General features: G+C 49.4%; 2 long non-coding RNA genes across 2 annotated transcripts; one reads left to right on the top strand and one right to left on the bottom strand.

Moving 5' to 3' along the window:
• Window positions 1–47,392: 47,392 nt before the first annotated feature.
• On the bottom strand, window positions 47,393–52,105 carry LOC140430362 (uncharacterized). Its single transcript, XR_011949390.1, has 2 exons — window positions 51,732–52,105; window positions 47,393–49,541 (listed from the first exon to the last, which is right to left on the bottom strand). It is a non-coding gene; the product is annotated as an uncharacterized lncRNA (long non-coding RNA).
• Window positions 52,106–52,279: 174 nt separating this feature from the next.
• LOC140384802 (uncharacterized) lies at window positions 52,280–134,103 on the top strand. The gene is made up of 2 exons (XR_011933139.1): window positions 52,280–52,573; window positions 133,336–134,103. It is a non-coding gene; the product is annotated as an uncharacterized lncRNA (long non-coding RNA).
• The last annotated feature ends 10,076 nt before the right edge of the window (window positions 134,104–144,179 follow it).

Below are 144,179 nucleotides of genomic sequence, written 5' to 3'. Positions count from 1 at the left end.
GACCTCATGTGGAAGAGGGTTTAAACTGCTAGACAGGTGGCAGGGAAGGCAGATGAGTTTGAATTAGTTCGTAAGTCAAGGCTTGATTTTTGACATCATTTTCATTCCATGAAGCATAGAAACAGGGAAACGGGAAATCACCATGTGCAACAGGTGGTATAGTTGGAGATATTAAAGTGAATTTGTTTCAGGTCAAAAAGGAAACTTATGAAAGTGGAAGGGAGATACTAAAACTTAAATGTTTTCATTGTAATAAATTTGGACACACAAAATCACAGTGTTGGTGCCTTAAGAAAAAGACTGGGAGAAAAGGATGTCACCATCTTAAGGGATACAGGAGCAAATCATTCTTTAATAGTAAGAGATAAGGAGATATGCAGTTTGGAAGGAGTATTGCCAGAAAAGGTGATAATATGTGGCATTAATGGCAAGGTGAGTGTATTCTATTATGTAAGGTAAGGTTAGGGTGCAGTGGTGGTTGGAGTAGGAGAGAAATGATAATTTTCTCTGTACAGTTTATCCTGGGTCGTGATATAGCTGAATCACCAGTGGGAGGGATGCCTACAGTGGTTGAAAAGCCAATGGAAAGTCAAACAAATGAGTTATTCCACAAAGTATTGCCCTGGGGTGTTTCCAGATTGTGTGGTAACCAGGTCACAAAGCCACAGGTTGAGACAGGCGGTGGAGAAATCAAGGGGTAAAGATAGAGAGGCTGAGGTTCAGTCCTCAGAAACAATCTTTGCCCAGATTGGTGATAAAAAAAGAACGGGTGGAGGACGAAGTGGATAACATTAGTGCGGGAAGGTTGGTGGGATTACAATAGATTGATTCAGAGATAAAGCATCAGAATTCAGGGCGGCATGGTGGCACAGTTGTTAGCATTGCTACCTCACAGCAACAGCGATCCGAGTTCAATTGCAACCTTGGATCACTGACTGTGTGGAGTTTGCACGTTCTCCTCGTGTCTGCGTGGGTTTCCTCCCGGTACTGTGGTTTCCTCCTACAGACCAAAGACGTACAGGTTAGATGAATTGACCAAGATAAATTGCCCATTAGTATCCAGGGATCTGAAGGTTAGATCATGGGGATAGGGCGGGGGGGTTGGTCATGGGTAAGGTGCTCTTTTGAAGGGTCAGTGCAGACTCAATGGGCCGAATGGCCTGCTTCTGCGCTATAGGGATTCTATAAAGTAGCAGAATGCATACACAGAAATAGAACCCGAGTGTAAACCAGTGTTATTACATTATAAATAACGTGTTAATGAGAAAATGGAGACCTTTATGTCTCCAGGCAGATGAGAATTGGGCAGAAGTTCATCAAGTTGTCTTAGCGATGAGTTATGGAAAGGAGATTTTGTGGGTAACCCATGAGATTCCAGTCGGGGGGGGGGGGGGGGGGGAATTTAGGAATATGGAAAACTCAAGCAAAAATACAGAAACATTTTTACTGGCCTGGGCTGCATAAGGATGTTGTTAAATTTTGCCATACATGTCACACATGTCAGATGATAGGAAAACCTCAAGCGGTCATCAAACCAGCACGCTTAGTACCCATTCCGGCATTTGAGAACCTTTTACGAGGGTCTTCATTGATTGCGTGGGACCCCTTCCTCAGAAAACAAGTGGGAATAAGTATTTGTTGACCATTAAAAGCAAGATTTAGTCGGTCTTTTCAAACTGAAAGGTAATTCAGTGAGGTGATTATACGATAAGAACGCCAAATAGAGGGAAAGCTCACCAAGTGTGGCATCACAATATGCTTAACAGGTATTTTGATAAAGGAAAGCGGGAAGATGTTTGAGTACTTATAACTCAGGGAGAAGAGATAAATCCAGATGATTCTGAATTCGACATTCCTCCAATTAGATTGGGCCCTGAGAAGGTAATAAAAAATTTGGATAAATTACTGAGTTACCTTCTGGGGGGAAATCAGAGTGATCTGAAAGACGTATCACAGTCATATATTTGTGGGGACAAACTGGGAATTATAAAGGTGATTATACATGCTGTCGATTCCAGTTAAGCAACATCCAATCCGACTGGAGTGTAGATAACTTATGAGCGACGATGCTTATTCCTGGATAAACAGGGCATGAGATATCTTAGTGTGAGGAGACTGAAGAATGCCTTATGATGTAAGCCAGGTCTGTCTGCAGTTTGCTGTTTTGCTACAGGATTTTAGTCTGACAAAAGAGGTCTTCACGTGATTCCTGAAATGTTCTCTCCAATGTCTTTGCACAAACAAAAGCAAATTAAACCTGATTTGTAACTTTATTTATAAGTGGGCTTTGAACTATATTGGTTTGCTTACAGAAGTTTCATAGAACATACAGCGCAGAAGGGGGCCATTCGGCCCATCGAGTCTGCACCGACCCACCCAAGCCCTCACTTCCACACTGTCCCCGTAACCCAATAAACCCTCCCAACCTTTTTGGACACTGAGGTCAATTTAGCATGGCCAATCCACCTAACCTGCACATCTTTGGACTGTAGGAGGAAACCGGAGCACCTGGAGGAAACCCACGTAGACACAGGGAGAATGTGCAGACTCCGTACAGACAGTGACCCAAGCCGGGAATCAAACCTGGGACCCTGGCGCTGTGAAGCCATAGTGCTAACCACCATGCTACCGTGCTGCCCGGAAGATACACAAGTGTAGGGAAAGAGTTAAAGTTTTTCCTTTTATTTGAGTACTGTTTTGACTGTTAACTATAAAGCTGTTATTGGTAATGTGATTGTGTCTGTGTTTAAATTGAAGTGTGTTTTAACATAAAAGATACCCAATGGTCAGTGTTATCACTCCTGTGGTGAAGTATCCCTTCCCCACAGTTTTACAAATTGCAAATTAATGGGTTCTCATTCGGGATCCTAACAACATACTGTACATATTCCAACGAGTGGACTGGAAGTACATCAGAGCTGGGATACTTACATGTACTTCTGCATGTCATGATCAAACCTGGGCAACCTGGTTCGGGCAGTATAATCAAAGATCCCTCCCACCCGGCTTACACACTCTTCCAACTTCTTCCATCGGGCAGGAGATACAGAAGTCTGAGAACACGCACGAACAGACTCAAAAACAGCTTCTTCCCCGCTGTCACCAGACTCCTAAATGACCCTCTTATGGACTGACCTCATTAACACTACACCCTGTATGCTTCATCCGATGCCAGTGCTTATGTAGTTGCATTGTATATGTTGTGTTGCCCTATTATGTATTTTCTTTTCTTCCCTTTTCTTCCCATGTATTTAATGATCTGTTGAGCTGCTCGCAGAAAAATACTTTTCACTGTATCTCGGTACACGTGACAATAAACAAATCCAATCCAATCCAACCCAATCATGAAGTCGCTCACTGAAACTGAGCTTCATTATTGCTGAACATAGTGACATGCTGTGAAAGCTTTTTGCCTTGAACTCATCAGGACAGATACAAGAATGCAAAATTTCAAAGGGAACAATAATTTATACTGCATGAGAAAACTCTAATTGGTCGCAGCGTTACCATGGAGAATGCATAAGAGAACATTTGTCCCCCATGCTCATGTTTAATTTCAAAAATGGTGTCGCAAATCTGATTGGTTGAGGGATTGACAGGGAGAATGCACCACGGAACCGTTGCTATCCGTGCTTCGATTGAACTGAAAATGGCGGGATGCCTGGAAATATTCTTTCTGTTTGCAGAGGATAAGGCGCTGAATATGAATATATGTAGCTTCTAGCAAGCATAAATGAGGCACATTGCAAGCCTGACTGATAATCTTAAATTGGCTGTGTGTGTAACTCTTAGTACATGCAGGAGTCCAATCATGGAATCATATCTAATGTTGGACAATGGATGGAATTTTCCATTTTCTTTTCGCAAAGTGCTATCTCAGGCAGCAAAAGTCATGCGTAGCTTGCCAGTTGTGTGCCGGCCTTTCCTGTCAAATTTTTAAACACTTGGGAGAAGATGCTGGAAGCGAGTCCCATGAAATCAAGGTGGCGGAATCTGCCCAGCCAGCAACATTGACCTTCCAGAGATGTGGCTCCCCGATCTAACAGAACTAAAAGCTGAATCAAAGATCCCCCCCCACCATGGACTCCGAGGTCTCCTCGCCACTCACATGGGGACCTCTCCTGATGGACACAGGGACCTCCCCCTGTGGACACAGGGAACCTCGCAATGGGAACAGGGAACCTCCTCTCCACGTACACAGCAACCTCTCCCCCACAGACACAGGTCACCCCCATATATATATACCCACTTCCCCACCATCAACATCTCCAGAGGAAGGCCACCTTGCCACTGAACCTGGCAGCACCCAGGCACTATCCCTTTCACTGCCCCCCCCCCAAGAATTGCCCCGAGCATTGCCGCCCCCCCCCCACCCCCGTAGATTGCAGCCCGAGGGAAAGATGAGTGTTGACCCAAAGTCTGCCAATAATTACAGGAAATGCTCAAATGGATTCCCATGTTGTAGTATGAATGGGAGTAAAATAGACAGTTCCCAAAGCAATTTCCATCGGTAGGTCGATTATGCCTAGAGTTTAGAAGGATGAGAGGAGATGGGATTAAAATGTACAAAATTCTAGCAGGGCTGGAATGACTAGATGCAGGGAGGATGTTTTCCCTGGTTGGGAAATTTAGAACCCAGTCTCAGGATACGGGGTGATCCATTTAGGACTGAGATGAGGGACAATTTCTTCACTCAAAGGGCAGTGAACCTGTGGAATTTTCTCCCACAAAAGGCTGTGGAGGCCATGTCACTGAATGTATTCAAGAAAGAGATAGATAATGTTTTAGATTTTAATGGCAGCAAGGGGTGTGGGGCAGAAAGTGGGAATATGGCATTGAGATCATGGTCACATTGAATGGTGGAGCAAGCTCGAAGGGCCGAATGGCCTGCTCCTGGTTTCTACATTTGTAACCGAAGAATGATTTAACCAACTGACGGAAGGAAAATATTCAGCTCACAAGTGCAATGTGGAAATCTGATACCCTGGCTGAGGAAGTGATGAGGATGGTCCCCCTTCACTTCAGAGGCCTTCTTCAGGACTTTTGTCCCTGAAACCATCCCAATCTGCATGGGACCACACATCCTGCATCAGGGTCACTAGTCACTGCCCAACCACACATACCCATGATAGAAACTGATTGGAGAGGTGGAGGTGGGGGGGGGGGGGGGGGGCGGGTGCAAAGGGAGAAAATACTTATAGGCTACTTTTCTCAGCAAGGTGGTATCTGTCACCCATCAATGGGATGGATTTGAACTGATATGGCTGACTTTATTGTTGGATATTGCATTTTAAAAATATGCTCTTTCATGGATTGTGGGTGTCGCTGACAAGGCCAGCATTTGTTTCCCCATCCCTAATTGCTCTTGAACTGAGTGCCTCGTTCAGCCATTTATTTCAGAGGGCAGTTAAGACTCAGCCACTTTGCTGTGAGGTCTGGAGTCACGTGTCGACCAGACCAGGTAAGGATGGCAGATTTCCTTCCCTAAAGTGGCATTAGTGAACCAAATGGGTTTTTATGACAATAGACAAAAGTTTCATTTCTTTAAAATAAATTTAGAGTACCCAATTTTTGTTTTTTTTCCAATTAAGGGGCAATTTAGCGTGGCCAATCCACCTACCCTGCACAGCTTTGGGTTGTGGGGGTACACGGGGAGAATGTGCAAACTCCACACGGACAGTGACCCAGGGATTTAAAAACGGATCCTCAGCGCCGTAGTCCCAGTGCTAACCGCTGCGCCACTGCAAACACAAAATGTCATGATCCCCCTCACTCAAATTAGCTTTCAAGCCCTGATTTTACCATTTGAATTTAAATTCCACCATCTGTGTTGGTGGATTTGAACACATGACTCCAGCCCATGTGGATTCACTAGTCCACTGACATTCCCACTGCGTCACATCTCCTTATTCAATTCTCTTCCATTGAAAGATAATACAGTTGGAAAACCATGGGATCATCTTTTTCCATTCTGAGGATATGGGTGTTGGCAACCATGCTGGTACTCATTATCTACCCATGGTTGCCTCATGAGAAGGTGATGGCGGGTTTCCGTCTTGAACCTTGCCGGTTGCCTGCCCCACCGTTAGAGAATGACAGCCAATGGATGGCGACATAGTTCCAAGTCAGTCGGGTGTGTGCCTTGGAGGGGGAACTTGCACGTGTTGACGTTCTTACACATCTGCTTCCCCATGTCCATCCATAGAATTCATAGAATTTACAGTGCAGAAGGAGGCCATTCAGCCCATCGAGTCTGCACCGGCTCTTGGAAAGAGCACCCTACCCAAGGACAACACTTACACCCTATCCCCATAACCCAGTAACCCCACCCAACACTAAGGGCAATTTTGGACACTAAGGGCAATTTATCATGGCCAATCCACCTAACCTGCACATCTTTGGATGGCAGAGATCATGGGTATGGAAGGTGGTGTTGAAACAACCTTGGGGAGGTACTGCAGTCCATCTTGTTGTTGATGCACGCCACACTGGTGTACAGGAAGTTAATGCTTATTTATCCGAGATTCTCCAGTCTGCATCCCCAGTGGGCAACATCCCATATTGGGAATGTGGTAGTACCAGGTATTGCGGTACCGAAGAGGTGGATGACCATTGGTTAGACCCAGGAGTCTACCATTGGCTGTTGTACATATACTCCGCCTCTCAGGGCGGAGCTAAGAACCAGTGCCGTCCCAGCAGCCTTCACTCTCTGTATCGAAGCTGCTGGGGAAGAGTTCTAGCAGATTAAAGCCTTCAGTTATGAATCATTTCGTCTTGAGAGTAATTGATTGCGCATCAGGGAACAACGATTCTTAAAACCACATGCACATCTCTCAGTGACCAAGGAGGGGGACATAGTTCCGCCCAATTACGTGTCAGACCTGTGAGCCCATGTCCCACTCTGCCAAAAACTGCAGCAGCAAACTCGCTAATGCACATTTTCGATGGGAAGTACGTTGGTACAAGTAAAACAAGAGAAGCTCTTTGTCCAGTTTCTTGGCCAAAAAAATGAATAAGTCTTGCTGGAGAAATATTGGGCAAGGCTCTGAAGGAAACACCAGCTCTCGTGCAACTAAAACCTGCTCCGTTTTTCTGCATGCTGGAACTGAAACCGTTTATATCAAAGTCTGCTTTAACAAGCTGTCATTTTCCCCAAGTTGTTGAATCACATCAATGGAAATGATTCTGTAACTGCCCTGTCAGCCTTTCAGTTAGATGTCATCTGTCGCTGCAGGAACTCATTCTGTCACAGCAGCTCCTGCATGCACCATGTTCATTGTGTGAACTTTAACCTTTGGTTCGATGTGCAGCGGCTCATTGGAGAATCGCGGGTGCTCTGCTGTGCACTGGTTGAGCCTGGTATCACTCCAACATTGACACTGTTGCTCTCAGCCAGAATAGGTGCCAGCCAGCGGTGAGGTACACGCAACATAATAATAGTAATAATCTTTTTTAGTGTCACAAATAGGCTTACATTAGCACCGCAATGATGTTACTCTGAAAAGCCCCTAGTCACCACACTCAGGCGCCTGCTCGGGTACACGGAGGGAGAATTCAGAATGTCCAATTCACCGAACAAGCACCTCTTTCGGGACTTGTGGGAGGAAACCGGAGCCCCCGGAGGAAACCCACGCAGACACGGGGAGAACGTGCAGACTCCGCACAGACAGTGAAGACAGTGCGGAGGAGGAACGGAGTGGGTGTGGAGGAAGCAGAGGCAAGTGGGGGAAGCCGATATATCCTGTGTTCCGACTCACATTTTCAAGTCCCATATCCATAGGGAACTGTTTTGATGGAGTAGGCACAGAGAGACTGGTTCCTGTAGTGGGCAGGAACAATCCCAGAAGCCAGTCATGTATGATACTCATCAAAATAAGGAGCAAGAGGAAGGAGCAGTGCTCCGAAAGCTAGTGATTTGAAATAAACCTGATGGGCTTTAACCTGGTGTTGTAAGACTTCTTACTGTGCTCACCCCAGTCCAACGCCGGCATCTCCACATCATCAAGATAAGAAGCATGGAATTCAAAAGCAACGTCTTTGCCAGAGAGTGATGAGAAAGCAAAAGTTATTACCACAGGGGGAGGTGAATAACATACCGCCAGGGTAAGTCTGTGTCACACCTGTGCCCAATAATGCTAGAGCACAAATTAATTATTTCTGTCACCTAGCCCTCATTATAATGTTTAGTCAGGTATGTAACATGTGATGTCTGGCAGAAAAAAAATCAGAAATGATATATTTGATTTGATTTGATTTATTATTGTCACATGTATTAGTAAACAGTGAAAAGTATTGGGCTGGGTACTCTGCAGCCCCGCGCTGTAATCGCGGCCGACGCGGGGGCGGAGAATCCACTTTCACGCCGTAATCGGGCCTGGCGCTGGTTCGCCGATTCTCCAGGCCCCGAAAATCGGCATGACCGCGGAGTACGCCGCACCGCCGGGGGGGGCTATTGCCAGAGGCCCGTCCAGCAATCGGCCGCTCCCGCCCAGCCAAGTTCCAGACGGTGCGGAACTAACCACCAATTGCCGGTCGGGATGCTGGCGTGGTGGGTGCGGACTCAGTCCGCGGCGCCCTGGTCGGGGGCAGGCGACCGGGGATTAACTGTGCGGGGGTTGAGTTTCGGGCGCGCGGCCGATCGGGGGGGGGGGGGGGGGGTCTCTTTTTTCGGTGTGGCTCCGCGGTCGGAGTCCACCATGGAGCACGGCGTGGCCGCTGAAGGCCGACACCGTGTGCATGGAGGGGGGGTGGGGAGAGAGTCAGGGGGTTGCTGTTAGAGTGTGAAAAATCTGTTTCTAAATGTACCTAAATGCGCGTAGTATACGGAACAAGGTAAATGAGCTTGTTGCGCACATCGAAATTGGCCAGTACAATGTTGTGGGCATCACAGAGACGTGGCTGCAAGGGCATCAGGGCTGGGTTCTAAATATACAAGGAGATGTGTCCTATCGAAAGGACAGGCAGATGGGCAAAGGGGGCAGGGTTGCATTGTTAGTAAGGAATGAAGTTAAATCGATAGCAAGGAGCGATGTAAGATCAGAAGGCATAGAATCTCTGTAGGAAGAGTTGAGGAATCGCAAAGGTAAAAAGACCCCTGATAGCCCCTGAGCAGTAGTCTGGATGTGGGGCAGAACATAAATCAGGAGATAGAAAAGACATGTAAAAAAGGCAATATTACAATAATCATGGGGGACTTCAATATGCAGGTGGACTGGGAAAATCAGATTGGTAGTGGATCCCAAGAAATGGAATTTGTGGAATGTCTGAGAGAAGTTTTTTGGAGCAGCTTGTGACAGAGCCTACTAGGGAACATGCAATTCTAGATTTGGTGATGTGTAGTGAGGCAGACTTGATTAGGGAACTTAAGGTGAAGGAACCCTTAGGGAGCAGTGACCACAATACGATAGAATTTACCCAGCAGTTTGAGAGGGAGAAGCTGGGGTCAGATGTAACAGTAAATAAGGGTAACTACAAAGACATGAGGGAGTAGCTGGCCAGAGTTGATTCACCGCCGAAGCTCTGACGATCGCAGAGGACGACCAGGGCCCCCGATCGACTAATTGCTTCATTCTGACTGTAAATAATTACTGTAAATAGTTGTGACGTGTAACAAGGCAAAACACTGTGCTTATGTATACCGGGTACCACCATAACCTACACTTCTACCACTGTATAGAACGAGGCCACCACCCCCGCCGGACTCTTTTTTTAACCAGGGGGTGAATGTGGTAGTCGGTATTACGGTACCCTGAATAATGCTGTAAGACCATTGGTGTGGGAGGTACCTGAGACTGCTATTTCATTGGTGAAGCCTGCCTGCTGGTTCCGCCCAGTAAGGCAGAGTATAAGAGCCTGTGTCTCCCCAGCAGCTGCATTCTGTACCTGCGCTGCTGGGGGAAACATCTAGTACAAGAAAGCCTTCAATTGTCATCCAATCTCGCTTCTGGAGTCATTGATCGAGCATCAATTTATTGTACTAGATTTTAAAGAATGGAGCTCCGAATCAAGCCGGAGTGTCTGCAATTGTCTCCAATCTCGTCTCAGGAGTTACTGATCGAGCATCAGGTTATTGTGGCAGGATGTCAGTTAGCTCCTTCAATTCCTGTTGAAAGTTCCAGGGCAGGATTCTCCGTTCCTGCGGCTAAGTGCCGGTTTGAACGGGGAATCCGCGGGAGGTCTTTGCGTTAGAAATCGGAGAGAACCCCAAACCGATTCCTGGTACCAGTGAGGGGCTAGCAGCAGCGCCGACCATAATTCCCACCACCCGCGCCGAACATGGCCAGAGAATGGCCGTGTCCAGGGCTGCGTTTGCGCACGGCTGACAACCTGCAGCGGTCGTGCATGCAACATGGTGCCGGCCGTGCACGAACCTGACCCACAAACTGCAAACCCCACAGTCCACCCCGTGGCCATCCCCCATCAGTCCACCCAGCCCTTGCTGAAGCCCCCCCCCCCCCCCCCCGGCCAGCGGCATGAATCTCAGCCGGGTGTGGCAACGCTGGACACAGTCCGCAGCCGCCACGCGGCGTTCATGATTTCTGTGAGGACCTGCGTCCAGCGCCTTCAGGAACTTGGCCCATTGGGCGCGGAGCACCACGAGTGGGCTGGCCGATGAGGCGCCAGCGGCATTGCGACGGCGCGCGGCGGGTGTAACGATGACGCAGGTTTGGAGGGGCCTTAGACTCGCAAACCAGCGCCAGCCCCGATTTCGCCGTCGGAATCGATTCTCTGCCCTCTCGTCGATGACATCAGTGTCAGGCAACGGAGAATCCCGCCCGTTTTCTTCACAAACAGTCGCTTGTGATTACATTTTGAATGTGTCTCAACTTAGGTGAGCCTTTTTAAAATGTGCTTCATGTACACAGATTAGATCCCTGCTTACTTTGCAAAACCTAAACTGTGCTCCGGTTTCCTCCCACAGTCCAAAGATGTGCGGGTTAGGTGAATTGGCCCATGATAAATTGCCCTTAATGTCCAAATTGCCCTTGGTGTTGGGTGGAGGTGTTGAGTTTGGGTAGGGTGCTCTTTCCAAGAGCTGGTGCAGACTCAAAGGGCCGAATGGCCTCCTTCTGCACTGTAAATTCAATGATAATCTATGATTAATCTAGGACAAAGGTTCGGCACAACATCGTGGGCCGAAGGGCCTGTTCTGTGCTGTATTTTCTATGTTCTATGTTCTAAAACCTGTTTAACATGATGCTGCCGCGTAACTTCCCAAAACGAGAAATAAAGGAGACAACGCTCTGAAGTGAAAACCTCAACTGTAAGCACTGGTCCAGTTGGAATAAAAACGGAAACGCACTCAGCACCTCAGACAACATCTATTGAGAGATAGAGAGAGAATGAGATAGAGAGTGAGATAGAGAGAATGAGATAGAGAGTGAGATAGAGAGAGAGAGATAGAAACACAGTTCATGTTTCAAGTTGAAGACCTTTCATCAGAACACTGATCAAATTAACATGCTTAATAGTGAACAATGTGCTTCAGGCAATATCGAGATCAACTAATAGCTTTGATTGAGTTTAAAAGCCCATCACGTATCGCTGAAGTAGATCCTATTACCTGAAATGGTGAGGAAATGTGTGAGGTGATAAAGAAATCCTACAGGTCCCATGATTCTCCTCGGTTAGGTGTCATCAAGTTTGTCAACCAGACAGTGAGCCATATTTATTCTGTTCCCTTTCATAATGTTCCTATTCTAAGGAGCTTCCTCAATACCTTATATAACTTTAGAGGTTTCAACATGTTTCACGGCTAATTAAGCATATCTGATGTACAGTAATTTCCCAGATCTTGGGAGCCTCCCCTTGATGAAAGAAGACATCGTCGATGAATCTCATCATCAGCTCCAATGTGGCGGCTCAGCTTTCGCTCAACTGGGGAGAAGAGTATCGGAGGACCAGAATCTCAAAACCCGCGACGAAGGCCATACTTTACTGGGCAGCGGTGATCCCTGTGCTATGAATGATCTCGACAACCGACAGCACCTCAACGCACTGGGGAAGAATCACCAGTGTGGCCCTCCCGAGGTCCTCTCAATCGGCTGGCAAGAGAGGAACTCCGCCATTCAATTAGATCTTGGTTGAACTTTGTGGACTCAGCCCCACTTTCCCGCCCGAACACCATAACTCTTTATTCTTCAAAAAACTATCTATCTTTATCTTGAAAACATTTAATGAAGGAGCCTCAACTGCTTCACTGGGCAGAGAATTCCATAGATTCACAACCCTTTGGGTGAAGAAGTTCCTCCTAAACTCAGTCCTAAATCTACTTCCCCTTATTTTGAGGCTATGGAGTTACTGTGAAAATCCCCTCGTCGCCACATTTCGGCACCTATTCGGCTACACTGAGGGAGAATTCAGAATGTCCAATTCACTAGTTAGGCCTCAACTGGAAAACTGCATGCAATTCTGGGTGCCAGACTTGAGGAAGGATGTGAAGGCAGTGGAGAGAATACAGAGGAGAGTCACAAGAATGATTCCAGGGATAAAGAATTGTAGCTATGAAGAAAGATTGGAGAGGTTGGGTCTGTGTTCCTTGGGGAAAAGAAGATCGAGAAGAGACTTGAGAGAGGTATTCAAGATCCTGAGGGGTATGGACAGGATGAATAATGAGAAACTGTCCCCACTCAAGAATACATCAAGATCTAGAGGACACAGGTTCAACATAATGGGCAAAAAGAATAGAAGTGATGTGAAGAATAATTCTTTCACCCAGAGGGCAGTTGGAGTCTGGAATGAACTGCCTGACAGGGTGGTGGAGGTAGGGTAGACTGGGGTATTCAAAAGGGAATTGAATTGTTACCTGAAAGAATGTGCAAGGTTACGAGGAGAAGGCAGGAGAGTGGGACTCGGCGGGGTTCTCCTTCAGACAGCCAGTGCAGACGTAATGGGCCGAATGCCCTCCATCTGCACTGCAAAGGTTCTGTGACCCTGAGGGGCTGCCTCAGAAGAAGACTTCATCAAGATCGACGCACTCCAGCATTCAGCATACAAGTCAAGCTGACACCCCGGAGCAATATTGAGTGAGTGCGGCTACCTGAGGCACCATCTTCCATTTGAAATGTGAACTCAAAAGCCCATCTGCTCCCTCTGCTAGATGTCAAATGTTCCATGGCAATTTGAACAAGAATAAGGGGTCCTTCTCGGTAAGAGGTAACCAATGTCCAACATCACCAGAATAGGCTGTCTGGTTTTGCTGTGTGTGGGAGCTTGCAGTTTTCTGCCGTAACAACGCGGAAACATATCAAGAAGACGTGATTGGCTGAAAAGTGTTTTGGGATATCCCGAGGTCATAAAAGGTACAATATAGATCCAAGAGCAAATTACTACAAACGGTGTAAATCTGAACTAAAAAGAGAAAATACTGGAAATACTCCGCAGATTGTCTCGCATTTAGGGGGAGAGAAACGTTTCAGGTCAATGACCTGTCACCAGAATATTCAATGTCAGTCTTTCATTCCTTTCTGTCAGATAGGACTGTCGTTAATTGTTTGCTGAGTGAGAGCGGGATGAGACGTCTTGATGGGGTGAAATGTCTTATTATTGCATCGTTTATTTTATTCTGGAACCAACTTAAATCGGGAAGAAATAAATATCCTCTTCAGAATGTTTTGTGTACCTGTAATTTCCAGAACCTTCTTTTGTCAAACACGTCCAGCAGCGATCAGTCATATCAGGTGGAAAATTAATTCTGAAATCTGTTACGTAACAATCAATGCCTCTTTGAGGAGAAAATCTCTGATGCTGACATGGATCTAAGCAGTCCACACGTGAGAAACACAAATTGTACGCGATTGTGAAATTAGATTATGGGAATGACAATGAACGCTGTCACAAAGCAGAGGAATGCATTGGGATCTTTGCAAGTTTCTGAGCCTCAGGCAAGGATCGAGATAGAAATGTGAAAAAGAAAGCTACAGAATGGAGAACATGTGCTCTGCACTCCCTGAGAAGTGTGTTGATTTTGATCTTCAGAAGGGCTGGATCAATATGTGCTCAGAAGGAGGACTGCGGGTCATGAAGATATCAACAAAACAGATTCATTCTTTTTCAGAGGTTGGTTCTGAGTGTTCCGTAATGTAGGGAATAAACAGGTGGTGCAAGTGAGAGTTATTTAAAGTACATTCCCAGGATATGTGTGCCACTGGTAATGCTGCCAGTTTATTGCCCATCGTTAGTCACCCATGAGAATTTGGTGGTGAGCCTTGATCTTCTGCAGCAATCCATGCGGTGCTGATACTCCAACACTGTTGCAGGAAGGTACCAAGAGTTTGACACAATGAAACTGATGAAATTAGAACAGTTGTCCGAGCCACAGCAATGCGTGATTTGGAGCGGAGCTTGAAGGTGCTGGTGTTTCGATGCACTGTGCTCCTGTCCTCCTTGGCAGTGGGGGTCTGGGCTGGGATTCTCCAATCGCGGCCAAGTTGTGACGTCGCCGTGAAAAGCGGCGTGAACCATTCCGGCGTCACCAGTACTTAATTGTCCGGTATGCTCCACTTCATAGGGGGCGAGGTCGGCACCGGAGTGGTCCCCGCAGCTCCAGCCGGCGTGGCACGGCCGGCCCGAGTTCACACATGCGCGTCACGGCCGGCGTGATTCCGCGCATGCGCGTGTGTTCCTGTCTCCACGCTGGCCCCCGGACAATATGGCGGAGCCCTACAGGGTCCCGGCGCGGAGGAACATAGGCCCCCACGGAACCAGCCCGCCCGCTGATCTGTCGGCCCCGATCACGGGCCAGGCCATGTTTGAGGCCCCCCCGAGGTCGGTTCTCCTCGCCCCCCCCACCCACCCACCAGGACGGCCCCCTACACACGGAACCTCCAGGTCCCGCCGTGTGGGACCATACGTGACGCACGCCGGTGGGAGTCGGCCGAACCCAGCGGCCACTCGGCCCGTCGGGGCACGGGGGGGGGGGCTGCCTTCAACGGCCCCCGACCGGCGCGGCAGCGATCCCGCGGGCACCCGTGGCCCGGTGTGGAGCCGGAGAATCCCGGCCCTTGAATTTGGCATTTTGTGACTGAGCATACGTACTGAGATTTCTGCATATTCACAACTTCTTCTCATCCCTCAGTCCTCAATGGCTGACCCCTTTGTCTGAAACGGGGATGTCTATTTTTAAACATTCCAGCCAGGAGAAAGATCCTCCCAGGATCTATCCTGTTACGCCCCCTTAGGAATTTTATATGTTTCAATTGGAGTAGCTCTCCTCATTCCAAATAATGGGTAACATTGGCCCAGTGGACCATGAAAGGTGTGGGGTTTCCTTTCCAGTCTACAACTCATATGTATGGTCAGTAAAAACACACACCAGGGGCGGGTTTCTCCCCTACCCGGCGGGGCGGGGGGTTCCGGCATAATGGAGTGGCGGGAACCACTCCGGCTTCGGGCCACCTCAAAGGTGCGGAAATCTCCGCATCTTTAGAGGCCATGCCCTCACCTTGAGGGGCTAGGTCCGCGCTAGAGTGGTTTCCGCTCCGCCGGCTGGCGGGAAAGACCTTTGGCGCCACGCCAGCAGGCGCCGAAAGGTCTTCGCCGGGCGACGCATGCGCGGGAGGGTGACGTCATCCCCACGCGTGCGCAGGGGAGGGGGTCTCTTCCGCCTCCGCCTCCCCCAGGGCCAGATCGTCCCGCATCCCTCCCCCCCCAGGACTCTGGAGCCCGCCCGCGCCGCCTTGTCCCGCCGTTCAAAAGGTGGTTTAATCCACGCCGGCGGGAGAAGGTTGACAGCGGCGGGACTTCGGCCCATCACGGGCCGGAGAATCGCCGGGGGTGGGCCCGCCGACCGGCGCAATTCCCGCCCCCGCCGACCGGCGCGGCGCGACTCCCACCCCCGCCGAATCTCTGGTGGCGGAGAATTCGGGACACGGCGGGGGCGCGATTCACGTCAGCCCCCGGCGATTCGTCGGCCTGGTGGGGGGGTCGGAGAATCGCCCACCTTATACATGAGAGACTTCACTTCAGTGCTATTCAGTAGAATCATATAATCCATACGGCCCATCAAGTCTGCACCAACCCTCTGAAAGAGCATGCTACCGGGACTCAATCCCCCACCCTATCCCTGTAAGCACCAAGGGTGAATTCGGCATAACCAATCCCCCTAACCTGCACATTTTTTCAGACGCACCATAGAAAGCATCCTATCTGGCTGCATCACAGCCTGGTATGGAAACTGCTCGGCCCAGGGCCGCAAGAAACTTCAGAGAGTCATGAACACAGCCCGGTCCATCCCACAAACCTGCCTCCCATCCATTGACTCCATCTACAGCTCCCACTGCCTGGGGAAAGCGGGCAGCATAATCAAAGACCCCTCCACCCAGCTTACTCACTCTTCCAACTTCTTCCATCGGGCAGGAGATACAAAAGTCTGAGAACACGCACGAACATGTCATAATATACACCAGTATATTATGTTGCAGACACACACACACACATTGATGGACATGCAGTGGGACCAATCAGCATACACAACACCACAGCCAATCACCAGTGAGAGCACACGCACTACAAAGACAGGGGACAGGAGAGTTGCCGCTCATTCTAGTAGCAGCCAGCTCGGAGCACAGAGCTCACAGCCTGCAACACAGACATTCACCATGTGCTGAGTGCATCACCTGATTAGGACTAGGGTCAACAGTTAAAGCTGGTATTGTACTGACCCACAGTTCAAGTATGTTAATATAGTTAACCTTATAATAAAATAGAGTTGCACCACTTTCAGTGTTGGTGACCTGTTTGTGATCCAGAACACCCAACACATCATGGTACAAGAAGTGGTTGCATACTAGCACTTGAGACCCACCTGCAACTAATCAGCATTCCGGCATCCTGAAGTATGGAGAACATCAACCCGCCGCCGCCGCTCCGCATCGCCGGCAATCCCGGGGTCAATTGGAAGATTTTTAAACAGCGCTTCCAGCTCTTCCTCAATGCCACGGACAGGGAGAAGGCCTCGGACACCAGGAAGATTGCTCTGCTCCTCTCCACGGCCGGGCAACACGCCATCCACATCTTCAACTCCCTCACATTCGCAGACGGCGAGGACAAGACAAAGTACAAGACGGTTCTCCTCAAATTCAATACCCACTTCAGCATAGAGGTCAATCAAAGCTTCGAAAGATACCTGTTCCCGCAGCGCTTGCAGGGTAAGGACGAGCCTTTCCAACCCTTTTTAACACACCTCCGCATCCTTGTGCAGTCCTGCGGCTACGGGCCCACCTCCGACTCCATGATACACGACCAGATCGTATTTGGTGTTCTGTCGGACCCCCTGCGTCAGCAGCTCCTCAAAGTTAAGCAACTCACCCTAGCGACTGCCATCGAGACCTGTGTCCTGCATGAAAATGCCACCAGCCGGTACTCCCACATACAGGCGGCTGAAACAGCCCGGCAAGGTCCACACGAGGCGGAAACGGTCCAAACAATTGAACACCTCCAAGGCTGCAGCCTGGATGAGGGCGGCCATTTTGCGCGCTTTTCGCGGCCTCCCGCGCTTGTATGCGCCAAACGAGGGGACGGTGACGTGGAGGAACGTGATGCGCAGGCGTACACCACGCAGGACTGCACTGCGCATGCGCGGTGGCGCAACGAGCGTACTGACGTCATGGCGTGTGGCAACTGTGGCTCCGCCCATTTAAAGCGGAAATGTCCTGCAAAATCGCGACAATGCCGACGATGTGGCAGACGTGGCCACTAGGCTGCCTGCTGTCGAGCAGCTCAGCCTGCCAATTCGCATCGCTTCAGCCAGCCTCTCAGGAACGTTCGGGCAATTCAACCCACGTTCACGGAGTCCGAATTCGACTTCCCGCAGACCAGTGACACCGAGGACCCGAGGGAGCCTTTTCGAGTTGCTGAACAGGCTGTCCCCAAATCAAAACCACCAGCCGCTGTCGGTGCACGGCATTGATCCAGACGACGAGTGGTGTGCACCCTGATGGTCAACCAGAATTCGTCGCCCACCTCAGAGACTTGACTTATGAGTTTTACAATGTTGGACTCTTTGATCTGTTCTGTTATCCTGTTTCATCGTTCCAGTAGTTTGTATATAATGTTCATTTCGTTGTTGGTGTGACACCCTAATTCTCTGCACCAGGCACCTTCCCGTGTAAATAGATTAGCGTCATGTAAATAACACGCACACACATAATCAGGTACATTCACTACACAATATTTATTGTCACGCAGGCACATGTTCTTTATATAAAAGGGGGGGATGTCATAATATACACCAGTATATCATGGTGCAGACACACACACACACACACACACACACACACTGATGGACATGCAGTGGGACCAATCAGCATACACAACACCACAGCCAATCACCAGTGAGAGCACACGCACTATAAAGACAGGGGACAGGAGAGTTCCCGCTCATTCTAGTAGCAGCCAGCTCGGAGCACAGAGCTCACAGCCTGCAACACAGACATTCACCATGTGCTGAGTGCATCACCTGGTTAGGACTAGGCAAGGGTCAACAGTTAAAGCTAGTATCGTATTTACCCACAGTTCAAGTATGTTAATATAGTTAAACTTACAATAAAATAGAGTTGCACCACTTCCAGTGTTGGTGACCTGTTTGTGATCCAGAACACCCAACACACCAGAACAGACTCAAAAACAGCTTCTTCCTCGCTGTTACCAGACTCCTAAATGACCCTTTTATGGACCAACCTCATTAATACTACACTCCTGTATGGTTCACCTGATGCCGGTGTCTAGGTATTTACATTGTGTACCTTGCGTTGCCCTGTTATGTATTTTCTTTTATTTTCCTGTACTAAATGAGCTGTTTGAGCTGCTCGCAGAAAAATGCCGTACCTCGGTACGCGTGACAAGAAACAAATCCAAACATCATGGGCGGGATTTTCCCCTACCCGGCGGGGCAGGCCGTACCGGCACCGAGGAGTGGTGTGAGCCACTCCTCATCCGGCCGCCCGGATGGTGCGGAATCCTCCGCACCTTCAGGGGCTAGGCCAGCGTCGGTGGGGTTGGCGCATGCGCGGGGGCGCCAGCATGTGCTGCCGTCATCCCAGCGCATGCGCAGGGGGGTTCTTCTCCGCGCCAGCCATGGCGGAGGTTGACAGCAGCCGGCACGTAGGGAAAGAGTGCCCCCATAGCACAGGCCCGCCCGCGGATCGGTGGGCCCCGATCGCAGCCCAGGCCACCGTGGGGGGCCCCCCCCGGGACCAGATCCCCCCGCCCCCACCGCCGAGGACTCTGCAGGCCGCCTGTAGAGCCAGGTCCCGCCGGTAAGGACCTGGTTTGATTTACGCCGGCGGGACCGGCCGAAAACGGGCGGCCACTCGGCCCATCGCGGGGTGGAGAATCGGTGGGGGGGACCACCGACCAGCGTGGTGCGATTCCTGCCCCCGCCAAAACACCGACGCCGGAAATTTCGGCAGCCGGCATCGGGGCGAGATTCACGCCGCCCCCCGCCCCCCGGCTCGACCCGGCGGGGGTCGGAGAATCCCGCCCCATAAGTCTGTGGGAGGAAACAGGAGAACCCGGAGAAACACATACAGACAGGGAGAGACTGTGCAAACTCCACACAGACAGACACCCAGGTCGGAAACGAACCCGGGTCTCTGGAGCTGTGAGGCAGCAGTGCTAACCACTGTGCCACTGTGCCGTCCCACTGCGAAAACTCTGAACTGTTGGAGGTACGGTCTTCCAAATGCGATGTTCAAGTGACTCTTCATCTGCTCTCTGTGTGAATGTGGACGATCCAACAGACCTATCCTGAGGGAGAGCAAGGAAGGTCTCCTTGGGGTCCTGGGCATTGTCCCTGAATCAACATCGCTATCTGGTCAATTATCTTACTGCTGTGTGCAAATTCACTGAAGAAAAAACTAAAAGCAAGTCTTTCTCTTGGAAGTTAGTGAAGGTTGCCACTGCCGCTGACTAACAAACAGTAGCTTCTGCTGGAAGGTCCACGAGTACAGATACCCAAGTCAGGATTGATGCTTCCAACATCTGACACCTTGTTAACAAATATGCAGGATCGAACATTGTGTGCAATAGTGTGAAGGCAGCCAATCCCCTGCAGAATAGTGAACCTGCATCCGAATTTGACTCGAAACCTTCAGGGGAAAGGGGAGAGAAAATAACTAAACTGAGAGGAAGAAAAAAAGACGTCACAATGAACAACAACAACAGACGACTCTTGTGACAAATCAGAGTGCGAGAATCTTAGCCGAGACAGCTGGCATAATGCTTTGAGCACACAGCAGCTATTTGTATAAAAAGAAACGTTGATCCCAGAATGGTTGCCAGATGATTATCATTTTAACAACTATTAGACAGAGCGGCTTCTTGTCTCAGGCCCATATGGTCTTCCTGAAGAGGAGCCAACCATCTCTGTGCTCTTGCATGAATAGAAACGGTGGGGGGTGAAATTACTGATGTATATTTGATATGGAAGTGACACAAAAAAATGATCTTTCTCTTCCTATTGCAATGATAGACCTTGACATTTCCACCGTCATTTTGGCCGAGAGGTACATAATTGCAAGCCCAAACCCAGGCAACAGTGCAAGAAAGACAGCAAGGTCCACAAACCTAACCTTGCACCCCCTGTGCATGATATCGAGTGATTGCGGGATTCTCCCCTACCCGGCGGGGTGGGAGGTGTCGGCGTGATGGAGTGGCGGGAACCACTCCGGCGTCGGGCCGCACCAAAGGTGCGGAAGTCTCTGCATCTTTAGGGGCCAAGCCCTCACCTTCAGGGTCTAGGCCCGCGCCGGAGCTGTTTCCGCTCCACTGGCTGGCGGGAAAGGCCTTTGGCACCATGCCAGCCGGGGCCGAAAGGTCTTAGCCGGGCGACGCGGGTCCGCGCATGCGCGGGAGCGTCAGCGGCTGCTGAGGTCATCCCCGTGTATGCGCAGGGGTGTGTGTCTCTTACGCGTCGGCCATGGTGAAGGTTGTGGCCGAGGCGGAGGAAAACCAGATCGCCTCGCGCCCCCCCCCCCCCAGGACCCCGGAGCCCGCCCGCGCCGCTAGGTCCCGCCGGTAAGAGAAGTGCTTTCATCCACACTGGCGGGACAGGCATTCCAGCAGCGGGACTTCGGTCCATCGTGGGCCGGAGAATCGGTGGGGGGAGGGGCCTGCCAACAGGCACGGCGCGATTCCCGCATCCGCCGAATATCTGGTGGCGGAGACTTCGGGACACGGCGGGGGCGGGATTCACGCCAGCCCCCAGCGATTCTCCGACCCGGCGGGGGGTCGGAGAATCCCACCCATTTTGTGTCTACAGCACAGAAACAGGGGGGAAATTCTCCGGTATCGGCGCGATGTCCGCCGACCGGCGCCAGAAACGGCGCAAATCAGTCGGGCATCGCACCGCCCCAAAGGTGCGGAATCCTCCGCATCTTGGGGGGCCGAGCCCCAACCTTGAGGGGCTAGGCCAGCGCTGGACTAATTTCCGCCCCGTCAGATGGCGGAAAAGGCCTTTGGTGCCCCGCCAGCTGGCGGGGTGGAAATTACATCTCCGGGCGGCGCATGCGCGGGAGCGTTAGCGGCCGCTCACGGCATCCCGCGCTTGCGCTGTGGAGGGAGTCTCTTCCGCCTCTGCCATGGTGGAGACCGTGGCGAAGGCGGAAGGAAAAGAGTGCCCCCACGGCACAGGCCCGCCAGTGGATCGGTGGGCCCCGATCGCGGGCCAGGCCACCGTGGGGGCACCCCCCCGGGGCCAGATCGCCCCGCGCCCCCCCCAGGACCCCAGAGCCCGCCCGCGCCGCCTTGTCCCGCCGGTAAGGTAGGTGGTTCAATCCACGCCGGCGGCACAGGCATCCTAGCAGCGGGACTTCGCCCCATTCAGGCCGGAGAATCCCAGGGGGGGGCCGCCAACCGGCGGGGGGTCGGAGAATCTCACCCCATGTCTTTAGGTTCATTTGGTCTATTCTGATGATTATCCCCCATATAAGCGGCATAGTGATACAATAGTTAGCACTGCTGCTTCACAGCGCCAAAGACTTGGGTTCGATTCCTTGGGTGACAGTCTGTGCGGAGTTTGCACTTTCTCCCCGTGTGTGCGTGAGTTTCCTCTGGGTGCTCCGGTTTCCTCCCACGGTCCAAAGATGTGCAGGTTAAGTTGATTAGCCATGTCAAATGGGGAATGCTAGTCTGACATCATAATAAAAGTAATAATAATAAGCTTTATTAGTGTCACAAGTAGGCTTACATTAACACTAGAACAAAGAACAAAGAACAAAGAAATGTACAGCACAGGAACAGGCCCTTCGGCCCTCCAAGCCCGTGCCGACCATACTGCCCGACTAAACTACAATCTTCTACACTTCCTGGGTCCGTATCCTTCTATTCCCATCCTATTCATATATTTGTCAAGATGCCCCTTAAATGTCCCTATCGTCCCTGCCTCCACTACCTCCTCCGGTAGTGAGTTCCAGGCACCCACTACCCTCTGCGTAAAAAACTTGCCTCGTACATCTACTCTAAACTTTGCCCCTCTCACCTTAAACCTATGCCCCCTAGTAATTGACCCCTCTACCCTGGGGAAAAGCCTCTGACTATCCACTCTGTCTATGCCCCTCATAATTTTGTATACCTCTATCAGGTCGCCCCTCAACCTCCTTCGTTCCAGTGAGAACAAACCGAGTTTATTCAATCGCTCCTCATAGCTTATGCCCTCCATACCAGGCAACATTCTGGTAAATCTCTTCTGCACCCTCTCTAAAGCCTCCACATCCTTCTGGTAGTGTGGCGACCAGAATTGAACACTATACTCCAAGTGTGGCCTAACTAAGGTTCTATACAGCTGCAACATGACTTGCCAATTCTTATACTCAATGCCCCGGCCAATGAAGGCAAGCAAGCCGTATGCCTTCTTGACTACCTTCTCCACCTGTGTAGCCCCTTTCAGTGATCTGTGGACCTGTACTCCTAGATCTCTTTGACACTGAAGTTACTGTGAAAAGTCCCCAGTCGCCACATTCCGGCGCCTGTTCGGCTACACTGAGGGAGAATTCGGAATGTCCAAATTACCTAACAGCACATCTTTCGGGACTTGTGGGAGGAAACCGGAGCACCCGGAGGAAACCCACGCAGACACGGAAAGAATGTGCAGAATCCGCACAGACAGTGAGCCAAGCCGGGGAATCGAACCCAAGTCTTTGGCGCTGTGAAGCAGCAGTGCTAATCACCGTACCACTGTGCCGCTTCTATGGATTCAATGGCCTTGTCGTTTCTGGAGGAATGAGGCCATTAAATTGCACCCATCACTTCTATCATGGGGCAGAACATAGAGGCAGGGCAGGGCAGAACTGCTTTGGAATTGTCCAGAGCGGAGGTAACAGAAGCACGAATGATGGTTTCAGCCGCTAATGAGCTGAAACAAAGTTGGAGTCAAAAAAAGAAAGAAAGAATGTTGGATCATGGAGGTGGAAATAGGCAGTCTCAGTGACAATGTTGATACGTGGCCGTTGCTTGCCTCAGGGTCAAATATGACGCCAAGTTGCAAACAATCTGATTTAACCTCAGGCGTTTGCTGGGCGATGATGGAATTGATGGTTAGGGAGTGGAATGGTCACAGTATTGCATACTGACCCATGGCTGACAGCATGAGAACAATATAAACTGGAAAAGGCATTGAATGCTGGCCCAGAGAGGTTGGAAACGATCAGGCGGCAAGCTTATTTTTGTAATCTGTCCAAGAGTGTGCGGGTAAGATGCTGGAAGGGCCTCCCCAGACACGCAAGCAACACACAAAATCCGCCTTTAATGTTGAGGAAAGAAAGTTTTGTGTTCCACGAGGAATCGCTTTTCAAAATCTGCTAGAACTCAAAGATTCGATTGAAGGTTGAAAGAGTAAAAAGAGGCATTCTTTTTGAGTGTTAGGAAAGTGGGTGATTAATATTCATTGTTCTGTTCAATCAAGTTATACAGCAGACCTCACGTTTCTGACAACCCCATAGGAGTTGTGATGATGCCTTTTGTTGGTCGATTTCATTTTATTATGAAACAAATGGATGTTTCTTTGTGTTTTGTGCCAGCTCAAGTTCTCTCACTTGACCTTGCTCACGACTTGCCCATTCGAGGTGAATCATGCGGTTTTACGTTTACATCAGCTGCTGGCATTAAAACATTTTATATCAGCCGAGCATTTTAACAAGCTCCCCCTGTTGGTGTGGTCAGTTGGTTGTTTGATGACTGGACTGGCCAATAGAAATGATCTCTGAGGGATAGAAAGACTCCTTGATAGAAAGACCGGAGAATCGGCACCAGCCGCAAGCCTGCGGTCGACGCGGCGCCTGCCGGGAGCCGATGAAAGAGGCCCCCGCGGCGATTCTCCGCGGTCGACCGGCCAAGTTCCCGCCGGCGTGGATCTTACATGGTTCCACCCAGCTGGAGCTCGGACCTGCGGCCGCGGTGGCCGTCCTGGTGGGGGGGGGGCGAGGGGATCAGGTTCCAGGGGTGGCCTCCACGATCGCCAGGCCCACGATGGGGGCCCACCGATCGGCGCGCGCGGGCGATCCGGGAGGGGCCTTCCTCTTTTCGCGCCGGCCCGCTGTGTGGGTCTGCCATGTTGCGCGGTGCCGCCGCGCAAGCGCGGACCCGTGTCGAGCAGTGCAGGGCCGCATGCGGCAGCTGGAGTAGCGCAGAGCACTCCAGCGCAGTGCTGGCCCTTGTGGGCAACAGAATCGCTGGGTCAAGAGGCTCGTTGACGCCGGCATGAGACACTCCGGTGTTTATGCCGGCCTTTTCAGAGAATCCCGGCCAGAACGTGAACGGAACATATCCTGGGATGGTTCTTTAATGGAATCCCAATGTCCTTCTCCTCATGAACACCTAATTTATGATGGACAACCCCCATCACCCCGACATACCATTTTCTATCAACATTAGGCGTCAGATGTTTTTGGTCCACAAAACACTACAGCATTATTGTCGCAATGATATTGGTTGCAGAATGGTTTGTTGAAAAAGTCTTTGTAATATTCTGTATGTGAACAGCAAATCTACGTACAACTAGATACAAATATACTGGGTGGGATTCTACATTGGCTAACGCAGAATCTGGAAACGGTATTGGGTGGTGAACCGGTTCCGATGCCAAATTCGTGGCAGACGCTGATTTTACGCCAAATCACAATTCTCCGGTGCCTCGACAGCGGCGTCAATGTGTTCCAGAACGCCCGTATAGTAAACACCCTTGGCGTGTCATTCGTGGGCCTGACCCGGTATTCTCCAGGGGCTCCGCGATTCTCCGCCTCCACTGGCGAATTCCCGATGGCATGCTTCACTTGTGCATCGCTGCTGAGGGAGAGAGAGTTGGTACGGAAAGTGGCCAACATCTCCATAGTTTGCTGACAGACGTGTCGCTGGCCGGGGGCACCTGCCAGGGCCAGGGGGTGTAGCGGGTGGTGGCCAGGACGCAGGTTGTGGGGTCGGGGTGGACGGGCATGGAACACCATTGCCGCAGCCGGCAAGGCAGCCTTGCAGCTGCACACGCCGCTGACTGCCCGCTGTGAACTTAGGGTCACAGGTCGTATGGGCCCCCCCCCCCCCGTCACAGGTCGTATGGGTCCCCCCCCCCCCCGTCACAGGTCGTATGGGCCCCCCCCCCCCGTCACAGGTCGTATGGGGCCCCCCCACACCCCCCCACCCCCCCCCCCACCCCACACCCCCCCCCCCACTACCACCCCCCCACCCCCCCCACCACCCACCCCCCCCCACCCCCCCCCCCTGTAATGGAAGTCCATGAATCCTGCCCAGCGTCTACACTCAGTCTCAGGAAAGGAGAGTCCAGCCAATAGTAAATGGCAAGGAGCTATTGCCATCCGAGTCTTAGCATGATCCTGGCCAACGCCACTGGCCGTAACTCTAGGACATGTGCCTTCTTACATCAGTGCGTGGGCAGTACTGCAGTGAGATCCACATGAAATTGTATGTAACCCTTCCACTGCAGTAAAGGGCTGGAACAATCACAATGGGTCCATGAACCACATGGGAAATCGGAACAGGAGTAAAGAGTCCATTTGAGCCCTCGAGCCTGCTTCACAATTCAACTCCATCGTGGTTGACCCTCGACTATCTTTCAGCACCGTCCACATATCTCTTGCTATCTACAAATCTATCAAGCTCTGCTATGAACATACTCAATGACTGAGCGTCCAATACTCTCTGGTGTAGTGAATTTTAAAGATTCACCACCCTCTGACTGAAGAAATTCCTCTTCAGCTTGGCCCTAAAGGGCCCTTATTCTGAGTCTATGTCCCTTTGTTCTAGACACTTGGGGGTCTACCATCTACACTGTTCATAGAATCACTACAGTGCAGAAGGAAGCCATAGAACCCATCGGGTCTGCACCGACCCTCTGAAAGAGTACCCTACCTAGGCCAACGCCCTATCCCCGTAGTGCCATAACCCCACCTAACCTTTTGGACACGAAGGGCAATTGGCCAATCCACCTAACCTGCACACCTTTGGACTTGTGGGAGGAAACCGGAGCACCCGGAGGAAACCCACACGACTCGGGAAGAAGGTGCAGACTCCGCACCGACAGTCACCCGAGGCCGGAATTTAACCCGGGTCCCTGGAGCTGTGAGGCAGCAGTGCCAGTCATAATGCCCCTGTACCGCCCTGCTGAGCCACATGAGAAATAAAGACACTTCAACAAGGTCTCCTTTCATTCTTTCGAACTCCATAGATACAGGCTCAGCCTCCTCAATCGATCTTCATAGGACAAACCCATAATCCCAAGTATTAGTCTTGTGAACATTTGATGCACTCCCTCCCTCCAGGACATCCTACCTTCCCTTCAGTCAGGAGAGCAGAACTACACACAGTACACACAGTACTCCAGGTACCCAGGCTCTATACAACAGCAACCTGTTCTCAGATTTCCTTGCAGTACAAGTGCACAGACTACTTCCCATCCTAATTGTTTGCTATATGTTAGCTTTCAGTAACTTACCAACAGCAGTGTCTCTATCCCTGAATCAGAAGCTCCGGGTTCGAGTGTCACCCCAGGACCTGATGGCTCAGGGACGGTGCGATCGTAACACGTCCAAACAGGTTGAGTGTGTCAACCTGCAAATCCTTACAGACCCGCCAATGGCTGGCGGTAAGAGCAGGAGAGATTCCTGATCACGCTTGTTGGGGTGTGACACCCCTCAAGCTATAAGTCCCTGGCGACAGACTAGCGACCCGTACCGGGAATTACTAAAGATGGAAAGAAGCAAAAGTCTGCTTTCGTGCACTATTAGGTGTGGGAAAAAATTTGAAATGGAACGGAACTTCCAAACAAGAACAGCCAGGTCCCTTTGGACATCAACACTTCCCAATCTCTCTCCATTAAAGAATAACTCCGCACTTCTGTTTTTCCTGTCAGAGAATTGATATCTTGACACATTATATTCCACCTAGCCGGTGACTGCCCAATTGTCTCGTCTGTCTAAATCCATGGCGCCAACGTGCCGCCCTTGTTCATTTGGAGAGCGGACGATATTCTGGCATTGACGGAGCAAGAGCGGGAGGCGTATAATACACTGGTGACTGCATGTGGACTGGCATGTCCGGCATGGGTGCCGGCACGAGGGGCGGCTGTACAGCGGCATCAGAGGGGCAAATGTCCATTTTGGAGTCTGTCCCTAAATCCCCCAAGTTGGCGTCGGGCATCTGCGTCTGCTGGACCTCGACGGGCAGAAGTAGCAGCGATCTAGGCGGGGACCAAGGGCACGGTGGAGACCGTGGGAGATCCAGAACCGGCGGGTCCTGAGCAGGCTCTGGTGGGTCCGGAGTGTAGCTGCGGATGTGGCCCAAGTGGCAACTGGCTTCCTTCGCCTGTACCCGGACTGAATAAGAGACATGACCAGTTGGCCTAAGCACCACGCCCGGGATCCAAATGGCCCCAGTGGTGAAATTCCAGAGATAGACGGCGTCTCTGGACTTGAACCTGCGCAGTGGCTTGCGTCGTCCAGCATCCGTCTCTGAATGGGCCTGTCCGCGGCAGATCCGCGCACCGATGACGGGGATGACCAGGCTGAGGTATGTCCCGAGGCAACATCCCATCTGCAGCTCCACCGGCGCCACTCCCATGAGGAGTCGTCCTGTAACTGAACAGGAACCGGGCCATACGTGTCTCCCAGGATCTGGCGGTCAACTTGGTCATGGCACGTTTAAATGTCTGGACCACCCACTCCATCAACTCATTCGAGGCCAGGTGATACGGGACGGTCCGCACGTGGTGGATGCTATTCGAGGCCATGAATGTCTCAGACTTTCCACTGGTGAAAGAGCATTGTTGTCTGACACCAACACCCGGCGATGTCATGCATGCTCAAAATGTGCCGCAACCACGGTCACCATTGTGGTTAACACCAGCATCTTGTGGGCCTCAAACCACTTTGAGTGGGCACCTTTGAATGGCCTGGCATAGTCGATATGGACACGGAACCACGACTTCCCTGGCCACTCCGGTTCAGTTGGTGAGCCTCCTGGTTCTCCTGGCACGCTGGGGCACCTTCTCGATGCTGGAATCAATCCCTAAACGTAACTGCGGGTGAGCATGTTCATTTTTGACACTCAAGGATGTCCACTGTGGAGGTCCTGCCGTAGCGGTGCATGGCTGCATTGCGGGTCCCCCATAATAACATCTTCCACGTTAAGTTCTGGGAGCTTCGTCAGGTAGGCCCTCAAATCGTTGGGCAAGGCCCTGTGTTGGGCTCCGTATTGAACCATGTGTCAGACCCCGGATAACCGAGGGTCTGCCTGGGTCCATTCTCTTATGTGAACCGCCATGATCAGCAGTGAGTCCATGAAAGGACGATCTCAATGAGTTCCGCAGCCGAGGCAGGTGCTGGCGGTCTCGTAGAGAGGGGCAGGGGGCTCAATGTGTCAGCATGCGGAATCCGCGTGTCCAGGCGGAGTTTCAACGTGTGCTCGTAAGTGGTCAAGAGAAAGGCCCACCGTTGGACACTGGCGGATGCGATCGGGGGAAATCGCTCAATCTTCCTTGAACAGCCCGAGCAAGCGTTTGTGGTCAGTGTAAACCATGAATGCGTGGCCATAGAGATACCGGTGGGACGTTCGCAGCCCGGAAATGATGGCCCGGTCCTCCATCTCGATCTGAGCACAGTTACGCTCGGCTTTGGCGAGTGTACAGCACATAAAGGTGAACGGCCACTCAAACCCGTCGGGCATTTGGTGTGCGAGAACGGCCCCTATGCCGTAAGGGGAAGAGTCGCATGTGAGGACAACTAGTTCAGCAGGGTCGAAGTGCGTGAGTAGCTTCCCGGAGGTCAACTGTCCCTTAACCTCCTAGAACGTCTTCTGGTGCGGGGGCCCCCACTCTCACTGGTGACCCTTTCTCAGCAGTTGGTGGAACGGGCTGAGCAGTCGGGTCAAGTTGGGGATGAACTTCCCATAATAATTGACGCGCCCTCAGCAGGATTGTAGTTTGGTCTGACCTTGTGGGATGGGTGCCTCAGACAGCCTGCACCTTGTCTTCCACTGGATGTCGGACGCACCGGCCCACCTGATACCCTAAATAGGTGACCTTGGGGATATTGAAAATGCCTTCCAGAGACAGACACCGGCCTGTTGTCCAGGACTTCAGCTGGTTGTCCAAGTGTCCACTTGTCCGAGACCCCAGTGATAAGGACATTATCTTGTACGGCCACCCTGGGCAGACCCCGCAGGATGTTAATTGATGAGGGAGGGCTGTAGATGTCATATACATGGACTTCAGTAAGGCGTTTGATAAAGTTTCCCATGGCAGGTTGATGGAAAAAGTGAAGGGGTTCAGGGTGTACTAGCTAGATGGATAAAGAACTGGCTGGGCAACAGGAGACAGAGAGTAGTGGTGCAAAGGAGTGTCTCAAAATGGAGAAAGGTGACTAGTGGTGTTCCACAGGGATCCGTGCTCGGATCACTGTTGTTTGTGATATACATAAATGATCTGGACGAAGGTATAGGTGGTCTGATTAGCAAGTTTACAGATGATACTAAGACTGGTGGAGTTGCAGATAGCGAGGAGGACTGTCACAGAATACAGCAAAATATAGATAGATTGGAGAGTTAGGCAGAGAAATGGCAGATGGAGTTCAATCCAGGCAAATGCGAGGTGATGCATTTTGGAAGATCCAATTCTAGAGCGGACTATACGGTCAATGGAAGAATCCTGGGGAAAATTGATATACAGAGAGATCTGGGAGTTCAGGTCCATTGCACCCTGAAGGTGGCAACGCAGGTCGATAGAGTGGTCAAGAAGGCATACGGCATGCTTGCCTTCATCGGACGGGGTATTGAGCACAAGAGACGGCAGGTCATGTTACAGTTGTATAGGATTTGGGTTAGGCCAAATTTGGAATACTGCGTGCAGTTCTGGTCGCCACATTACCAGAAGGATGTGGATGCTTTAGAGAGGGTGCAGAGGAGGTTCACCAGGATGTTGCCTGGTATGGAGGGTGCTAGCTATGAAGAAAGGTTGAGTAGATTAGGATTGTTTTCGTTGGAAAGACGGAGGTTGAGGGGGGGACCTGATTGGGGTCTACAAAATTATGAGAGGTATGGACAGGGTGGATAGCAACAAGCTTTTTCCAAGAGTGGGGGTGTCAATTACAAGGGGTCACGATTTCAAGGTGAGAGGGGCAAAGTTTAAGGGAGATGTGCGTGGAAAGCTTTTTACGCAGAGGGTGGTGGGTGCCTGGAAGGCTTTGCCAGCGGAGGTGGTAGAGGCGGGCACGATAGCATCATTTAAGATGCATCTGGACAGATGTATGAACGGGCGGGGAACAGAGGGAAGTAGATCCTTGGAAACTAGAAGACAGGTTTAGATAAAGGATCTGGATCGGTGCAGGCTGGGAGGGCCGAAGTTCATGTGCTGTAATTTTCTTTATTCTTTGTTCTATAATCCGCTGGAGGATTGCACAGGCCGAAGAAACTCCGAACTGTAAATAGGTGTATTTGTTCAGCCCTCTGTGGGTATTGATGGTGACGAACCTCTGGGAGCTCGGATCCAGAACCAGTTGCAGGTACGAGTGGTTCATGTACAGTTTAATGAAAGCTTTGCCTCCACTGAGCTTGGCGTGCAGGTCCTCAATGATGGGACAATGGAACAGCCAAGACAGGAAAACAGTTCTCCGTCGTTTCATAAACTCCACACAGATGCATGGACCCGTCAGGTTTCAGAACCGGGACCACCTGCGCAGCCCAGTCAGCGAAGTGGACAGGGCAGATGGTGCCCAGGAGCTCCAGGCGATGCAAGTCTGCATTGACCTTGGGTCGTAGTGCGTATGGTACCAGCCGAGTGCGAAAGTAGCAGCGTTGCGAGGGTGCGCCCGCACTGATTTTAGCCACTGCTCCTTTGATGGTGCCGAGACCGTTGGTGGAAACCCCTGGAGCTTCACCAGCACTACCTCCGGCCCCTGGGTTATATTCAGAAGACTCGTTGCCAGTCCAAAGTGGCGCAACCAGACATGACCCAACAAGCTGGGGACCCCACCACGGACATCCACCTAGGGCAAGCATGCAGATTGGTCCCAATATGTTACTGGCATTTGGGTGGTGTCTCCAATGGCCTTAGGTTCCCCCGTAAATGCACCCAACCTGGAGACTGGGCTGGATCATAGCAAACTTCCGACGGCTGATCACGGAGACCGCTTCTCCGGTGTCGAGCTCCATTTCAATGGGGTATCCAGGGAGCCGTCACGCAATGGAATTGTTGGTAGGTATCCTCCTGGTCCTCAATGTGATATGCCAGGCCTCTAGGGGGGGGCGGTAACACCTTAGAGGATGGCGGGGATTGGCTTCTTCACGGGCTCATCTGGGATTCCGGTCCTGGTCATGGCACCTGGACAGATGCCTGTGACCGAGATCTCGGTGTTCCGGCTCGGGGGAGTTGTGGCAGTCGATCCCGGGTGGGCGATGGCGATGCCTCTGTTCCTGCAGCAGGCTCTGCCTTGCGGAGTCCTGCATCCTTCGAATCCGGCCACGGTCGGTGGGCGGTCGCTCCGACGGACGAGGTTCAGGACTGCCTTATACCCTGCGCTCTCCCCGGAAATGCTAATGTCTGTCGCTCAGCAGTGGGTCAAGTTAGTCTCCATCAGTAATTTTCTTTGGGTGTCGGCGTCGCGGAGCCCACAAATGAAACGGTCCCGCAGGGATTCGGACAACGCGGGACCAAACTCGCAAGTGACGGCGAGTGTTCTCAGACGCGCCATAAAGACTCCGTAGGACTCTCCCTGGGCCTGTGAGGCCATGTGGAAACAAAACCTTTGGACCATAATCGAGGCTTTCGAGTTCAGATGCCTCGACCAAAGCCACCAATACAGTAAAAGCCACGCAGTCTGGCCTGTCTGGGTGGGTGAGGCTCTTTATTAGCACATCGGCCGGCCCCAAGACTGCGGTTAGTAATATGATGGTTTGTCACTCATCCCCAACTATGGAATTGGAGCAAAGGATATATTGTACCCCCTCAACACACAGGTTCCAGTCATCGCTACTCGCATTGTATTTTTCAAGTTTCCCGATGTGTGGCATCTCTATAGCTGGAGTAGAGGCCTCCCTGGACCCGTACAAAGTGGCTCACTGGTATAGTATCCGATTCCTGTGGCAGCTCCATTCCATCCTTATACCAATGTAGAATCCAATGAAAGAGAGGCAGGATTGCACGGTAGAATGAAATTAACTCTGGTTCATTTAAGTTGGCACAGTAATCATAACTAACAAACTCCTCTCCTCAAAGGGCCGCCCTCCCGGACTTGCACCCAGGTCGGGTTTTTTACGATGTGGAGATGCCGGCGTTGGACTGGAGTGAGCACGGTAACAAGTCTTGCAACACCAGGTTAAAGTCCAACAGGTTTGTTTCAAATCACCTGAGGAAGGAGCTGTGCTCTGAAAGCTAGTGATTCAAAACAAATCTGTTGGACTTTAACCTGGTGCTGCAAGACGTCTGTGGTGGAATGTATTAGGGGTAATGTGGTACCTGTGAAGCAGAGAGGCTATTGGTTGACAGGTCCCGGGTCCTGGTTGGATCTGCCGACTTCTGGCTCCGCCCTGAAGGCGGAGTATAAGAGCTCGAGCTTCTCCCCGCAGCCTCATTCTGTTGCTGAGCTGCTGGGGACAAGTCTCGCTTAATAAAGTCTAGATCGACTTCATCGCTTCTCATCTCACATAAGTCATTGTGCGCTACAACGTCTTACTGATTTTTTAATACTGAGAGGTTCCCCTTTGTTAAGGGGAAACCCGACCCGTTTTTACCGGGGTAGTTCATACTTAGAGGTCATTGCAGGGAACTGGATGGAACAGTCTGTGGCCCCCCCGAGCAGGTTGTAACTCAAACAATAGCAAATCCTGTTACAATATGTGTTGAATTTCTTTCTCTTGGTCATGGCTGATCTCATCGTGGGCTTAATGCCACTATCCTGCCTACCACAGATAACCTTTCAATCTTGTTCGTCACAAATTTATTTGCCTCTGCCTTTAAAACATTCAATGAGTCAAATAAGATGAAAGAAACCAGGGCACTATTTTGAAGAACAGCAGGGCAGTTATGCTTGGTGCCCTGACCAATATTTATCCGTCACTCAACACATCAACTGGTCATTATCAACGTGCTATGTGAGCTTGCTGTGTAATTTGGTCAGCGCATTTCCTGCATTACAATTATGATTAAACTTCATTGGTTGTCAAATGTTTTGTGATAGTTCATGGTCTCAAAAAGAGCTCTATAATTGCAAGTGTACCTATAAATCATTTCTGCACCTTCTTCGAAGATTTGACTCCGATCTGAAGTGGCAAGAATTAAATACAATCTCCCAGCTGAGGGCAAACCGGTGATTTATGATTTGTTGCTTTTGAATTCCATTTCCTCTATCCCTAAAGGATGTGTCATAAACCCCCATGAGGACCACTGTGGAACCATCATTGATCTCACCTTGGGTATATTTTACTTTATTGACAGTTCCTTTGTACAAAAAAGACAAAGAAAATACAGAACGGCAACATGAAACAGTAAACAGGTAAAAACACAATGAAGTGATCAAGATGTTGCCTTTACAAAAAGACAAATCAAACTGCAGTGTAGCAATTTAAACCAGTGAACAGACAACAGCATAATGAAGGTACCAGCATCCAAAGCAACCTGCCGTTCCCACCACCCCCCACCCCCCCGCCAGAATACTTGTAGAAGCGGAAATCCACTTGGGGGTGACACGGCAACACCCTGGAAAGTTAGACTGGCGAAGAACATAGAACATAGAACATGGAACATAGAACATTACAGCGCAGTACAGGCCCTTCGGCCCTCGATGTTGCGCCGACCTGTGAAACCACTCTAAAGCCCACCTACACTATTCCCTTATCGTCCATATGTCTATCCAATGACCATTTGAATGCCCTTAGTGTTGGCGAGTCCACTACTGTTGCAGGCAGGGCATTCCACGCCCTTACTACTCTCTTAGTAAAGGACCTACCTCTGACATCTGTCTTATATATATCTCCCCTCAATTTAAAGGTATGTCCCCTCGTGCGAGACATCACCATCCGAGGAAAAAGGCTCTCACTGTCCACCCTATCCAATCCTCTGATCATCTTGTATGCCTCAATTAAGTCACCTCTTAACCTTCTTCTCCCTAACGAAAACAGCCTCAAGTCCCTCAGCCTTTTCTCATAAGATCTTCCCTCCATACCAGGCAACATTCTGGTAAATCTCCTCTGCACCCTTTCCAATGCTTCCACATCCTTCCGATAATGCGGCGACCAGAATTGCACGCAATACTCCAAATGCGGCCGCACCAGAGTGTTGTATAGCTGCAACATAACCTCATGGCTCCTAAACTCAATCCCTCTACCAATAAAAGCTAACACACCGTACGCCTTCTTAACAACCCTCTCAACCTGGGTGGCAACTTTCAGGGATCTATGTACATGGACACCGAGATCTCTCTGCTCATCCACACCGCCAAGAATCTTACCATTAGCCCAGTACTCAGTCTTACTGTTATTCCTTCCAAAATGAATCAACTCACACTTTTCTGCATTAAACTCCATTTGCCACCTCTCAGCCCAGCGCTGCAGCTTATCTATGTCCCTCTGTAATTTGTAACATCCTTCCGCACTGTCCACAACTCCACCGACTTTAGTGTCATCTGCAAATTTACTCACCCATCCTTCTACGCCCTCCTCCAGGTCATTTATAAAAATGACAAACAGCAGTGGCCCCAAAACAGATCCTTGTGGTACACCACTTGTAACTGGACTCCAGTCTGAACATTTCCCATCAACCACCACCCTGTGTCTTCTTCCAGCTCGCCAATTTCTGATCCAAACTGCTAAATCACCCTGAATCCCATGCCTCTGTATTTTCTGCAGTAGCCTACCATGGGGAACCTTATCAAACGCTTTACTGAAATCCAAATACACCACATCAACTGCTTTACCCTCATCCACCTGTTTGGTCACCTTCTCAAAGAACTCAATAAGGTTTGTGAGGCACGACCTATCCTTCACAAAACCGTGTTGACTATCTCTAATCAAATTATTCCTTTCCAGATGATTATACATCCTATCTCTTATTAAAATTCCCAAAATTTTTCCCACAACAGAAGTAAGGCACACTGGTCTATAGTTACCGGGGTTATCTCTACTCCCCTTCTTGAACAAGGGGACAACATTTGCTATACTACAGTCTTCTGGCACTATTCCTGTAGACAAAGATGACTTAAAGTTCAAAGCCAAAGGCTCAGCAATCTCCTCCCTAGCTTCCCAGAGAATCCTAGGATAAATCTCATCCGGCCCAGGTGACTTATCTATTTTCACACTTTCCAGAATTGCTAACACCTCCTCCTTATGAACCTCAAGCACTTCTAGTCTAGTAGCCTGAATCTCAGTACTGTCCTCGACAAAATTGTCTTTTTCCTGTGTGAATACTGATGAAAAATATTCATTTAGCACCTCTCCTATCTCCTCAGACTCCAAGCTCAACTTCACACCACTGTCCTTGACTGGCCCTACTCTTACCCGAGTCATTCTTTTGTTCCTGACATATCTATAGAAAGCTTTAGGGTTATCCTTGATCCTATCTGCCAAAGACTTCTCATGTCCCCTCCTGGCTCTTCTTAGCTCTCTCTTTAGGTCCTTCCTAGCTAACTTGTAACTCTCGAGCGCCCTAACTGAACCTTCATGTCTCATCTTTACACAAGTCTCCTTCTTCCTCTTGACAAGTGTTTCGACTGTTTTAGTAGACCACGGTAACCTCACTCGACCACTTCCTCCCTGCCTGACAGGAACATACTTATCAAGGACACGCAGTAGCTGTTCCTTGCACAAGCTCCACATTTCCATTGTGCCCATACCCTGCAGGTTTCCTCTCCATCCGATGTATCCTAAGTTTTGCCTCATCACATCATAATTGGCTTTCTCCCAGATATAACTCTTGCCCTGCGGTATATACCTATCCCTTTCCATCACTAAAGTAAACGTAATCGAATTGTGGTCACTATCACCAAAGTGCTCACCTACCTCCAAATCTAACACCTGTCCTGGTTCATTACCCAGTACCAAATCCAATATGGCCTCGCCTCTCGTTGGCCTATCTACATACTGTGTCAGGAAACCCTCCTGCACACATTGGACAAAAACGGACCCATCTAATGTACTCGAACTTTAGCGTTTCCAGTCAATATTTGGAAAGTTAAAGTCCCCCATAACAACTACCCTGTTGCTTTCGCTCCTATCCAGAATCATCTTTGCAATCCTCTCCTCTACATCTCTGGAACTTTTCGGAGGCCTGTAGAAAACCCCTAACAGGGTGACCTCTCCTTTCCTGTTTCTAACCTCAGCCCATACTACCTCAGTAGACGGGTCCTCATCAAACTTCCTTTCTGCCACCGGAATACTGTCCTTGACTAACAATGCCACCCCTCCCCCTCTTTTACCACCTTCCCTGAGCTTACTGAAATATCTAAATCCCGGCACCTGCAACAACCATTCCTGTCCCTGCTCTATCCATGTCTCCGAAATGCCCACAACATCGAAGTTCCAGGTACCAACCCATGCCGCAAGTTCACCCACCTTATTCCGGATGTTCCTGGCATTGAAGAAGATACACTTTAAACCACCTTCCTGCCTGTCGGTACACTCCTGCAACTTTGAAACCCTACTCATGACCTCACTACTCTCAACCTCCTGTATACTGGAGCTACAATTCAGGTTCCCAAGCCCCTGCTGAACTAGTTTAAACCCTCCCGAAGAGCATTAGCAAATTTCCCCCCCAGAATATTGGTACCCCTCTGGTCCAGGTGCAGACCATCCCGTTTGTAGAGGTCCCACCGACCCCAGAATGAGCCCCAATTATCCAGAAATCTTAAACCCTCCCTCCTGCACCATCCCTGTAGCTTGGAGGAAGAGTGAGGGAGCTCCCCCTACTCCAGGAACCAGGCCACAGAGCAAAGGGACTGTAGCTGACAAGCACACAGCCTCAAACAGCAACAGTAGACAGTGAACAATACAATATAGATTACCAGCACCCAAATCAACCCGCCGCTCTCTCCAGCCCCCCACAGCGCCTGCCAGCAGACTGGCAGCAGTAGAAAGCCGCTTGGGGGAGACACGACGACACCCCGGAAAGTTACACTGCCAAACAGCGTGGCGGAAGAGCGAGGGAGCACTCAGTTTTGGGAGCCAGGCCTCAGGCAAAAGGAGCTGCAGCTGACAAACACACAGCCTCCAGACATCAAACAGGAAACAACCAACATTACAAAGACTCTTCCCCCCCACCCCCTGCCCACCCCAGCTCCAGCAGTAGACCCGCATCAGCGTAAAGTCACCCAGGACCGGCATCTGAGCACCTGATTCCACCCAGTCCTTGGTGCAGGCCACAGAAGGAAGGGAGGCAGTAGCAAGCAACCTCAGGGCTTCCAGACAGTGAACTTTAAACGTGCAGCATTACAACCAAAATGCCAGCAAGCTGCGAAGCAGATCTTCATACCTCCAGCAAGTTGCATAGTTAAATCGGGCAATCATCCTTCTCCTTTCATCAGCACTGGCAGTGGTTGTATCTCACTCTCTCCCATTCCTTACTCCAGGCAATAGAAGGAAAGAGATGGCAGTCAAGCAGACACACTGAACCAGGTAGTTGCAGTGGCACACGAGTCACTTCTCCTCGCTTTCTCCCTCCGGCAGCCCCAGCAGCAGCCGCTCAAGGCATGATAAATCATTACCTGAAGCCACACAAATACAGAGCATAGCAGAGGTGGTGAAGAAAGCATCCCTCCCCCGCCTAGTAGGCCAGCCAAATATTCCCGTGGCCTCACTCCAGGTCAAAGAAGCAGAGGGGACAGCCAAAGCAAACAGAAACTAGACCCTCAGGCAGTTTTGCAGTCAAAAGCAGGAGCACAGAGGAAACACCACCTCCTGGTGGAATATGAGCTCCCGAGGTTGGGGGCGGAGGCCACCATCCTGGGGCTCGTTAGGTACTGATGTAAAAGCTGGACCAAACCTGGGCCTGGACAGATTAGTCCCCCCAGCTAGGATTGTATTGGGAGAGAGATGTTGCTTGAGCAGAACTTTGTACATTGTCCAAGTAAATTAATGCTCGATTTCCGCCTGCATCCTCAAGTTACCAAAGCATGGGATTGAATTTTTTTCGAAAATAACCTTCTTGGCTTTTCCTGCCTTCATCAAAGATTTGTGTATGTGATCTCCCAGGTCGCTCTACACCAGTTAAACTGCACCATTTTGTTCATATTGCCTCGCCTCATTCAATCTTCCAAAATGTATCAACTTTGGCGCTTACCCTCCCACATAACTCGGTATTATTTCCACATTTAACCATTCAACTTTGAATGCCACTGTGAAGATTGTAGGGTAGATGTTATGAATTGCAGCTCCTGCCCCCAGGTCCTCGGTGCATTGGGCGCATGTACTGATGGAATAATTGGTACCTCTATGTTTTTACCGGTTTATGTAACCTGTATGTATGCCAAGCTTTGTGACAAGAGTGAGAGTTTAGGAAAGTTCGTTCTCCTACATAAACACTATCAACAGCAAAGATACAGAGCTGAGACACAGCAACAAATCACATTCCTCCAACTAGACTCACTGCCATTCATCAATATCCTGTATTTCCTATTATTTTTCCAATTTCCTACTATATCATTTGCTCCACTTTGACCAAGGGTCTCTTATGAGTATTTTTCAATGAAGTGTCTTTGGAAAGTCGAGATATATAACACGAGCCACAATACCATCATCTGCCAGTTCCCACACATCTCCACGGAGAATTCCTATAAGTCTATTAGGTGAGATCTCCCTGTCAGAAACTCAGGTTGTCTTAGAATTACTGCTGTGATTCTTGTTAAAACCCCTGAATGACTGTTTATAATAGACGATAGTATTTTTCCAGCCATTGTTGTCAAATAAACAGGCTCAGAATTCCTAGGATTATATTTCTGACCTTTACACAAAACAAAATTGGAACAGTATTAGCTCTTTTCCCAACCTCTGATGTTTATTCAGCCACAAAATTCCTGCATCTTCTACTTCCATTTTCTTAAGTGAAGTAGTATTTGACGGACTCCATTTTATTCTGCCCCTCCATGAAGATTCAATCACTCCACTCCAAGTAAAAATTGTTTCATTCTCAGTTCCTCTTTTGCCTATCAGCTCTGCTGAAGTGCAACAAAGAAAGCTTTCCTGAGAACAGAGAGGTTTAGTTGTGGGAAGTGCTGAATTATGAAAGGCTTCCTGCTTTCTACTTTGTACAGGAAGACGTCTTACAACACTAGGTTAAAGTCCAACAGGTTTTTTTGGAATCACTAGCTTTCGGAGCGCAGCTCCTTCATAGAACATGGAACTTAGAACTGTACAGCACAGTACAGGCTCTTCGGCCCACGGCGTTGTGCCAAACTAGTCTGAAACTAAGATCAAATCAACCTACTCCCAATCATTCTAGTGCACTCCATATGCCTATCCAATAACCGCTTGAAAGTTCCGAAAGTGTCTGACTCCACTACCATAGCTGGGAGTGCACTCCACGCCCCAACCACTCTCTGAGTAAAGAACCTACCTCTGACATCCCTCCAAAATCTTCCACCATGAACCTTCTAGTTATGCCCCCTTGTAATAGCAACATCCACCCGAGGAAAAAGTCACTGAACGTCCACTCTATATATCCCTCTTATCATCTTATACACCTCAATTAAGTTACTGCTCATCCTCCTTCGCTCCAATGAGAAAAGCCCTAGCTCCCTCAACCTTTCCTCATAAGACCTACCCTCCAATCCAGGCAGCATCCTGGTAAATCCCCTTTGCACGCTTTCCAATGCTTCCACATCCTTCCTAAAATGAGGTAACCAGAACTGCACACAATACTCCAAATGTGGTCTAACCAAGGTCTTGTACAGTTGCAGCATAACCTCACGGCTCTTAAACTCAATCCCCCTGTTAATAAATGCAAACACACTATAGGCTTTCTTCACGGCTCTTGGGTGGCAACTTTCAGAGATCTATGGACATGAACTCCGAGATCTCTCTGCTCCTTCAACCCAACCTTCAACTCCATCATCCAAGTCATTGATAAAAATCACAAATAGCAGAGGACCCAGCACTGATCCCTGTGGTACACCTCTGGTGACTGGGCTCCAGGATAAAAATTTACCATCTACCACCACCCTCTGTCTTCTATGTGATAGCCAGTTACTGATCCAATCGGCCAAATTTCCCTTTATGCATGCCTCCTTACTTTCTGCATGAGCCGACCATGGGGCACCTTATCAAACGCCTTACTAAAATCCATGTATATGACATCAACTGCTCTACCTTCATCTATGTACTTCATTACCTCCTCAAAGAATACAATCAAACTTGTGAGGCAAGACTTACCCCTCACAAATCCGCGCTGACTATCCTGAATTAAGCTGTCTCTTTCCAAATGATCATAAATCCTATCCCTCAGGAGCCTTTCCTATAATTTACCTATGACCGAAGTGAGACTAACCGGCCTATAATTCCCAGGGTTATACCTATTCCCTTTCTTGAACAAGGGGACAACATTCGCCTCTCTCCAGGCTTCTGGCACTATTCCTGTAGACAGTTAGGACATAAAGATCAAAGCCAAAGGGTCTGCAATCTCATCCCTCGTCTCCCAAAGAATCCTAGGATATATACCATCAGGCCCAGGGGAATTATCTGTCCTCAGGCTTCTCAAAATTTTTAACACATCTTCCTTCCGAATATCTACCTCCTCCAGCCTACCAGCCTGTATTGCACTATCCTCCTCCACAACATGGCACTTCCTTTGTGAACACTGAAGGAAAGTATTCATTTAGGGCCTCAACTATATCTTCATACTCCATGCACACGTTCCCACTATTGTCCTTGACCGGCCCTAACTTCACCGTGGTCATTCTTTTATTCCTCACATATGTGTAAAAAGCCTTGGGGATTTCCTTGATCCTACCCGCCAATGACTTCTCATGCCCCCTCCTAGCTCTCCCAAGTCCTTTCTTGAGCTCCTTTCTAGCTATCTTGTATCCCTCAAGTGCCCTAACTGAACCTTGTTTTCTCATCCTTACTAAGCCCCCTTCTTCGTCTTGACAAGACATTCAACCACTTTTGTAAACAATGGTTCCCTCACTCGGCCATTTCCTCCCTGCCTTACAGGGACATACATATCAATGACACGCAGTATTTGCTCCTTGAACAAGCTCCACATCTCAATTGTGCCTATCCCTGACAGTTCCTGTTTCCATCTTATGCTCCCCAATTCTTGCCTAATCGCATCGTAATTACGCTTCCCCCAGTTATAAACCTTGCCCTGCCGTATGTTCCATTCCCTCTCCATTGTTAGTGGAAGTCACCGAATTGTGGTCACTACCTCCAAAGTGCTCTCCCACAACCAAATCTAACACTTGGCCCGGTTCATTACCCAGTACCAAATCCAATGTGTCCCCGCCTCTTGTCGGTCTATCCACATATTGTGCGAGGACACACTGGATAAAAACTGCCCCATCCAAACTATTTGAATTATAGTGGTTCCAATTAATATTTGGAAAGTTAAAGTCACCCATGACAACTACTCTATGACTACTGCACCTATCCAAAATCTGCATTGCAATCTTTTCCTCCACATCTCTGTTACTGTTTGGGGCCTATAGAAAACTCCTAACAAAGTGACCGCTCCTTTCCTATTTCTAACTTCAGCCCATATTACCTCAGTAGACAGATCCTCCTCAAACTGCCTTTCTGCAGCCATTATACTATCCTTGATTAACAATGCTTCTCCTCCACCTCTTTTACCACCTTCCCTAATCTTACTGAAACATCTAAACCCCGGAACCTCCAACAACCATTCCTGCCCCTGTTCAATCCACGTCTCCGTAATGGCCACAACATCGTAGTCCCAGGTACCAATCCATGCATCAAGCTCACCTACCTTATTCCGGATGCTCCTTGCATTGAAGTAGACAGACTTCAAACTACCTTCATGCCTGCAGGTCCACTCTTGTGACCTTGGTACCTTCCTCAGTACTGCACTACCCTCAACTTCCTGACCTCCAGCAACACTATCTCCTGGACTACAAATCAGTTTCCCATTCCCCTGCCAAATTAGTTTAAACCCCCCCCCCCCCCCCGAAGAGCTGTAGCAAATTTCGCTCCCAGGATATTGGTGCCCCTCTGGTTCAGGTGTAACCTGTCCTGTTTGTACAGGTCCCACCTTCCCCAGAAGGTGCTCCAATTATCTGAATGTGCTCCAAGTAACTGAAACCCTCCCTCCTACACCATCCCTGTAGCCATGTGTTTAACTGCACTCTCTCCCTGTTCCTCACCTCGCTAGCACGTGGCACTGGCAGCAAACCAGACATGACAACACGGTCTGTCCAGGCTCTCAGCTGCCACCCTAGCTCCCTGAATTCCTGTTTTAAATCCCCGTCCCTTTTCCTACCTATGTCATTGGTACTGATGTGTACCACAACTTGTGGCTGCTCTCCTTCCCCCTTAAGGATCCTGAAAACACGATCAGAGACGTCACGGACCTTGGCACCCGGGAGGCAACCGTGAGCCTCTATTGTTACCACAGAACTGCCTATCTGTACCTCTAACTATAGAGTCTCCAATAACTAATGCTCTCCTGCTCTCCCCCCTTTCCTTCTGAGCCACAGGGACAGACTCAGTGCCAGAGACCTGGTCACCGTGGCTTACTTCTGGTTGGTCCCCCCACCCCGAACACTATCCAAAACGATATGCCTGTTATTGAGGGGAACAACCACTGAGGATCCCTACACTGACTGCTTCTTCCCCCTCCTTTTAGACGTCACCCAGCTACCTTCATTCTTAGGAGTAACTACATCCCTGTAGCTGCTATCTATAACCGACTCTGCCTCCCGAATGATCCTCAGTTCATCCAGCTCCAGCTCTAGTTCCCTAACATGGGGCGCGATTCTCCACTCCCGCGCCGAAATGGCCGCGCCGTCGTGAACGCCGTAGAGGTTCACGACGGCACGAAATGGCCCCGGTCCCGACCGAGTCAGGCCCTGACAATGGGCTAGGATCGGGGCCGCGTCATTCACACGCGCCAGGCCTTGTCGCCCACGTAAAAGCGACGCCGCATAGATGACGCGGCCGGCGGCACATAACGGGCGGCACATAACCGGCGCATGCGTGGTTGCCGTCCTCTCTAAGTCCGCCCCGCAAGATGTCTGATGGATCTTGCGGGGCCGCGGAAGGAAGGAGGTCCTCCTTCAGAGAGGACGGCCCGACGATCGGTAGGCACCGATCGCGGGCCACCCCACATCTGAGGTAACTCCCGGTGCAGGATCCCCCCTCGCCCCCCCCGCAGGCCGCCCCCCCCCAGCATTCACGCACCGCTCACGACTGCAGTGACCAGGTGTGGTCGGCGCCGGGGGGAACCCGCCGTTTTGGCCTGGCCGCTCGGCCCATCCGGGCCTCAGAATAGCGGGGGTGCCGGAGAATCGCCATTTTCGGTGTCTCCGGCGATTCTCCGGCCTGCGAAACTCGACCAGGCCGTTCCCGCCGCTTGGGAGAATCGCGGGAGGGCGTCGGACCGGCGTCCCGGGAAATTTTGGTGGCCCAGGCGATTCTCCCAACCGGCGTGGGAGTGGAGAATCACGCCCATTGTCTTTCAGGAGCTGGAGATGGGTGCACTTCCCTCAGGTGAACCCAGCAGGGCCACTGACGATGTCCCTCACCTCGAACATCCTGCAGGAGGAACATTGCACTGCCCTCTCTGCCATCCCTTCCATTTATCCACTTGACAATTACAGAGAGAAAAAAAAACTTGGTGAGCTCATCAGGTGATTGAAGAAGTGGGTTCCAGAAACACATATGTAGACAAAGTCAATGATGCAAGATGATACTTTGAATGTGAGTCTTTGCAGGTAATTCAGTCTTTACAGGTCCAGGCAGTACGACTGGAGTGAGGGATAATCACAGGTTAAAGAGGTGTGAATTGTCTCCAACCAGGACAGTTGGTAGAATTTTGTTGTCTACCTCATAAGCTGCAGGAAAGGATATCCCAAGGCGTGGTACATTGGCGAGACTATGTAGACGCTGCAACAACAGATGAACCAACATCGCGCAACAATCACCAGGCAGGAATGTTCCATTTCAGTCGGGTGGGAACACTTCAGCAGTCAAGGGCATTCAGCCTCTGATCTTCGGGCAAGCGTTCTCCAAGGCGCCCTTCAGGACGCACGACAACGCAGAATCACCGAACAGAAACTTATCGCCAAGTTCTGCACACGAGTGCGGCCTCAACCAGGACGTCCGATTCATGCCTGACTAAATTCAGCCCCCACCATCTGGCCTGTTCTTGCGAAATCCTACTAACTGTCCTGGCTTGAGACAATTCACACCTCTTTAACCTGTGTTTATCCCTCTCTCCAGTCACACCGTCTGGACCTGTAAAGACTTAATTACCTGCAAAGACTCACATTCAAAGTATCATCGTGCATAGAATCATAGAATTTACAGTGCAGAAGGAGGCCATTCAGCCAATCGAGTCTGCACCGTCTATTGGAAAGAACACCCTACCTAACCCCACACCTGTACTCTATTGCCGTATCCCAGTAACCCCACCCAACCTTTTTGGACACTGAGGGCAATTTATCATGGCCAATCCACCTAACCTGCACATCTTTGGACTGTGGGAGTAAACCGGAGCACCCAGAGGAAACCCACGCCGACAAGAGGAGAACGTGCAGACTCCGCACAGACAGTGACCCAAGCCGGGAATCAAACCTGGGACTCATGAGTGTGAAGCAATTGTGCTAACCACTGTGCATCATTGACTTTCTTTATATATGTGTTTGTGGAACTCACCTCTTCAATCACCTACTGAAGGAGCAGCGCTCCGAAAGCTAGCGATCCCAAAAAATCCTGTTGGACTTTAACCTGGTGTTGTAAGACTTCTGACTGTGCCCACCCCAGTCCAACTCTGGCATCTCCACATCAAATCTATGTTACAGAAACTGGTCACTCCAGCCCAAAAGGTCAAAACTTCACGTCTACTTCATCTAACCCTATCAACATATCCTTCCATTCCTTTGTGCGTGACATAGTTGTCTAGCTTCCTCTTAACTGCACCTATGCTTTTCATCTGAAGCTATGGTACCATGTTCCAGTTTCTCTCTGGGAATTTGTCCTGAATTCTCTATTGGATTTATTAGCGATCATCTTATGACTGTTCACTTTGGACTTTTGCGTATGGACAATAAATGAATATGGCCTCAGGATTATCAGTGTGAATTAAGGAAGTTAGAAGAACTTTATTTCCACGCAAGAGTGTAATTCACCAAAAACGTCCAGCCAGAAAGAAGATACTGCGGAGCAACTTGCTAATCAGGTACTTTGTATAATGGGCACGCAATCTGCACTGTCAGTGGCGTGCCAAAATGAAAGGTTAAATGGGCCCCATGACATAATTTAAAGACAAATTGGACAAATATTTGAAAAGGAAGACTATGAGGGTGGGGGAGGGGGGGGGGGGAAGAGAGACTTTCTGGTCGTTTTCACCCCGACAGCGCACCCCTGCCACGGGTTTCCCGGCTGCGTTGGGTGGATTCAATGGGAAATCCCGTTGACAGCAGTGGGACCAGAGAATCCCGCTACTGGCCAATGATGGACCATCTTCCGCTACCGAGAATCACACTGCGGGTGATTAGAGTACTCAGCTCCAAATAAAGAACACTGAAACAGCAATGATGGACTAAATGGTCTCTCCCCCAGTTTATTTAACCTAGATTTTAACTTAATGTCATCAGGACAGAGCTCTGTTACTCAATAGAATCAAGGCTGATTTTCTATGTCAACTTCACTTTTTCATCCTATCCCTTGACTGCTTTACTATCCATAAATCTATCAATCTCATTCTTGAAAATACCCCAGATCTGGGAACTGCATCCCTCTGGAGCAGAAAATCCCAAAGTTTACCACACCCAGAAAGGTTTCTGTCAAAACTGGCACGTGGATTACACCATCTCAACCATTGGCTGCATTGCAATTGGGCGGGATTTGTGAAGGACTGAGTACCTGACTGACGCGATTGTGTGGCAAGATTTAACCCCAATTCGATCTCGAAGTTTGCGGATGATATGACTGTGGTGGGTCGTATCTCAAACAATGACGAGTCAGACCACAGGAGGGAGATAGATCACTTGACTCCATGGTGTACCGAAAACAACCTCTCTCTAAATGTTGGAAAGACCAAGGAACTGATCATCGACTTCAGGAAGTGTAGCATGCCACACACTCCCGTCTGCATTAATGGCTCCGAAGAGGAGATGGTCGATAGCTTTAAGTTCCTGGGGGTCACCATCACCAACAGCCTGTCCTGGTTCACTCACACTGATGCAACAGTCAAGAAAGCCCAACAACGTCTCTACTTCCTACGGAAGCTAAAGAAATTCGGCATGTCTGCATCGACTCTCACAAACATCTACAGATGTGCCATTGAGAGCATCCTATCCGACTGCATCACAGCTTGGTATGGTAACTGCTCGGCCCAAGAAACTGCAGAGTGTGGTGAACTCAGCCCAACGCATCGCACAAGCTTGCCAGCCTCCCATTGATTCTGACTACACCTCCCGCTGTCTCGAAAAGGCAGACAGCATCGTCAGACACTCCTCCCATCCAGGCTTTGCCGTCTTCCAGATCCGTCCATCAGGCAAAAGATACAGAGTCTGAAGAGCTGCACATCCAGACGTAGGAACAGCTTCTTCCCCACAGCTACAAGACTCCTCAACGGCTCTCCCTCGGATTGATCGGTTCCCTGCCAGACACTATTCACGACGCCCTATGCTGCTCTTGCCCATGTTGTATTTGTTTTGTTTGGCCCTTGTTCCACACTGTAACCAATCACTGTTTGTCGATGTACTTGATAGACATCAATTCAGACGAGACGCTGAGAAGCAGTGAACCGATGCTTTAATAAGCTAAATATGTGCCAACCTGTAGCTCCTCCCGCACTTCAGGGCTGACCCAGGTCAACAGGCTTTATACCTCCACAGCTGGGCAGAGCCACAGGCGGAGCCAACAGCAGCACCAATAATAACATTCCAACAGTACAACAGCAACAACCAATAACAGAACAGCAATAACAATAAGTATATACAACAGTGGAGATAACAATACTAATAGAACAGTAGAACACATATACAACAGCCTTACATAGCCATACGTGGCTCACCACAGTACTCTGTCGATTATTCTTTTTGTCTACTGTGTACGTATTGTGTACGTTCCCTTGGCCGCAGAAAAACACTTTTCACTGCACTTCGGTACATGTGACAGTAAATTAATCAATCAATAAAAAACAAAAATTGCTGGAAAAAAACTCAGCAGGCCATGCAGCACCTGTGGCGAGGGAGAAACAGGGTTTCGAGTCCAACATGCATTTCCGTCCCAACATGGGGCTTATTTCAGACCTCCAGCCTCTGTAGTATTTTGCTTTTACCTGCCATATTGGCACAAATGATTTTCTCTTTGAAACAAGGCTCTCCTTTTATTTTTGCTCCAATCCAGGAGGCATCTTGTGCCTTTCTGAGCCTGCATGGCTGTCAATTGAGTGATACTAATCTGCACTGCACTCGGCAGCTTGAATCAATATTTAAATGGCAGCTGCTGTGTTAAAGCATCTGCCGATGACTTGCAGTGGTGAGAGGGTTGATACGATTCATAATAATTCCACTGTTTGTTTCAAAAACAGTAAAATCCTTATTGGAAAGGCGGTTGCCATTGCTTCAAGCAGCTGTTGCAATACTCAAATGAGACTGTTAGAGTCAGTCGGTGTCAGGAAATGGTCCCGCCTCACAGCTTCCCAGTGGGTCAGCATTAGCCCCTTTGAAAACCAGACATATGATAAAACAGTTAAACCAATTTGTGTGATATTAGCACTGTGTTTGTAGGGAATTGCTTTGTCTTCTAGACTAACAAAGACTCGAGTCTGCTTATTTTTCAAAAGGTCTTGCATCTATGTGCCACAGTCGTCGAGCCCTGGACTTAACCCCACAGTTCTGCTGAATCGGTGCTGCACTTCTCCTGCCAGGGTGTGTATTCTCACATAAGCCTCTGAAACTTCTCTCTCAGCATTAGTGGATTTACTGTTGGTGGGGCCCGGTGCTCACCTACATATCTGTGGCAATTGTCCCTTTCAGGGCAACACAGCAGAGTAAGGGTCACATGACCCGTGCAACCAATCGGGTCTCAGAGTGGGGAATCACCCCATGGTGAGAGAGTCTCTTAGGCCACGAGACACTTGTGGAGATAGCTGCAACCATGAGGCTGCTGTACGATTCATATTGCAAAACACCTTTTGTCTTCGGTAATGAAGTCTGAGAAAGTGCACAATATTTGGGGTCCCCCCTCCGCATCGCCACCCCCCCCCCCCCCCACCACATGGAACGGAGGCCTCCTTAAAAGAGGCAACATGCTGCTCTTGCTGGATCTCCATCCGGTAGACAAAGCCCTGTCGCCTCCATTAAATACCGCCCATTCACTGTTGCCCTCACCATGGATGCTGCCTGACCTGAGCATTTCCAGATTTTTTTTCTGCTTTACTGAACCTGTGCACATGCAGGTAAAATATTCGTCACTGCACGAAAATCAAAACAGCAACATTGACATCATATGACAGGGGGAAGAGAAAAGTTACAGGGCTTCAAAAACATACAGAAAAGACCATCTGTGAAACACGTTGAATAAAAAAAAAAACTTCAGAACCAGAGTCAGGTGGCAGATACTGTGTGTTGGGTCTTACTCGTTTTTACTTTTTTTAATTGTCCATGGGTGTAGGCATCGCTGGCTGGGCCAGCATTTATAAGAGTCCATCATATTGCTCTGGATATGGAATCCCATGTAGGCCAGACCAGGTATGGATGGAAGATTTCCTTCCCTAAAGAGCATTCGTGAACCAGATGGGTTTTCCGACAATCGACAATGGGTTCATGGTCACCTTTTAGACTTTTAATTTCAGCATTTTAGCGAATTCAAATTTCCCCATCTGCCATGGTGAGATTCGAACACGGATCCCCAGAGCATGACTCTGGTGTCAAGGTCTACTGCAGGTAAAAGATAACTGGAATAAATATATTACAAACAACTAACGCTAACTAACTATTCTTGAACTACGACAAAATACGTCTATCCAGCAACACGACTTACTCCCAACTCCCCGAGGCGCAGTCACATGGTAGGTTTACACTGCCACCTGCTGGTCGGAGGTCGTGTATATTAGTATAGACAAGATTGCTTTTGCACATCATGACATCTGGGTTTCTAGTCCAATGACAGCACCACGAGACCACTGATTGCGTAATTTTATTCTCACCCATTCCCTCACCATGTCAAAGCATTCCAGGTTATTTTTAAATTCTGCATACGGATTCCACTTAACATTTTATCCATTTACAACACACTCTGGTTGTTGAAGACAAGGCAGGCTTCCCGAGTGCAAACACTCATGTTGGAGCTGTGCAGTGAGTATCTGAGCTGGTGCACACACCGCCAGGGCCACACAGCGGGAAGAATCTGGGAATGGAACATTCAGCGTTCCAGCGTTCCGCCGCCACGTTCTGGAACACAAAGCCGGGCCTTCCACACCGCACTCTCAGTCTCTCGCCAAATCAAATCAGCCAAAAGGGCGGGGACTGCCGTAGCAGCTGTTAAAGGACCGTGAGCTGCAACCTCCGCACATATCATTCGTCCCACAAAATTCAAACAGGACAAACTAATCAATCAGAAATGAAAGTGCAAATAGAACTAAATTGCTTGTGCTTCAGATACAGATTGGCAGGTTTTCTGGCAGAGCTGCTCCCATCCACAGCCAAAGCTGGACATCTTCGTGAAATTCAACATGCCCGTTTGTGCCTTCAATTTTCTTCCCTCATCCCCCCCCCCCCCCCCCCCGTGGCCCTGCACCCCTCTAGGCCGCACATCACCTCCAATCTTGGGTCCCCCTTTCCCCCAGTTTCCCTCCATTTTCAACTGGACAGTCAGATCCCCTTTGCTGCTGAATTCCTCTTCGATCAGAAGTTCACCGTCTTCCCTCCAGCCTTTATTGGCGTTGGCAGGCCACGGGTCTGTCTGTATCTGTCCCTGGCCCCCTCGTCTGACAGCTGCTTGAGATCGGTACCCTCTGGAAACATTGGGTCAGCCCAGTATTCATCCATACTGTGGGTGGTAAGGCGCAGCTGTCACAGTGTCTGGTGCAGCTAATAATAATAATAATCGCATATTGTCACAAGTAATCTGAACCAGTTTCTGATTGTTTGTGGGTTCAACATGCCATTGCAAGATGAATTCTGTCCAGATACAAAAAAAAATCCCACTGTCAGCATGTGAGCTGTCATGATACGTAGAATATCATTTGTGTATACAACAAAATAACCAAACTGTATATAAACATTAATGCCAGCATGCATAGATTACAATTCTAGCATCTGACTACAGTGACGACAGGAGGTCACTGGAAGACACCCACATGTGAGACAGGGGGCTGGATTCTCCGCACCCCGATGCCGAAATGGCGGCCGACGCGGGGGCAGAAAATCCATTTTCCCGCACAGAATCGGGACCGGTGCCAGTTCCCCGATTCTCCGGGCCCCGAAAAGCCGCATAGCACCTAGCTGGAGCCATTGCGGCTGCGGGCTCAGTCAGCGGCTGCCCTGGTCGGCCTAAGTCCGCCATGGAGCAGGGCGCGGCCGCTGGAGGCCGTGCACAAGCAAGGCCTGCGACCCGGAAGTGCGGGAGCCCGTATCTGCAGCTAATGCTGCTAGATTTACAGCGGGACCCTGCTTGCCCCCTGCAGGGCTAGGAATATGTGGCCCTTTCACGCCAGTTGTTCTGGCGTGCAAGTCCACAGTTTTTACGACGGCGTGGGGACATAGACCCAATAACAGAGAATGCAGCCCATGATGTATTCTCCTGGGCAGCACAGAGAGACACAAGCTGGACAGTAGGCACAGACTGCAGTCACAGATCGAGCAAATCCTGAGTCAACAGCAATTAATAATTGTTAATCACAGTTGTTTGTATTTAGCCGTCGTCTCGAACTGTAATCTTAGTCGACATCATAGAAACCGTTTAGTGTTTTAGTTAATTAATAAACAGTTTTGTTCAGTTACAAAGCAGCCTCTTCTCTGATCACTTCAACTAGAAAGGCCTCACGATCCGTGCTCACAGTGAACAACATTACATGAGTGAGCTGCCCTCGGTCTTTCTGTGTGATTTCCCTTCAACAAAATACTCACTTTATGGGGAGGTTAGTTTACAAGCTGCTCTGTTAACTTTCTGCAGAGTACTTCACTTCAATAGAAACCTGCAAATAACGTTGGGATTATGCAGGGGTGGATTTAACAATGAAACACACCATGCTCTGTGAAGGAGGGGGAAGGGGTGGGGAGGATGAAAGAGTGAGGACGGAGGGGGGGGGGGGGTTGAAGGAGGGGTAATGAGGATGAAGAGGGAGAGATAGGGAGTGAGGAGGGTGGGGTGGGGTTGGAAGAGGAGGGATGGAGTCACGGAGGCTCAAGGCCAGCGATCCTGCTTCCCCATCAGGCGGAGCTGGGATTTACAGGTGCGCACCTCCAATCCCAGCCCCTCCCGCGTGACAGTTGCTCGCGCGCGCGCGCGCTCTCTCAGATTCGAACTCCCAAACAATGGGCGGCAACCCGCCACTGCAATCCCATCAGCCACCACGGGCTGGGTCTCCCCCAGGTTCCATACTCAACGCCCAGATTCCTGGCCCCGTGCAGCATGGGTAATGTAGTTCCCAAGGTCTCCACAGACGCCTGCCCAGACCCAAGAGCTTCAGTGGATCAGATCATTCCCGCCCGCAGGTAGTGAGAAGAGTGGCTGACTTTTCAGTTCTGGGCACTGGGCACACCGTTTAGTTTGTGGGACCAGTGCTCAGCGGCGCTCGGCTGGGGTCTCCTCAACGAGGCCTCTATCTGGCGGCAGTATAGCTAAGTGAAGCTTCTGAACCTTTTTAGCCGCGCGATTGTGAGGTGGAATGACCATCGGCAAACCCAGGAGAGGCCTCTCCCAGGATCTACTGGCTGCGTTCCGCCCCAATTCCGGCGGGCCACGGCTGGTAGGTCGCTCCCTTTGATTTTCTGTGCTGTGACAGGCAAGGAATCCATAAAGTTGAGGGCCATCCCAATTTCTTGTGGTGCTTTCAGGTAATGGAAGTCGACTTAAAGCGCCTGCCATGGCTATGTGAGACTGTGGTCGATGCTCGAATGTATACGGGTAGGCTGCGAGGAGGAACGCTCACTGCTGCATTCAGGCCAGCACTATTGAGCAGGAATCTCCGTTTCTGAGACTAAGCATTGACGCCCGTAAAATTTGTGGGCTTTCACCACAGCAAAACTGGCGCCGAACCTGCGACCATTCAGTGTGGGATTCGCCGGGTCCGTGATTGACACTCGGGAGACTGACAAGCTTCAGCCGCACATACACATTCCACTCCCCACCCACACTCATCCCAGCCAACAAGATGGCACTGGTTGTGCTGGAGAGCACGAATACAGCTGATGGGTCAGCTGGGGGCAGAGGGCACCTCGGATGCTTGCCCGCAGCGGCAATAGTGTTCCGTGCCCATCCATCCCAACCCCACAGCCCAACTAATGGCCACCCCCCGCTATTCCCCCCAGCCCTGGCAGAAGCCCCACGGCCAGCGGCACAACTGTCTGCAAACTATGGAGATGTTGGACACTTTCTGTATTCCCCCCTCTCTCTCCCTCAACAACGGCGGTTTCACGATTTTTAAAATGACAAGTGAACCGCGCTGTCGGGAACTCGGCGTATCGGAGGGCGAGCAACGCGGAGGCCCCGGAGAATGCCGGATCAGGCCCGCTAATGATATGCAAACAGTGCCGACTCTACATGAAATGAAAATCGCTTATTGTCACGGTCGGCTTCAATGAAGTTACTGTGAAAAGCCCCTAGTCGCCACATTCCGGCGCCTGTTCGAGGAGGCTGTTACGGGAATCGAACCGTGCTGCTGGCCTGCCTTGGTCTGCTTTAAAAGCCAGCTATTTAGCCCAGTGAGCTAAACCAGCCCCTGCGGAACCATGCGTTCCGGACAACATTGACGTCGCTGTCGAGGTGACGGAGAATAGCGATTTGGTGTCAAATCGGCGCCTGCCGCGATTTTACCGTAAGAACCTTTTCTCCGCCCAATCGCGTTTTGCGATTTTGGCATCAGTCACAGGAGAATCCCACCCATTGTCTTCTTTGCAAACTCCTAACAGCAGCTTACGATCTGTAATGATAGTGAAGGGGCAGCCATATACATATTCATGACATTTCTTAACGCCGTAAACAATGGCCAAGCCTTCCTTTTCAGTCTGTGAACATCCACGTTCCACATCAGAAAAAGTTCTTGATCCATATCCAATGGGTCTCTCAGACCCGTCTTCCGTTCCATGGGAAAATACAGCTCCAACTCCATATGGAGATGCATCACACCTGAGCACTATTTTTTCTTTGAAACAAAATGTACGAATAAACTTGAAGATTGAAACATTTGCTTCCCTTGATTGAAAGCTTTTTTTCGTGGATTTTTAAGTCCATTTTTGGTGCTTCTTCAACAATACATGATAGGTGAGGGAGGAACCATCTGTCGTAGTGTTTTTTTAAAAACTTAAATGCCCAATTCTTTTTTTTCCAATGAAGGCGTAATTTATCATGGCCAATTCACCTACTCTGCACATCTTTGGGTTGTGGGGGTGAGACCCACGCAGACACGGGGAGAATGTGCAAACTCCACACGGACAGTGACCCAGGGCCGGGATCGAACCTGGGTCCTCGGCGCTGTGAGGCAGCAGTGCTAACCAGTGCGCCACCGTGCTGCCCTCATCTGACATAGTTAACTGTTCCCAGGAGAGACGTAAGGCATAGGCCTTGCCCGAAAAAAAAAATTATTTAGCTTCTGGATCTACTTGGATGATAGCTTGCAATCCTCTAATCTTTCCAAGTTCTTCTTGGAATACTTCTCGACACTTCTTTGAGACCTTAAAGATCTCCAGCCAGTTTATCTTTATGTCCTGGAGCCAATCACGTCCCATCAAGCTCGGTCCCTGGCCTGACACGACCATCAGCGGAAGCTGTGCTGACTGCTGACCAATACTCACAGGGGTTGTAGTCGTCTCTGATGAGTTGGGTGCTCTGGATCCGTGGAACACATACAGGGCACCAACTCTTAAAATAGTGCAACACTATTTTAATAAGTCAGAAACAGTTGAACATCCTTTCACTGTGGGTTAACACAATATTAGATTGAACTAAAGACCTATGCCTTGTCCTAATCAGTCTATGCACTCAGCACATGGTGAAGATCTGTGCTGCAAGCTGTAAGCTCTGTCCTACTAGGAGGCTGCAGCTCGAATGAGCGGGAACACTGATGCCCCCTGTCTTTATAGTGAGTGTACTCTAACTGGTGATTGGCTGCGGGGTTGTGTGTGTTGATTGGTCCCGCTGTGTGTCCATCAGTGTGTGTGTATCTACACCATAATATACTGGGGTATATTATGACATTCCCCCCCTTTTATAAAAGAATGTACATGTGTGGCAATAAATAATGTATGGTGAGAATGTTCCGAACTACGTGTGGGGTGCGAAGACATATTTACAGGACTATGTACATGAGAACTAAACTCTATACATGGAAAGGTGCCTGGTGCAGAGAAGCAGTGTGCAACAAGAATAACGAGATGAACACTATATACAAACTAGGGAAACGATCAAATAAAGCAATGAAACAATTCAGAAAGTCTAGAATTCCACAAAGTTCATAAATTTAGTCTCTGAGGTGGGCAACAAATTCTGGTTGACCGCCTCAAGGGTGGGTCGAGAGCCGCCGGTTCAGGAGCGGGCTGGACCGTCAGAGTCAGGGGGATGCAGAGTGACAGGGATTTCTGCATAGTCCATGGCAGGATCAGCAGGAGGGCGAGGCGACAGTGGAGGATCACGTAGCGAATGTGGAACGAGACGAAGGGCGTGTCGATTGCGGCGCAGAATGGAGCCATCCGGTACACGAACCAGGAATGAGAGGGTGGCCACCTGCCGAAGGACAACAGCGGTTGCAAACCAGCCACCAGCCGGAAGATGGATGCGGACGTTGTCATCTGGAGCCAGAGCAGGGAGATCAGCTGCATGGGAGTCATGGGCCACCTTGTGCTGTGCACGAGACAGCTGCATCCGGCGAAGGACCGGAACGTGGTCGAGGTCTGGGACATGAATGGACGGCACCGTCGTCCTCAGGGTACGACCCATGAGCAGCTGGGCTGGCGACAGGCCAGTGGACAGCAGGGCGGAGCGATAGGCCAGCAAGGCAAGGTGGAAATCGGACCCAGCATCGGCAGTCTTGCAGAGGAGCCGTTTGACTATATGAAGCCCCTTCTCCGCTTTGCCGTTGGATTTGGGGTACAGGGGACTGGATGTCACATGGGCAAAATTGTACCGCCTGGCAAAGTTGGACCATTCCTGGCTGGCGAAGCAGGGGCCATTGTCCGACATAACCGTGAGCGGGATGCCGTGTCGAGCAAAGGTTTCCTTCCAGGCACGAATGACTGCAGACGAGGTGATGTCGTGCAACCATATCACCTCCGGGTAATTCGAAAAGTAGTCCACGATCAGGACATAGTCTCTACCCAGCGTGTGGAACAGGTCGATGCCCACCTTGGTCCATGGTGACATGACCAACTCATGGGGCTGCAGGGTCTCACGTGGTTGGGCTGGCTGTAAGCGCTGACAAGTGGGGCAGTTGAGCACTGTGTTGGCTATGTCCTCATTAATGCCGGGCCAGTACACTGCCTCTCTGGCCCGTCGGCGGCACTTTTCCACGCCAAGGTGGCCCTCGTGTAGTTGTTCCAGGACGAGCTGGCGCATGCTATGCGGGATGACAATGCGGTCATGTTTTAGATGAACCCCGTCTACTACCGCCAAATCATCTCTGACATTATAGAACAGAGGGCATTGGCCCTTGAGCCACCCGTCCGTTAGGTGGCGCATGAAACGCTGTAGCAAGGGGTCAGCCGCCGTCTCGCGCCGAATTTGGATGAGGCTTTCATCCGTGGCAGGTAGATTGGAGGCCGCGAATGCCTCATGGGCGTCAACCTGGCAGACAAATCCCGCTGGGTCACATGGAGTGTTAACTGCCCTGGAGAGAGCGTCAGCAACGATGAGGTCTTTGCCTGGGGTGTATACCAGCTGGAAGTCATATCGCCGGAGATTTAGAACAATACGCTGGAGGCGAGGCATCATGTTGTTCAAGTCTTTCTGTATTATATTGACCAGCGGGCGATGGTCGGTCTCGACGGTGAATTGAGGAAGTCCGTAGACATAATCGTGAAACTTAACCACATCGGTCAGAAGGCCCAGGCACTCCTTTTCTATCTGCGCGTAGCGCTGCTCCATGGGGGTCATGGCGCATGACGCATATGCAACGGGGGCCCATGATGAGGCCTCATCACGTTGAAGGAGCACTGCCCCAATGCTGGATTGGCTGGCATCGGTCGAAATTTTGGTCTCCTTTGCTGGATCAAAGAAAGCTAAGACCGGGGCCGTGGTGAGTTTTGTTTTGAGTTCTCTCCATTCGCGCTCGTGGGCAGGGAGCCATTGGAAATCTGTCGTCTTCCTTACCAGGTTCCTTAGAGCCGTGGCATGAGAGGCGAGGTTAGAGATGAACTTCCCTAAAAAATTGATCATGCCCAGAAATTGGAGGACCGCCTTCTTGTCCTCTGGTGTTTTCATAGCTGTGATAGCAGCTACCTTGTCCGCAACCGGCTGCACACCCAATTGGGAGATGTGATCCCCGAGGAACTTCAGTTCCGTCTGACCAAAAGAGCATTTGGCCCTGTTGAGGCGGAGGCCATGCTCACGTATACATTTGAATACGCGCTGGAGGCGACTAACATGCTCCTGCGGGGTGGTGGACCAAATGATTATGTCGTCGACATAGACACGAACACCTTCAATGCCTTCCATCATTTGTTCCATAATCCTATGGAACACTTCTGAAGCAGATATGATCCCAAACGGCATCCTGTTGTAACAATATCTGCCAAAGGGAGTATTAAATGTGCAAAGTTTCCTGCTGGATTTGTCGAGCTGGATTTGCCAGAATCCTTTTGAGGCGTCGAGTTTGGTGAAGAGCTTGGCGCGAGCCATCTCACATGAGAGCTCTTCGTGCTTGAGAATTGGATAATGCTCCCTCATGATATTGCGATTTAGACCCTTGGGATCAATGCAAATTCTCAATTCGCCGGAAGGCTTTTTTTACACATACCATGGAACTGACACAGTCGGTTGGTTCCGTGACTTTGGAAATCACTCCTTGGTTCTGGAGGTCCTGCAGCTGCTGCTTGAGGTGGTCCTTCAGGGGTGCTGGGACCCTGCGAGATGCGTGCACCACAGGCGTGGCATTCTGTTTTAATAAGATCTTGTAGATGTATGGGAGCATGCCAATGCCCTCGAAGACGTCATGGTGTTGATTGATAATGGCGTCGAGTTGCGCCCTGAAGTCGATGTCCTGAAAGGCAGACGTGTCAGCAGGAGAGAGAGAGTGAACTCTTTGAACTAGATTCAACAGCTTGTATGCCTGCGCGCCAAGCAGGGAGGCTTTTGAGGAGCCCCCAATTTCAAAGAGAAGGATGGCTTTGCGTGATCTGTGCGTCACTTCAATTTGGCACGAGCCGCTGGCATCAATGGCATTGCCATTGTAATCTAATAGCTGGCAGGCTGATGGAATGATGGCTGGTTTGACATGAAAGCTTTGGAGGTCAGACCGCTTTGGAGGTCAGACCCGCGCAATGAGATTGGCGGAGGCACCAGTGTCCAGGCGGAATCGTATTTGGGACCGGTTGACCATCAGAGTGGCACACCACTCATCGTCTGGATCGATGCTGTATACCAATAGAGGCTGGATTCTTTGCTTCGGGGACACCCTGTTTTTTGTAACGATACCGACTTGAAAAGGTGCCTTCGGGTCCTCGGTGTCAATGTTGGGTAGTAGGTGCTCTTCGTACTCGGTGACCGTGGGTTGAATGGCCCGGACATTCCTGCGAGGCTGGCTGGAGCGATACGAATTGGCAGGCTGAGCTGCTCTGCATAAAGCAGCATAGTGGCCAAGTTTGCCACAACTCAGGCATTGTCGGGATTTGGCAGGGCATTGCCGCTTTAAATGGGCGGAGCCACAGTTGCCGCATGTCGTAGCGTCAGTATGCACGCTGCGCCACAGCGCATGCGCGGTGCGGTCATACGTGGTGCGCGCCTGCGCATTACGTTCGTCGACGTCGCCATCCCCTCGTTTGGTGCGCACAAGCACGGGAGTCCGCGAAAAGCACGTGAAATGGCCGCCCTCTTCCAGGCTGAGGCCCTGGAGTTGCTTGAACCCATTCCGCCTCGTGGGGACCTTGCCGCGCCGTTTCAGCCGCTTGGATGTGGGAATACCGACTCGTGGCGTTTTCGTGTAGCACGCAGGTCTCGATGGCAATCGCTAGGGTGAGCTGCTTTACCTTGAGGAGCTGCTGGCGTAGGGGGTCCGACTGAACACCAAAAACGATCTGGTCGCGTATCATGGAGTCGTAGGTGGGCCCGTAGCTACAGGACTGCGCAAGGATGCGGAGGCGGGTGAGAAAGGACTGGAAAGGTTCATCCTTACCCTGCAAACGCTGTTGGAATACATAGCGCTCGAAACTTTCATTCACCTCTATGCTGCAGCGAGTGTCAAGCTTGAGGAGGACCGTCTTGAACTTTGTTTTACTTTCATCATCCGCAAAGGTGAGAGAATTGAAAATGTGGATGGCATGGTCCCCGGCAGTGGATAGGAAGAGAGCGATCTTCCTGGTGTCCGAGGCATCCTCCCGGTCTGTGGCATCATGGTAGAGCTGGAATCGTTGTTTGAATATCTTCCAGTTGGCCCCTAGGTTACCGGTGATGCGGAGCGGCGGCGGCGGGCAGACGCTGTCCATTTTGCAGGATGACTGTATGCTGGTGGAAGGCAGATCACTTGCAGGTAGGTCTAAGAAGTTCTAATATCCCTCAACACCTGGTATGATGTGTTGGGTGCTCTGGATCCGTGGAACACATACAGGCCACCAACACTTAAAATAGTGCAACACTATTTTATTAAGTCAGAAACTGTTGAACATACTTTCACTGTGGGTTAACACAATATTAGATTGAACTAAAGACATATGCCTGTCCTAGCCGATCTATGCACTCAGCACATGGTGAAGATCTGTGCTGCAAGCTGTGAGCTTTGTCCTTCTAGGAGGCTGCATCACGAATGAGCAGGAACTCTGATGCCCCTGCCTTTATAGTGAGTGTGCTCTAACTGGTGATTGGCTGCGGTGTTGGGTGTGTTGATTGGTCTTGCTGTGTTTCCATCAGCGTGTTTGTATCTGCACCATGATATACTGGTGTATATTATGACAGTCTCCAATATCTTAATTGCCTCTCCGGTATATGTGGCTAATTTTGCTGTAGTGTTCAGTAACTTTAGGGGTCGAACTCTTTCTTTCAGATACTAATAATAATAATAATCTTTATTATTGTCACAAGTAGGCTTACATTAACACTGCAATGAAGTTACTGTGAAAAGCCCCAGTCGCCACACTCCGCGCCTGTTCGGGTACACAGAGGGAGAATTCAGAATGTCCAATTCACCGAACAAGCACGTCTTTTGGGACTTGTGGGAGGAAACCGGCGTACCCGGATGAAACCCACACAGACACGGGGAGAACGTGCAGACCCCACACAGACAGTAGGTACGTTCGTTTATAACAGTAGCTGATGCCCAAGTGTCCACCGTAATTTTTAGTGGCCGGCCGTTTACCACAAGTATGACTGTGATGAGGGCTACCTTACCCTCTTCCACATTGTTCAACAACATGACATTACATTCTCCCACTAGACAATCCCCCGTGTTATTTAACAATGCTTGATTCCTTGCTCTGTTTCTACTCGGCTGGCCCTGCTTGCTTCTTCGTTTGTGCCTAAAATGGCCTCTTTTTCAATACCCGTGGCATTCAGCTCCTTTGAAGTTACTCACTTCTGGGGAGTGGTTTCCCCCACATCAAAAGCACTCTGCGTTACTCCTAAGCTCCTTAAATCTTCGGTATTTAGTGATTCTTCCTGCTTCTGTACACAGTTCACTGCCTGAGCCTGATGCCTCACCCATGATTGTGGTACCTAACTGGTGGACTTCAAAGCTTTGTTCATGTTGTATACGTTGGACGTCCATTTCGGCACTCCCGAACGCTGTTGCCATTTATTTTTTATAAATTTAGAGTACCAAATTCATTTCTTACAATTAAGGTGCAATTTGGCGTGGCCAATCCACCTACCCTGCACATCTTTGTGTTGTATGGGTGAAATCCACGCGGACACGGGGAGAATGTGCAAACTACTCACGGACAGTTACCCGGGGCCGGGATCGAGCCTGAGACCTCGGTGCCATGAGGCAGCAGTGCTAACCATTGAGCCACTGTGCTGCCCTATCTGTCGCCATTTCTTCTTGAAAGCGAACTTGGACTCAGCCAAGTTTATTTTGTATGGCTGTGCTATTCATGCCGCATACTAGCTGATCTTTTAGCATATCGTTACAAAGTTGCAGTACTCTGCAATCTGCTTGAGCCTGGCTATGAATGTTGGCTGGTATCCCCTCGGGCCCTCTTTATTGAGTTAAACTTATATCTGTGCAATCTCACTGAGACTTTAGGGTGAAAATCCCCCTAGTTCCACTAAGTCTATAAACGACTCAGTATCAGGAGCCTCTGGAGATGTTAAACTATGAGTCAGATTATACACATGCGGTAAGTAACATGACTTGCTTTCTATCTTCCCCTCTATTCCATTAGCCCTGAAAAAATACTCCAGCCATTCAGGATACTGCACCCAATTCTTAGTAGACGGGTCGAAGGCTCCTAGCATCCCGAAGAGAGGTATGCTTGTTCTCTGTTCCTCAGGCTCGAAGTGTCTGATTCACTTTGCAGTTTTTCAATGACACTCTCATCAAATACGTTGCTGCTAACAAAGTTGCTCTGATTCACTTCGTCACCAATGTAGTAAAGGAAGGATTGATCACTACTAGCCAATATATATTAAATAATTATAACGGTACATATACAAGCCATATTTACACAGTGTCTTTCACAATGTTACCACTAATAGCTCTAGGATAGGGTGCAAAAGCCCGCAACTGTGCACCAAGATAGCACAGTAGCAAAGTGGTTAGCACTATGGCTTCACAGCATCAGGGTCCCATGTTTGATTCCCAACGTGGGTCATTGTCTGTGCGGAGTCTGTATGTTCTTCCCCTGTCTGCGTGGGTTTCCTCCGGGTGCTCAGGCTTCTTCCCACAAGTCCCAAAAGACGTGCTGTTAGGTGAATTGGACATTCTGAATTCTCCCTCTGTGTACCCGAACAGGCGCACTAGTCGGAGTGTGGCGACTAGCGGCTTTTTCACAATAACTTCATTGCAGTGTTAATGTAAGCCTACTTGTGACAATAAAGATTATTAATTATTATTAGATGACTGCGCTTAATTCCCACTGGTTGATGGAGGTCACATGACTCTCCCAATGTATGGCTCTCAAAGGGGCCAGATACTAAGCTCATCTTCCAGTAATGCTGTGGAATTGTCTACTTGCTGAAACACAGGAGCAAGCAGAATCAACCAGGTCCCTCTGTCTGTCCAATTCCCCCCACGTTTGTTGCAACAAAGGTTTTGTTTGAAATCCTCCCACTCATAAATACCTTTCTCAGTCAAAGTATGCTTACTGTTGAATAAGGAGCCAATCGAAGCAGGTTTTCTTCAGGCAACGAAAGAGTAAGTTAATTGTTACTAAAACCTGAGCAAAATAAAATACGCAATGCACACAGACACACACACAAATATATACACAAAAACACACACACACAAACAAACACACACTCACATGCAAACACACACTCACAGACAAACATACACAAACACACACTTGATTTTCTGCGAGGCTCAGGTGGTGATACAATGCGGCCATTAGTCAGGTGATTTGAGTAGAACTCTGAAGTTGACTGATGCACGATCAATGACCACTAAAGCGAGGTTGTAGTCCAACTGAAGGCTTTAATAAGCTAGATGTTTCCCCCAGCAGCTCAGGTACAGAATGAAGGCTGCTGGGGCGGCACGGGCTCTTATACCCCGCCTTGCAGGACGGAGCTACCATACAGCTCTACCAATAGTGTTCCAGCATTACCAGGTACCGTAATACCTCTACAGACTACACATTGACCGTTGCACTTTTACAGTCTATTGGAGACACTATTGGAGACAGTCTATTGGGGGAGAGGCGGGTGAGTGGGTGAGGAGAGGTGAACTAGGTGAAGATAAGAGTGGATGATAGTGAGAATAGGTGAGAGTGTGTGAGAGTCGGTGAGGGTGAAAGTGTTGGTGACGGTGAATGTATGTGAAGGTGAGTGTGAGTGTATGTGAGGTTGAGTGTATGGAGGTGAGAGTGGGTGAGGATGAGGTGAGAATGGGTAAGGATGAGCGTTGGTGTGATTAAGAGGGTTGAGGGTAGGTGAGAGTGAGAATCTGGTGAAAGCGGGTCAAGTTGAGGTGAGAGCTGGTGAGGGTGAGTGAGGGTGGGTGAGAGAGGGTGAGTGAGATTGAATGAGGATGGGGTGAGTGAGGTTGTGTCAGTGGGTGAGGGTGAGAGTGGGGGAGGGTGTGGGTGAGGGTGAGAGTGGGGGAGGGGGTGAGGGTGAGCGTGGGGGAGGGTGTGAGTGAGAGTGGGGGAGGGGGTGAGGGTGAGAGTGGGGGAGGGTGTGTGGGTGAGGGTGAAAGTGGGGAAGAGTGTGGGTGGGAGGGGGAGAGTGGGTGAGGGTGAGAGAAGGTGAGAGTGAGAGCTTGGTCAGAGTAGGTGGAGGTGAGGTCAGAGTGGGTAAAGATGAGCGTTGGTGTGATTGAGAGTGAGTGGGTGAGAGTGTGTGAGGGTGAGAGTGAGGGTGAGATGTGTGAGGGTGAGGGTGGGTGAGGGTGTGTGAGGGTGACAGTGGGTGAGGGTGGGAGTGGGTGAGGGTGAGAGTGAGGGTGAAGGAGGGTGAGGGTGTGGGAGTGAGAGTGATGGTGAAGGTGGGTGAGGGTGAGCGTGAGAGTGGGTGAGGGTGAGAGTGGGTGGTTGTGGGTGATGGTGGGTGAGGGTGAGAGTGGGTGAGGGTGAGAGTGGGTGGTTGTGGGTGATGGTGGGTGAGGGTGAGGGTGAGAGTGAGTGAAGGTGAGAGTGAGTGAGGGTGAGAGTGAGGGTGGGTGAGAGTGAGTGAAGGTGAGAGTGAGTGAGGGTGGGTGAGTGGGTGAGGGTGAGAGTAAGGGTGAGGGTGGGTGAGGGTGAGTGGGTGAGGGTGAGAGTAAGGGTGAGGGTGTGAGGGTGAGAGTGGGTGAGGGTGAGGGTGGGTGAGAATGGGTGTGGGTGAGGGTGAGAATGGGTGAGCGTGAGGGTGGGTGAGAGTGAGGGTGGGTGAGGGTGAGAGTGATTGAGTGTGAGAATGGGTGAGGGGGAGAGGGAGTGAGGGTGAGAGTGAGGGTGGGTGATAGTGGATGAGGGTGTGTGAGGGTGGGGGGAGGGTGAGGGTGAGAGTGAGTGGGGGTGAGAGTGAGTGAGGGTGAAGGAGGGTGAGGGTGTGTGAGAGTGAGGGTGAAGGAGGGTGAGGGTTGTCATGATATCCAGATCAGCATATCATGGTGCAATCACACACACACTGATGGACAGGCAGATGGACCAACCAGCACACACACAACAACGCAGCCGATCACCAGTGAGAGCACACGCACTATAAAACAGGGAACACCACAGTTCCTGCTCACTCTACCAGGAGATAGCTCAGAACACAGAGCTCAGAGCGCGCCACTCAGACATAGATCATGTGCTGAGTGCCTCACTAAGATAGTGCTAGGGCTGGGTCCACAGGTTAGCTGGTGAAGCACGTACCCAAGCCAGTAGTTAGTTGTTACCGTTGATTAGTCAGTAAAACAGAGTTGTACCATCTACAGCTGTGTTGGATCATTTGTGCATCAGAACACCCAACACGACATGATACCAGTAGTGGACGCAAACCAGCGACTGTGAGACCTACCTGCACCCTTTCAGAAATCCGCCATCCTGCCCCACGGAAAACATCAGCCCGCTGCAGCTGCTCCGAACCGCTGCTAATCTCGGCGTAAACTGGAAGCTGTTTAAACAGCGCTTCCAGCTCTTCCTCGAAGCCACAGACAGGGAGAATGCATCAGACACCAGGAAGATTGCCCTCCTCCTCTCCACGGCGGGGCAACAGGCCATCCACATCTATAACTCCCTGGCATTCGCGGAAGGCGAGGACAAAACAAAATATAAGACTGTGCTTCTGAAGTTCGATGAACACTTCAGCGTGGAAGTCAATGAGAGCTTCGAGAGGTACCTTTTCCAGCAGCGCCTGTAGGGTAAGGATGAGCCTTTACAATCTTACTTAACACACCTCCGAATCCTCGCGCAGTCCTGCGGCTATGGGGCCACCTCCGACTCCATGATACGGGATCAGATAGTTTTTGGGGTCATCTCGGACACCCTACGCCAGCAGCTCCTTAAAATAAAGCGACTCACCCTAGCGACTGCCATCGAGACCATCGTCCTCCATGAGAATGCGACCAGCCGGTACTCCCAAATCCAGGCGGCTGAAACGGCATGGCACGGGCCCCACGAGGCGGAGCGGGTCCAGTCGATCGAGTTCCTCCTGGCCCGCGGCTCGGACGAGGGCGGCCATTTCACGTGCTTTCCGAGGCCTCCCGCGCTTGTACGCGCCAAAAGAGGGGACGTTGATGCAGAGGAACGTGATGCGCAGGCGCGCTCTACGCAGGACCGCACCGCGCATGCGCGGTGGCACAACGAACGCAACGAATGCCATGACGTCATGACGTGCGGCAACTGTGGCTCCGCCCACTTAAAGCGGCAATGTCCGGCAAAGCGCGACAATGCCTACAATGTGGCAGGATGGGCCACTATGCTGCCTGCTGTCGAGCAGCTCAACCTGCCAACTCCCAACAATTCCGCCAGCCTCGCAGGGACGTGCGGGCGATTCAGCCCACCTACACTGAGTCATATCCAGATAGTATGCAGACCAGCGATACCGAAGACAGGGAGCCCTTCCGCGTTGCGGTAATCCACAAGAACCGGATGTCCCGAAGTCGGAACCACCAGCCGCTGCCACTGCACAGCATTGATCCGGGCGATGAGTGGTGTGCCACCCTAACGGTCATCCCAAATTCGTCTTGTCGTTCAATGTTCCAGAGTTTTCTCTCGTCGTTTGTTGATTGCATTTGTTCTGTTATTGGTACAATGTCGTTGTTCTGTTGCACCTGACACCTTCCTCTGTATATAGTTTAGCCTCATGTACATGTTGTAAATATTGCACACACTTACTCAGACGCACTCAGTACACATTTCTATTTATTATCATGTAGGCACATATCCTCTGTGAAAAGGGGGGGGGGATGTCATGATATCCACATCAACATATCATGGTGCAATCACACACACACTGATGGACAGGCAGATGGACCAACCAGCACACACATAACATCGCAGCCAATCACCAGTGAGAGCACACGCACTATAAAACAGGGAACACCACAGTTCCCGCTCATTCTACCAGGAGATAGTTCAGAGCACAGAGCTCACAGCGTGCCACTCAGACATACACCATGTGCTGAGAGCCTCACTAAGATAGTGATAGGGCTGGGTTCACAGGTTAGCTGGTGAAGCACGTACCCAAGCCAGTAGTTAGTTGTTACCGTTGATTAGACAGTAAAACAGAGTTGTACCATCTACAGCCGCATTGGATCATTTGTGCATCAGAACACCCAACACGACAAGGGTGTGTGAGAGTGAGGGTGAGGGAGGGTGAGGGCGAGAGTGAGAGTGGGTGAGGGTGAGAGTGAGAGTGGGTGAGGGTAAGAGTGGATGAGAGGTGGGTGAGGGTGGGTGAGGGTGAGAGTTGGTGCGAGGTGGGTGAGGTTGGGTGAGGGTGAGAGTTGGTGAGAGGTGGGCGAGGGTGGGTGAGGGTGAGAGTGGGTGAGAGGTGGGTGAGAGTGGTGAGGGGGAGTGTGAGTGTGGGTGAGCGTGAAGGTGGGTGAGGGTGAGATTGGTGAGGATGTGTGAGGGTGGCTGTGAGTGGGTGAGGGTGTAAGTGGGTGAGGGTGAGGGTGGGTGAGGGTGATAGTGGGTGAGGGTGAGTAAAGTTGTGAGTGGGTGAGGGTGAGAGTGGGTGAGGGTGGGTAAAGGGGTGAGGGTGTGAGTGGGTGAGGGTGAGAGTGGGTGAGGGTGAGGGTGGGTGAGGGTGAGAGTGCGTGAGGGTGGGTGAGGGTGAGGGTGAGAGTGGGTGAGGGTGCGAGTGGGTGAGGGTGCGAGTGGGTGAGGGTGAGAGTGGGCGAGGGTGAGAGTGGGTGAGGGTGAGTGAGAGTGGGTGAGGGTGAGAGTGGGTAAGTGTGTGAGTGGGTGAGGGTGGGAGTGGGTGAGGGTGGGTGACGGTGAGAGTGGGTGAGCATGAGGGTGGGTGAGGGTGAGAGTGGGTGAGGGTGAGAGTGGGTGAGGGTGGGTGAGGGTGGGTGAGGGTGAGGGTGAGAGTGAGAGTGGGTGAGGGTGAGAGTTGGTGAGAGAGAGTGGGTGAGGGTGGGTGAGAGTGAGAGTGGGTGAAAGGTGTGCATGAGTCGGCTTTCCCATTGAAAATCACAAGATGGTAAAACTTGGAAGAATTTATTGAACAACAGAACTTTTTTTTACAATAAATCTATACCGCTAAGACATAGAAACACCTTTTAAAATTTATTTTTGTATGTTTGTTCCGCTTGTGCATTTATAATAATTTTTTGTGGTTTAATTCTTCAACACATTAAGAATATTTCTCAAGTGTTCCTTTAGTGCGCTTGGCACTGAAAAAATGTTCCGCAGCTGGAAAGGTTTGGGAAACCCTGCTTAATAGTATCAATTTTTCATCAGTGTCTTGTATCTTTAAAAAGCAGCGGATTGTTTTCAGTGATTTAAACTGTTTGTGGTGAAGTTGTAGATTGTGGCTCCCTCTCATTCTGACGTTGTCAGCTGTTATGATAATAATCTTTATTATTGTCACAAGTAGGCTTACATTAGCACTGCAATGAAGTTACTGTGAAAATCCCCGAGTCGCCACATTCTGGCGCCTGTTCGGGTACACTGAGGGAGAATTCAGGATGTCCAATTCACCTAACAAGCACGTCTTTCGGGACTTGTGGGAGGAAGCTGGAGCACCCGGACGAAACCCACGCAGACACAGGGAGAACGTGCAGACTCCACACAGATAGTATCCCAAGCCGGGAATCGAACCTGGGACCCTGGCGCTGTGAAGCAACGGTGCTGACCACAGTGGTACAGTGCCGCCCACTCCAGTGCCGCTCACTGCCGTGAGGCTCCCTCCAGTTCGAGAAACCTCCAAGAACTCTGTGCTCCTCCAATTCTGATTCCTTCTCCTTACCACTTGTTTCCACATCTTCAACTGCCTGAAATCTTAAACTCTGAAATTCCCTATCTCAACATTTCGACCTCGCTTTCTCACCTTCCTTCTTTCAGATTTTCCTTACAATCTTCCCTCTCTGACCAATCTTTTGGTCATCTGAGCGATATCTCCTCATCTGAATAGGTGTCAAATCTTTTTATCTTATGCTCGTGTGAAGCATTTTAGCAAGATAAAGGCACGGATTAAGTAGCAGGTCATTAAAAAACACAAGAAAATTCATTGTCAATACCAGGTTATTTTGCTTGAAGTCGTCATATAGCCCAGATTGTGTAAGGGTGGCAAATTTCCTTCCCTGAAGGATATTCGTGAACCAGTTGCTTTTTTTAAGCAATAATCTGACAGCTTCATTGTCACTTTCACTTAGACCAGCAATTTATTACCAGATTTTAAAAGGAATGAATTTGCTTTCCATTAGTCACTATTATTAAACACAGTCATTGCTCGATTGTCTTCTAAAGTTGGGCAATAAACTAGACAACAGTTTGTAACAAGTTGTGGCGTTAACAAAATAACATAAATTACCCAGAATTAAAAATTAATCTATTCATCCAATTATGCATTGGAATAAATTAATTTTTGTCATTTCTCTCAAATGCACAGATAATGATGCCATATGATTGCATTATGATTTATAATAGACAGTGAATTTGCTTGTGTTTTTTAATTGTAGATTATAATTAATGCTACACGTCTTTTTGTGTGTGTGTGTGTGTGTGTGTGCAATGAATAACAATCTGCTTTAGAACAATTCTGAAAAAGAAACATCCATGATTTGTTTAAAATGTGCTCTCAGGTGGAGTTCACTGTGTCTTTATGAGGCCATGATGTGGAGATGCCAGCATTGGACTGGGGTGGGCACAGTAAGAAGTCTTACAACACCAGGTTAAAGTCCAACAGGTTTGTTTCAAATCACTAGCTGTCGGAGCACTGCTCCTTCTTCAGGTAAATGAAGAGATATGTTCCAGAAACATATATATAGCCAAAGTCAAAGATGCAAGATGATACTTTGAATGCGAGCATTTGCAGGTAATTAAGTCTTTACAGATCCAGAGAGGGGTAATCCAGGTTAAAGAGGTGTGATAGCCTCAAGCCAGGACAGTGGGTAGGATCTCGCAAGCCCAGACCAGATGGTGGGGGATGAATGTCATGCGACATGAATCCAAGGTCCTGGTTGAGGCCGTACTCATGTGTGTGGAACTTGGCAGTTTCTCTTCTCCCTCGTTATTGTTTTGGTCATCTTTTGTTGGGTTTTAGAACTATTCTCTGGCTTAATCTTTGCCACATTATATGTTTTTTTTCTTTCAGTTTAATAGTATCCTTCACTTCTTTGGTAAACCACAGTTGATTTATCCCCTTAAGCCCAGTTCCACACACATGAGTATGGCCTCAAAGGGCAGCACGGCGGCGCAGTGGTAGCACTGCAGTCTCACGGCGCCGAGGTCCCAGGTTCGATCCCGGTTCTGGGTAACTGTCCGTGTGGAGTTTGCACATTCTCCCCGTGTTTGCGTGGGTTTCGCCCCCACAACCCAAAGATGTGCAAGGGAGGTGGATTGAACACGCTAAATTGCCCCATAATTGGAAAAAATGAATTGGGTATTCTAAATTTATTTAAAAAATTTTTTTTTAATGAGTACGGCCTCAACCGGGACCTGGGATTCATGTCGCATTACATTCATCCCCCACCATCTGGCCTGGACTTGCAAAGTCCTACCCACTGTCCTGGCTTGAGACAATTCACACCTCTTTAACCTGGGGTTACCCCTATCTCTGGATCTGTAAAGACTTAATTACCTGCAAATGCTCGCATTCTAAGCATTGTCTTGCATCTTTGACTTTGTCTATATATATGTTTCTGGAACCTACCTCTTCATTCTCCTGAGGAAGGAGCAGTGCTCCGAAAGCTAGCGATTTGAAACAAACCTGTTGAACTTTAACCTGGTGCTGTAAAACTTCTTTATGAAGCAGAAGAGATTTATGCCAATTAAACCATGGCAGTTTATTTAAACAAAATATTCTGTCATATCGCCCAAATCAAAACTTGACTTTTCCAATGCTGTCCTGGCCAGTCTCCCATCTTCCAAACTAGACACACTTGAGTCCATTCAAAGTTCCCACTAATCCCTCTTCATCCATTATGTAACTGTTTACCTAAACTGTTTCCTCATCTGGCCAGCCTCTCAGTGTTAAAATTAAAATATTTGTTTTCAAATCCATCCATACTCTTGCTCTTCCCTCACTTTATTACCCCTTCCAGACTTGCAACCTTCTGAGACTTCTGCACTCTCCTCGAGCCAGGGTAACATTCTCAACAACTGTGCGACCAGGTGGTGGGTTCAGGTCCCACTCCAGGCCTTAAGCGCAAAAAAAAATCAAAGCTGACACGCTGCTGCACTGGGGGGGTGCTGCACTGTTGCAGAAGTTGCCTTTCAGGCAGCATGATACCACAGTGGTTAGCACTGTTGATTCACAGCACCAGGGACCCAGGTTTGAATCCCAGCTTGGGTTACTGTCTGTGCGGAGTCTGCAAGTTCTCCCCGTATCTGCGTGGGTTTCCTCCGGGTGCTCCGGCTTTCTCCCACAAGTCCCGAAAGGCGTGCTTGTTCGGTGAATTGGACATTCTGAATTCTCCCTCTGTGTACAGGAACAAGTGGTGGAATGTGGCGACTAGGGGCTTTTCAGAGTAACTTCATTGCAGTGTTAATGTAAGCCTCCTTGTGACACTAATAAAGATTATTATTATCATCAGCTGAAATGTTAAACTGAGTCCCATCTGCTTGTTCAGGTGGATGTAAAATATGTCCTGCCACTATTTTGAAGAAGGGGTGGCATGGTGGCAGAATGGTTAGCACTACTGCCTCACAGCGCCAGGGACCCAGGTTTTATTCCGGCTTTGGGTGTCTGTCTGTGTGGAGTTTGCAGATTCTCCCCGTGTCTGCATGGGGTTACTCCAGGCGCTCCGTTTTCCTCCCACAGAATACTGAAGGAGGCTAGAGAGGAAATTGCTGAGGCCTTGACAGAAATCTTTGGAACCTCACTGTCTTCAGGTGATGTCCTGGAGGACTGGAGAATAGCCAATGTTGTTCCTCTGTTTAAGAAGGTGAGCAAGGATAATCCAGGGAACTACAGGTCGGTGAGCCTTACGTCAGTGGTAGGGAAATTACTGGAGAGAATTCTTCGAGACAAGATTTACTCCCATTTGGAAGCAAATGGACGTATTAGTGAGAGGCAGCATGGTTTTGTGAAGGGGAGGTCATGTCTCACTAACTTGATAGAGTTTTTCGAGGAGTTCACAAAGATGATTGATGCAGGTAGGACAGTGGATGTTGTCTATATGGACTTCAGTAAGGCCTTTGACAAGGTCCCTCATGGTAGACTGGTACAAAAGGTGAAGTCACACGGGATCAGGGGTGAGCTGGCAAGCTGGATACAGAACTGGCTAGGTCATAGAAGGCAGAGAGTAGCAATGGAAGGATGCTTTTCTAATTGGAGGGCTGTGACTAGTGGTGTTCCGCAGGGATCAGTGCTGGGACCTTTGCAGTTTGTAGTTCTATAAATGATTTGGAGGAAAATGTAACTGGTCTGATTAGTAAGTTTGCAGACGACACAAAGGTTGGTGGAATTGCGGAAAGCGATGAGGACTGTCAGAGGATACAGCAAGATTTAGGTTGTTTGGAGACTTGGGCGGAGAGATGGCAGATGGAGTTTAATCTGGACAAATGTGAGGTAATGCATTTTGGAAGGCCTAATGCAGGTAGGGAATATACAGTGAATGGTAGAACCCTCAAGAGTATTGAACGTCAGAGAGATCTAGGTGTACAGGTCCACAGGTCACTGAAAGGGGCAACACAGCTGGAGAAGGTAGTCAAGAAGGCATACGGCATGCTTGCCTTCATTGGCCGGGGCATTGAGTATAAGAATTGGCAAGTCATGTTGCAGCTGTATAGAACCTTAGTTAGGCCACACTTGGAGTATAGTGTTCAATTCTGGTCGCCACACTACCAGAAGGATGTGGAGGCTTTAGAGAGCGTGCAGAAGAGATTTACCAGAATGTTGCCTGGTATGGAGGGCATTAGCTATGAGGAGCGGTTGAATAAACTCGGTTTGTTCTCACTGGAACGACAGAGGTTGAGGGGCGACCTGATAGAGGTCTACAAAATTATGAGGGGCATAGACAGAGTGGATAGTCAGAGGCTTTTCCCCAGGGTAGAGGGGTCAATTATTAGGGGGCATAGGTTTAAGGTGTGAGGGGCAAGGTTTAGAGTAGATGTACGAGGCAAGTTTTTTACACAGAGGGTAGTGGGTGCCTGGAACTCGCTACCGGAGGAGGTGGTGGAAGCAGGGACGATAGCGACATTAAAAGGGACATCTTGAGAAATACATGAATAGGATGGGAATAGAGGGATAAGGACCCAGAAAGTGTAGAAGATTGTAGTTTAGTCGGGCAGCATGGTCGGCACGGGCTTGGAGGGCCGAAGGGCCTCTTCCTGTGCTGTACTTTTCTTTGTTCTTTGTTCTTTGTGTTAGGTGGATTGGCCCTGATAAATTGCCCCTTAGTGTCCAAAGATGTGCCAGTTACCTGGGGTTGCAAGATGACTAGGATCGGGTGGGGGAGTGTGCCGAGGTAGAGCGGTCTTTCGGAGGGTGGGTGCAGGCTTGATGGGCCAAATGGCCTCATTCTGCACTGTAGGGATTCTCTGATTCTATGGAAAGAAGAGCAGGGGCTTTGTTGCTGGCGTCCTCACCAATATTTATCCCTCAGTCAACACCACAATTCAGCATCACAGATTTTCTGGTCATTACCATATTGAAGCTTGCCTGGGGGAAGTTGACCGCTTTTTCTGTCTACACCAATGCAAACGGCAACTGTACTTCAAAAGCACTTTGGTGGCTGTAAAATTACTTTAAGACATCCGGTGATGGTGAAGAGTGCGCTGCAAATGCAAGTCTTTATTTTCCTTTCTGACCTCATGCGCTTCACTGATTTCAATCAATCCGCCAGTGACGGCTGTGGCTTCCGCTGCTTGCCCTAAGTTCTTGATTTCCCTCTTTAAAACACTCCAGCTCTCTACCTCCCTCCAAGATGACCCTTTCTCACACCTGTCACTTTGAATGAGCTTTGGTCATCCGTCCTAAAATCTCCTTGTGTCGATCGATGTCAAATTCTGTTTGATAATCACTCTCATAAACGACCTTAATTGGGACATTTTACAGTGTTAAAGATGCTGTGCAACTGCAAGTTGTTGCTGTTAGCCTTACGAGGGTTCGAAGGTCATCCATCAAGGCCATGGGCTTGCAGATGACCCTGTAAGGGGAAGGGGTAACAAAAAGGCATCCTGAGTTACCTGCACTGTGTACGGCCCCTAGCAAAGGAAATAAGGGCAGCACAGTGAGTCAGCTGCTGCCTCGCAGCGCCAGGGACCCGGGTTCAATTCCTGCCTCGAGTGACTGTGTGGAGTTTGCACGATCTCCCCCTGTCTGCATGGGTTTCCTCCGGGTGCTGCGGTTTCCTTCCACAGTCAGGGATGCGCAGGTTAGGTGGCTTGGCCATGATAAATTGCCCTTAGTGTACAAAAGATGTGCAGGTTAGGTGGAGTTGCAGGGATCGGATGGGCCTAGATCGGGCGCTCTTTCAGGATGTCAGTGCAGCTTGATGGGCCAAATGGCCTCCTTCTGCACTGTGGGGATTCTACGTGTAAAGAAGTGACCCAGTCCATCTCAATGCACGCATTTTGTCTGGCTGGAGGTTAATGGTGGTGCCAATGGGGTTGTGTGTTGTGATTGAGACTTGAAATCCTGAACTCTACGAAGAACCGCTGAATTGGCCAATAGAATTGCAGAGGTTACTTTAAAAATGCTGACTATAAGAGGTAATATACTTGTTCTCAATCTTTAGTCCTTAATTCTCTAGTTTATTTCTTAACCCAATAAAAGGCTGTGGAGGTCTTTAAGACAGACATAGATAAGTTCTTGGTTAATAATGTGTACCCAAACGGGCGCCAGAATGTGGCGACTCGGGGCTTTTCACAGTAACTTCATTGCAGTTTTAATGTAAGCCTACTTGTGACAAAAAAGATTATTATAATAAGGGGATCAGGGGTTATGGGGAGAAGGCAGGAGAATGGGGATGAGAATATATCAGCCATGATTGAATGGCGGAGCAGACTCGAAGGGCCGAGTGGCCTAATTCTGCTCCTATGTCTTATGGTCTTATGCTTCGAAGGGTGTTTCTGTAAAATAATAACGTGCGGGTCATTTCCAATGAAGGAAAAGCAAAGGATTACAGAGTGTAAGATTGTTTGGCTATTGTAGCAATCATAGACATATACGAGCGCCTTAGATAACCTGAGATTAAGGGAGGCAAGCAGGCTGGTTCATCTATATCTCAGAGGATGGAAATGAATCCACTTCGGAGTATGTGGTGGTATGTATTAGGGGTCATGTGGGACTGTGAAGCCGTGATGCTATTGGCTGACAGATCCCGGGTCCTGGTTGGCTGCCGACTCCTGGCTCCGCCCTGAAGGCGGAGTATAAGAACCCGAGCTTCTCCCCGCCGCTTCATTCTGTTGCTGAGCTGCTGGGGACAAGTCTCGCTTAATAAAGCCTGAATCGACTTCATCACTTCTCGTCTCTCTCGTAAGTCATTGTGCGCTACAATTTATTAAGCGAGCTTAAAAGACTATGGAGCTCTGGATCGCCCCGGAATGCCTGCGGATCAGCCCCCACGCAGCGAACTCGGCAGCAGTATTTAAACACTGGCAAGCATGTTTTGAAGGCTACCTCCGAACGGCCCCCGGTCGGATCACAGAAGACCAGAAAATGCAGGTCCTGCATTCGAGGGTAAGCCCGGAAATTTACCCTCTCATAGAAGACGCAGAGGATTTCCCGACGGCGCTCAATTGCTGAAGGGCATCTACGTTCGGCCCGTTAACCAGGTCTACGCGCGCCACCAACTCGCGACGAGACGGCAAAGTCCCGGAGAATCGCTAGAAGAATTCTACGCCGCGTGCTAATTTTGGGACGGTGCTGCAGCTGCCCGCCGGTGAATGCGATCGAACACACGGACATGCTAATTCGCGATGCATTTGTGGCAGGTATGAACTCTCCCCAAATCCGCCAAAGACTTTTAGAAAGAGAGTCGCTAGGACTCTCAGAGGCACGGGTCCTTGCAGCTTCCCTAGATGTGGCCTCGCAAAACGCCCGCACCTACGGCCCCGACCGCGCGGCAGCCCCTTGGGCTCCGTGGACCCCCGTCGCGACAACCACCCCCCCTCGCAAGCTTGCGCGGTTAAAGCGCCAGACCATCCCGGGGGGGGGCCCGCTGCTATTTCTGCGGGCAAGCGAAACACCCCCGGCAGCGCTGCCCAGCCCGCGCAGCTATTTGTAAAAGCTGCGGCAAGAAGGGCCATTACGCGGCAGTATGCCGCTCTCGGGGGGTCGCCGCAATCCCCGGAGAAGAACGAGCCCAGCACATCCCAAACGCTCCCCAACCCACCCCCCCCCCAGCGCCCCATGTGCGGGTGCCGCCATTTTGGTTGCCGGGCACCACGAGGGGAGGCTGGGCGCCGCCATCTTGTGACCCCCCAGCCACGTGCGATTCATGGGGGTGGCCATTTTGTCCACCCCCGACCACGTGCGATCCATTGGGGGCGGCCATTTTGTCCACCCCCGGCCACGTGCGATTCATGGACGCCACCATCTTGGTTGACAACAAAGGACCCCAGCATCGATGGCTCCATGGGGTCCGAACAAGACGCCGCGACACTACTACCACGACTGGCTTCGGTGACACTGGATCAATCGCGGCCACGGACGCTCCAGACGACGACAACAACGGTGCTGATCAATGGATACCAGACGCCATGCCTGATCGACTCCGGGAGCACTGAAAGTTTTATTCACCCAGACACGGTAAGACGCTGTTTTCTGACCATCCATCCAAGCACGCAAAAGATTTCCCTAGCTGCAGGATCCCACTCCGTAGAGATCAAAGGGTTCTGCATCGCGAACCTAACGGTGCAAGGGAGGGAGTTTAAGAACTACAGGCTCTACGTCCTTCCCCAACTCTGCGCGCCCACATTACTGGGATTCGATTTCCAGTGTAACCTGCAGAGCCTAACATTCCAATTTGGAGGCCCAATACCCCCACTCACTATCTGCGGCCTCGCAACTCCCAAGGTTGAACCACCGTCCTTGTTTGCAAACCTCACCCCGGATTGCAAACCCGTCGCCACTAGGAGCAGACGGTACAGCGCCCAGGACCAGATATTTATTCGGTCTGAAGTCCAGCGGTTGCTGAAGGAAGGCATAATCCAGGCCAGCAATAGTCCCTGGAGAGCCCAGGTGGTAGTAGTAAAGACCGGGGGAGAAGCAAAGGTTGGTCGTAGACTATAGTCAGACCATCAATAGGTACACGCAGCTAGATGCGTACCCTCTCCCCCGCATATCCAACATGGTCAATCGGATTGCCCAGTATAAGGTCTTCTCCACCGTGGACCTCAAGTCCGTCTACCACCAGCTCCCCATCCGCCCAGGTGACCGCAAGTACACCGCCTTCGAGGCAGACGGGCGTCTATACCACTTCCTAAGGGTCCCATTTGTTGTCACAAACGGGGTCTCGGTCTTCCAACGGGAGATGGACCGAATGGTTGACCAGCACGGGTTGCAGGCCACGTTCCCGTATCTTGACAATGTAACCATCTGTGGACACGGTCAGCAGGACCACGACGCCAACCTCCAAAGGTTCCTCCAGACCGCTAACGCCCTGAACCTCACATACAACGAGGAAAAGTGCGTTTTTAGCACGAACCGGTTGGCCATCCTGGGATACGTAGTGCGCATTGGGATAATAGGCCCCGACCCCGAACGCATACGCCCCCTTATGGAATTTCCCCTCCCCCACTGCTCCAAAGCCCTGAAACGTTGCCTGGGTTTCTTTTCATATTACGCCCAGTGGGTCCCCCAGTATGCAGACAAGGCCCGCCCGCTAATACAGTCCACTACATTCCCCCTGTCGACAGAGGCTCGCCAGGCCTTCAGCCGCATCAAAGCGGATATCGCAAAGGCCACGATGCGCGCCATCGACGAGTCCCTCCCCTTCCAGGTCGAGAGCGACGCATCCGACGTAGCTCTGGCGGCCACCCTTAACCAAGCGGGCAGACCCGTGGCCTTTTTCCCCCGGACCCTCCACGCCTCAGAAATCCGCCACTCCTCAGTGGAAAAGGAAGCCCAAGCCATAGTGGAAGCTGTGCGACACTGGAGGCATTACCTGGCCGGCAGGAGATTCACTCTCCTCACCGACCAACGGTCGGTAGCCTTCATGTTCGATAATGCACAGCGGGGCAAAATTAAAAATGACAAGATCTTAAGGTGGAGGATCGAGCTCTCCACCTTCAACTATGAGATCTTGTACCGTCCCGGAAAGCTGAACGAGCAGTCCGATGCTCTATCCCGCGGCACATGTGCCAACGCACAAATAGACCACCTCCAAGCTCTCCACGAGGACCTCTGCCACCCGGGGGGTCACTCGATTCTACCATTTCGTAAAGTACCGTAACCTCCCCTACTCTGTGGAGGAGGTCCGTACAGTCACCAGGAACTGCCACATCTGCGCAGAGTGCAAACCGCACTTTTTCAGGCTGGATAGAGCGCACCTGATCAAGGCTTCTCGCCCCTTTGAACGCCTCAGTTTGGATTTCAAAGGGCCCCTCCCCTCCACTGACCGCAACGCATACTTCCTAAACGTGGTGGACAAGTACTCTCGTTTCCCCTTCGCCATCCCCTGCCCCGACATGACAGCGGCCACAGTCATTAAAGCCCTTGGCACCATATTCACACTGTTCGGTTGCCCCGCGTATATCCATAGCGACAGGGGTCCTCCTTCATGAGTGACAAGCTGCGTCAGTTCCTGCTCAGCAAGGGCATAGCCTCGAGCAGGACGACCAGCTACAACCCCCGGGGGAACGGGCAAGTAGAGAGGGAGAACGGCACGGTCTGGAAGACCGTCCTACTGGCCCTACGGTCCAGGGATCTCCCAGTTTCCCGGTGGCAGGAGGTCCTCCCGGATGCTCTCCACTCCATCCGGTCGCTGCTGTGTACCACCACTAACCAAACGCCTCATGAGCGCCTCCTTGTCTTCCCCAGGAAGTCCTCCTCCGGAACGTCGCTGCCGACCTGGCTGGCGGCCCCAGGACCCATCTTGCTCCAGAAACATGTGCGGGCGCACAAATCGGACCCGTTGGTCGAGAGGGTTCACCTTCTCCACGCGAACCCGCAGTACGCCTACGTGGCGTACCCCGACGGCCGACAGGACACGGCCTCCCTGCGGGACCTGGCGCCCGCCGGCAACACACACACCCCCCCCCCCCGACACCGATCATCCCCTCCCTGCCACCGGCGAACCCCGCGACCGCCCCCTTCCCGGGGGGATCGGTCCTCCTCCCGTGCCCGCCCAGGAGTAAAACAGGAACAAACACCGAAACGCTCCCGGAGACGACAACGCCCAAACAAGCACCTGCACCACCACCGGGACTGAGGCGATCGACGAGGAAGACCAGACCGCCCGCTCGACTTGTGGAATCCGCGTGACACCAAGAATGTTGTTGTAACAAAAAAATTTTTTTTGCGAATATTGTAAATAGTTTTCACAAACTTGTACATAGCCCAGTGTAGGGCTAAAACTGTAGTAACATGTCCGAAATTTTCCTTCCAGGGCCAGCCTTGTAAACCCTTACCACCATGCGAACCACCACCCCACCGGGTTCCTTTTTAACAAGGGGTGAATGTGGTGGTATGTATTAGGGGTCATGTGGGACTGTGAAGCCGTGATGCTATTGGCTGACAGATCCCGGGTCCTGGTTGGCGGCCGACTCCTGGCTCCGCCCTGAAGGCGGAGTATAAGAACCCGAGCTTCTCCCCGCCGCTTCATTCTGTTGCTGAGCTGCTGGGGACAAGTCTCGCTTAATAAAGCCTGAATCGACTTCATCACTTCTCGCCTCTCTCGTAAGTCATTGTGCGCTACAGAGTACAGGGTCCATGAGGAACAGATAACATCGACAGATAAAGTGTCATCCCTCTGATGCCTCAGAAATGTCACCCTGTCAGGGAAGGACAAGCGATCAATTCATCAACCCGGTCTGGTAAGGACAAAGTTACATAGAATTACGTAGAATTTACAGCACAGAGACAGACTGTTAGGCCTCGTCTTTTGGAGCCGTCTCTCACCCTTCCTCAACTTAGTTGTACATATTCCGGGAACATTTCTAATTGCAAGAATATAGAAATTAATCTATTCAATAGACTAGTTGGCTAATGCTGTTACATTGTCAGCTGTCAAAGGAGTCCTAACTCGAAATTAATCTCATCAATTTATATCTACCTCTGACACTAACCATGGGCGTCATTCTCCGCCGGCGGGAGTCTCCGTTTTGCCGGCGCCGGCGGGTTTCCCGATGGCGTGGGGCTGCCCCACAATGGGAAACCCCATTGACCGGCCGGTGTTACGGAGACTGCCGCCGGCCCGTCGGGGCAGAAATGTGGCGGGGCGGGTAGGAGAATTTCGCCCCTCAACTGCAAATTTAGTTTTATCAAACCAGTTACAAATGAATAATGTGACGTAAAGTTTAGTCAATTACCCCTAAGATGCAATGGAATCTGTATTCTCCATCCACCCTTCCTCAGTTTCTCCCTCATGTACCCTTTGATACTTTTTGCTCACCGCCTTAAATTTGTGCGCTCTGATTTTCACCCACCCCTTCCATCCAGATTTCTCATGGCTTTGAACACCTCGATTAAGTCACCTCTTCTCGAAGGAGGAGAAAACCAGCTTCTCCACCCTGTCCATATAACTGTCCCACAAGCCAATGCTGAACCAATTTTACTGCAGGTTATTGGAAAAATGTAACCAGATACTTGCGACGTACTAAAACTGTTACATAACTCGGCCAATCAGTGGCAACCACAGTTTGACATGGTTGGGGAGAGGAAAGCCTTCCAAGGATTGAGCTTGGTGACCATCTCACAAACCCGGCTGAAATTGCAGTACTGATAATACCTGACACCACAGGACGGGGTTGGCCCAAGCTGTGATTCCTTCTGCAGCCAAACAGTCTGGTGATTCTCACACACCTGGATAATTGAGTGAAATGGAAAGGGATGACTGCTGCCTGTGGAGCTATCCCTTGTAGGGAGAAAGAGAGAGTCTGCATTTCCATAACGCCTTTCACGATGTCCAAATGTCCCAAAGTGCTTTATCGATAGTAATACGCTTGCTGTGATAATGCCGGAAACATGGCAGTCAATATGTGCACAGCGGTACCCAAAGAACAGCAATTATGACAAATGATCAGATAATTGTGTTTTAGTGATTTTTGTTGAAGGATAAATAACAAGCTGGAGCATAAGGAAAAGAAAGTGATTCCGTCAGGAGGGAAAGTGGGCAGGGAAGGGAAATGAAGAGTGAAGATGAACAAGAGAAAATAAAATGCAAATTGAAACAAAGTATAAGACACTTGCAGATAGAGATTGACTTTCCCTGTCTCACTTCCCCTTGTGTCAAAGAGAGAAAAATACTGACATCTTGCAGAAAAACACCAGCTGTTGACTCTGGGCAATTTTTACATGCTTGAATTCATCTGAAAAAAAAAACGAATCCTTAATTTTTTTTCTTTTCCCTTTTCCCAATGTCACTGAGCGTACTTCATGCTCCAATTGAATCCACGACAAATGCCCCTTAAGCATGAGATACGACCACATTTCACTTAAATGTTAATCCGATCAAGCCCCTGGTAATTTTTAGTGAAAAGCAGTAATTGAATTCTGTTGCACAAATAGCACATAATAATGTGTCAGGCATCTTGTACAAAACAATGACATGGTTAATTAAATTTACTGCTACTCCCTTGCTGCTCGGGTCTAGCCCAAAAGCATTAATATAGTGTCTGATTCCTGCAGGTGCATAGCTGATATAAAGCATAATTACCAAAGCTGTGATTGTCTCTTTGCCTCAAACACAAAACGGTTCTGACAATTGAAGTCTTGGTTCGAGGGGCCTGGGAGCTACTCTGAGATCGCTTTGGACTGACATCAAGGAGATCAGGATGCAGAATCCTATTCTCCGTTGACAGTAGCACTTGGTTTTATTCTTATGAACTTTACTTTCAATTTTCTCTCCTTGTCTCCTGAGGGCTCTCTGAATCATGCTGGGCTATGGTGCAGCGGACACGTGTCAGCTCGGCTGTATCTCATAAGACTAATCAAGGACATAGTAAGGTCATTCAACACATTGAAGTTTTAGTCCCTTTGGAAACATACCTCTCACAGCTTGACATTCAGCTCAATTTTCAACGCCCCCATCATGTTGGGTCTCACTAGATTGTATTTACAACTGAAAACACACGACGTAAAGGTTTACAACGCAGAAGTGGACCACTTAGTCCATTGTGTCCGTCATGGCTTTTTTCAACAGCAAATCGAACATCTATTCCTCTCTTCCACTCCCTCCTCATAGTCTTCCATCTTACTCCGCTTGAAATATTTATCCCATTCCCCTTATGAAACACGATGGCATCTGCCTCAACCACTCCTTGTAGCAAAGCATCCCATACATACTTAAAACCTCAGTGTAAAGGAATGTATCCACACTCTGTGTTAATGATAATTTGAAGTCAATGTCTTCTCGTTGGTGGCTACCCTACCAGAGGAAATGGTCTTCCTTCATACAATCGATCAAAATGCTTCCTACTTTTACAAATCTCCATTAAATCTTTTCCGTTCTGGTGATGTCTCAGTGTCTCAAATCTTTCATCAGAGCGATAACTTCTCATTCCTGACATCCTCTCGGCGAATTTACGCTGTCTACTCTCTGTGGCTTTAATATTCTTTCTATAATGGGTCCAGAAATGTCCAGGACTGAATCGTGTTTTTGAACTGCATTTCCTCAAGCAACAAAATTATTTTGATTTATTTTCCACTGATTGAATTTTGTATGCTTGCTACCTTTAAGTAATTTTTTGAGTCTATCTTCTGCACCATTTAATATTTAATTTACTTTAATGAGCGATTCCTTTAATTTTTATGGGGCAACAAATTTGCCAAATCATGCTCTGTCTGAGCGTATGTGGCGTGTGTTCAAATCCAATCTGCCTTCATTCCTAGGTTCAGGTTGCCCAACTCGTAGTGTCGCCCTGCCACTTGAGGTAAAATCTTGTGGTGACGTGCAGTCCCGTTCACCCTGAATGAGCTGCTGGGGGAATGGGGTGAAATTATGGCTGGGGTACCAAGTTCCCGGTGGGACAAGAACGGAGTGCCTCTCTGATTGTGGTCTGGTTTATCCACAAATGAATATCAGACTTGCTGTCGGACAAATTGGAGATGGAGTTGCAAGATAGAGAGGTCGAGCTGGTTATGATCACCAGGAGTGAAGAAAGATTCCTTTATATCGAAGGTTGCTGCAAAACGGAATTATTTGCCACAGGGAATGATTGAGAACTTAAGGAAATACGAAATAGCAGCAGGAGTAGGTCATATTGCCTCTTGAGCCTGCTGCACCATTTATTAAGGTCATGTCGAACTTCTACATCAATTCCGATCTCTAAATGTATCCTCACTGCCTTAAATCTATCAACCTCCGGAGAGAGTCGTACAGTCATTCCAGCATGAAAGGACGCCATTCAGCCCATCGAGTCCACGTCAGCTCTCTGCAGAAGAACCCAATGTATCCCATTCCACCGCTCTAACCCCGTAGCCCTGAGGTTTATTCCCTCAAGAGCCCATCTGAAATCATTCATTGCCTCATCACTTCCAACACCCACCTGGCAACAAGTTTCAAGTTCCTTTCACTTATCCCCTGTATCTCTGGATCAAAACCTTAAATTTGTTTCCCCCAAGTGCTTGTTCCCTCAGTTACTGGCAACAGCTCTTCTTTGGTCACCTGATTGAAACCTCTCATATTCATGTGCGCCTCCATCAGATTCCCTAACCTAACCCTGAATCTAAATCCCCTCATCCCTACAACTGTCCTGGTGATTTCTTCTGCACCCTTTCAAGGATCCTCACACCCTCCCGAAAGTCTTGGATGAATAAACTCAACGGCTTGAGTACCCACAGTTTCTCCGAGGTAGATCATTCCAAAACATTGCAGTCCTAGGAATGAAGAAATTTCTTCTCATCTCAGCTCCAAATGGTTGGCGCTTTATCCTGAGACCATGTCCCCATGTTCTAGAGTCTCCAAGCAGGGGAAACAACATTACACAAGGAACAGGGGGGGTCCTGTCCTCCTGTGGGAGGACAAACAGAAATGCAGGCTATTTTCTAAAGGGGGAGAGATTGGAAAGTGTTGATGTCCAAAAGGGACCTTGGAGTTAACATAGAACATAAAACATACAGTGCAGAAGGAGGCCATATGGCCCATCGAGTCTGCACCGACCCACTTAAGCCCTCACATTCCCCGTAACCCAATAATCCCTCCTCACCTTTTTGGTCACGAAGGGCAATTTATCATTGTCAATCCACCTAACCTGCACATCTTTGGACTGTGGGAGGAAACCGGAGCACCCGGAGGAAACCCACGCAGACACGGGGAGGACGTGCAGACTCCGCACAGATAGTGACCCAGCAGGGAATCGAACCTGGGACCCTGGCTCTGTGAAGCCACAGTGCTATTCACTTGTGCTACCATGCTTCCCTCTTAATTATGAGTCACTGAAAGCGAATATGCAGGGGCGAAAGCAATTCAGAAGGCAAATGGTACGTTGGCCTTTAGTGCAAAGGGATTTGAGTATAGCAATAAAAATTGTTGCAGTTGTATACAGCTTTGGAGAGGGCAAAGCTGGGGAATTGTGTGCAGTGAAGGATATCCTGGCCTGAGTAGGAATGCAGCAAATGTTCATTGGACTAATGTCTGTGATGGCAGGAGTGTCCTACAAAGAGTGAGGAGACTGAGTGTGTACTCTCCAGTGTTTCGAAAAATGAGAGGTGACCTGTTGTGTGCATTTTCTCTACTACTTGGTCTTTTCTGTGGCTCTGTTCCAATTAGGGCAATCAGTGGATTTGCCTTCTTTCTATGTTGTCTATGTCCGAATGCTTAGAGTCGTCAGGTATCAAATGATACCACCACAAGTTTCAACCGGCTGTCGATCAAAGAGCCAAACACCAGTTAGTTAGTTCAAGGTCAAGGGTACTTTATTTACAGACAGTTAATCATGCAACATAAACACTACTAGTTAACTACACCTATTACTAAGACAACCTGTACTTAACTTCGGGGACCCGGTTTAGGTCAGGAAACAGTGGCCGCTGTTCAATTCAGGATCTCTTGGGTTCGAAGGGGTAACTGCTGCTCTGCAGGGCTCATCCGTCTGGTAGTGGGCGTTGAACTCGAACTTGCTTCTGGTGTTGCTGCAGTTGGCAATGGCCGTGACCGGGGTACCAAGGCCAAAAGAGAGCGAGCATATGGCGAACTCTTCCTTTATACTTGAGGGGTTTTCGCGCTCTTTTGGGCGGTCCTTCGATTTGGGCCTTACTAATTGGGTGATCCCTGATCACTCCGTTCGATCCCTTAGCCAATAAGTGGGCGGGGATCTGGATGGCTGGGCGTGTCCCAAGCAGTCACTGACCCTGTTGTTTGCGTTTCCCTTGGACAGGGAGTGGCGCCGAAATGTCTGGGACTGTCCCGGTTGCTGGAGTACCAGTCCTTTGTGTTGGGGGAGATGGGCCATCACCTGCTAATCGGCCTGACTAACATGCTAATGGGACGGGGTTTCGATACCGTCTGGACTTTGCTGACAGATATGCATTTCTGGCTCTGAACCTGCCTGACTCTTGGCTTGTCCATTTTACCCATCAGTCTTTGCGAGTTGCTCTGTACTTAGTTGGAAGTGGCCATCCCAGATGGCTACAGACCTCATTTCAGTGTACAAAATTCTGTACAAGCTTCGACATGGTAGATGCAGGAAGAACATTTCCCTTGGTTTGGGGATGTCTAGGATCAGGGAGCACGGTCTCAGGATAAGAGGCAGGCCAGTGAGGACCGAGGTGAGGGGGGAACCTTTTCAGTCAGAGGACGGTGAATCTTTGGAATTCCACACTCCAGAGGGCTGTGGAGCTTCAATCATTGAGCATGTTCACAGCAGAGCTCGACAGATTTCCAGATATCAATGATCTCAAGGGATAGAAACATAACAAATAGGAGCAGGAGGAGGCAATTCGGCCCTTTGAGACTGCTCCGCCTTTCATTATGATCATGGCTGGTCATCCAACCCAGTAAACTGTTCCTGCTTTCCCCCATAACCTTTGATCCTTTTAACCCCAAGAGCTACATCAAACTCCTTCTTGAAAACATACTAGGGGCACGATTCAACAAAAGGGGAACAAAGTCCCTTGGTGAGTGCGTTTAGCCGTGAGTTTCCCAGTGCTCGCAGCACCGAGGAACACATGGCTATACAATGCCACTAATGTTCAATAAGGGTCCTCAGTGGGGAAAGCATGGCCAGCCCCATTTTCTACACTGAGTAGCTCCGCTCACCGGAACCCCTCAGTACAGCGAGAGATTGGGTACACCATTTAAAAATGGCATCCCAATCTCCGAGGCCCCGACGTGACCCTCAACCTCCAATGCACTATGGGAGGGTCATCGCCACCTCCCCCGCACACCCCCAACACCCGCACTGGGCACGCCCAACCCGATCGCTAGCACACAGAAAATGTCAGCTTCCAATGCCAACCTGGCAGTGCCCCTGCCAGCTGGTAGTGCCAGGCTGGCACTCAGGTGACACTTTCAGGGTGCCAATGCCAGTATGCCCAGATGGCACCAGCAGTACCAGGGTACCACCCTGCCAAAAGGACATGCACTTGGGGGCTTCTGATCCCCTGGGAGACTCCCATGAAGGCAGTTCTGTTTGTGAAGACCAGTATCGAATAGCAAAGGGGATGGATCCCAAAGTCTCAGGTACCTCAGGAATCTGCACGTTAAAGTGAGGCTAGCTGTCTCGCTCTAATATGTAGATTTGCTGAAAAACGATCCTGCCCACAATGGGTGGAATTTACATTTCAACATCCCACGAGATCGCATTGGAGCTCGGAAGATGTTGCGAGCCGGGTATATCCCGGGAATGGGGTCTCCCAGATGTTATCGGCCACACTGCACCGCAGCGAGCTGCTTTTCCGGTGCAGCGTGGCTATCGGATCGTACCAATGTTTTGGCCTCAACTGCTTTCCGTGGTAGCGAATTCCACAGGCTCACCGCTCACTAGTTGAAGAAATTTCTCCTCATCCCAGTCCGAAATGGTTTACCCTGTATCCTCAGACTGTGACCCTGGGTTCTGGATCACCCACTATCGGGAATATCCTTCCTGCATCTCCCCTGTCTAGTCTTGTTGTAATTTTATGGGTTTCTATGAGATCCCCCCTCATTGTTCTGAACTCCAGCGAATATAATCCCAATCAATTCAATTTCTCCTCATACTTCAGTCCCGCTATCCCAGGAATTTTTAAGAGTGTGGATTGAGGTGCGGTCTTCTCATTGCTGCGAGACCCTCTTTCGGAAGCTGTATTGAAATGACAGGTGAGCACCGGGCCGAGGGCTGATGCCGGCTTGAGGAGCGCGCGTGCTGGGAGAGTTCCAGGGTTCTGGTTCATCCGGCAGTACCGGAGGCGACGTCATAGGGGCGACTTGGGGTGATTGTCACGCAATGTTTTTGTCCGTTTTCTATTTGTGGCCTTCTCGACCTCCTTTTTGAGTTGCCCACCGTCCTATTGGACTGTCGTTATGATTTGCGAGTGCGGCGTAGATTTTGAAAGACTGTCGCATGATGGCTGGGACTGCGAGATAGACTACAGCGGTATTTTACATGAGTACTGATGCTGTCACATGGCTGCAAGATTTGTGCCTCCAGATACTGTTGGGGTGCGTGAACCCTGTGTTTTTTTTGTGTGATGTGCCTGAGTGAATCAGTACTCCATAAATCTGGTGTCACAACCCGACATGAAAGTCATCCAGCTGGGGATGATGGTTCCCTCATGATGATTGGACTGCGAGTTGATCAGCACAGGTATAACAGGTCAGCTGCTACAGGAAGAAGTGAGGACTCTGAGATGTGTGACCGGGACCGTGTAAATACTGCTGTCATGCTGATTAAATGTCTTCCTTATGAACTCCTCGGACTCCCCCTTTGCCGTTGACTTCAATAATTCTGCCGTCAGGAGCCTTGGGGCGGTTTACTTTGTAAAGGGACCATATAAATCCATGTTGTTGTTGAAGTACTTGGGCTAGCTGGGCAGAGAAAGCTCTCAAATTGGGCCGAATGGTTTAGTATCAAACAGGGGAACTTTTATTTAGAAATCTAGGGGAGGGGGAAGATGTGGGCTCAAATGGAACATAGGAAGAACAGGAGGAGGCCATTTAACTCATCGAGCCTATCCCATCATCAATTAGATCATGGATGGTTTATATTCTCACCCCATTTACTTGGTTCTATAATCCTTAGCTAACAAAATCAAAGCTGCAAAAATTGTTCTATTGTTTTCCAGCCCAAGTTGCCTTTTGAGAGAAGAGAGGTAGAATAGAAACACCATAGAATTCCCACAGTGGAGAAGGAGGCCATTCGGCCCATTGCGTCTGCACCGACCCTCAGAAAGATCTCGGCCCACCCTCCTAACCCATCCCCAATCTGTACAATTTTAACAAGGCCAACCCACCTCACCCACACTTCTTTGGACTGTGGGAGGAAACCAGAGCACCCGGAGGAAACCCACCCAGGCATGGGAAGAAATTGAAAACTCCATGCAGACAGTCACCCGGGGCCGGAATCGAAGCTGGGGTCCCTGGCGCTGTGAGGCAGCAGTGCTAACCACTGCGTCACCTGTGGCGAGTTCCAGAATGCATCTTATTTCCTGCACACCCATGGGCTTCGGGTGTCATTGGCAAGACGCGCATTAATTCCCACCACCCTTTGTATAAAGAGGTGCTTCCTGAAATCACCCCTGGGGAAGCACAAGACTGTGCTCCCTTATTCCGAGCTTCCTCTCCTGAGAAAATCAGTTCTCTCCATCTACCCTCTCAAAACCTTTAATCGTCTTAAACTCAAATGGCTGGCTGATTTGAAATGTGCAGTGCTCTCTGTGTTTATTAAATGGAGTTGCTGAATGAATGATTAAGTAGGCCATGAGACAATGATTTGCAAATTGGCTATTTTTGCTCTTCACTTTGCAGGAATCCTGAACCCAAGCGAACATCTCTTGACAAACTAATTATGTGTTTCATCAGGACTCAGCTGTACTTAGAAATTCACATCTACGTATATTATTATACGAGTCACTCGTACTTAATTGGGAATGGTTGGCAGCTGCTAGCATTTAATAGTTCTGCACTCGGAAAAAAAATCCCAAACTTATTGCCTCCTTCTCCTGTGCAGCAAGAATTAGATAGAAGGATATAGTGGCTGAGTCAGATGAAGTAAATTGGGAAGAGGCATAATTGTATGGTACAGAATCAGTGGCATGGAATTACTGGGCCGCATGGCCTGTTTAGGTGCTGTGGGCAATATTACATAAGTCACGATGCAGTATATATTAAATATTGACACCTCTGTAATAAAAAGGAGAAAGGAAGCGGGGGTTAAATTTGAAGCATCTTCTCCTCTTTGGGAATGGCTCAGTCCTTCCCCTGGACCATTGTGCTCACCACGCATTGTGCAGGAGATGGCCAGGTTGACGAGTGGTTGAGCATCTTGCCAGGCTGCACCAGGTATTCAAGATGGCGGCCAAGGGGACAGCGAAAGAAGCGCTGAGTAGACAAACGCCACGCGGGAGCCCCACAAAGTCACCAAGAGGCTTGACACCTGTGCCGTTGAACCTGTCACTGGGGGATAGGCAGGGAAGTCTCACAAAGCTGTCCACGGAAGTGAGGAGGAGTCAGACAAAATCCGGCAATATGTGTGTGTGTGTGTCGGGAATTTAAGGGGTGCAGCCAGTATGAGGAGTCCTGCTCTGGCACTGGACGATACTGAAGAGGTGACGGGCAGCCAAGAAGCAAGCAAAATGACAAGTGCAGGTTACTTGTGGAACACATCTGGAACAAAAATCAGGTGAGTTCTCTCGAGAGTTTGTGCCCAGCTTCACCAGATACCAGACAGGCAGAGAATTCTATTTAGTAAATTACAGTAGCAAATTTGACCCCGAAAACAATTGTATATTAACTGGATATATACGATGTTGCATATTGAGTGTCAGGACTTGAGCCCATATTTGTTGGACCATATTAGAGAGAGCTTTACCTTGCTGTGATGTACCCAACACAGAGATGTTTGATGGACTTGCTTCTGGTAACAGAAGAATACCTGGTGCAGCATTACAATCATGCATCATCGGGTTGTATAGCGAAGAACGAGGCCATTCAGCCTATTGTGCCATACTGGCTCTTAGAAAGAGCTATTCAATTAGTCACACTCCCCGGTTACTGTGAATCAAATGGTTTTGCTGCGGAGATTATGTAAGGCAATGTAAGTTATGAGCAATGCCTAAGGTAAGGTGGCCAAGCCAAATAACACCATGACATTAATGAGGTAGGGGGCGATTCTTCGAGCCCCGCGCTGGGCCGGAGAATTGGAGCAACCGCGCCACGACGCCCCGACGCCGGCGCGCGATTCTCCAAGCTGCGGAGAATCAGCACCATTTGCGCCGGTGCATTTGGCGTGGTGCCGGCCGCGGGCCGCTGGAATTGGCGGGGCCGCTGATTCTCCGGCCCGGATGGGCCGAGTGGCTGCTCCGACACGACAGAGTCCCACCTGCGCCGTTCACCCCTGGTCGCTGCCGGCGGGAACTCTGCGGGATTGCTCGGGGGTCGGCCTGTGGGGGGGGGAAGGGCGGCTCCTTAACCGGGGGGGGGGGGGGGCCTCCGATGGGGTCTGGCCCGCGATCGGGGCCCACCGATTGGCGGGCCGGCCTCTTCCGCCCCCCCCCCCGGGCCTCCTTACCGCTGCGGCCGGCCCCTGAACACCGACCCCATGTTGGGTTGGGGCCAGCGCGCGTAAGAAGTGCCCCGCGCATGCATAGGATGGCGAGGCCCAACTGCACATGCGCAGGATTGAGCTGCCCCAACCGCATGCGCGGGACCCAAGGCCGCACTGAGGCCCCACCCCTGCAAATCATGCCACGCCCCTGCCAGCCCCACGGAGGCCGCAGAATAGGGGTCTGGGAACGGACGCCGATGCCGCAGTAAAACACTCCGGTTTTTACTCTGGCGTCGGCACTTAGACTCCCGTTGGGAGAATCCCGCCCGTAGTCTTTGACATGAAATAAGTTTCTACTGTAAGGATTCATTACATGTGAGGTATTAATGCTGACGACTGAAACACCTTGGGCGGGGTTCTCCTAGCCTGTGCCGGGTTGGAGAAACGGCGGGGTTGGGGGGGTCGCACAAATCCCACCACACCGCTCCGACGCCGGGCCACCGATTCTCCGATTGCCGGCGCCGGTCAGGAGCCGTTGAAAGCGGCTCCCGTGTCGATTCCTCGCCCTCGACGAGCCAAGTGCCCGCCGAGTTCTGCCGAGACCCGCCTGCGTCGTTCTCGTATGGTCCTAGCCGACAGGCATTCTGGCTGCGGGGGCAGTCCTGGTGGGGGGGGCAGGGGGAGCTGTCTCCAGTGAGGGGGGGGGGGGCTCCACGGTGGCCAGGCCCGTGATCGGGGGCAACCGATCGGCAGGCCCGCTCATTCCAGGAGGGGCCTATGTTCCTCCGCGCCGGGCCCCACTAATTTAGTCAAACATGACCTGCCTTTCATGAACCCATGCTGTATCTGCCCAATGGGACAATTTCAATCCAGATATCTCACTATTTCTTCCTGAGCACTGGAAAAAAATCTCTTTGAAAGCCCTCCGCTGTTCCTCAATTGTCCCACCATAAAATCTTTGCTTCCAGCCCACCTTAGCCAGCTCCTCCCTCGTCCCATTGTAGTCTCCTTTGTTTAAGCATAAGATACTGGTATTGGATTTTACCTTCTTAGCTTCAGTGGAATCCCCGAGGTAAGTTACTTTATACTCACCCAGTTCGATAATCTGTCCATCAAGACTGCAGCCTGTAGACTAGCCCTCCTTATTACCTCAGTCTGAAAGCAATTTATAATCAGTAACCCTTACAGATTATAAACCACGGAATGTATTTTTAAACTATAAGTGATAAAAGTGGTAAAGACTGTTGTGTTCTGCTTCTTCATGTAACATAAGCTGCTTCCTTGATGTGCACTCTGACAAAGGAAGGTTCAGACTTGGAGATAGGTTTGACACATTTATTGAACAGTTAACAATTCTCCGACTTGAGTTCGACTCTCCTGCTAATCTTACTACAGTAACTCAGTCTAACTAACCAGTCTGCTCTAATCCACGCGGTGGGTGTGATGCTTCCGATCTGCCCCTGTCTCTCTGAGTGTCGCCTGTGGAAAGAAAAAGAACATGAGTGCCCTGTCCTTTTATTTGGGTAGCCCCCTTGTGGTAGTGTCCCTCTGGGTGTGTCTTGACTGCCCATTGGTCGTGTCCTATCTTACTGACCTATTGGTTGAATGTATGTGTGTCATGATGTCTCTGCTGCTCCCTCTAGTGTTTATTTAGTCTTAGTGCATTTGCATTAACCCCTTGTGTATTTACAGTGATGCATATCACCACAAAGACGTACAGGCTTACCCACTACTTATCAATCGGCTTTCTCCCTTTTAGCCTCAGTTGCAGCAGGGCAATAGCCCTCTCTGGATTTAAAGGTTACACAGAAGGGAGAAAAAGCAAAGAGCACCTCTTTCTGCTCTGACCCGAATTCTCACTCTGCTTCAAATTCCCAAGTTTAAAGCTCCCTCTGTCTGTGTCTCTCTCCGGATGTTGCCTCTCCCGCTGCTCGTGCACAAAGCTCATGAAGAACACACTGGTGGGAGTAGCCTACAGGCCCCCAAACAGCAGCTATACTGTAGGACGGACAATAAATCAGCAGATAATAAAGGCATGTAAAAAACGCACTTTAATCATGGGCGACTTTAATCTTTGTGTAGATTGGGAAAATCAAATTGGCAGAGGTAGCCATGAGGGATAATTCATCAAGTGTATTTGGAACAGCGTCCTCAAACAATATGTTGTCGATCCAAGCAGGAATCGAGCTATTTTGGATTTGATGAGTTGTAATGAGGCAGGTTTAATAAACAGGTAGTGGATGCACTGGTAGTAATCTTCCAAGAACTTTCAAGTTCTGGAAAGTTCCCAGAGGATTGGAAAACTACCAAAAAAGGAGGGAGACAAAAGATCAATAACTGTAGGCCAGTAACCTAAACATCTGTCATTGGGAAAATGGCAGAGTCTATTATAAAGGATGTAATAGCAGAGCATAAGGAAAGATTTACTGGCTTTGGAGGAAGGTCAGAGAAGTTTCACTCGGTAGATCCCAGGTATGGAGCTGACTAAGCAGAGTCAGCATGGTTTCATGAAAGTGAAATCAAGCCTCACAAAGTTATTAGAATTCTTTGAGGTCGTAACGAGCAGGATAGATGAAGGGGAACCAGTAGACGTAATATACGTGGATTTCCAAAACGTGTTGGGAGTAGTGTATTAGCATGGATAGAGGATTGGCTAACTGATAGAAGACAGAGAGTTGGGATAAGAGGAGGTTTTTTCAGGATGGAAGTGCCACAAGAATCCATGCTGGGGTCACAATTATTCACAATATAGATTAATGACTTGGACAAGGGAAGTGAATGCACTGTTGCAAAGTTTGAGGCTGACACGAAAATAGGTAGGAAGGCGAGTGGTGAAGATAACACAAAGAGTCTGCAGAGGGATGCAGACTGGTTAGGTACTTGGCAAAAACTTGGCAGATGGAAAATAATGTCGGAATATGTGCAGTTATGCTTCTTGATAGGAAGAATAAAGGAGCGGACTATTATTTAGCTGGAGGAAAACTGCAGAAACTTCAACACAGAGGGATTTGGGGTGTTTGTGCATAAATCACAGAAAGTTAACCTGCGGAAGGCAAATGGAATGTTTGCCTTGGTTTCAAATGGAATGGAGTGTGAAAATAGGGATGTCATGCTAAACTATACTATACAAGGCATTCGTTAGACCACATCTGGAATACTGTGAGCAGTTTTGGTCCCCTGATCTAAGGAAAGATATACTGGCATTGGAGGAAGTCCAGGGAAGGTTCACTGGGTTGATATGGACGGATTTTCTTATGAGGAGAGGTTGAGTAGGTTGGGCCTGTACTAATTGGGGTTTAGAAAAATGCGAGGTGACCTTATGGAGGCCGATAAGATTCTCAGGGGGCTTCACGAGGATAGATGTTGAGAGGTTGTTTCCCCTTGTGGGAGAGTCTATGACCGAGGACATAATCTCAGAGTAAGGGGTCACCCATTTGAGACAGAGATGAGGAGGAATTTATTTACTCAGAGGGCAGTAAATCTGTAGAATTCCTTATCCCAGAGAGCTCCATAGGCTGGGTCATTAAGTATGCTCAAGGCTGAGAAAGATAGATTTTTAATCAGTCTGCGAATCAAGAGTTATGGGGATAAGGCGGGAAAATGGAGTTGAAGATTATCAGATCAGCCATGATCTCATTGAATGGTACAGCAGACTCGATGGGCCGAGTGGCCTACTTCTGCCCCCACGACTTATGGTCTGTGAAATCCCTTGGGAGGTTCCACTGTGTTATAACAATTCAAGTCAAGAAATGCTTGGTACCCTGGCCAACATTTATCTCTTAACCAATACCATCAAATCACTTCCTTACTAAAACTGAGGTTTAGACTAGAGACTTACAGAGCACCTGGCAGCTATGGGGTGTAAATGCATTGAGACACCACAAAATCGTCAGTAAGGGTTCATTTGAGTTTTACCTTGCTCCCTCTGAATTCAGAACAATGTCATAAGCCAAAGCAAAGTGGGCACGGTAGGAATATCCTGAGACACAAGGCATAAAACTATATTAATTATCGGTGAAGATGAATGTCCACACTGGCTGTCAGTCAGGTCCATTTAACTGCCGCAACTTTCAGCATGAGCAGCCATTGTGCTAGTGATTGAACATCCCAGAGTGGAGGTAGTTATAATTTTACTCATCCCCAAGCGAACACAATTACAAATATGAATTCAATAAGGGCAGCACAGTAGCACAGTTGCTTCACAGCTCCAGGGTCCCAGGTTCGATTCCTGGCTGGGTCGCCGTCTGTGCGGAGTCTGCACGTTCTCCCTGTGTCTGCGTGGGTTTCCTCTGGGTGCTCCGGTTTCTTCCCACAGCCCAAAGGTGTGCGGGTTAGGTGGATTGGCCTTGCTAAATTGACTTAGTGTCTCAAAAATGTTAAGCGGGGGTTACTGGGTTCCGGGGATAGGGTAGATACGATGACTTCAGTAGGGTGCTCTTTGTAAGGGCCGGCGCAGGCTCGATGGGCTGAATGGCCTCCTTCTGCACTGTAAATTCTATGATTCTATGATATAATGTTAGGATCCCAGACCAGACCCAACATTTGTTAGGATACAAAGTAATAATCTCAAACACTTTATTTAGTTTGTAAAACTGTGAGGAGAGGCTACTTCCCCCCAGGAATGATGACTCTGACCAATAGATATATTGTCTGTGATAAACTTTAATTTAAACACAGAATTAACCACATTAACATCAAAGAAATTAGCTTTACAATTAAACCATTCTTGAACACAAGGAAAAGCTTTCTTATTATCTATACCTGATCCTAATTCCCCAATTAAGCAACCTGATATAGTTCAAATGACACTTATAAATAAGGTTAACAGCACAGGTTTACTTGTTTATCTGTGCAAAACATTGGAAAGAGAGAGAGAGAAACCCTTTCAAGAACAGCCTGAAAATCCCTCTGTCTTGTCAGGCACAACCTGACAACATCTGGCAAAGCTGCTGTTCAACTTAAAAAAACTTCTAGCAGACTGTAAAACTACAACAGATGTGGCTCCTCCCATTAATTACATCATCTGTTTAGCTAGGACTACACTGCCTCACAAATCATCTACTGCAGCTCTATGAAAACAATTAAACGGTTAAAATTAATAATTATCTCAACTTTTATGACCTCTTAATTGCAGCTTTAGCAGACACACAGTCTGGAAACCTTAACTAGGGCCTTTAATAACATTACTGCAACAAATATACACCTTAATTCAGGTTTCAAAGATAAACTTACTGCCACAAATATATAATATATTATATAACAATTTCTACATTTATCACAGTAACAAGTCAAAATGCATTTTAGTTTAAAGCCCTTAATACCCATAGAATTTACAGAATCCCTACAGTGCAAAATGAGGCCATTTAGGCCATCGAGCCAGCAATGACCCTTCGAAAGAGCATTCTACCTTGACCCATTCCCCTGCCCTATCCCATAACCTCACATGTTGATCATGACTGAACCTGTGCAGTTTTGGACACAAAGGGACAATTTATCATGGCCAATCCACCTAACCTGCACATCTTTGGACTGTGGGAGGAAACCGGACCAGCTGGAGGAAACCCCCGCAGACATGGAGAGAACGCGCAGACTCCACACAGACAGCCACCCAAGGTCGGAATCGAACCCGGGTTCCTGGTGCAATGAGGCAGCAGTGCTAACCGCTGTGCCACCGTACTGGAGAGGAGTTATTTGAATATTCCAGAAATGTGCGGTTATCGTGATCAAGAAAGGTTGAAGGGGCTTAGGATATGTTTATCCAGCAGGTGGTTAGTTTGTGGAATTTGTTTTAAAATGGAATAACCTTAAAATTAGAGGTTGCCCATTCAGCAATGATGCCAGAAGGCACTGGTACTGGGGAGATCAGGAATCTCTTCTCTAAATTGCCGTTGAGCCGTGATCAATTGAAGAATTCTAAACTGCGATTGGTAGATGTTTATTAGACTAGGGTATGAAGGGTTATGGAACCAAGGTGGCTAAGTGAGGTTCAGATATAGATCACTTGCAATCTAATTCAATGGCAGAACAAACTCAGTGGACTCCTCATGTTCTTACATAGTTGAGGTTAGTGGATATACGTTAGGAAAAGCTTCATAAGTAAATAAGAGGATGAAGAGTCGAAGTATATATTGAAGGGTTAGAGAAAGCAGAGTTGGAAAAAGCTCAAGTGGAGCACATAGACCAGCACAAAGCTGTTGGACCAAATGGTCTGTTTCTGTGCTGGGAATCGTACGGGATTCTATGGAATGCCCGGCCTTCTGAGGCTGCTGCTTGCCTGAGAGAATCCTGAAATGGTTCCAAACTATTCAAGTGTGCTCAACCAAATCAATGTTTTCTTTGTTGCAAAGGTTCCATTTGAGTTCAACAATTAAAAATGATTTGCACGCCTCAACTCTGATATTTGTGGCATCATTGCTCTTCTTGCTAAGTGTACAATTGTAGGGAGAGAAAAAGCTAACGTTTCGAGTCCAGGTGACCCTTTGTCAAAGCTAAAAGACAGAGGAAGTGGGAAATATTTATACTGCGGAGTGAGAATGAAAGATGAGTCATAGCCACAGAAACGGAAGGAAACAGGGTGGTAGTAGCCACAGAAAGCAAGGAGAAAGAGTGCTAATGGCAGTCCCCAGAGAGAACAAGAGGTGTGAAAGGCCAAACAACAGAGAAACTAACATCAGAGGGTAAACTGTGACAGATGTAGATGCGGAGGGAGGGGGAAGCCAAGGGGAGAAAGGGTAACAAAAGGTGGATAAGATGGGGAGGGGTATATAGATATAAAGAAAGACAAGAAAGAAATGTTAAAAGACAGTTAAAATGAAATAGGATGAAAACAAATGGGTCGAGGTGGGGTAGAGCTAATCATTTGAAGTTGTTGAATTCGATGTTGAGACCAGAAGGCTGTAGAGTGCCTAACCGGAAGATGAGATGTTGTTTCTAAGATGTCCTCCGCATGTGACAGTTGCTATATAAATTAAAGCTCTTTCTTTCTGAAATCGGTTTCGACGTACAGGTGGATTTTATAGCGGGGGAGGGGACAACAATTCAATCTGTTAGACTCCTATCTTGGAATTGAAGGCAAAAAATCTACCCCAGTGAATTATGTTTACAGTGTTTTTTTGTATAAGATATAAAATCCATGATTGAAATTACTTGGAAGCCTTGGCAAATGCTAAGGTTGAGAAACCCAATGCTAATTACACGCGGAACAAGCACTTTATTTCATTCCAATGGACAAAGTTTCTAATTGATTTTGAACATTAATCTGCCAGCTCGGCCCTGCTAGTTTGTTCAGCAGCCAACTCATTAATCAGCCGTGTTAGGATATGTCATTTACATTTTGCGATACTAAAACTCAGGTTAAATAACAGGTGGGATTGAGAGGGTTGCTTTGATTTTACCAGTAGGATATCCAAAGTGTGAAGGTGAAGTGCACTTCTCGGTCTGATCTTGAATGAGCTGTACCCAGCAGCAATGATGGGCTGAATCTTGTGCCCTCCCTTTGACAGGTTTGATGGTGGGGATAGAGGGTGGGGTTGCGAGTGGGGCCTCATGGGCGGCATGGTGACACAGTGGTTAGCACTGTTGCTTCACAGCACCAGGGACCAGGGCTCGATTCCGGCTTGGGTCACTGTTTGTGCGGAGTCTGCACGTTCTCCCCGTGTCTGCGTGGGTTTCCTCCGGGCGCTCTGCTTTCCTCCCACAAGCCCCGAAAGACGTGCTTGTTAGGTGAATTGGACATTCTGAATTCTCCCTCCTTGTGCCCAAAACAGGCGCTGGAATGTGGCGACTAGGGGATTTTCACAGTAACTTCAGTGCGGTGTTGATGTAAGCCTACTTGTGATACTAATAAAGGTTATTATTATCCTGTGGAGTCTGTGAATGACCTTCATGCCCCACCACCAATTGAGGCAATTACGTGAGCAACTAATGCCCATTAATTGTCCTCAGCCTCCCGCCTGCTGGTATTAAACCAGTGGTGGGGAGGGGTCTCGCTATGACAAACAAACCTGGGGGATGGGGGGGCTGAAGGGATTTTGGGGCCCCCATTCAAAGGCCAACTCATAATATTAATAATAATATTTATTATTGTCACAAGTAGGCTTCCATTAACAATGCAATTAAGTTATTAATCAGTCATGTCTAATTGAGGGTCCCAATAAGGTGCTGGGTCACTGAAAGCTACCCTACTGCTCTTGCTTTCCCTTCCATTGTAATCCCAATTTCACGGCACCTCTTCCAACCATTATTCACCCACCTCGTCCTGCGGCCCTCCTGGATCCGAGCGAGGCCTTGGGTCGGTGTAGCACTAGCAGCAGCCACCGCCACCTTACTGGCGCTGCTGAGTACATGATAGCTGCCATCTTCTGATTCGCCAGCAAATGTCAACAGGTGGGACCACCCTCCCCACACCCCCACACCGTTCCCTCCCTCCCCCTCCTCCCAGGGTCCTTGATTCCTGGAGGAAGGCACAGCGCTGTGGGGGCCAAGTCAATGAGTGTTTTTAAGACAGAGTTAGATAGGTTCCTGATTAATAAGGGGATCAGGGGTCACGGGGAGAAGGCAGGAGAAGGGGGATGAGAATCATATCAGCCATGCATGAATTGCGGAGCAAACACGATGGGCCGAATGGCCTTATCTTGTGGTCTAATGGTCCAAGATGCCTTCCTGAAAAGAGGTGATGTGAGGGTCTCACCAGTCAGAGATCAAGAACCCTGTCGCCTCCACAGGATTGCACTATGTCATCTCAACCAGAAGGTTTAGAGCACACCTGAGACATTCCTTGCAACTGAAGACGCCAAAGAAAGAAAGATTAAAATAAATTAATCTACTTTATTTTTTTAAAACTGTACATGCCTCACATCGACCTTAAAGGAATTATTAAAATTTAATTCCTCATTTACTTTCCAACGCAAAGGATTCAGGCCCTTATTGATCACAATAATATACAGCATTCATGCACAGAGTTCATTCAGTGAACTTTGCCCCAAACATCAGTGGTGCTAATTATTTGTGAAATGTGCAAGACTCTGAAACCTGGGCTGACCTTCATTGATACTTGCTTCTCGTCTGGGTGATCCTCTCCCTCCATCCCACTCTGTGGGGCTAGTCTCCCCCATAGCCCCCAACACCAACAACCATAGACTTGTTGCAGAGAGAACTGAATGGAGATGTTGCCACTTGTGGGGCCCACTGAGCTACAGATCATAAATACCAAGATATAGGGTGGCATGTGGTGCAGTGTATAGTATTGGGACTTCGGCACTGAGGACACGGGTTCGAATCCCGGCCCTGGGTCACCGTCTGTGTGGAGTTTGCACATTCTCCCCGTCTCTGCGTGGGTTTCATCCCCACAACCTAAAGATGTGCAGGTTAGGTAGATTGGCCACACTAAATTGCCCCTTAATTGGAAAAAAAATAATAATTGTGTAATCTAAATTTATTAAAAAATAAATAAATAAATACCAAGATAGCCATTAATTAGTCCAGTACGAAATCCAGGAGAAGCTTCTTTACCCAGAGAGTGGTGATGATGTGGAAGTCGACACCACGGGGAGAGGTGACGTAAATCCCACAGATATATGTAACAGAATGTTTGGTGGCACAGTGGTTAGCGCTCCTGCCTCACAGTGCCAGGGACCCGGGTTTAATTCCGACCTTGGGTCACTGTCTGTGCGGCGTCTGCGCGTTCTCCCCGTGTCTGTGTGGGTTTCCTCCGGGTGCTCCGGTTTCCTCCCACAGTCCAAAGATGTGCAGGTTAGGTGGATTGGCCATGCTAAATTGTCCCGGGTGGGGTTACGGGCATTGGGCCGAGGTAGGGAGCTTTCTCAGACGGTCGATGCAGATCAATGGGCCGAATGGCTTCCTTCTGCACTGTTGGGATTATATGATTCTGAACATATGAGGCACAAAAAAATAGAAGGACATGCTGAGCATGTGGGATGGAGTTGGGTGGGAGGAAGCACAAGTGGAGCATAAACACCAACGTAGACACTTTGAGCCATAGGATTATATTTAATTCATGCTGCAAAATCGATGTTGATTTGACCTTTGAATGGATCCATACTTCAGCTGCCAAAGAGTGGGCCCCACACAACATGGAGGCACCAGCTCTCTTTTAAAATAAAAGCTGATTTGCTTCTCCTGTGGACTAAAGTTTGCAGACTGGAGCAAACTTGCATATCCCATGAATAATTAGCACTATTGATTACTGGACAAAAATTCACTGAATCACAATTTATCCCTGAATATAAATGCTGTGTGCTGCTGTGATCGATAAGGGCCAGAACCTTTTTTCCAAATGATTTTCTTTTTAAATAATTATTTGTGTTGTAAAGTAAATGAGGGATTAGATTCAAATTGTCCCTATAAGGAGCATCAAAGGCTGAGAGCATTTAACTGAAAATGGGCTGATTTTGAAACTCTGGTTGACTTTGCCATCAAATCAACACAGCTCATGCAAAATTAACAATGATGAGTGGATGCATTTTGAATATCTATGAGTAATAGCTTTCACCAATAGCATGAGAATCAGATGGGTTATATAATGAGTGAGCAATCCACTTATTTCTTCATTTCTTCCTTGCTTTGTGTGACAGCTGGGGCTCAGTTGGTCACACTCACCGATTTAGAAGATTTTATGTTCATTTCCTGCTTCGGGATCTGAATGCAGCAGTCTGGCTTGACACGTTCTGGCTGTGGTGCTGAGTGCTGCTAGCTGTTGGGAGAGCTGTCTTTCAGAGTAGACCTGTCCTCCATTTCTCAGTTGGATATTAAACATACCACAACACTATTCTGAAGGAGAGTCGGGCAGTTGTCCATAAGAACATAAGAACTCGGAGCGGGAGTGGGCAGTTCAGCACCTCGAGCCTGCTCCGACATTCAATCCGATCATGGCTTATCTCCTCTTGGCTTCAGCTCTGCTTCCCTGCCCGTTCTCCATAACCCTTCAATCCATTACTACTTAAAAACCTTGGGCTCGATTCTCCGCCCCGCCGCGCCACATTTCTGTTTCACCCCTGATAGTAATGAATTATTTCCTGATAGATCTAATAGGTAAAAAGGCTATTTTAATGTAAATATTAAGACCCAGTTTTAATACCCATTTTAAAATGCGGATTTCAGCACTCATAACCTCAGGTCATGACAAAACACATAACTTCAACAGAGACACAAAGAGCCTGACACATGCATAAACTAATTGGAGATAAAAACAACATTTTCACTAAGTAAGATGAAAAAGCTATTGTTCTAATAAACATAATTTCAAAGACAGTTTGACATTAAGAAATGAGCTGTACCAGTACTCAGATCAAGGACGAAGCAGCCACCACAGCAACATGAAGGCACCATTGTTCATAACGTGGATAAAGCGAAGTCAGCAGAAAACCAGTAAAAACCAGTCTTGATAATAGCACAGAATCACATTCCTTAACATACACAAATATTCAAATGTGAAACATTCAGAACTTATGTTGCACATTAAGGATTGACAGCTAACCATTGAATCAAATGTATTTGATTCTAACCCAAATCAATTTGGATGACATAGAGGTGTAGATAGAGGCTCAAGACTGATAAGATTTCCTTTAAACATGATGGTCCGTACGGCCATCTTTATCCAGGATCATCCTATACTTTGATCGAACTACTCACTATCCTTATTTTCATATATTCACTTTTCCATTCTAACTCTTAAAGTAAATGCAAGCTGTTTTGCCGTAAGCAAGAAACCATTTCTGTATTATTTTGAAAGTTAAATTGTTTATAAGTTACTTCTCTTTAAGTTCTTTTGCTCGCCGGACTTTATTGAGAATAGATTTAAGTATCTCTCAATTGTAATGAAATATAGGCAATAAAGATTCTTGTTTGCATCCGAGAAATGTAACTCCAATTTCTACTGAGTTTTAGTGTCACAAGACTTCATTAATTCTGCATGGTAGATCTCATCAATTTGCCCTTTGATGAATCGAAAGATCAAATGAGATATATCACAATAAGATAAATGTGATAGGATAGGTAAAAGCGCAAAGAAGAAGAACTCATTCATATTGTCATTGCAGTTTTAAACAATAGAGTGGGCAAGCATTGCATTACAAGCATTACAGCAAAAATTATTATAATTCTTAAAGAATGATTATTATAAAATAATAATTAATCAATTAATCAAATTTGCTTCTACAGATTCAGTATTAATCAATAAGCAATATGTGAATAATACAGTAAAATAATTGATTGATCAGTAACATTTCAACAATAATATTGCAGTTCTATTTCATCTAATGGTGGTGAAGTGGGGTTAGTGCGAATCATTCTGACTGTTGGGCCCTTGCGTTCAGTGAATAGTTGTTTAATGCATTCGATACACTGGTATGTTATGTAAATGATGAATCCTGCTGCACAGGAGAAAAAGATTATTCTTACTGTGGACATTCCTGTGGGTCCCAACCACCCGCAAAGTTTCTCCCAGATAGAGGTATCTGGGAGTGAATCAAGTTTCTTGATTTCCTTTTGGCTGTGTGATGCCAGATCTTTAACTTCATTGGAGTTATCTGCAATGAAAATGCAACACTCTGCACCAATCAGGGCGCAGGTGCAACTTTTCTCATCTAGCACATAGTCAAGTGGCATTCAATTTTGTAATGCTACGGTTCAAATTGCTCGCATTTCGTCAGAAATTCTCTCTCGGGCAGTGGCGGTGTAATCGGCTACGTTTTGTATGATGGTTGTTATTTTATTCAATTCATTGGCTACCCTTACTTCCCAATAGAAAGCAATAACTTTTGCATAAATTGCGTTTCGTAAGATTATGGCATGTTTATTTCTTCGAGTGTTCGGTTCTGAAACATAAGGGAGATGAGGAAGGTGACGGATGGCAGATACTATGTATCCTAAATAGCAAAATCCTGACCAGTATTTGGGGAGCCAGGAATATGCTTTGTCATTACAAATAAGATAAGTTCCATTATAAGGAGAGTAGAAGTAAATATCTTCTAAGTACCAATGATCTGAGAATGTTTTGTTATTTGTGATGTGTATGCCTGCTATTGTTGAAGATTGTTCAGTTCTGTAATAAATTTTGTGTACATTTATAAGCTGTGTTAACACCCAAATAATTAGTACAAATACTATTGCCCAATTTCATCCCTTTAGAGTGATTACAAATGAGGCACATTGATCATTTTTGTTCAATATTAGTTGGGAGGCTAATATATTGCGGATTTTTGTCAGGGTTATATTTAAGTTGATGCCATCCTGAAAAGGTGTTTAGTGGATAGCCTGCAGATTTCCATAAGTTAATAAATTTCTTTAGATAAATCTTGTACCTTCTTTTTTCACATGAATATGCTCCAGAACGGACCACGACAGAGCGAGGGACACTCTGATAGATGTACCATTCTGCTGTTTCTGAAGCATTAAAGGGGGTTGTTAAGAAGTGAATACCTTCTCCTGAGTTAGTAGGGGTTGCAATGCATACCCAACAATTGGAAAATTTGAATTTTTTAGCATATATCTTAGATGTGTAAAGGAATGTGTTCTCATTCAGTTCTGGTACAACATTTACAAAACCAATCAAATAACTGAAAATGAATATTACGGTAAACATTTTTACAGATCTTAATACTTATATGAGCGCTTCACATGTGATGCGTGGATCCCACTTTTCTTTCCTTAGTATTGCTTAAAACATTGATATACTGATTAAAAATTGACATCATGATTACATAATTCAGTAATAAACAATTAATAATAATAATTTAATGTATACAAATAAAATGATTATACCGTAAAATAATGGAAGTTGAGTATATGATTTAGTAATAAATGATAAAATGATTACCATTTTACCATAACATCAAATTGATTATGTAATTTAGGAATAAATTATTAATAAAAAATTCGCTAATAAATTAATAATAATGCAGTAAATAATAGTTCAACAGAAACTTTCCATTTTGATGTGGTGCATATGAATTAACATGAACCATGTGGATTGGTGGGGCACTATGGGTAGGCATGCATTCGCCAAAGTATCTGATCAGCAAAATTAGTACGTAAATGATAAGTTCAAATATGCAAAATAGGAAAAGTCCCTGAATGATGTTAATTCCTGTGCCACCCAACCAATTGGAAAGCCAACCCCAAAGAGTGTAATCAAAGTGTTGATCAAGTTTTTTTTAACTTTGTATTGGATGTGAATTGCCAAGTCTTTGACATCTTCTGGATTATACACAAAAGCCTGTTGAAAGGGTTAATTTTCCTGCAGAGACAAAAGAGGGCGCATAGTGAGTGGATAACTTGGAATGATGCCATTTGCATCTCTAAACGTTTTTATATATGTTACTCAAACGGACTGGGAGTAAAAGTTGGATTGTAGCCAAATTCCCGTTATCAATTGTCTTAGAACGATGTGTTCTCTCCATGGATTTGCTTTTAATCAGAGTTACTTTTCTTAAAAAGAGCTTCCACATTGTCTGAAGTTATAATAGCCAAGCTAATTTTAAACATTTATTTTAAAATATCAAACACAATAACTTATTGAATATATGACTGAACCAATCTTGCGCTGAATGAACTTGGTTTTCTGTAGATAAATTTGTCGGCTCTGTTAAAGAAAGCACAGCTATCAAGATTTGTTAATCTCTTAAAATTAATAAAGCAACATTCAAAATAATGACAGTTTTCTCAAGATAACAGTTCTTGGCAACTTTTTAGCGATACGTGATTTGGGGCATGTCCCTGTAGCCAGGAGGCGGGCCTTCATCGTAGGAGACCAGTTTGTAATCATGAAACCTGAAACTCGCAAAATGCCTGTCTTCAACATGAGAAAGGAATTTCATATCTCTTCTGGAATTCTTTTTCAAAGTGAGTACAGGGGTCGGATTTGTCATTAACGGAGGAGGGGGAGCAACGATTGATGTGCTATTTTTAGCAGTTGCGGTTTCGGACTGGGACTGAGGTCTGGATAGGATCAAATTTAAAGCTGCAGACAGTTCTCGTTTTTAACCAGTGACAAAATGGGTTTTTGATGATAGATCTCTTAAATGGTTAAAAACCCAGGCTGCTGTCTTTATCACTTCAACTCCAAGCTGTTTGGTGCTTAATGGGTTAAGTTGTATTACACTTTGTTTGCCCAAGGTTTGAGGCTTGTTGCTCAACCGAATTGGCTTTTCTTGTTTAAAAATCTCAAAGTCTATTAAAGCTGCCATGAGAGGCTTTTGGATCGGGGCCAGCAGCATGTCGTGGTCAGTCTCAGAGTAAGATAACGGTTTGTTCTGGGGTAAAAGTGTCCTTGAACCCGGAACGGACAGATATTTCATTTGGCCAGACTCCCCTGTGGAACTTTGATCAGTGTATTCATTGTTTTCATGTCAGTACCAGCTTGCAATAATGCAGGATCTGATCTAGTTACCGCTGGTACATCTTGGGCCTTAGTTAAAATCATTTCAACCCTTCCCGTTGGTGGCGCTGTTAATTTGCCTGTCAGTAATTTGTTATGACATTTCATGGTGTCCATGTCACTTTCCAACATAGATTTTTCCTCAAGTAACTGGCGATTTTGACTTTTAAGACCATCATTTTCTGATATTAACTGTTGATGTTTGGATTCTGAGTCACTATTTTTCTTTTGGAGTTCATCAATTTGTAATAGTAATAGCTGAGTTCTACATTTTGAGTTTGCCAATAGTGTTTCAGTTTGATCATATTTCTCAAGCTTAGATTTTCCAGCTCGCAATTGGTCAATGACTGCCACTAACAGCTCCAGGGTCCCAGGTTCGATTCCGGCTTGGGTCACTGTCTGTGCGGAGTCTGCACATCCTCCCCGTGTGTGCGTGGGTTTCCTCCGGACGCTCCGGTTTCCTCCCACAGTCCAAAGATGTGCAGGTTAGGTGGATTGGCCATGATAAATCGCCCTTAGTGTCCAAAATTGCCCTTAGTGTTGGGTGGGGTTACTGGGTTTTGGGGATTGGGTGGAGGTGTTGACTTGGGTAGGGTGGTCTTTCCAAGAGCCGGTGCAGACTCGATGGGCCGAATGGCCTCCTTCTGCACTGTAAATTCTATGATAATCTATGATTAAGTTTGCAATTGTGTTTTTTGTTTGTGATTGTTTCTTGCTGCTTAAGGAGCTGTGCCATTACTGCAAAAGACCATTTCATAGGTTTCCTTTTGGTCAATCGTGTGGTTTTCTCCAAACTTTTTTTGATGTTGTCAAGGAGCCACCGTCCTTTAGGGGTGTCATATTTCGATTCAATTTTTGTGGATACTTTAGACAGTCCAAAATGTCTATAAATCAAAGATATAAGATCTCCCAATATATCATCAACAGAGACATCCGGTACAGCACGACCTCCCTTGGACGTTGTGGGAAGTAGTTCTCTACCATTTGAAGGTCCTGAATCTATTTTAGGAGACATGTCCGCCATAAATTCAGCCTTACACCCAATTTTTTGGTCGCCAACCACGTTATGTATAATTTTGGTACACTACCGTGACTATTTACCTTTCAGCCACGTGTTATTTTGAGTTTAAAAGACCGGCACCCAATTGAATAACTCAGTCTGAAAAAAGGTCCTTTCTAAGGGGTCGGAGCACTACTTGATGCGGCTTTAAGATTTTTAATGGGTGAAGAAGATGTTTCTTCCCCCAGTCTCGCCGTTTTTCTTTAGGTCTTCCGTCCTTCTGGACTTCCGCTAACGGTACGATCTTCCGATTTCCTCTGATTCTGCGCTCCTCCCCTTTTGCCAAACTACGCCAAATTGATGAGATCGACCATGCGGAATTAGTGAAGTCTTGCGACACCAAAACTCAGTAGAAATTGGAGTTAAACTTCTCGGATGCAAACAAGAATCTTTATTGCCTATATTTGATTACAATTGAGAGAAACTTAAATCTATTCTCAATAAAGTCCGGCTAGCAAAAGAACTTAAAGAGAAGTAACTTATAAACAATTTAACTTTCAAAACAATACAAAAATGGTTTCTTGCTTACGGAAAAACAGCTTGCATTTACTTCAAGAGTTAGAGTGGAAAAGTGAAAATATGAAAATCAGGATAGCGAGTAGTTCGATCAAAGTATAGGATGATCCTGGATAAAGATGGCCGTACGGAACATCACGTTTAAAGGAAATCTTATCAGTCTTGAGCCATCTATCTACACCTCTATGTCGTCCTAATTGGTTTGGGTTAGAATCAAACACATTTGATTCAATGGTTAGCTGTCAATCCTTAATGTGCAACATAAGTTCTGAATGTTTCATGTTTGAATATTTGTGTATGTTATGGAATGCGATTCTGTGCTATTATCAAGACTGGTTTTTACTGGTTTTCTGCTGACTTCGCTTTATCCACGTTATGAACAATGGTGCCTTCATGTTGCTGTGGTGGCTGCTTCATCCTTGATCTGAGTACTGGTACAGCTCATTTCTTAATGTCAAACTGTCTTTGAAAATATGTTTATTAGAACAATAGCTTTTTCATCTTACTTAGTGAAAATGTTGTTTTTATCTCCAATTAGTTTATGCATGTGTCAGGCATTTTGTGTCTCTGTTGAAGTTATGTGTTTTGTCATGACCTGAGGTTATGAGTGCTGAAATCCGCATTTTAAAATGGGTATGAAAACTGGGTCTTAATATTAACATTAAATTTTTTACCTCTTAGATCTATCAGGAAGTAGTTGATTACTATCAACCCCGCCGGCGGGATGCTCCGTTACGCCGGCCGGTCAATGGAGTTTCCCATTGTGGGGCAGCCCCACGCTGTCGGGAATCCCCCGGGCTGCCGTCAAAATGGAGCATCCCGCTGGCGGAGAATCCCGCCCCCTGTCTATCTCTTCATTAAGTTGACTCAATGTCCCAGAATCCATCACACTCTGGGGCAAAGAATCCAACTGATTCACGACCCTTTGAGAGAAGTAATTTGTCCCCATCTCTGTTTTAAATCTGCTACCCCTTACCTAATTTTATGGGGCTGGATTCTCCGGTCCCCGACACCGAAATCGTGTTCGGGGACGGGGCGGCGAATCCCTGATGACGACGAAATCGGGGGCGGAACTGCTTTCACGGCGCTCTGCTCCCTGAAAGGTGGCGTACTCTAGGAGCACTCCGCACGCCATATCCACGGCCTCCATTGCATCCGAATGTTGGCTGAGGTCAGCCCTGCGATGCTCCGTCCCCGACCGGCCGAGTTCCCGAAAGATTGAGACAGGTGTGATCTCATTCATCGGGAACTCAGCATGGTGGCTGCGGACTGAGTCCAGCGCCGCCAGAGTCGGGGGAGGGCCGATCCGCGGGCAGGGGGGGCATTATTTGGGGCTGGGGCTTTTGTGGGGCAGTCTAGGGCGCGCGAGACAGCCAAAGGGGGGGACTATTTCATAGGCCAGGTCCGCGGGTGCGTCTGCCATGAAGCACGGCGCGGCCTCTGCAGGCCGCCACCCTGCGCATGCACAGCCACGGATCCCGCAATTCTGCAGGCACTATTGGCAGATAGAGATGGGAGCACAATGCTGCCTGGCTGCTAGCCCTCCGGAACAGGGAATCGGTGGCCGTTTTGTGGCAGCTTTCCTGGCATGTAACATCGCCATTTTCACGCTGACGGCGGAACTTAGTCTCCAGAACGGATGATTGGATTTGCCACATTTGGAGCATTGTTTTCCATTTGCCGGGCATTTTTGTCTTAAGCAGGAGGTTCCACACCTCGAACACGTCACGACCTTGGCGTCGTGATGCACGACACTCCTTCTCGCATGCGCAGATCGGCTTTCCGGGCTCGCAATTTTTCACGAAGTGCACATGTGCAGGGTTTGAGTACGTGTGGGCAAGATGGCTGCCGTCCGAAATATGCAATCGCATCAATTGCAAAAGCGCTTTTAAACTCTCAACCTCGTCGTGGATTTCTGTGCCTTTTACACGGATATAATACACTTGATATTGATTCCTGCATTGCTGATGTGCAAGGCATTTTTCAATCGCTATTTCTAACGTGAAGTCCTTTTTTCTCAGTAATCTTTCCCTGAGGTGCTCATCATTGATACCAAACACGATTTGGTCCCGAATTAAGGAATCATGCAGTGCTGAAAAATTACAGGATTGTGCTAGAAGCCTTAAGTCTGCTCCAAAGTTGTTCAACGGTTCCGCTGTTTTTTGCAATATTTTATGAAAGGTGAAATGTTCAAATGTCTCATTTGTTTGAATCTTAAAGTAGTCGTCGAATTTGTTTAAAATACCATCAAATTTAGCTTTGTCCTGACCAGCAGAACATTGAAAGGAGTTGTAAATTTCTATCGCGTGTTGACCAGCCATAGTTACAACTAATGCAATTTTGCGAGCATCTGTAGCGTTAGTGAAATCTGATGCTTCCAGATAAATTTGAAATTGCTGTTTAAACAGCTTCCAGTTTGCATTCAAATTATCCGTTATCCTTAGGTGACGAGGAGCTTGAGCTTTGCCCGTCAAGGCGTTTTTCTTCGAAGGTTCTGTTTGCCGCGATGCGACTCGAGTCGAACAGCTGCTAAGGTTTTCTTCTTTTTCTGATCTAACAATATCACTCTAGCTAGTTTACCAAAGCCAAAATCTGGTACCATGTTATATTACTTGTTTGTAATAGGTCGTTACTCTTTGCTTTACTTCCAGAACGGTCTGATGGTTAGATTTCAATCAATCTACGAATCTTCAATTCAAAGCAAAATAGATTTAATGAATAACGAATTAAATATGAACAATGAAATGAGTTTGTTCACTCTTACAGAACTATCACTGATGGTAAAGTAAATCAGAATAGGTATTAACTATATTTAACTACAAGTATTAACTATGCTAGAACTCTCTCTCTCTAACTGCTATCTAGTCACTCCTGGTTCGAAGAGGACCAAGATCCTTTGAGATCCTAGATTTATACATGAATCTAGTGCTGCCATGTAGTGGTTGTCTTACGCTATGATGTCGTTGTTAACTCTTTATATACCAGCATATATACATATCACTACACGGAGAATCCAGATCATGTCCTCTCGTTCTAGATTGCCCCACAAGAGGTAGCATCCGCTCTACGATAACCTTTTATCACCTGATTGTAGCCATCTGGCTGGCCACTTTCAGCATATAAAATGGGCACTCGCAGAGCATGCTGGGAAAAATGGACAATGCAAAGTAACAAGCAGGCACAGAGCCTGAATGTGTATTTAGAAGACAGACTGCAGACAGAACCGAAACTCTTGGCTGATTTGCACATTGACGGCCCATCTCCGATAAACAAAAGACTAGTGCTCAGGTAGCCAATACCGTCCCAGACATTCCGGCGCCACTACCTCAGCAAGAAGATACAAACAAAGCAAGGCCAACGGCAACTTAAGACACACCCAGCCATCAAGGCACCCGCCCCTTTATTGGCTCAGATCGATGGCGGTGATCGAGAAGCTGCCCAATTGATTGGGGCCAAGTTTAAGGCCCGCCTAAAAGCGCACAAAGCCCCCCCGAGTATAAGAAGGAACCCCGCCATGTGTTCGCTCTCTTGGAATCGGCTCTCAACTGGAGAGACCCCTTTACCTGCACCACCAGAAGCAAGTAATTTCAAGTTCAACGCTCGCTACCAGACGGACGACTATTGCTATACTCCTGCCACCTCTTCGAACCCAACAGCCTCAGATACGAACAGTGGCCACTGTTCCTCTGACCTAAGTGGGCTCCCGAAGTTAAGTACAGGTGTTAGTGATAGACATAGTTTAGCCTCTGGTGTTATTGTGCATGAGTAAATCATACTGTGTGTAAATAAAGTACCATTGACTTTGAACTAACTAACTGGTGTATTGGCTCTTTGATTGGTATTCGGTTGAACCTTGTGGCGGTATCAAGAGATACCTTGCAACTCTGAAAGCATATTCATAATTAAGATTAAGAAAGGTGACCTTATTAATCGCCATATTCATAGCCATTAAAAGAGAGCAACATTATATACCTCAATTAGATCTCCTCTCAGAATAATAATCTTTGTTGTCACAAGTAGGCTTACATTAACACTGCAATGAAGTTCTGTGAAAAGCCCCTAGTCGCCAAAGTCCGGCGCCTGTTCGGGTACACTGAGGGAGAATTCACAATGTCCAAATTATCGAACCACACGTTTTTCAGGGCTTGTGGGAGGAAACCGGAGCACCTGGAGGAAACCCCACAGACACGGTGAGAACGTGCCGACTCCACATAGACAGTGACCTAGCGGGGAACCGAACCAGGGACCCTGGAGCTGTGAAGCAACTGTGCTACTCACTGTGCAACAGTGCTACCCGTGCTCATGTGTCCAAACTGAAGAGAGTATAGGACAAAACTGCTCAATCGCTTTTCATAAGATATCCCCTCATCACTGGAATCATTCTGGTCAACCTCCTCTGAACTGTCTCCAATGTAACCCTCCTCAAATAAGGGGACCAAAACTGTACACAGTACCCCAGTTGTCTTGACCAATAATTACCCCATAATCAACATCACAATAGCAGATCAAATGGACATGATGACATTGCTCTTTGTGAGAGTGTTGTCATGTGCATATTAGTGGCTGTATTTTCCACATTTCAAAAGTGACTACACTTCAAAGTAGGGTGCCCTTTCCAAGGGCGGGCGCAGACTCAAAGGGCCGAATAGCCTCCTTCTGCACTGTAAATTCTATGATTCTATTCTATCAAAGTATGGGCGTGATTCTCTGGCCTCGTCGCGCTCTCGCTCAAGCGTAACGAGGCTGGTGAATAGCGGGAGAGGCCAAAAACGAGATAAGCTCCGGGCGCCGAACTTTGTGATGTAACCGGCCCGCTCCCGTAGGCGAAATCGAGATCTCGCCGTAGCGTGGCGAGAAACCAATTATCACCACTTAAGCCCCATTTCTATACAATCAACGAGAGCCACCCCATATCCAAAGGCCTCCCATCATTCAGCGGCCTCCCCACAAGTGCTCACGCTGGCGGTGATTAGTACTCCTTTTGAAAAACGTGAACCTGGCGGAAGGGCTTCTGTGGGGAGCTGAGGAGATGAGCGTCCACCTTTGCTCAAATGGAAAGAGCCCGGGGGATGGGGGGGGGGAGGGGTTGCTGGGACTGCCACCCCAGTGCTCGGCGGGGGGTGGGGGAGGAACTCGGCTGGGCGTGGGGGACCCTCTGCAGGGTTGGGCCGCCAAGAAGGGTGGGGGGGGGGAGGGAGTCGTTGGATTGGATTGGATTTGTTTATTGTCACGTGTACCGAGGTACAGTGAAAAGTATTTTTCTGCGAGCAGCTCAACAGATCGTTAAGTACATGGGAAGAAAAGGGAATAAAAGAAAATACATAATAGGGCAACACAAGGTACACAATGTAACTACATAAGCACCGGCATCGGATGAACCATTCAGGGTGTAGTGTTAATGAGGTCAGTCCATAAGAGGGTCATTTAGGAGTCTGGTGACTATGGGGAAGAAGCTGTTTTTGCGTCTGTTCGTGCGTGTTCTCAGACTTCTGTATCTCCTGCCCGATGGAAGAGTGAGTAAGCCGGGTGGGAGGGATCTTTGATTATGCTGCCCACTTTCCCCAGGCAGCGGGAGGTGTAGATGGAGTCAATGGCTGGGAGGCAGTTTTCTGTGATGGACTGGGCGGTGTTCACGACCCTCTGAAGTTTCTTGCGATCCTGGGTCGAGGAGTTGCCATACCAGGCTGTGATGCAGCCAGATAGGATGCTTTCCATGGGGCATCTATAAAAGTTGGAAAGGGTTAATGCCGAATTTCCTTAGTTTCCTGAGGAAGTATAGGCGCTGTTGTGCTTTCTTGGTGGTAGCGTCGACGTGGGTGGACCAGGACAGATTTTTGGAGATGTGCACCCCTAGGAATTTGAAACTGCTAACCATCTCCACCTCGGCCCCGTTGATGCTGACAGGGGTGTGTACAGTACTTTGCTTCCTGAAGTCAAAGTCCAGCTCTTTAGTTTTGCTGGCATTGAGGGAGAGATTGTTATCGCTACACCACTCCACTAGGTTCTCTTTCTCCCTCCTGTATTCTGACTCGTCGTTATTCGAGATCCGGCCCACTATGGTCGTATCATCAGCAAACGTGTAGATGGAGTTGGAACCAAGTTTTGCCACGCAGTCGTGTGTGTACAGTAGGGGGTAGAGTAGAGTAGGGGGCTAAGTACGCGGGGTTCCGGTATTGAGAACTATTGTGGAGGAGGTGTTGTTCATTCTTACTGATTGTGGTCTGTTGGGCAGAAAATCGAGGATCCAGTTGCAGAGTGGGGAGCCAAGTCCTAGGTTTTGGAGCTTTGATATGAGCTTGGCTGGGATGATGGTGTTGAAGGCGGAGCTATAGTCAATAAATAGGAGGCTGATGTAGGTGTCCTTGTTTTCGAGATGCTCTAGGGATGAGTGTAGGGCCAGGGAAATGGCGTCTGATGTGGACCGGTTGCAACGATACGCGTATTGCAGTGGATCAAGGCGTTCTGGGAGTATGGAGGTGATGTGCTTCATGATCAACCTCTCGAAGCACTTCATTACGACTGAAGTCAGGGCCACTGGTCGGTAGTCATTGAGGCACGTTGCCTGGTTCATCTTTGGCACCGGTATGATGGTGGTCTTCTTGAAGCAGGTGGAGACCTCGGAGTGGAGTAGGGACAGGTTAAAGATGTCCGTGAATACCTCTGCCAGCTGGTCCCAACCAGGGAGGCAACCGCTGACGGCACCACAATGCAGATCCCTGGATCGTGTGTACCTGTTCCGGGGGTAACCCTTGTCCATGCCCGTCTACCTCAGCAACCACACATTATCCCATTACCCCCACCGACTGTTGAACAAAGAACAAAGAACGAAAAACAATACAGCACAGGATCAGGCCCTTCGGCCCTCCAAGCCTGTACTGGTCATAATACCAATCTTTGCCAAAAGCCTCTGGCTACACGGTTGAAGGAAATCAACTATTTTCTGATAGGTAAAAGGCTATTTTAATGTAAATATTAAAGCCCAGTTTGTAATTCCCATTTTAAAATAAGGATTTCAGTATTCATGGCTTTAGTATTTACATTAAAATAGCCGTTTACCTATCAGAAAATAGTTGATTTCCTTCAAAGGTTGAAGGTAATTGCAAATAGGAATAGGCAATGGTGATTAGGTGAGCACTTCACACATGCTCCGTGGCTATGTCCATGGCCGGAGAGTGGGTGAGGGCCACGGGAAGGGGGATATGTCTGGAGAGATGGGAAAAGGGTCTGCATTGCGGAAGAAAGTGACAGACGCATCATAAGGGTTGAGCAAAAGGACTCTAGTGTGCTGTACAATACCCCACTCTGGTGGTGCCTCCCCCCTCAAACCCCCACCCCGTACCTACCCCCCCCCCGCTACTTCCTCCCCCCCCAGTGCCCTCGATGATCCTCAATGTGCTTGGCCCTTCTAGCTCTCCCACTACGTCTAGGTGCTTCCCCAGGATGCACATCTGAGCTGGAGGCTGCCAGCTACCTACCCCATCCGTGGCCTTTGATGTCCCTGGCGGCCGTCCTCTGGGGCCGGAGGAGCCTGGCTCACTTGTCGATGGCACATGCACAGCCGTGCCACCCTGTCCCGTGTGCTGACCTCGAGATGCAGCCTCATCAGAGGGGTGGAACTCAGGGACGCTGGTGCCCACCATCTTCACTCCATGGGACAGGTCCGAGTTGGCACCCAGCACCCTTCCTCCCGTTCCATGCCCAGAGGGCCCTGGGTTCACCTTGGGACGGAAGGGCAGTTGTTTCGAGCCCCGGCTGCCCCTGCATCATCTGACTCTGCCAGCCCTGGCGGTTACCCATGGTCTGCACCATCGTGTCGACACCATCGGAGATGCTCCTTTGTTACTGGGACATGCTCTGCAGTGCCTTGGCGATGTCCACCTACGACAAGCCCCGCAGCGCCTCAGCCATTCCCATCTGAGAGCAAGGTCGCCTGGTGCAGGGTGACATCCTCCAGCGAGGCAGTCATTCTGCTGAGGCCCTCAGCCATGGCTTTCACCGACTGCACGACGCTTTGGACACCTTCACTCATGGTCGATGTCGTGCACCAGGTTCCCCACTGTGGCCGCCACCCTAGCCTCAGTTCCACGCATTGCAAGCAACATCTCCTGCGCCTGTAGCCTCTGGTACTCCTCCAAGCTGCTAGGAATCTACTGGAGCGACTCTAAACACCCTGGCCTCTCCCTATCGGCTCCATCAGCTCCGCGATGACCTCTTCCACAAGCTAAGCATCAGGCTGGGACCCAGCTGAGTCCTGGTATCCAGTCCTGCTGTCTCGCCTGATACCTCCTGCCTCCACTTGATGTACATTATCAGCAGTGTGGTGCTCACCAGATTGTGCCCCAGAAGCCTGACCACTAACATTTCCCACTGAGGTGTGTGTATGGGGGCTGGTGGAGGGTGGAGATACCAGCTGTGCAGCGATCGCGGTGGCATCCTCGGAGCTCTCCTCCGAGGTGTTCTCCTCGGAGCCAGGAGAGGGGGCGCCTAGGATAGGCCGTCGCCGTCGACTGGAGGACCAGCAGGAAAAATGGATATGTGGTCAGTGGGAAGTATGGGTCAGTCAGTCAGGCAATCACTACTCACGTTTGACAGGTCCACCAGGTGGAGCCTGGTGGTTCCTCATCTCTGCGGCATTCGGCAGCCTCCGCGTAGATGACTGACCTATCCTCGGCCACTCACCTCCAGGGCCCGCTCCTTGATGGAGATGAGGAATCTTGTGTCCGGCACCCCACCGACAGTCTGGATCCTCTTCCACCAATTGTTGGTGAACTTTTCCTGCAGAGACACAGAGAGGGCATCATTAGCCACACTTGTGGGTCACAGTGTTGGGAGGGCGTGTGTGAAGGTAGGGTTGTGGGGGGAGGAAGGGCTGGGGGTGCATGGAGAGTTGGGCAGGTGAATGCTCCCATGGAGGCGGAAGGGTCACAGGGAGCTGGGGCGTTGGTGTCTACTCACTCGTACTGCCCGTGTAGGTCATTGACAACCTTCCTGCACTGCTGGTCGGTCCTGTAGGTCATACTACTTACTGCCGCCGCCACCTCATCCCAGGAGCATCCCCAGGTCAGCGTCCCCGAATCTTTAGGCCGGCATTGTTGCGAGCTGGCTGGGGTTGGCTGAGCAAGGGCAGCTGAAATGCTGCTCGACCTTGTTGCTGGGGAGGGGTGGGGGAGTGGGGGGCGCCGGCGAGCATGGTCCCGGCGACTCAGCAGGCGAGTCGTTGATTGTGAGGGATTCAGCGATGGTAATCCATTGAATGGCACGGGGTGATTCTTCGATCCTCTCCTCATAGAATCATAGATTTTACAGTGCAGAAGGAGGCCATTCAGCCCAGTAAGTCTGCACCGGCCCTTTAAAGAGCACCCTTCCTAAGCCCACACCTCACCCTATCCCCGTAACAGCACCTAACCGTTTTTGGACACTAAGGGCAATTTTATCATGGCCAATCCACTTGGACTGTGAGAGGAAACTGGAGCACCCGGAGGAAACCCATGCAGACACGGGGAGAGCGTGCAGACTCCACACAGGCAGTGACCCAAGCCGCGAATCGAACATGTGACCCTGGAGCTGGGAAGCAATAGCGCTAACTACTGTGTTACCGTGCCGCCCTAAGGCGGAGGTGGTCATTGGCTGACACTTGTGTGGCACGAATGTAATTTGCCACTTGTCAGCCCAAGCCTGGATATTTTCCAGGTCTTGCTGCGTTTCAACATGGACTGTTTCATTATCTGAGGAGTCGCGAATGGTACTGAACATTGTGCAGTCATCTACGAACATCCCATTCCTGACCTTATGGTGGAAGGGACGTCATTGATGAAGTAGCTGAAGATGGTTGGGCCTAGGACAGGAGGAACTCCTGCAGTGGTGTCCTGGAGCTGAGATGATTAACCTCCAACCACCACAACCTGTTCCAGGTATGACTCGTTTAGTTAGGGCTCCTTGATGCCGCACCTGGTCAAATTCTGCCTTGATGTCCAAGGGCAGTGATGCACTGTCAATTATGATGAGACGAGAGTAGAGAGTAATCAAGGCTTTATTAAGCAGAGATGTGTTGCCTTCTACAGCTGCTGTCGAAATGGCTGCAGTTCGGTGAGCACACACATTAATACTCCGCCTACTGGGCGGAGCCAGCAGGCAGGGATCTACCCCCGTACCAGTAGTACAGGAGTCTTACCGTATTACTTCTCATATACGTCATATGTACAAACAGTGGTGACTACCACATTCACCCCCTGTTAAAAAAGAGTCCAGCGGGGGTGGTGGAAAACTATTTACAGGTATGCAAGCATTTTAAAGTGTACAGTTTGGGGAAAAGGTCACAAATTTAGCCGGTCGGGTGCCTTGATCCTCCGCTGTGAGCGCCGCAGTCCCCGTGGCGATGCAGGCGACGGCTTGGTCGCCGGTGACTCCGGGAGCGTGTAGTCCTCATCTTCATCGCCGAGTGGGTCCAATGGGAGGACGGATCATCCTGGAGCGGGGTCTGTGGTGAGGTGCGCTGGGGGGAGGATGGGTGGCGCTGCGGCAGTTTGGGGAGGGGTGGGGCGCAGCTGGTGCCAGGTCCCTGAGGGAGACTGTGTCTTGGCGGCCGTCGGGGTACGTGTAGGCGTACTGTGGGTTTGCATGGAGTAGCTGTACCCTCTCGACCAACGGGTCCGCCTTGTGGAGCCACACGCGCATGTGGAGGAGAACGGGTCCTGGAGGTGCCAGCCACGTTGGGAACGAAACCCCGGAGGTGGACATCTTAGGGAAGGCAAGGAAACATTCATGGGGTGTTGCATTAGTCGCAGTGCAAAGTAGCGATCGGATGGAGTGGAGGGCGTCGGGGAGGACCTCCTAGCCAGCGGGAGACTGGGAGATCTTTAGACTGTAGGGCCAGGAGGGCGGCCTTCCAGACCATCCCGTTCCCCCTCTCCACCTGTCCGTTTCCCCGTGGGTTGTAGCTGGTCATCCTGCTCGAGGCAATGCCCTTGCTGAGCAGTAATTGACGCAGTTCATCGCATATAAAGAAGGGTACCCGGTCGCTGTGGACATAAGCGGGGAAACCGAACAGAGTGAAGATGCTATTGAGGGCTTTGATGACTGTGGCAGACGTCATATCGGGGCATGGAATGGTGAAGGGGAATCTGGAGTATTCGTCGACCACGTTAAGGAAGTACATGTTTCGGTCGGAGGAGGGGAGGGGCCCTTTGAAATCCATGCTGAGGCGTTCAAAGGGACGGGAGGCCTTCACCAGGTGCGCTCGGTCTGGCCGGTAGAAGTGCAGTTTGCACTCCGCGCAGACCTGGCAGTCTTTGGTGACCGCCCTGACTTCCACAATGGAGTAGGGTAGGTTGCGGGCCTTTATGAAGTGAAAGAACCGGGTGTCCCCTGGGTGACAGAGACCATTGTGTAGGGCCCGGAGTCGGTCCACTTGCGCGCTGGCACATGTACCTCGGGATAGGGCATCGGGGGGCTCATTGAGCGATACAAAATCTCGTAATTGTCGGTGGAGAGCTCGGTCCTCCACCTCAAGATTTTATTATTTTTAATCTTGCCCCGCTGTGTGTTATTGAACATGAAGGCAACAGACCGTTGGTCAGTGAGGAGAGTGAATCTCCTGCCGGCCTGGTAATGCCTCCAATGCCGCACAGCTTCAACGATGGCTTGGGCCTCCTTTTCGACGGAGGAATGCCGGATTTCGGATGCATGGAGGATGCGGGAAAAGAATGCCACGGGACTGCCTGCCTGATTGTGGGTTGCGGCCAGAGCGACGTCTGATGCATCGCTCTCGACTTGAAAGGGGAGAGTCTCATCGACCGCGTGCATCGTGGCATTGGTGATGTCGGCCTTGATACGGTTGAAGCCCTGGTGAGCCTCGGCCATCAGGGGGAAAACTGTGGAGTGAATAAGTGGGCGGGCCTTGTCCGTATAGTTAGGGACCCACTGGGCATAGTATGAGCAGAACTCCAGGCATCGTTTGAGGGTCTTAGGGCAGTGGGGGAGGGGGATTACCATGAGGGGGCGCATGCGGTCGGGGTCGGGCCCAAGAACTCCATTTTGCACCACATAGCCAAGGATGGCTAAGCGATTGGTGCTGAACACGCACTTCTCCTTGTTATACGTTAGGTTCAGGTGTTTGGCGGTGTGGAGAAATTTGAAAAGGTTAGCGTCATGGTCCTGCTGATCGTGGCCGCAGATGGTGATGTTATCGAGGTACGGGAAGGTGGCCCGCAGTCCGTACCTGTTAACCATTCGGTCCATCTCCCGTTGGAAGACCGAGACCCATTGTGACGCCGAAGGGAACCCAAAGGAAGTGGTAAAGGAAGCCGTCTGCTTCGAACGCAGTGTATTGGCGGTCCCGCTTTGCAGCTGGGGAGCTGGTGGTAGGCAGATTTCAGGTCCACTATAGAGAACACCCGGTACTGCGTAATCTGATTGACCATATCCAATATGCGTGGGAGGGGGTACGCGTCGAGCTGCGTGTACCGATTAATGGTCTGACTGTAGTCAATGACCATCCTGTGTTTCTCCCCAGCCTTTACAACTACCACTTGGGCTCTCCAGGGGCTGTTGCTGGCCTCGATGATGCCTTCCCGCAGCAGCCGCTGGACCTCCGACCTGATGAAGGTCCTGTCCTGGGCGCTGTACCGTCTGCTCCTGGTGCTGACGGGTTTGCAATCCGGGATGAGGTTCGCAAACAGAGAAGGTGGGTCGACCTTAAGGGTCGTGAGGCCGCATACAGTAAGGGGTGGTAGGGGCCCGTCGAATTTCAGAGTTAGACTTTGGAGGTTGCACTGGAAGTCCAGGCCGAGTAGCAAGGCAGTGCAGAGCTTGGGGAGGACGTAGAGCCAGAAGTTGCTGAACTCTATGCCCTGGATGGTGAGGGTGGTGGTGCAGTACCCCCGGATCACCACGGAGTGGGATCCGGAGGCCAGGGAGATTCGTTGGCTAATGGGGTGCACCGCGAGGGAGCAGTGCCTTACCTTAGCGGGGTGGATGAAGCTCTCTGTGCTCCCGGAGTTGAGAAGGCAAGGTGTCTTGTGGCCACCTACCTTCACCGTCGTTGTCGCGGTTGCGAGGTTGTGTGGCCGGGACTGGTTGAGCGTGATGGAGGTGAGCTGCTGCTGGTGTTGGTGGGCCCCGGGCTGGTCTGCGGCGGTTGCGGGCGATGAGCGGCCCGATGAGGTGCCCGACGAGCAGGGGTCCTGAGGCGACGTCCAAAATGGCGACGAAGATGGCGGCGCCCACGGGGCGCATGGGGCGGCGGTGTTAAAGATGGCGGCGCCCACGGGCAGCACGAGGTCTGATGGAGGGAAGATGGCGGCGCCGACAGGCCGCACGTGTTCTGATGCGAGGAAGATGGCGGCGCCCATGGGCCGCATGTGGGGGGTGCAGGAACAGTGGGGCTGGTCACATCGGCGATCGACCGGACCTGGCCCACCGCTGCAATATGTCCTTTCTTCCCGCAGGCCTTGCAGCGCTGCTGGGGGTGCTTTGTCTGCCCGCAGAAATAGCACTTGAGCCCCCCGGGGTTGGTTGGCTGCTGCGCGGCGCAGACTTGGGGTTGGCTGGGGGCGGTCACTGGTGGGGCCCTCGATGTCCAGGAGGGGGGGCGCCGTGCGGTCGGGGGCATACGCTTGTACATTATGGGAGGCTACCGTTCGTGAGGTCGCGGGTTTCTTGATCGCCGCGAGGTCGAGCGTACCCTTTTCTAAGAGGCGCTGGCGGATGTACGCCGACCCTATGCCCGTAACGAAAGCGTCCCTGAGTAGGAGTTCGGAATGTTCAATGGCCGAAACTGCCTGGCAATCGCAGTTCCTCGCCAGGGCGTGCTGGGCACGCCAGAAATCTTCCAATGACTCACCGGGGAGTTGTTGCCGCGTGGACAGGAGGTGCCTGGCGTAGAGTTTGTTGATCGGCTGGGTGTAGTTCTCTTTCAGAAGCGCCATGGCCTCAGTGTAGTTGGGCGCGTTCTGGATAAGGGGAAAAATATCGGAGCTCAACCGTGTGTACAGGATCTGGAGTTTCTGTGCCTCTGAGGGTACTGTCGCTGATCCGATGTAGGCTTCAAAGCAAGCTAGCCAGTGGTCAAAGGCCGACGTGGCGTCGTCTGCTTGAGGGCGCAGCTGCAGGCGATCAGGCTTGATGCGTAGGTCCATCGCTGTAAAATCTCTGCTTAATAAATTGAGGCACTATCAATTACGACGAGAGTAGAGAGTAATCGAGGCTTTATTAAGCAGAGATGTGTTGCCTCCTACAGCTGCTGCCGAAATGACTGCAGTTCGGTGAGCACACACATTTATACTCCGCCTACTGGGCGGAGCCAGCAGGCAGGGATCTACCCCCGTACCTGTAGTATAGGAGTCTTACCGTATTAATTCTTATATACGTCATGTATACAAACAGTGGTGACTACCACAGGCAGTCACTCTCATCTCACCTCTGGCATTCAGCTCTTTTGTCCATGATTGAACCAAGGCTGTAATGAGGTCCGGAGCCGAGCGGCCCTGGCGACACCCAAACTGAGCGTCCGTGAGCAGGTTATTGCTGAGTAAGTGCCGCTGGATAGCACTGTTGATGACTCCTTCCATCACTTTGTTGATGATGGAGAGTAGACTAATAGGGCAGAATTGGCTGGGTTGATTTGTCCTGTTTTTTGTGTACAGGAGACACCTGGGCAATTTTACACATTGCCGGGTAGATACCAGTGTTCTGCCTGTACTGGAACAGCTTAGTTAGGTGACCAGTAAGTTCTGGAGCACAATTCTTCAGTACTATTGCTGGAATTTTATCTGGGCCCTTAGCCTTTGCAGTCTTCAATGCTCTGAGCCATTTTTTGATATCACGTGAAGTGAATCATATTGGTTGAGGACTGATATCTGTGATGCTGGGGACCTCTGGAAGAGACCGAGATGGATCATTCACTCGGCAATTCTGGCTGAAGATTATCGTGAATGCTTCAGCCTTGTCATATGCACAGATGTGCTGCACTCTTCCATCATTGAGATTGGGGACATTTGTGGAGCCTCCTCCTCCAGTGAGTTGTTTAATTGTCCACCACCATTCACGGCTGGATGTGGCAGGTTTGCAAAGCTTAGATCCGATGCGTTCGTTGTGGAATCGTTCGCTCTGTCTATTACTTGCTGCTTATGCAGTTTGGCTTCACCAGGTTGTCACCTCATTTTCCGGTATGCCTGATATTGCTCCTGGCTCTCCTGCACTCTTCATTGAACCTGGCTTGATCCCCTGGCTTGGTGGTAATGGTAGAGTGGGCGATATGCCAGGCCATGAGGGTGCAGATTGTGGGTGAATACAACTCTGCTGCTGCTGATGGCCCTCATGGATGCCCAGTCTTGAGTTTCTAGGTCTGTTCTGAATCTGTTCCATTTAGCACGGTGGTAGTGCCACACAACACGATGGAGGGTGTCCTCACTCTGAAGACAAGACTTTGTCTCCACAAGGACTGTGCGGTGGTCACTTCTCCGGATACTGTCATGGACAGATGCATCTGCAGCAGGCAGATTGGTGAGGCTGAGGTCAAGTGTGTTTTTCCCTCGTACTGATTCCCTCACACCTGCTGCAGTCCCAGTCTAGCAGCTCTGTCCTTTAGGGCCCGGCCAGCTCGGTCTGTGGTGGTACTACCGAGCCGCTCTTGGTGATGGACATTGAAGTCCCCCAGCCAGACCATATTCTGCGCCCTTGCCACCCTCAGTGCTTCCTCCAAGTGGTGTTCAACATGGAGGAGTACTGATTCATCAGCTGATGGTGGCCGGTACGTGGTAATCAGCAGGAGGTTTCCTTGCCCATGTTCAAGCTGAACCCATGTGACATCCTGGGGTCCAGAGTTGATGTTGAGGACTCCCAGGGCACCTCCCTCCCGACTGTATACTCTGTTTTGTTTTTTAATTTAGAGTACCCAATTCAAATGTTTTTCCAATTAAGGGGCAATTTAGCATGTTCAATCCACCTACCCTGCACATCTTTGGGTTGTGGGGGCGAAACCCACGCAAACACGGGGAAAATGTGCAAACTCCACACGGACAGTGTCCCAGAGCCGGGATCGAACCTGGGACCTCGGCGTCGCGAGACGACTGTATACTCAATCATCACCTCCATGATGGGGCATGGTCTCCTCCAGCTCCTGTTTTTACCACCTTTTCTTCATTTCCTTCTTTATCCCTTTCCTGGTTTCTTTTGAAGGAGCAGTCAGTCAGTCAGTCGGGATTGTGCGGGAAAGCCTGGAATGTCAGTGTAATCATGACGCTCGGAGACCTCGTGCTCTTCTGCCTTCGTGGCCGGGTTCAGGAGGAGACAATTCAGTCCCGTTGCGTGAATTAACAGGAAGGAATGTTTTGAAACAGTCAGGCGTTATGCGATCACCCCCCCACCCCCCAAACAAAACGCGCCCCACCAGCACTGCCCCACCCCTGCAGATTAAATGTTCTCTGGGCAGGTCATGCTTGAAAGCATGGGGAAAACATGATTGGGGTTGGCTCTTCTGGCCCTACGGTAAAGCTGTCTGCCAAGGTTCAGGAAGATTTGTATTTCTTTAATATCTGTTGCAGTGTCTTCACTGTTGTAATGTAAGAAACAAAACGGACAATTTGCACATAAATCACAATGAGCTGATGCTCAGATCATTCAGGTTAATGATGTTGCTCAGCGGGCAAATGTTAGCCAGGATTCCGGAGCGACCTTCCCTGTTCTTGCAAAATGGTGCCATGGGATCCTTTACATGCACCTGCCAGGGCAAAGTAGGCTTTGTTTAATGGCTGGTCTGAAGCATTGCACACCTGACAGTTCAGCATTTCCCAGGCCGTGCGTTGGCGTGTCAGATCCTGGGCAGCACAGTAGCATTGTGGATAACACAATTGCTTCACAGCTCCAGGGTCACAGGTTCGATTTCGGCTTGGGTCACTGATGCACTCTCGAGACAAGGTGAGTCATAATTAATCGGCTTTAATCAGCTAGAACTGTACCCCGCAGCTTCGATACAGAAAGTGAAGGCTGCTGGGACAGCATTGGTTCTTATACCCAGCCTCTCAGGGCGGAGCTATGTACGTTAGCCAATGGTAGACTCCTAGGTCTAGCCAATGGTCATCCACCTCTCAGGTACTGCAATACCTGGTATTACCACATTCACCCCCTGTTAAAAAGGAACCCAGCGGGGTGATGGCCAGCGTTACTATCGCCTTTTGCATGGTAGGACCAGGTATGGAGGTACCGTGATGTCGAGGGTAACAGAGAAAGTTTTTGTTTTATGGTGCAGCAATCACACGATCGGGTGGCCTGGTCGTCCTTCTGGAGCTTCTGGGCTTCGGCGATGATCCTGGTGGGGGCCCCGGCGGTTGTGGCTCCGGGAACGCGGTGTCTTCCTCCCTGGCAGCTTTGTCACCCCTAGGTGGCGCTGTTGGGGTGAAAAGTGGGCAGGGGGAGGGGCGCCTGTAGGGGGCGTTGGTGCCTGTTCGGTGCTGGGTAGGGGCGGCGGCAGTACTGACCCTCCAGTCAGGTGCTGCGGGGAGGGTGGGGGTGGGGGCAATGGTGGGCACCAGGTCCCAAAGGGAGACCGTGTCTTGGCGGCCATCGGGGAGCGCTAGGTAGGCGTACTGGGGGTTGGCATGCAGCAGGTGGACCCTCTCAACCAACGGGTCCGACTTGTGCGCCCTCACATGTTTCCGAAGCAGGATGGGTCCGGGTGTCGCTAGCCAGGTTGGGAGCGAGGTCCCAGAGGAGTCGCCCGTGAGGTGTCTGGTTTGTGGTAGTACAGAGCAGCAACCAAATGGAGTGAAGGGCCACTGGGAGGACATCTTGCCAGCGGGAGACTGGGAGATTCCTGGACCGAAGGGCCAGCAGGACAGTCTTCCAGACCGTTCCGTTCTCCCTCTCTACCTGCCCGTTTCCCCGGGGGTTGTAACTGGTCGTCCTGCTGGAGGCGCTGCCTTTGCTGAGCAGGAATTGAAGCAGTTCGTCGCTCATAAAGGAGGACCCCCTATCACTGTGTATATACAGTGATTTACTGTATATATCACTGTATATATACAGTGGGAAACCGAACAGTGTAAAAATACCCTGGAGGACCTTGATGACGGTGGTCGTGGTCATGTCCGGGCAGGGGATGGCGAATGGGAACTGGGAGTATTCGTCAATCACGTTCAGGAAATACGTGTTGCAGTCGGTGGAGGGGAGGGGACCTTTGAAATCCATGCTGAGGCGTTCAAAGGGACGGGAAGCCTTTATCAGATGCGCTCTCTCTGGCCGGTAGAAGTGCGGTTTGCACTCCGCGCAGATTCGGCAGTCCCTGGTGACGGTCCTAACCTCCTCGATGGAGTAGGGCAGGTTGCGGGTCTTAATGAAATGAAAGAAACAAGTGACCCCCGGGTGGCAGAGGTCCTCGTGGAGGGCTCGGAGGCGGTCCACTTGTGCGGTGGCACAAGTGCCGCGGGACAGGGCATCAGGAGGCTCGTTCAGCTTCCCGGGACGGTACAAATCTCGTAATTGTAGGTGGAGAGTTTGATCCTGTCGTTCTTAATCTTGCCCCGCTGTGCATTATCGAACATGAAGGCCACCGACCGTTGGTCCGTGAGGAGAGTGAATCTCCTGCCGGCCAGGTAATGCCTCCAGTGTCGCACAGCTTCTACTATGGCCTGGGCCTCCTTTTCGACCGAGTAGTGGCGAATTTCGGAAGCATGGAGAGTGCGGGAGAAGAAAGCCACGGGCCTGCCCGCTTGGTTGAGGGTGGCGCCAGAGCTACGTCGGACGCGTCGCTCTCGACCTGGATGGCGTGCATCGTGGCTTTTGCGATATCCGCTTTGATGCGGCAGAAGGCCTGGCGGGCCTCCGTCGACAGGGGGCAGGTTGTGGACTGGATCAGGGGTCGAGCCTTGTCTGCGTAATTAGGGACCCATTGAGCATAATAGCTAAAGAAGCCAAGCCAGCGCTTTAGGGACTTGGGGCAGTGAGGGAGGGGGAACTCCATGAGGGTGCGCATGCGTTCAGGGTCGGGGCCTATGACTCCATTTCGCTCTCCGTAGCCTAGGATGGCTAGACGGTCGGTGCTAAACACGCATTTATCCTTATTGTAGGTCAGATTAAGGATATTCGCGGTCTGGAGAAATTTTCGGAGGTTGATGTCGTGGTCCTGCTGGTCATGGCCGCAGATGGTGACCTTATCAAGATACGGGAACGTTGCGCGTAAGCCGTACCGGTCAACCATTTGGTCCATCTCACGTTGGAAGACCGAGACCCCGTTCGTGACACTGAAGGGAACCCTTAAAAAGTGATAGAGCCGCCCATCTGCTTCAAAGGCAGTGTACTGGCGGTCCCCATGACGGAGGGGCAGCTGGTGGTAGGCAGACTTGAGATCCACCGTGGAGAAAACCTTGTATTGCGCAATCCTGTTTACCTGGTCGTCTATACGGGGGAGAGGGTACGCGTCCAGCTACGTAAACCTGTTGATGGCCTGGCTATAGTCGATGACCATCCTATGTTTCTCCCCGGTCTTTACCACCGCTACTTGAGCCCTCCAGCGGCTGTTGTTCGCTTCGTTGACCCCTTCCTTCAGCAGTCTTTGGACCTTGGACCTGATGAATTTCCGGTCCTGGGCACTGTACCGTCTGCTCCTTGGGGCGACGGGTTTGCAATCCGGGCTGAGGTTCGCAAACAGGGAAGGCGGGTCGACCTTCAGGGTCGTGAGGCCGCAGACAGTAAGGGGGGGTATAGGGCCGCCAAATTTAAAGGTCAGGCTTTGTCGGTGGCACTGGAAATCCAGCCCAAGAGGGTGGCTGCGCAGAGGTGCAGCAGAACGTCCAGGCGGAAATTGCGGAATTCCCTGCCTTGGACAGTGAGGTTCGCTAGGCAGAACCCCTTTACCTCCACTGCGTGTGACCCGGAGGCCAGGGAGATCCGTTGGTTTACGGGATGGGTGACAAGAGAACAGCGCCTTACCGTGTCGGGGTGGACAAAGCTTTCCGTGCTCCCGGAGTCGATCAGGCACAAAGTCACGTGGCCGTTGATGGCGATCGTTGTGGTGGCTTTCGCTAGTGTCCGGGGCCAACTCTGGTCCAGGGTAACGGAGGCCAGCTGCAGCAAGGGGGAGTTCCGGTCGGGCAGCGTGGAGTCGGCTGTGCTGGGGGCTTGAGGCCCCATCCAAGATGGCGTCAGCCACGGGTCGCACATGGAGTCCGGGGCTGCAGAAGATGGCGTCGGCGAGGGACAAAATGGCGGCGCCCACCCATCCAGCGTGGTGGCCGGGGGGCAAAACGGCCACGGCCGTGGGTCGCACGTTGCCTGGGGATAGAAGGGCGGCGGTGGGCCTTGGACGGCCGGGACCTGAAACAAAGGCTGCTGATAGCCGCTGGCGACCGCGGCCACGGCGCGGCCCTGGCAGACCGCGACATAGTGGCCTTTCTTGCCGCACCCTTTGCAGGTGGCGGTGCGGGCCGGGCAGCACGCGCGGGGATGATTCGCATGGCCGCGGAAGGAGCAGCGTTGGCCGGCGGTGAAAACGGCCCGTCTTGCCGCGCAGGCCTGCGGGGTTAGCGGGAAAGTCTGGGGAGCTGCCGCGACGGGGTGCCACGCAGCCCAGGGGGGTGCCGTGCGTCTGGGAGCAAAAGCCAGTGCGTTTTTGTACGCAAGGTCCATGGACCCTGCCAGGGCCCGTGCCTCAGTGAGGCCCAGTGTGTCCATTTCAAGGAGCCTTCTGCGGATGTCGGGGGAAGTCATACCTGCCATGAAAGCGTCCCGAATTAAAAGTTCCGTGTGCTCATTCCCCGTAACTGCTGGGCAGCCACAGTTTTGGACAGCACTAGTAGAGCCCGATAGAAGCCTTCCAGTGTTTCTTCTGGGCTCTGCCTTCTAGTTGCCAACAGGTGACGGGCATAGACCTGGTTCAGAGGACGGATGTAATGTCCTTCCAGCAGCGTGATAGCTGCAGCATAATTCTCCGCCTCCTCGATCAGAGGGTAGATTGCAGGGCTGACTCGGGAGCGTAGAAGGTGCATTTTCTGCCTTTCGTTGGGGGTGTCGGCGGCCGTGTCGATGAAGCTCTTAAAACACACCAGCCAGTGCTTGAAGATAGCAGCGGAGTTGTCTGCATGGGGACTGAACTGAAGGCACTCTGGCTTGATGCGGAGATCCATCCTTTCAGAAGTAATAGCTGATTAAATTGATGCACAATCAATTACTCTCGAGACAAGGTGAGTGATAACTAATCGGCTTCAATCAGCTAGACCTGTACCCAGCAGCTTCGATACAGAAAGTGAAGGCTGCTCTCAGGGCGGAGCTATGTACGTTAGCCAATGGTAGACTCCTAGGTCTAGCCAATGGACATCCACCTCTCAGGTACTGCAATACCTGGTATTACCACAGTCACTATCTGTGTGGAGTCTGCACATCCTCCCCGTGTGTGCGTGGGTTTCCTCCGGGTGCTCCGGTTTCCTCCCACAGTCCAAAGATGTGCAGGTTAGGTGGATTGGCCATGATAAATTGCCCTTAGTGTCCAAAATTGCCCTTAGTGTTGGTTGAGGTTACTGGGTTATGGGGATAGAATGGAGGTGTTGACCTTGGGTAGGGTGCTCTTTCCAAGCGCCGGTGCAGACTCGATAGGCCGAATGGCCTCCTTCTGCACTGTAAATTCTATGATAATCCTGTCTGCAGAATGGGACTCAAACTCATGACGTCCTGGCACAAAGGCACTATGAACTCTACTCCGTGTCACAGCAACACCGACCGACAAGCCTTTGCCACATGAAACAGCCACTTGTGCGAGGAATCTGAGAGATGGCAACCTCCCCGGCCATGTTCCAAATCAGGAGCAGGAGGGGCGAATAAAGAGGATGAAAAATAAGACAAAAGCAGAGCGGGCTGTGTATCAAGCTGACTCCGCGTAACTACAGCAAGGTTAGAACTCTCCAGCGAGGTAGGACTGAATATTTATGCTGCAAATGGCACAGAGACAGCTCGAGAGTTAGATTGATTTCTGTAAACGGTGAGTTCTGGAGAGATGAGGATTACAATGACTTCTTCAGATATAGACAGGTGAGAGAGAGAGAGAAAGAGAGAGAGAGAGAGTGAAAAAACCTATTTGACTTGGGTGGTAATTGCATTCTGTGTGCCTTCAAAATTCAACGTTTGGTGATGCATATTAAACGATGACAAAGCTTCGCTTATCACTGCCTTTGTTTTCGAACCCAGCTTTTGTCATGGAAAGTCTCTGAAAAGGTTCATTCTTGTGGTTGCCGCCTCTTCACCCTGAATTTAGGGATCATAATCCTCTATTGATATTAAAAACACCGTTCCAGTTGTATAACAAGGTGACATTTGAACATCAAGGCAGACAGAATTCTGAAGATGCAAAACTGAGATTGATTTACCTTCTCCCCTCCACCACCCACTCCACCCCCTACCGCACCCCACAACCACCCCCCCCCCTCCCATCTAGGCCCGCCCACCCTTTCTCCGTAACCCCACCTAGCCTTTGGACACAAAGTGGCAATTTACACCTAACCTGCACATCTTTGGACTGTGGGAGGATACCAGAGCACCCGGAGGAATCCCACGCAGACACGGGGAGAACGTACAAACTCCACACTGAGTCACCCGAGGTCAGAATCAAACCCGGGGTCCCTGGTGCTGTGCTAACCACTGTGCCGCCCCCTTGCAAAGAGAAATTAAAAGACACTCATCACATCTAACGTCAGCAATGTGATATCACTGCATCTTTTGTGACTGGGTGCCTTTTATCTGTTATCCTTTTGTGATTTTATTTGACACTCACCACCATTGTTAACCTTCCCGTCCTGATCCTGGCTGGTTAGAAAATGTGAGGCCCTGTATATAACCTTCTGCAGTCGTTGTTTCGTGAGCCGTGATGGGCTATTCCCTCACAGCTTGAATTTAATGCTTTTTATTGCTGTGCATTCACTTTCTGTCATGTCGGCAGTAAGTCCGCAGTAGGAACGCTGGGTGATTCTTCTCCACTTTACCCAGGGGGATGAAGTCAAAGCATCCCGAACCATCACTCTGGAAGCTCAACACCACTCAGGATAAAGCAGCCCACTTTATTAATCGAAGAACATCACAGGAGTTTGTCCTCGTGTCCTGGCGTATTTGCCTCAACTAGTATCACTGGTAATCATTAGACTGCTGCTTGTGGGAGCTTGCTTTGTGCAAATTGACTGCTGCGTTTCTTCCATTAAAACAGACTACACTTTTTAAAAAATCTTAATAAGCGATAAAGAAGTCTAGAAATGCCGTGAGGTTGGAAAAGGTGCTGTTTATGTGCAAGACTATATAAAAGCAAGCCTTAGAAGGAACCGGGGACAGCCACTCAGGCGTTCAAGCCTGAGCCTCGATTCAATTGAATTATAGCTGGTGTGTATCCTGAACTCAGTTTGTCCACCTTTGATCCATTGCACTAAATATTCTTCCCTAACAAAATCAGCTGTGAAGCTTTCAACGTGTCCCCAGCCTCAACATTTTGTTTTGAGGAGCGAGTTCCATATTTCCACTACTCTTCGTGTAAGAAAGTGTTCCCTGACGTCACCTCCGAACTGAAAACAGAAAATTCTGGAAAGATCCGTCAGGTCTGACAGCATTCGTGGAGGGGGGAACAGTTAACATTGCAAGTCGAGCATGATACATCATCACCCTGAATAGCCGAGATTGACTTGAAGGATACACCTGCTTGTTCTGGCTAGGGAGTCTGTCAACAACGCCTTTAATAATTAGGAGCGAATTGTGATGAACCTTCTTTCAAACATAAGAAGAAGGAGCAGGAGCGGGCCATTCAGCCTCTTGTATGCGCTCTGCCATTCAATAAGATCATGTCTGATTCGATAGTAACCTCAAATCTGCAACCCTCCTACTCCCCGATAACCTAACTCTCATTTTCCAAGAACCTATCTACCCCTGCCTTAAAAATACTCAAAGACATCTGCCTCCACCACCTTTTCAGGAAGAGACGTCCAAAGACCCCCGACCCTCTGAGTGAAAACATTCCGCCTCATCTCCATGAGAATGGGTGCCCTCTTATTGTCAAACACTGATCCCTCATTCTAGATTCTCCTGCAAGAGGAAACATCCTCTTCACATCTACCCTGCCAATACCCCTCAGGATCTTATAGGTTTCAACTGAGTCACCTCTTGCTCTTCTAAATTCCAGCGGAAACAAGCCTAGCCTGTCCAACCTTTTCTCAGAAGACAACTCACCCATTCCTGGTATTAGTCCAGTAAACATTCTCTGAACTGCTTCCAACGTGTTTACATCCTTCCTTCAATAAGGAGACCAATACTGTGCGCAGAACTCCAAATGAGGTGTCACTGCTGCTCTGTTCAATTGAAGCATAACCTCTCTAGTTTTGTAATCAATTCCTCTCACAATAAATTAGAACATTATATTAGCTTTCCAATTACTTGCGGTACCTTCATAATGGCCTTTTGTGATTCATGCACTTGGATATTCAAATTCCGTTGCACCTCAGAACTCTGCAATCGCTCATCGTTTAGATAATATGCTTCATTTTTATTTTTCCTGCCAAAATGGACAATCTCAGGTTAAGCTCCATTCATTAGGTCTTTATCGTCTCACTTAACCTCTCCGAATTTCTTGCCCTTCCCATTGGCAGATCTTCCAGTCGCACCCAAGGCGATCTCCGCTGGCAGGTCCCCTAGCAGTGGGACGGGCAAGCCACGCCAAACGCCATAGTCATTGACAGGACTGGAAGATCTCACCGGTGATCAATGGCGAGCCTCCTCCACTGCCGGTGGGGGGAGCTGGAAATTCCCACCCTATATTTTTCATAGTTTCCTTACGTCGTCTTCACAACTTACCTTCCTACCTATCTTTGCGTCATCAGCAAATGTGGCCACCATCGTTTCAAACCCTTCATCCAAGTCACTAATTTAAATTGTAAACAGTCATGTTCCCAGCCTGTGGTTGACTCCTAACTATCCCTTCAAGGGCAATTCGGGATGGGCAATAAATTTTCCCGATGGCGCAGGACACGTGTGGTCCGAGCCGGCATGCCGGCTGCAGCCTGTGCCGCCACACTCAGCTGGGATCCGTGCCGCAGGTGCATCTGCTAGGGCTGGTGGGGGGTGGCCAGGGCATGGCCGGGGGGGGGGGGGGGGGCGGCTGTGGGGTCGCGGTCGGTGGGTTAGGTTTAGCGCCATGTTGTACGGCATGACCGGTGCAGGCCGTTGGCGGTGAGCATGCGCGGCCCGGAACCCGGCCAGTCTTGATCTTTTTTCGGAGCAGCCAGTGGATGTTTCAGTCGGGGCCGGTGCTAGTCCCTCACCGGTACCAGAGTCGGTGAGGGTTGGTGCCACATTTCCTGTTGTGAAAGTCAACACATTCCACGTTGGTATCAACACTTAGTCTCCGGAATGGGGAATCCAGCCCATGAGCCTTTATTTTCCATAATAATCTTTGATGTCGCACTTCATCAAATGTCTTCTGGTCTAAATGCAGTACATCCACCCTTACCATAGAATTTACAGTGCAGAAGGAGGCCATTCGGTCCATCGAGTCTGCACCGGCTCTTGGAAAGAGCACCCTACCCAAGGTCAACACTTCCACCCTATCCCCATAACCCAGTAACCCCACCCAACACTAAGGGCCCTTATCCAGAGCATGTTGTCCTCAAAAAGCTCAAATAAGTTGGTTAAACATGAATTCCCTTTCACAAACCCATGTTGACTCTGCCTGATTAGCTCCCGTCGGGATGCTAAATAATCAAATAAAAATATCCAAAATTCCTTTACACAAGAAGTGAGGATACAGAATTCACCGTCAGTCAGAGTGGTATTGAAGCAAGGAGCATTGATAGATTTCGAGGGTGGATTGATACTTCCGTGAGAAAGGAGGGAAAGGGGGATTTGGGTGCTTGGACAGAGAGGGAAGAGGCAATCAGTGTCGGATTAGGCTTGTGGCATTAACCAGTCGGGGCTGAATAACCGTGTTCTGTGCAACAAGTTCTGTGTTGTCGATGCTCTGTGTCCCATGGTCTCTATTTACCTTTTAATAATCCGTTATTTATGTCGCACTCAAACTATCTAAGCCAGAGGCGATTTTCTAAAGCAGATTGTGCATCAAGCAGAAAGGCTTTTTCTTTGCTTTCATTTATGTGTAAATGCTTGTGAATTGTGTATTCAGGCAGCGTACAGTTGCCGAGGTGTTTCAGTGATTAGGAATTTTCAGTTTGAAGTTGAATATTTATGAAACAAAATTTACCAGTCTTTTTTCAACAAAATGCTCTAAAGATAGACTCACAGGGAAATCAGTGAAGCATAATCACATTGGTCCTGAAATAGAACTGAATTATTATGGGCTTTCTAACAAATGATAATAATACCTTGATTAAGGTACAGAGGAACCTGTTGAACTTTTTCCTATTCATTCTCAGGATGTGGGCTTCGCTGGCAAGATTGGCACTCCCCCATTGCAAGTTGCCCGTAAGCTGGCGGTGGTGAACCTTCTCCTTAAACCGATGCAGTCTGTTGTAGGTGTTCGATGCGACTGAGTCGTTTGCCCGGCCACGGCAAGGGGCAGCTAAGAATCAACCTTCCTGGTGCCAGTTTGGACTCGCACACGCGGGACCAGATTGCCGAAGACCGGCTTGTTCTCATCCGTAAAGGACACGAGCCAACCTGTGGGACTTTTATGACCATCCGAGGTGTTTGGCAAAGGTTGGTATCATGACCGGTACAGGCTTGGAGGGCCGAAGGGCCTGTTCCTGTGCTGTATTGTTCTTTGTTCTTTGTTCATCCAACGGCTTCCTGGTCACTTTTACTTTGACCAATGCTAATTGTGCCCAGGTTTGGCCCTTTACCCGGCCTTTAGCCTGCATGGGGTTGCTTGATGCTGACAATGGAGCAACATCCCCTGCCTGGCCAGCCAATTGTTTGTCAGGTATAGAATAGATGGGACTGATCTGTTCCCTGTAAGAACACTATTCACGACGCCCTGTGCTGCTCTTGCTCATGTATTTGCTTTGTTTGGCCCCTTGTTCCGCACTGTAACCAATCACTGTTTGTCGGTGCACCATTTGTCAATGTAGTCTGCCGATTATTCTTTTGTCTACTATGTACGCACTGTGTACATTCCCTCCGCCGCAGAAAAATACTTTTCACTGTACTTCGGTACATGGGACAATAAATCCAATCAAAAGGCAGAGACCTCTGGTCATTTGCATTGTTAATGCTTGTGGGATCTTGCAGTGCAATTTTGCGGCTGTTTTTGGAAAGGAATGTTCTGCATTGGCTGTCAAGCAATTTGGGATGTCCTGAGTTCGTGTTCGGCACTATAGAAATGCAGGTTCTTTCCTGAAATTTCACCTGCAGTTCTCTGGCACTTAGCATTTCTATAGCAATGATAGATGGGGCCTGGGTTAGGTTTCCCTCCAGCTGGCTCAGAGTGTCGAATTGGTCACAGAATGATGGATTGCACAGAGGAAGTCTAAGAAGATGAGGTCAAATCGTTTCCTAATCAACTTTGTAGCCTGCAACAGAAAGTAAAATGTTTACCCATGACTGCAATCCAACAGGTCGTTCTGTCAGAAGCCAATAAGCCTGCTCGAAGATGAAAAGATGCCCGAGGCCAGAGAATTGGTCAGTTTCAATGGTGCAGCTTTGCGAAGGGTGGGCAGAAGACCTCCCTCACAGGAGATGCAACCCGGTGGAAGTCAGCTGGAAGACCTAACGTTGAGCGTGTGACCCTGGAAAAGCATTCCATTCTCTCACTGGAATGTCCTCCTCTCCGAAGGGTGCAAAGTTCAGAAAGAAACGCAAGTAATCTTCTCCTCCCTCAACTCCCTGTTCCATGGGCAGGATTCTCCGTTTGGGAGATGAGTGTTGCCACCGGTACTGAATTGCTTGAGGTTCGCGTTCCCATTGGGCCGCTATTCGGTAAGCGGGTCAGGACATGAAAATGGGCCAGGATTCTGCCGGCGCGATTCCTGGCCCAGCGGACATTCTAACCGCTGGGGTCAGAGTTCGCGCTAAATCGCCCAGCAAGGAGCTCCACTTACCACACACTCACTGCAGCCACGAAGATGGCGCACAGAAGATCTGCCCCCCCAAGGTTGGGAGTCCGAGGTGGACCTCAAGCCCCATGTCAATGAGGAGCATAGTGATACCCTCTTCTCCAGGGTGGGCCGCAGACCCAAGCTTGCCCTCCTGAATACCACCTGGGAGGTGGTAACAAAGGCTCTCAGCACCCCCAGCCTCACCTGGAGGAGACAGCTGGTAATCCGGAAGGGTGGGAGTCACTGCTAAGGCCTCTGCCCTGTGAGGGGCAGAGAATCAGCAAGGGCTCCACACCTTCTGGTTGGGGTGAGCCTTGCCGATCCCTTGCTTCCTCTGCAGGGGGGGCAGCGCTTCCAAGGAGTGCCAACACCTTGTGGGCCCCTGATTGACTCTGGTCACTCCCATCCCCTTAATGAAATAACTGAAGTCTGAGGGTGTCCAGAGGGGCAGCCTGAGTGGGTTCCCAAATGACCAGAGGCCTTCTGAACATTTAGAAGGCACAGTCGGCACTCAGCAATGTGAGCAGCCAGGAGCCTGTCAGTAGCAGCAAAGGGATGTGTTTAATAGACAGACTGCAGCAATGCTGGTCTGTGGCAGGCCATCCCGATCCCGAAGGGGACACCCCATTCCCCCCCCCCCCCACCCCGCTACTTCCCCTGGCCCGGGCAGCCCCCCAGCAAGCCCGACAGTTTCCAATGGTTTTTAAGTTTGTTTACTCTCCCACAACCCCTCCGCAGCCAGGGTGCCCAGTCCGCGTTTGTAAACACTTGTAGTAATTCACACCTGCTGGACCTCCGCCTGAGAGAGGTGGAGCATCACGGAAGGGCGGAGCATATTGTGTCCAACCCGCGAATCAGATTTCAATGCATGCAAACAACGGATTTGCATAACTCCGCCGACACAAGGCACAAAGTTCGCTTTCGCCACCAGGGAGGGACCGGAGCGTGGCCCCGAATCGGCGCCGGGCGCAAAACTCAATTCGCGCATGCCCCCCGATTCTCCACCCAATCGCGATTCAGGTTACCGGCGCCGCGAGGCGGAGAATCCAGCCCCATATCTTCCTCAGCTGAGGTTGGAATCGTAGCATTGGGAGAGAAACTTAAGGCGCATAATAATAATAATCTTTGTTGTCACAAGTAGCCTTACATTAGCACTGCAATGAAGTTACTGTGAAAAGCCCCGAGTCGCCACATTCCGGCTCCTGTTCGGGTACACAGAGGCAGAATTCAGAATGTCCAAATCACCTAACAGCACGTCTTTGGACTGTGGGAGGAAACCGGAGCACCCGGAGGAAACCCACGCAGACACGGGGAGAACGAGCAGACTCCGCACAGACAGTGACCCAAGCCGGGAATCGAACCCGGGACCCTGGACCCTGTGGCCTTGCGTTTCTCAAGAAAAAAAGAGGCTGAGGGGTAAATTGTTAAAAGAATGAATAGGTTTGATAGGGTGGACATGGGTAAGCTTTTTCCGCTTGTGGGAGAGCCTAAAACTGTAAGCCATTAATATAGGATAGACACCATTACATCGAACGAGGATTTCAGGAGAAGGTTTCTTTGACCCAGAGAGTGTTTTGAAAGTGGAATTTGCGAGAAGCAGTTGGGTGAATAGCACAGAGTCATTTCAGAGGAAGCTCGCTGAGTAAAAGAAGGAGGAGGGACTCGAAGAAAATGCAGACAAGGTGATATGATGTGGGGTCGGAACATAAGCCCCAGCGTAGATCACTTGGGCAGCATGTCCTGTTTCGGTGTCGATGGTGCTCAGCACTGATTCACCATAATGCAACGTTATACCAGCCGGAAATAATTCATATTTATGTGACCCCTTTCCCATCCTGGTTAAATCCAGTCGAAACACGGACACTGTTTGCAGTCAGACACAGCGCAAACTTCATGAACAGCAAGGTAAAAATAAAAAAATCAGTTCATCATTTTTTGGTCATTGTTGAGAGGTAGGAGGTCAAGAAAAGGAGAGGCTATTCAGCAATTCATTGAGATCATGGCTAATCTGTACCTTAACCCTGCTTACCCATGATGACAAAAATCTATCAATCCCAGTTTTGAAATTTCCGATTGAACCTCCGGCCTCAACAGCTCCTGGGGTGGAGAGAGTTCCAAAATCCCATTACTCTGTGTTTGACGAAGTGCTCCCTGACGTCAACCTGAACGGTAGCGCAGTGGTTAGCACTGTTGCTTCACAGGTTCCAGGTTCGATTCCCGGATTGGGTCGCTGTCTGTGCGGAGTCTGCACGTTCTCCCCCGTGTCTGCGTGGGTTTCCTCCGGGTGCTCAGGTTTCCTCCCACAAGTCCCGAGAGACGTGCTTGTTAGGTGAATTGGACGTTCTGAATTCTCCCTCTGTGTACCCGAACAGGCGCCGGAATGTGGCGACTAGGGGCTTTTCACAGTAACTTCATTGCAGTGCTAATGTAAGCCTACTTTTGACAACAATAAAGATTATTATTAATCACCTAGCTACAGTTTTGAAGACCCACCTGTGGAAGTAGGCTTCATCTCTCTCTCTCTGTCTGCAATATTAAAATTAAACATCAAGATAATTCCCTTGCTTTTCATCTTCATAGGATTTATTTCACAGCCATTTAACAGGTTGTTGCGGCTCAATTTACCACCTTATCTAAACAAATGGATGGTTAGTCAGCGCAGCGTTCACTCTGTATTAAACTGACGTGCCAGTCTCGACCATGCCAGTCTAGACACCAGGTAAAACTCCATGCTGTGTGCTCTGTTTTGATCAGCTAAGTAATAAGTTATCCGAATGAATTACACTCCCACCGCCCCCACCTCACACTGTTGCACAAAACGAAGCTGCACATTTTCCACAACAATCAAGAGTCTAAATTACAGTTTACAAGCCTGGCATTGTTTGCACATTAAGAAAACACAACTGACAAATTAATGTAATTAATTTAGAAAAGTGCAAAATAAAACTTCCTGTGTACATGCAAACCAGATAAATAGACACGAAGGAGCAGTTTTATTCATGTTTATTTCATTAAAGCACAATATGTTTATTGAGTTTACGAGTGGAATGATTTTGCAGAAATCCCCTTGGGTTCTGCATTGGTCATTCTCCAAACCTTCAGGGAGTTCCTCATCTACAGTTTCTTGATTAATGACAGCTTTAATGTTCACCACCCCCAAAGTTTAATTAACCTTCTCAACTTAAATACCATGCTGAATTAGGATCAAACAACTGTAACATGAAGAGTAGCCAAGTTCATGGATGCACTGATACACCGTCACATCACAATCTTGAAATGAAATGAAAATGAAAATCGCTTATTGTCACAAGTAGGCTTCAAATGAAGTTGCTGTGAAAAGCCCCTCATCGCCACATTCCGGCGCCTGTTTGGGGAGGCTGGTACGGGAATTGAACCGTGCTGCTGGCCTGCCTTGGTCTGCTTTAAAAGTCAGCTCTTTAGCCCTGTGCTAAACCAGCCCCTGTGTGCTAAACCAGCCTCTTGCTCCATGTGACTATCTGCGGCACTTCAGGGTATCTCACTACAAGGGTGCCCCTGAAAGGGGGAGATTCTCTATCAGAATCCCTTTTGAATAGGGGCTCCCAGTGTCCGATTGTTAACTGCTCATTAACGGCGGCACGGTAGCACAGTGGATAGCACGGTTGCTTCACAGCGCCAGGGACCCGGCTTTGATTCCTGGCTTGGGTCACTGACTGTGTGGAGTCTCCACGTTCTCCCCATGTCTGCGTGCGTTTCCTGCGGGTGCTCCAGTTTCCTCCCACAGTCCAAAGCTATGTAGGTTTGGTAGATTGGTCATGCTAAATTGCTCCCGAGTGTCCAAATGCTAGGTGGGGTTGCTGGGTTACGAGGATAGGGTGGAGGTGTGGGCTGATAGAGTGGACCAGTGCACACTCGATGGGCCGAATGGCCTCCTTCTGCCCTGTAAATTCTACGATTTTACATATTTCTGTTTCAGAATTGGCCCCTGAAAATTACGTCCGTTGACTTGACAGGCGTCCAAAAAAATCATTTAGCCCAAATGGTGTGTGCTGGTGTTGCAATGCTCTGCACAAGCCTCCCCCTTCTCTACGCCATTGAAATCCTAAGTGCATATTCTTTTATCGCTTTCTCCCTCCTGTTTTACCCAACTCAGGAGGATACTTGTGAAGAACTCAGACGCACTATCGTTCCATCAATAAATTCTGCAATTATTTTGGTTCCAATGGAAATTGGACCCTTTCTGTCATAGGTTAATGATTCCTGCTAAACGCTGTGTTCTTTTGTCATCTCCTGACGCGAAAGATGATAAAGCAAGGGAGGAGTCACAAGGTCTTCCTATGAAGGACCTAGTCTGTCAGTTTTAGCACTTGCAAAGCACCTAATTGAAAACGAGTGGTGCATCGCAACTGAGGGCCCATCAGTAACCTTGTATAAACTCAACACATTCTCTCTCGGTACATCACATTCTATCAAGTGCGTATATAAAACGAACAAACCTGAAGTAACGCTGAGTGCTTGGTGCAGGGACTTCCAGATGAAACAGTCATCATTTGGGGGATTAATTGTATTGATAAGGGCCGGATGACTGCCTGATTAGGAAAAACTGAAATCCTGTGAAGGGAAGCATTGCCGGGGATGAACTAATTCTTTTCGTGGGCTGTTTACATCTGGGAAATGACCTGCCAATGAAGAGAGTCTGCCATGGGCGGATGAAGAAGGAGAGCTCACATTTAATTGGATCAAATCGGGTGGCAGTCACCAGTACGAGAATCAGTAGTTCAAGTGCCCCCTTAATCTGGGGAGGTCACCATTAATAAAAGAAACCTGACACAACAACTTACTGTGACATTAAGTAGAATGTCTAGAATATAAAGGCCATGATGTGGAGATGCTGGCGTTGGACTGGGGTGAGCACAGTACGAAGTCTTACAACACCAGGTTAAAGTCCAACAGGTTTGTTTCGATGTCACTAGCTTTCGTAGCACAGCTCCTTCCTCAGGTGAATGAAGAGGGATGTTCCAGAAACAAATATATAGACAAATTCAAAGCCGCCAGACAATGCTTGGAATGCGAGCATTAGCAGATGATTAAATCTTTACAGATCCAGAGATGGGGTAACCTCAGGTTAAAGAGGTGTGAATTGTGTCAAGCCAGGACAGTTGGTAGGATTGCGGAGGCCAGATGGTGGGGGATGAATGTAATGCGACATGAATCCCAGGTCCCAGATCTGGAGTTTTGCTGGATTGAGAGACAAGAATACTAGAAGTAACCAGTCTGCTCTGCCACTGAATTAGAACAGAGAACATAGAATGTAGAACATTACAGCGCAGTACAGGCCCTTCGGCCCTCGATGTTGCGCCGACCTGTGAAACCACTCTAAAGCCCATCTACACTATTCCCTTATCATCCATATGTCTATCCAATGACCATTTTAATGCCCTTAGTGTTGGTGAGTCCACTACTGTTGCAGACAGGACATTCCACGCCCTTACTACTCTCTGAGTAAAGAACCTACCTCTGACATCCGTCTTATATCTATCTCCCCTCAATTTAAAGGTTTGTCCCCTCGTGCTAGACATCACCATCCGAGGAAAAAGGATCTCACTGTCCACCCTATCCAATCCTCTGATCATCTTGTATGCCTCAATTAAGTCACCTCTTAACCTTCTTCTCTCGAACGAAAACAGCCTCAAGTCCCTCAGCCTTTCCTCATAAGATCTTCCCTCCATGCCAGGCAACATTCTGGTAAATCTCCTCTGCACCCTTTCCAATGCTTCCACATCCTTCCTATAATGCGGCGACCAGAATTGCATGCAATACTCCAAATGCGGCCGCACCAGAGTTTTGTACAGCTGCAACATGACCTCGTGGCTCCGAAACTCAATCCCTCTACCAATAAAAGCTAAAACACCGTACGCCTTCTTAACAACCCTCACAACCTGGGTGGCAACTTTCAGGGATCTATGTACATGGACACCGAGATCTCTCTGCTCATCCACACTGCCAAGAATTTTACCATTAGCCCAGTACTCTGTCTTCCTGTTATTCCTTCCAAAATGAATCACCTCACACTTTCCTGCATTAAACTCCATTTGTCACCTCTCAGCCCAGCGCTGCAGCTTATCTATGTCCCTCTGTAATTTGTAACATCCTTCCGCACTGTTCACAACTCCACCGGCTTTAGTGTCATCTGCAAATTTACTCACCCATCCTTCTACGCCCTCATCCAGGTCATTTATAAAAATGACAAACAGCAGTGGCCCCAAAACAGATCCTTGTGGTACACCACGAGTAACTGGACTCCAGTCTGAACATTTCCCATCAACCACCACCCTTTGTCTTCTTCCAGCTAGCCAATTTCTGATCCAAACTGCTAAATCACCCTAAATCCCATGCCTCCGTATTTTCTGCAGTAGCCTACCGTGGGGAACCTTATCAAATGCTTTACTGAAATCCATATACACCACACCAACTGCTTTACCCTCATCCACCTGTTTGGTCACCTTCTCAAAGAACTCAATAAGGTTTATGAAGCATGACCTACCCTTCACAAAACCGTGTTGACTATCTCTAATCAAATTATTGCTTTCCAGATGATTATACATCCTATCTCTTGTAAACCTTTCCAAGATTTTGCCCACAACAGAAGTAAGGCTCACTGGTCTATAGTTACCGGGGTTGTCTCTACTCCCCTTCTTGAACAAGGGGACAACATTTGCTATCCTCCAGTCTTCTGGCACTATTCCTGTTGACAAAGATGACTTAAAGATCAAAGCCAAAGGCTCAGTAATCTCCTCCCTAGCTTCCCAGAAAATCCTAGGATAAATCCCATCCGGCCCAGGGGACTTATCTATTTTCACACTTTCCAGAATTGCAAACACCTCCTTCTAATGAACCTCAAGCCCTTCTAGTCTAGTAGCCTGAATCTCAGTATTCTCCTCGACAACATTGTCTTTTTCCTGTGTGAATACTGATGAAAAATATTCATTTAGCACCTCTCCTATCTCCTCGGACTCCAAGCACAACTTCCCACTACTGTCCTTGACTGGCCCTACTCTTACCCTAGTCATTTGTTTATTCTGACATATCTATAGAAAGCTTTGGGGTTATCCTTGATCGTACCTGCCAAAGACTTCTCATGTCCCCTCCTGGCTCTTCTTAGCTCTCTCTTTAGGTCCTTCCTAGCTAACTTGTAACTCTCGAGTGCCCTTACCGAACCTTCATGTCTCATCTTACATCAGCCTCCTTCTTCCTTTTGACAAGTGTTTCGACTGCTTTAGTAAACTACGGTTCCCTTGCTCGACCACTTCCTCCCTGCCTGACAGGTACATACTTATCAAGGACACGCAGTAGCTGTTCCTTGAACAAGCTCCACACTTCCATTGTGCCCATCCCCTGCAGTTTTCCTCTCCATCCGATGCATCCTAAGTCTTAAGGCTGACCTTGTGCATCAACATCACTTTCCTGCCTCCTCCCCATATCCCTTGATTCTCGGTGAGACTAAATATCTGTCTGTGTCAAACTTAAATATATTTAGCAATGGAGCATCCACAATGCCCATGGGTTGGAGAAGTCCAAAAATTCACAGCCCTTTGACGGAATTTTTCTTCCCCACCTTAGTCCTTTCCCTGAGGCTGTGAAAGATAGCACCACCGATAGTGCTGCATTGCTCCAATACTGCACTGAAATATAAGCCTGGAATTCGTGCGCAAGTCTCTGGAGTGGAACTTGGACCCACAAACCTTCTGACCTGAAGGCAAAAGTGTCCTTTGTGCACATATGGAATTTGACGTCACGTCTTTGTGGTAACCAGGTATTGCGTTACCTGAGAGGTGAATGACCATAGGCTAGACGCAGGGGTCTACCATTGGCCGATGTACATTGCTCCGCCTTGAGAGGCGGAGTATAAGAACTAATGACATCCCAGCAGCCTTCACTTTCTGTATCGAAGCTGCTGGGGAATAGTTCTAGCAGATTAAAGTCTATTAGTTATGACTCACCTTGTCTTGAGAGTAATTGAGTGAGCATCTGCTACAACTTCAGAGAAAGGATGGATCACCGTATCAAACCGGAGTGCCTTCAGCTCAGCCCCCACGCGGACAACTCTGCTGCTATCTTTAAACATTGGCTGGCGTGCTTTAAGGGCTACCTCGAAACGGCCGCCGACACCCCCATGGAAAGACAGAAAATGCACCTTCTACGCTCCCGGGTCATCCCTGGGATCTACCCTCTGATCGAGGAGGCGGAGAATTATGCTGCGGCGATCGAACTGCTAGAAGGACATTATATCCGCCCTGTGAACAAGGTCTACGCTCGTCACCTGCTGGCGACTAGGAGGCAAAGCCCCGAAGAAACATCGGAAGACTTCTACCGGGCGCTGCTGGTGCTGGGCCAGAACTGTGGATGCCCGCCAGTTTCGGGGAACGAGCACACGGAACTTTTGAGCAGGGATGCTTTCGTGGCAGGTATGACTTCCCCCGACATCCGCCGCAGGCTCCTAGAAATTGACACTCTTGGACTGACTGAGGCACGGGCCCTGGCGGGGTCCATGGACGTTGCGTATAAAAACGCGTGGCGGCCCCCCGGGATCCGTGGCACCCCTCTGCGGCAGCCCCTCAGACTTTTCCCCTGACCCCGCAAGCCTGCGCGGCGTGATGGCACGCTACCGCTGCGGGACAACACTGTTTCTTCTGCGGGCAGGCGAATCTTCCCTGCCCGCGCTTTCCGGCCCGCACCGCCACCTGCAAAGGGTGCGGCAAGAAGGGCCACTATGTCAGGGTCTGCCAGGCCCGCCCCGTGGCCGCGATCTCCAGCGACTATCGGCAGCCCCCTGTTCAGGCCCCGGCCATCCTAAGCCCACCGCCACCCCACTATCCTCAGGCCGCGTGCGATCTGCGGCTGTGGCCATTTTGTCCCTCGCCGCCGCCACGCTGGATGGGTGGGCACCGCCATTTTGTCCCTCGCGGCCGCCATCTTCTTTCTCCCGGGACTCCATGTGCGACCCATGGCTGATGCCATCTTGGATGGGGCCTCAGGCCCCCAGCACAGCCGACTACACGCTGCCCGACCAGAACTCTAACTCTCAATTACTTCAGCTGGCCTCGGTGACTCTGGACCAGAGTCGGCCCTGGACGCTTGCGAAAGCTACAACGACGATCTCCATCAACGGCCACGTGACGTCGTGCTTGATCGACTCCGGGAGCCGGAGAGCTTTGTTCACCCCGCACGGTAAGGCGCTGTTCTCT

Source organism: Scyliorhinus torazame, chromosome 10, assembly GCF_047496885.1.
Source record: "Scyliorhinus torazame isolate Kashiwa2021f chromosome 10, sScyTor2.1, whole genome shotgun sequence".
In the NCBI taxonomy this organism is placed as follows: domain Eukaryota; kingdom Metazoa; phylum Chordata; class Chondrichthyes; order Carcharhiniformes; family Scyliorhinidae; genus Scyliorhinus; species Scyliorhinus torazame.
The sequence above is the reverse complement of the archived record's forward strand: the minus strand, read 5'-3'. Positions and strand labels throughout refer to the sequence as shown.